Source organism: Melopsittacus undulatus, chromosome Z (genome assembly GCF_012275295.1).
Source record: "Melopsittacus undulatus isolate bMelUnd1 chromosome Z, bMelUnd1.mat.Z, whole genome shotgun sequence".
NCBI classification, from domain to species: Eukaryota; Metazoa; Chordata; class Aves; order Psittaciformes; family Psittaculidae; genus Melopsittacus; species Melopsittacus undulatus.
In genome coordinates this window covers 97482158-97587943 of record NC_047557.1, presented here as the reverse complement: position 1 = coordinate 97587943, position 105786 = coordinate 97482158, and the positions used below count along the sequence as shown (strand labels likewise).

Genomic DNA, 105786 nt, shown 5'->3' with positions numbered 1-105786 from the left:
GCTGTCTACAGTGAAAGGCTGTGAAAACTAGCACAGTATAACAATGCAAGAAGCAAATACTTTGAACTCAGCAGTTAGCAGAGAAAGAATATTTGGAAGAGTATTTACAGTTCATTTAGCCAGTACCTAGACAGCCTCTATTCTACCTCACCATTGCAGGAAGAAAAGCTCATTAAAGAAACTGCTGCATATACACATGGCTAAGAAACTTTTCTCCTAGTCCTTCAGCCCTGAAAAGGACTGAAGGCTGCAGAAGGCTGAGGTTCTCAATTACTTCTTTGCCTCAGTCTTCACTGGCAAATGCTCTGACTGCACCACCCAAGCCTTGGAAGGCGGACACAGGGACTGTGAGAATGAAGACCTTGGGCCCACTGTAGGACAGGATCTGGTTCGAGATCATCTTAAGAACCTGAATGTACACAAGTCCATGGGACCTGATGAAATCCATCTGCGGGTCCTGAAGGAGCTGGCAAATGAAGTTGCAAAGCCATTGGCCATCATATTTGAAAAATCATGGCAGTCAGGTGAAGTTCCCAATGACTGGAAAAAGGGAAATATAACCCCCATTTTCAAGAAAGGGAAAATGGATGACCCGGGGAACTACAGACCAGTCAGTCTCACCTCTGTGCCTGGCAAAATCTGGGAGCAGATTCTCCTGGAAGACATGCTTAAAGCACATGAAAAACAGCAAGGTGCTTGGTGACAGCCAGCATGGCTTTACTAGGGGAAAATCCTGCCTGACCAATTTGGTGGCCTTCTATCATGGGCCTATGGAACTGATGGACAGGGGTGGAGCAGTTGACATCATCTACCTCAACCTGTGCAAAGCATTCGACACTGTCCCACATGACATCTTTGTCTCTAAATTGGAGAGATATCAATTTGATAGGTGGACCGCTCGGTAGATAAAGAACTGGCTGGATGGCTGCACACAAAGAGTTGTGGTCAATGGTTCAATGTCCAGCTGGAGATCAGTAACGAGTGGAATTGATGTTGGGACCGGTCATGTTCAACATCTTTGTCAGTGACATGGACAGTGGGATTGAGTGCATCCTCAGCAAGTTTGCCAATGACACCAAGCTGTGTGGTTCTGTTGATATGCTGGAGGGAAAGAATGCCATCCAGAGGGACCTGGACACATTTGTGAGGTGGCCTGATGCCAACCTCATGAAGTTTAACCATGCCAAGTGCAAGGTCCTACACCTGGGTCGGAGCAATCCCAGGCACAGCTACAGGTTGGGCAGAGAAGAGATTCAGAGCAGCCCAAGGAGAAGGACTTGGGGGTGTTGGTTGATGAGAAAATGAACATGAGCCAGCTTCAGTGTGTGCTCACAGCCCAGAAAGCAACCGTGTCCTGGGCTGCATCAAAAGGAGCATGACCAGCAGGTCCAAGGAGGTGGTCCTGTACCGCTACTCTGCTCTCGTGAGACCTCACTTGGCGTATTGTGTGCAGTTCTGGTGTCCTCAACATAAAAAGGACATGGAGCTGCTGGAACAATCCAGAGGAGGCCATGAGGATGATCAGGGGCTGGAGCATAGAATCATAGAATTATAGAATAGTTAGGATTGGAAAGGACCTCAAGATCATCCAGAACCAACCCCCCTGCCATGGGCAGGGATACCTCACACTAAACCATGGCACCCAAGGCTCTGTCCAGCCTGGCCTTGAACACTGCCAGGGATGGAGCATTCACAACCTCCCTGGGCAACCCATTCCAGTGCCTCACCACCCTCACAGTAAAGAATTTCTTCCTTATATCCAATCTAAACTTCTGCTGTTTAAGTTTTAACCCATCACCCCTTGTCCTGTCACTACAGTCCCTAATGAAGAGTCCGTCTCCAGCATCCCTGTAGGCCCCCTTCAGATACTGGAAGGCTGCTATGAGGTCTCCACGCAGCCTTCTCTTCTCCAGGCTGAACAGCCCCAACTTCTCAGCCTGTCTCCATACAGGAGGTGCTCCAGTCCCCTGATCATCCTCGCGGCCTCCTCTGGATTGTTCCAACAGTTCCATGTCCTTTTTATGTTGAGGACACCAGAACTGCACACAATGCTCCAAGTGAGGTCTCACGAGAGCAGAGTAGAGGGGCAGGATCACCCCCTTGGACCTGCTGGTCACGTTCATTTTGATGCAGCCCAGGACACGGTTGCTTTCTGGGCTGTGAGTGCACACTGCTGGCTCATGTTCATTTTCTCATTGACCAACACCCCCAAGTCCTTTTCTGCAGGACTACCATGAATTTCCTTTTTGCCCAACCTGTAGCTGTGCCTGGGATTGCTCCAACCCAGGGGTAGGACCTTGCACTTGGCATGGTTAAATTTCATGAGGTTGGCATCACCCCACCTCACAAAGGTGTCCAGGTCCCTCTGGATGGCATTCCTTCCCTCCAGCGTATCCACAGTACCACACAGCTTGGTGTCATTGGCAAACTTGCTGAGGATGCACTCAATCCCACTGTCCATGTCACTGACAAAGATGTTGAACAAGACCGGTCCCAACACTGATCCCTGAGGGACAGCACTCATTACTGATCTCCAGCTGGACATTGAACCGTTGACCACAACTCTTTGAGTGCGACCATCCAGCCAGTTCTTTATCCACCGAGTGGTCCACCTATCGAATTGATGTCTCTCCAATTTAGAGACAAAGATGTCATGTGGGACAGTGTTGAACACTCTGCACAAGTCCAGGTAGATGATGTCAACTGCTCCACCCCTGTCCATCAGTTCCATAGGCCCATGATAGAAGGCCACCAAATTGGTCAGGCAGGATTTTCCCCTAGTAAAGCCATGCTGGCTGTCACCAAGCACCTTGTTGTTTTTCATGTACTTTAAGCATGTCTTCCAGGAGAATCTGCTCCCAGATTTTGCCAGGCACAGAGATGAGACTGACTGATCTGTAATTCCCTGGATCATCCATTTTCCCCTTCTTGAAAATGGGGGTTATATTTCCCTTTTTCCAGTCGTCAGGAACTTCACCTGACTGCCATGATTTTTCAAATATGACGGCCAATGGCTTTGCAACTTCATTTGCCAGCTCCTTCAGGACCCGCAGATGGATTTCATCAGGTCCCATGGACTTGTGTACATTCAGGTTCTTAAGATGGTCTCGAACCAGATCCTCGTGTACAGTGGGCCCAAGTTCTAGGTTTTCACAGTCCCTGCGTCCGCCTTCCAAGACTTGGGTGCTGCGGTCAGAGCCTTTGACAGTGAAGGCTGTGGCGAAGAAGCCATTCAGAACCTCAGCCTTCTCCAAGTCCTGTGTAGCCAGTTCTCCTGAAAGCTTCCGGAGGGGGCCTACGTTGTCCCTAGTCTGTTTTTTAGCCGCTACATACCTATAAAATCCATTCCTATTATCTTTAACATCCCTTGCCAAGTTTAGCTCCAATTGGGCCTTAGCTTTCCTAACTTGGTCCCTAACTACCCTGACAACATCCCTGTATTCATCCCAGGCCACCTGTCCTTGCTTCCACCTTTTATAAGCCTCTTTTTTCCTGTGAATTTTTCTCAGCAGCTCCTTATCCATCCAAGGAGGTCTCCTGGCCCTCCTGCTGCACTTCTTTCTAGTTGGCATGCAACACCCCTGAGCTTGTAGCAGGTGATCCTTGAATGTTAACCAAGAGTCTTGGGCCCCCTTGCCCTCTAGGGCTACATCCCATGGAACCTTGCTAAGCAGGTTCCTGAAGAGCCCAAAGTCTGCTGAGCTTACTGCACGCCCTTCTCACTGTCTTGAGGACCTCAAATTCGACCATCTCATGATCACTGCATCCAAGACTTCCCTGGAGAGTCACATTTCCAACAAGCCCTTCCCTGTTGGTGAGCACAAGGTCAAGCAGGGCACCTCTCCTCATTGGCTCCTTTATTGCTTGCAGAAGGAAGTTGTCTTCCACACAATCGAGAAACCTCCTGGATTGCTTGTGCCTGGCCATACCGTTGCCCCAACAAATGTCAGGGTGGTTGAAGTTCCCCATGAGAACAAGGGCCTGTGAGCGCGAGGCTTTTCCTATTTGTCTGTAGAGTTCTTCATCCACAGGTTCCTCTTGATCAGGTGGTCTGTAACATATCCCCACAGTAATGTGTCCCGTCACCGATTTCCCCTTAACCCTGGCCCACAAACTCTCTGTTAACTGATCACCTGTCCCCAGTCAGAGTTCCATACTCTCCAGCCTATCCCTAACATAAAGGGCAACTCCCCCTCCCCTCCTACTGGGCCTGGCTTTTCTAAAAAGCCTATAACCCTCCATTCCAACACTCCAGTCAAAGGACCCATCCCACCATGTTTCGGTGATGCCTATTATATCATAGCCGCGTAGATGTGCCCACATCTCTAATTCCTCTTGTTTATTCCCCAAGCTACGGGCATTTGTATAGAGGCATCTGATCCGAGCTCCAAATGAAGCCGGCTCAGTGGCTGGAGCAGCTAGAATATTACTACATTGCTCAGGGTATTTATTATAGGTGCTGTTAACTGACTGGGTGTGTTGGGATGGAATGATGCTCCCCTCCCCCAACACAACTAGTTTAAAGCATCCTTGACAAGTCTGGCAAGCCTCCCAGCAAAGCCACTCTTCCCTTTCTTTATCCGAGCAGTTCCACCAGCCCCCAGTAGGCCTGGCCTACAAATGTGGGCCCCATGTCCAAGACACCCACACCCTTGACTATGACACCACCCTTTTAACCATTTATCAACCTGTCCAATCCTTCTTGCCTTTGGAAGGTCCTCCTCTGTGTCTTGGAGAATTGTCGAAAAGACTATCTGAGCTCCAGAACACCTGACCACCTCTCCCAGAGCTCTGTAGTCCTTCTTTATACTCTCAGGCCACTACTATCTATATCCTTAGCACCCACATGTATCACTAGAAGCGGGTAATAGTCCGTGGGACTTACTAGAGCAGGCAGCCTCTCCACAACATCCCTGATCCGTGCCCCAGGTAGGCAACACAACTCCCTTGCGACCGGGTCAGTCCAACAGATGAGTGCTTCTGTCCCTTTCAAGGCAGAGTCCCCTTTTACCACAACCCGCCGCTTTTTCCTGGCAGCACCAGTAGAGATCTTCTGTACCAGTGCACCAGCCGACTGTTTCTGATGGAAGTGCATTTCCTCATCAGCCCCCTGCAGGACAGCAAAGCAGTTCTGGGTTGGTACAGCAAATTTAGGAAGAAGCCCCTTGCTTTTAATTGCTCTCTTCCTCCTTTGGTTGTTTTTTTTTTTTTGTTACTAACTCCCAGCTTCCCTGATCAACAGCCTCCTTCTTTCTTCCATGAGTTAGAGGGGAAGCTTGAGGCCCCTGTGCTGTTTGGTCCTGGAGCAAGCAGTCCTGCTTCCTCTCAGCTTCCCTGACATCTTGCAGCTTACTGACAGCATCCCGTAGCTCAGCCACCTGCTGGAGGAGGACCTCCATCAGGGAGCAGCGAGCACAGCCCTGCCCATTCTGCACCTTTCCCTCACCAGACCAGTGCAGACACTCTCTACACTCCAAGCCCTGCACCGCAACCTCCCCACTTACCAGCTCTGTCTGGGTGCCTACACTGGCCACCACCGGGGCGGCCAGGGCAGAGCTCTCAGACCGGACCCTGGTCATACGGCGAGTGCTCACCATCCCGCTCTCCTGCCTGCGCAAACTGCCGCACAAACTGCCTCGACCCGCTCTGTTTGCCGCACTCCTGGTCGCCATGCTCCCTGGGTAGATTTTTAACCACTCACAGTTGGTGCCGCTCCTCCTGTCTCCGCCCCCAGTGAGTCACCTCCTCGCAGTAGCTGAGCTCTTTGCAAGTCCTGTCAAGGACTTGAGGCTCCCTCCTCAGTGGCTCTTGTCGCTCTGTGGTGAGGTTTCTGGACGCTGATCTCCCCAGGCTCTGCTCCTGTGCCACAGGCGTCCTTTCTCAAGCCACCCCCCTGAGCAAGCATCTCCCGTATGAAGACAGGCTGAGAAAGTTGGGGCTGTTCAGCCTGGAGAAGAGAAGGCTGCGTGGAGACCTCATAGCAGCCTTCTAGTATCTGAAGGGGGCATACAGGGATGCTGGTGAGGGACTATTCATTAGGGACTGTAGTGACAGGACAAGGGGTGACTGGTTGAAACTTAAACAGCAGAAGTTTAGATTGGATATAAGGAAGAAATTCTTTACTGTTAGGGTGGTGAGGCACTGGAATGGGTTGCCCAGGGAAGCTGTGAATGCTCCATCCCTGGCAGTGTTCAAGGCCAGGTTGCATGAAGCCTTGAGTGCCATGGTTTAGTGTGAGGTGTCCCTGCCCATGGCAGGGGGGTTGGAACTGGATGATCGTAAGGTCCTTTCCAATACTAACTATTCTATGATTCTATGAAAAACCATTATTTCTTTAAGATATACAAATCACAGTCATTTTCACATATCCCACATCCTCCCTCACACCTATCCCTCCCTCCCCTGATGTTCCTGTACATTCTAGCATCTAGCACAGGCTTTTGGCAGCTAATGTTAAACTGCACTTGAGAATGTTTCAACTGTTACTAGTGACCATCAGGACACAAAGCTGGGAAAGGAGTAAAGCCACAGCCAGCTGAAGTGCAGTCACCCCTTCCTGAACTAGACTGCTAAGCCTAAACCATGCCTGAAAAGGTGTTAAGGATACAGGACTATAAAGACATTTCCATGCATCTACACTCACTGATAATCTCATTCCATCTTCTTGAAAGATGGTTACCATTCAAAGACCAGATTACAACCATAACTCATCACACTGCACCTTCCACAGGGAACACTCTTCAATGGAGACTGCCTGAAATCAGTTGGCTGGAAAATCAGGCCCAAATACTGGATATTTTTCCACAGAAATATGAATACATTACATGTGTTCACACATGCACTCTGGATGAATAGAACACAATTGTCTCAGATCCTTAAAAAAAAAGGTCTTATGGTTTGTTAGTTAAAAAAAAGGTTTATATTCACCACATGCTCACAATTTTTATCATTAATCTTTAATGACAGCTCGAATCTACAGGCTTATAAATATATATTTTCATAATTGTGACAACCAGTAACTAGATGTGAATTTGGTGGAAAATCATCTGAAATACTGTAAGGCTAGGTAAATTACAAGGCATTATTATAAAACACTGATGTTGAATTTTTGGTGATATTACATTACTTTTACAAACATTAGAAACAAACATTACTTGGTGAAATACAAACATTGCAGAAGAAACTACAACCAAAAGTAATTTACCAGTTTAATACACAGTTAGAAACAACTTTCATTTTTAAACAAAGTCAAGGTAAATCAAAGAAACAGTAATAAAAACTGTCTTCAACAGACAGCATCTCCCTTACAGAGATAAATAGTTTGTGTAACACCGTAAGGGAGGAGATGGGTTTCTTTAAAAACTTCAAGAAGAGCAATTTTCTGTCACAGCAGTCATTTTTCCCCGTTACAACATGGATTCATGTCCAGATGTAGGCAGGTTTTGCACCCAGGTACAGATCATTTTATATCAACCTTAAAATGCATGAAGTTCCAATCAGGGTGCACCTCCATGAAGCCAGTTGCAAGATGTACATGTATGTTTGTTATACCAGAGCTTAGAAACTGGACTTGGAGTAACCCCAACTGACTTTAGTTTTAATATTTTTCATCAGCTTTAAAAACAAATCTTAGCTTTTTGAGTTTAGAAGTATAATACAATTTGGCTTATTTTAAAGACACAAATACAAAAAAATTGTAACTCAGAACAGTAACACAACTTTTTGTCCTAAAAGTGATAAACAGTGAAGTATAATGTGTGAGACTTCATTACCCAATTTTATGAAATATTGTCTTACTGTCATTCAAAGGACTATGATTATGATCTAGTGAAGTTAGATTGGACAAGAAAGAGCCTAACAATATAACACTATTTGAGACACACAGTTTCCTTAATGACACTTTAAACAGAATATTTTACAGACAACACACCAATACATCAACTATACCAATCAAGTTAATTTCTAAAAAACCAGGTGCACCATAATATTGCATAGAAAGAAATCCCCGTCATTAATACACTTGCACTGAAGACTAGGAGTTTCTCCCTGCCTTACTAAATCAAAGCACATACATTTTATTAAAGCACATCTCACATTTGCCATTTTTCTTAGCTATAGTCTTTGGAATAGCTAGTGTGTATTAATTCAAGCACATTTTTATTCTGCATGCTGTTGTTTAATATTAAAAAACTAAAATTGAAAGGAAAATGGTCTTCCTGTCTTATCCCCTTAATAATGTAATGTAAAATAATCTTCCTGTGTCACACAAAAATAAAATCAGACCTTTCTCAATAACAGAAAGCTCACACAAAAACCAGGATAGCTGAATGAGGTGGATATCCATACACAACATGTATGAAATCCAGGGTCAAAAAATCCTCTCTGTAGAATAATTTAAAAGATGTATTTATAAATTGGCTAAACCAATAGCCTGTGGTTTTATAGCGCAGTATTCATTTTGATCATGGAAGACATACATTCAAGTCCATACACTGAATTTAGGAAGTACTCTGACCACTTAACTACTTTAGGGCAATTCTCTCATATACGCTGAACCTGAGAAAACCTTCCTATTGACACAGGTATGTTTCCCTGAACATGTTAGATTTTAGATATGTCACCATCTTCCATGTTAGAAAACACGGATCAGTTCTGCATAAGGCTAGGGTTCTGTATTTTACAGCACGAACGTCTATATTTACGCCCTACCTTAAACTACTTGTTTGAAAAACCATAATTTCAGTGCTCAAAAATATTTTCATTTCAGTAAGCAATCCTTTCATGTATTCAGAATAGGTACACGTGAAGTGCATACAGGAAACAGAATTAGTTTATGAAGATTTGCCAAAAAAGCCATGCAGTATAACTGGAAGGTAAAAGCCATTTTCTTCAGATATTCCTTACAGTGAGCACTTTAATCTCATGTTATAAACTGTGCAGACAGATTAAATCCATCCAAAAGTTTTATGGTACGCATTATGCAGCATCAGATAAATAGCAGTAAAAGCTGAACAGTCCATGTCTCCACAAATAGAGTTCATAAAAAACTAGAACTTCTGATTTCAGATAGAATATATATTCATAATATCTGTGTAAGAGGTTAATATATACAATAAATATATTTTGTTATATTAACTATAGTCACAGTTTTGGTTTTTTTTTTACTTAACTAACACAACTGTAGAGGTGTACCAGGAAGACAGATTTCTGACTGTAATTTCTTTCACTGTAAGATAGGAAAATATTAGCAAATCCTTCTGGCTGCTACAGATACAGGATTTCTGGCACAGCTGAAATTGCATCATGAATTGGAATTGATTATTATATTTTTAGTACAAATTTAATTTTAATGACAAAAACATTATTGGACTTTTGGAGAGAGAACTAGGGAACCCATGAGATTTCTTCCTAGGAAATGTTGAAAGGCACGTAAAAATTTAAATATATATTTGATATTATGTTAAAAAGCAGGTTCTAAGTATTTCTGTAGGTTACATTAAAATATAGGATTAGAAGATGTTTGCCTGTTGACGCTATGGAAAAGCATTTCATGTCTCTGTAAAGAGATCATGTGTACGCATGAACAGACATTTGTTCATTCAAGTGATACATTTTCCCTTCACATACGCTGAAACAACAAAAAGTGTGCACTGATTTTCTTGTTTACTGAGGCACACATATCCACATCAAAAAGGTACCTGCTAATGGTAAAATGAGAAAAATGTATTTTACCTGAAAGTATGTGCATTTATTGAAAATGAGTGCAACAGTTTCAGTTACTGATTTTATGCTGATAAATAATAATATGCTTAGCTAGCTGAAATTCCATTTACAGTCACGTAATTGTTCTAATTCCTTTTAGGATTTCTAACAATATAGGTAAAATTCGAAAATACTGCCATGAAAGACATAGAATCCCATGCAAAATATCTGCCATTTTTGATGTGAAGCAGCAAACATCAATGTATATCAGACATACAGTACAATTTGACCCACTGTATAAAGTATCTTTATAATGCACATAAAACACCGTGGCACATCTCATAGAGCTACAACTTTGCACAATTAATGACAGACACATTTTTACATCCACAGAGACATAAGCAATGAATAACGCACTTAAAAGTGAAGTACACGACCTAGGGATTAGTTCCTTGCCTAAATCATTCTAGTATCACTTGGAAATGAAGGTGGCACAGACTCTATTCATGCATATAAAAATACAAAGAGCTGACATATTCTCCAGAAAAAGGTTGGCTTGAAAAATTTCACATATTTTGCTTTGCCTGTGACAGTGCATTCTGCAGAACTATGTTCTTTAGAAATGTGATATTAAAAAGTTGGTTTGCTCCAGCTCCTATCAAAATGATTGTTGTCCCGCCAACTTGAAAACTATCCTCTCCAGGTTTTTCTCCTCAAAGTCATCATTTATGTAAATATTATATAATTATTCTTTTGAATTCTTATTTCATCTCCACTGATCACAATGCTTCTAGCAAGCCATACATAGATAACATCGGGTTGAAGTCTAAAAGACTGGAAACTGTGCATGCATTCCACCAGTGGAAAAAACCAATCATGGTCATTGCAACTGAACACTGAATAAGTGTTTGGAAATCTGAATAAATCTCACATGGAAATAGATAAATATGAAAGAAGTGAAAAATACGGAATCAAAGTAGTGCAGCTTTGACACATACCTGATAAATTTCTATTAAAACACCACAAACTTCTTCTATAGACTTCATCTATAACATTCTCTAGTCAAAACTGACCAGGCACCACCTTACCTTTCCAGACTTTAAAAAGCAGGTGTTTATAAATGTTTCCAGGAGGCCATGTCTTTTACTGGACTTGCACATATTGATAATCTGTGATCATGTTCAAACCCATATCATTACTCACAAAATTTAGTGATGTTACTCTTTTGCAAAACGCTGCTCTGGTACTCTGCATCCTTAAAAAGGTTAATATTCAGACCCATGTATGACAAAGAGGGGAATAAATTCTAGAGCAACAGTCCCTGAACAGAATTACAAAGCCATAGCTCAGCTCTGCCTAGAACATTTCAGCAGAGACCAAGAGTAATTTCACCTAAGCCATGATAAAAAGCAGGGTAACTCAACAACTTGTTAGTGTATTTGATGCATGTACCATCCATGTAGGTACTCCAGATTCAAAGAGTTTAAGCCACAGTTGCTATACAGAGATTTTTAAATGCTTACATACCTGCAGATGCTGCACAAATCAAACTGACAATGACAACTGCCATCCACTGAAAGATAATTTTGAAGTTCTAGAATTAGTTACTGTTAAAAATGGTTTTAGCACCATTTGTATTTCTAAAGCCATTAAAACAGTAGAAAAGACATCTTGTAAAATCTTAAACTAAAATGCGTACAAACTATTTCTGCAAGCGTTTTCATCAATTTGCATAACAGTTGTCGGTTCACTTTTGGGGTAAAAAGGCCAAGCAAGACATGTTTTGGAAAGCTACAACACTAAATAAAAAGATGCTCTGCTCTATTTCCACCAGATTTCAAAGTGCTTTCAAATGGAGAAAAGTCTTTTTCCTTCTCTCCAGTATTAAGGCTCTTGTAAAAAAAATAGGTTTAACTAAAAGACACTTGTATTTCTTCATCAAATACACCACTTAATATGCTTTAATCATGAACATTTTGAAACCCTAGTTTTGCAATTTTAGCTTTATAAACGTGTACTAGCAATATATAGGATTACTTTGAGAGTGGGGCCTTAATATTCTAAACTATTAAATACTCAGTAGATGTTTACTGCACATTTGGTTTGTATTCTCTTTCTATTGAAAAAGCTGGGATTAGAAAACTGACTGGGGATTTAAAACCAAGTTAAGAATACCACAGAAACTAGTTTTGCTATTATTTCTATTAAATCAGAACTTAGAAACATTAAATGGAACACTCTTTTTCCATCAAGTTTCCAGACCTTTTTTCCCCCCAGAATTTATTAGGGTAATTATTCTGACTAAACCAGACCCTCAGGAGACAAAAGTGCTTCTCAATTCCCACTGAAGTCAAAAGGTTCTATGAGAACATGACATTACTCAAGATGTCTGGGACACATAACCCTTTTGCAGAACACAGAAGTGCAGTTAAAAACCACATTTAATTCCTAAACAATCTACAAAAGACCCATGACTTTAAAGGCCTGATTTGGCCGCCCTTCATAATCAGAAGATCACACTGACATTGGTTTTACCACTCTCAGATGCTGTATTTGTAGAGGTCCCTCTCCTGCAAAAGCATGCGCTCAGATTTGGCAGCAGCACAACCTGCGTTCACCTAAACTCCTGAAAAAGCAAGTTTAAAATGGAAAATACTGGTTACTGCTAATGAAATGCTAATTTAAAATATACCTTTGAAGGCAGAAGTCAGCATTCTCTGTAATTTTATTGACATATTTTTTATATGGCAAACTATGGCTTTCCTCCATTTGAATGACTAAATCTAGGCTTACTAAAATTATTGTGAAACAGTCGAAGCATTTGTTTTTCAGAAAGTAGGCTACTACACTGATGCCATGGCACAAGAAATTCAACTAAACTGTTAACAGGAATAGAACGGAAAGTCTTGGGATGTAGACTGGAATTATGACTTCAGCTCTTGCAATCTCTAGCTCCTTTATGCAATTCCACACCCTTCCCACTGACCTGAGCTCAAGCATCTTCATGGAATCGACTTACTGAAACAAACAGATCCTGACAGATCTTTATGGCAACATACCATGTGAATGTTAAAACAGAACACTTGCTTTTTAAAATCCCTCAGTGTGTTGCATTTCAGTTAGTGACGTTATTTTGCTTTTCTAAATAAGTTTAAACGCATGAAACAGGGTTCAAAATAAGAAAAAAAATTAAAAATACAATTAATCCTATCATTCACTTTTACAGCATGATGTAACACAGCGAGACCTGGGGGCATCCGTATTCATGTGTCTTTGGGTTCAAAACTGCAATCTGACGCCTAACCCTGCCCTACCAGGCCCACCCCACACGGGTGGGTGAGGGGGGCTTTGAACACGGATCCAGCCGCTCGCCGGAGCCGGGCTTTGCTTAAGCAGGATTAGGGAAGGAAAGCGGCTGGGCGATGCCCTCCGACACTGCCCTGCGCGTTACACAGCCTGACCCTGCTGAGGGGGCTGCAACCTGCGCCCGCGGATCCTAGCCCTGACCAGGGAATTCTGCCAGTGCCCTGCGGCCCTCCCTGCCCTTCCTCCGCTCTCTGGAGAGAGCCGCAGCGCACCGGGAGACCATGGAGGAAAACGGCTCCCGCCTGGAGCCGCTGCGACAGCCCGGAGGGCATCCCCTCGGGCATTCATCCCCTGCACGTTGCTGGCGGGATAGAGGATATAAAGTATCCGTCTGTAAACAGAATTCAGGAAGGTACCTCCCGGCGAGTTACAGAGAAGTGGCTGGAAGCAGGGCCTGTTCTGGGCCGCGGACCCCGGGAGGGCAGAGGGCCGGCCAGGGAGGAGAGGCGCCGAGCGCTCCCGTGAGCGGAGCCCGCAGTGCCTCAGCCCTCCCCGAGACCGGCCAGCCGACCCCCCGGGGCTGCGCTCTCCCTTCGTGCCTCAGATGAAGTGGATCCAGGCGGAGCTGTCGGGGTCCTGCGGCGGCCCGGTGGCGGGCGGGCCCCGCTGCCGACCCCGCAGCCGGTAGTTCTTGCCCTCGTTGTTGTCCCAGTACTCAGCGCCGGCGACGCGGTAGCGGACGGCGAATTCCAGCACGGCCTCGGCGGCGGCGGCGGCAGCGCCCAGGGGCAGCAGGAAGGTGAAGCGGTCGGTGATGCCGTCCGCCGGGCCGGGTGCCTGGTAGGCGGCGGGCACCTCGGCGCAGCTGGCCCAGCTGTTGAGCGTGTAGCGCACCGTCACGGCCTTCTCATAGGCGAGGTTGAGGACGCGCACGGCGCCGCGCAGCCCCGCCGGCTCGGCCCGCACCCACTCCAACCTCACCTTGTGCTGCCGCACCCGCTCCGTGAAGCCGGGGCTGGAGCCGGGCTGCGGCGGGAAGAGCGGTTCCAGCAGCGGCGGCGGCGGCCCGAACAGCACCGGCTCCAAGTCGCCCAGCGCCGGTGGCTTCCTCGTCTTGAAGAGGTCTGCGGTGCGCGGCGGCGCGGGCAGCGGCACCTGCGGCAGGTCGGCCTCGCAGAAATGGCGCACGGAGGTGAGCTCCAGGCCGAGGGAGTCGGCGAACCGCACCGTCTTGCGGCGGGACGGGCTCTGCTGCAGCGCCGGGCGCAGGCTGCGGTCGCCGGGCGTGGGCAGTGACTTGGCGCGGCGGCGCTGCGTGGGGCTAGGCGGCACGGCTGGAAGCGAGGGCTCCCGGCCGCGGGGCTGTGGCTTCGGCTTCTCGCCCGCCACCTCCCGCACCACGGGAGAGGGCACAGCGTCGCCGTCGGGGCTGCAGCCCGCCCGGCACTGCTCGGCCAGGCTGCCATAGAGGCAGGCGCTGCAGCTGAAGTTACGAGGCAGGTAGAGCCGAGGAGGCGGTGTGGGCACCGAGGTGTGCAGCGAGCCCGCCTTATCCATGGGCGACCCGGTGGGAGCGGTGGCTGTGCCGGCGGCTGGCGCAGGACCCGGGGCCCACCGCCCGGCCGGGGCTCCTCCTCTCGAGCCGCTGCTTGCGGATGGCGAGGCGGTCTAGAGCCCGGCCCTGGGGCTCTGCCTCTCGCCTAGACCCGGTGTCAGTGGGATGACCTCGGCGTTGTCCCCGTCGCTGCCAGCCCCGGGGACTGCCGGCGAGTGCATGTGTCCACTGGAGGCGGCGGGACCACGGCGCTCCGGCGGCTGCCGCTGCTGACGTGCAGGGGTCAGGCAAGCGAAATACGCCCCGAGTCATTCTTCTTCCTCCCCCATCGCGCCGCTCTCCCCAGCCGCCCCTCTGCTCGCCTCGGGATCGTCCTCTCCACCTTCCCTAATTGCACTCCACCAGCGGCAGGCCCCCCTCTCCCGGCGGCTCTCACTGCCCGCTCTCCCCAGTACCGCGGCTACACCGTCCCCCTCCTCCTCCTCCTCCTCGCTGTGTTCTGGGTCTTTCCTCGAGGAACTCATACAGAAAGAGGAGGCGGGAGGGATTCCCCCGTGGAAGCATTAAAATTCATCACGGCGCTGTCGCTCGTCCGGTCCGTTACAGAAATAGCCGCTGAAGGAGGACGCCGAGCTGGGCTCTGGAAGGTTACATGGGCTTGTAAGAAAGAGCTGGCTCGTAAGCTGGACCTCGCAGTGTACATTTAAAGGAAGAAATCCAGCTAATCTGCTGTAATGCGTTTACAGTACATCTGCTGAATAAAATATGCCTGCCGCAGCCCTGCTGTAGATTTACATCTGCAGTCGAAGTGGCTGCAGCCTAAACACGGAGGGTGGTTCTGCACCAGAACCGCCTCTGCTCTTTAGAAAAGAGTATTTGATAGTTGCCAAGCGATATTCAAGTGAATTAAAGCTTAATGAAAAGCAGACTCTGATGCAGCCAGTTCAAGGAGCTAAACACTATTTTAGTAAGCCGCTTCATTCCAGACTTCCCGTAATCTGGTACTCATTTTTAATTAGTAAATTGCATTAAAAACAATGATCCTCCCATCCTGCCAGAGACTGAGTCTGACCTGTGTTGACGTCTGATTCTGATTTAGCTTCTGGGCAGGAGCTTTTACACCTTCATCATTTTATCTGCAGCATTTGGTGTTCCTTTGGAAGTCTAGGCAGAGGAAATGAAGCTGATGAGATTAAGAATGGAACAAGTAAACCCAATAGGTCCTGACAGGAACCAAGAGTTAAAGAAGGAAAGTCACTAGAACACAAGGAAAGTCTACCTACTGGCTCATATTAGAACTATCAGCTTCAACTCCCTTATTAAGAGGTAGAAGATAATTCCTAGGTTATTGCTGCTGGGTTCCAAATTTTTTAATGATAGATGGTTCCTAAGCAGCAAATGAAAAGTGATGCCCTGCAGTGGTAAACTTGACATCATTACACTTCCCAGTGATTTGTTGTGTCATTGTCTCACATTCATGGGATGATCATGGGTTTTGAAAAATCAGGTAGGAATGACATAAAGAATTACATCTGAATTTGTTAGCCCAGGATCTTAAAATTGTCTCACTTGTCTTTTAACGCACACCACAGGAAAGATTCATTAGTCCTCTTTCCTATGCTTCCCTCCCATAAATGAGTATTTCAGGGAAAAAATGATGGTTTTTGTCTACTCATACTGATCTGGGGGAGAAAAAGAACAGTCCCAGAGACTTGTTTGAACAGGCTTTAGTGCTAGGTATTTTGAGCTATTTTTTAGTAATTTCCACCTGTCATAATGAAAATTTTCTAAGGAATTAACACTTGGTTTTGCTGATGCTAATTTACTTTAAAACCAGGAAACGGTAAGAAAATGCAGTCTCTGCATTTTTAAACTTGAGAAACTAACTGAACTAACCAGCTAAATCAGCTTAAACCTGGTTACACATTCAGTCAGTTTTGAATACGTGCACACGAGGAACATGAATTTGGAGTAGTTTAACTTCTGTTACAGTTATACTTTACACAATTGGGGTGCCTTAGCAGAGGTTGACTTCCCTTCTGGTAATTTCAGTTGCCCAACTTCTCCTTATCATAAACTTGTGCAATACTCTTGCTTTTTGCCTTTTCCAGACCTTCTCTTTTCTCCCAAAATCTGGGTAATATTTCATGGAACAAAAACAAAAAAGCAGCTCCTTTCTTCACTAGTGATTGTAGGTGATGTACCTCATAACTGAGTTGAAAATGCAGATTCCCCCAAGTTAGTTATCCAAAAAGTGGAATAAAAAAACAAGAGAAAATCATGTGATAAGTAAAACTAAACAAACCAACACACTTAGCTTTGGACCACCTAGGTCAAGGCAAAATGAGATGCAGATGAACACCCATAGAAACTGATGGACTTGATGAGAAGGCACAAATTTCAATTAAGCTCAGCTCTTGTCATATTCAGGCAAAACCTGATGGTTCTTTGGCTTTGCAAGAGAATGAAAATAATGTATGTGCATGTGGATAGTAGAGAAAAGGATAGACAGAGTCCTGATATAAATGCATGCCATTCCACAGGTGATCCTTGTGGAGTAGACTGGAATAAAGCCACTTACAAGCTTTCAAAAGATCAGAATGAAATGGTACTTAAATCCAAACATCAATTCACCAGCTAATCATGAAGGAGCTCAAAATTTCACCTGCAGTTTCCCCCTGACACCTCAAGTTCTGGCACCCACAGGGGCACCTCAGCCTTGTCTCCACAGAGCACTGTCCCCATTTAAACTCCACCAGAACCCATAGCAAAAGCATTTCTCTCTTTTTTAACTCTTGATCTGAACATTCCCAGCTTGTCTCACTGAATCTACGAATGGGAGGTATGCTGCTGCTTTCTTTTACTCTCTTGCTTACTTGCCAAGGGTAAAGCTGTGGGAACTCTTCCCCACACCTGCCACTAATGAGGATGTCCTTATTACTAGGCTGGTCTTCTGCCTCTGATGAATTAAAGACAGATACAGTAAATGAAAGTTTCTGCATTGAAATTTAACAAGCATACATACAGACATTCTCTCAAAGAGCCTGCAGCCTTGTGCATCCTTCCATGATACAACTGCTACAAGTTCAAAATGGGAAGCATCTGACACCATTTGTAAAAGGAAGTTCTTTTGGTTTTGACTACTGTAAATATTTGTACACAGCAAATGTCTGAACCCTTGGAAGCAAAGAAGGACTACTACACATACAGAAACCACGGCTTAATATATGCAGCAATATGCATCCATCCACAGCCCCCTCTTTCCCCCCAGCTTAATTTAGTTCACAAAATTTGGGACATGTAAGTTTAAAAATTTAATCCATCTGTTCATTTATAGTGCTCTACTAAGGTAATTATCCAAGGTTCTTTTCTAAAGAATACTGCAAATATCCAAGCTGACAAAGAAATTGCTAATACTGACCTAGCTAGCACCTTTAAAGAAATATGTGTCCCTTTTTCACTGGGAAATAACATTTTTATGACAGGATAATTCTGAAGGTTCCAGGAGGAATAGAGCAGTGGCAATGTAAATTCTAGAGCTATACAGTGTTGCTGTGTTACAGGGTAAGAAAAGCAGGAGGTCTTACATCACAATTAGTGTCAACAGACATCAGAACTGGCACTCAGGCATTGTTGTAATTCCTTCACATTCCTCTCCGTTTGCAGATTTAAATAGCACAGTCATAGGATAAAAGTTTGTCGTAATAACATAGTCCTAACAACATTTTGTTGACCTGTCTGGATCTTCCCACTCACATCAAGAATTTTAGAGACAGCCTCTTGTTCTGCTTATGTAGCACTGAATGACCCTGACATTTCTGCTGTGCCAAACTGCATTTGAAGTCCTTCTGATATCTGAGAATTTCCAGCTAGTTGAACAGAGATGTAAGGTTCCCTCTTTTCTTAAGATTTAAAAGATTCACAAAGGCAAAACCAATGCAGGCAATGAACTGGGAGCTTTCTTCTGGGGAATTCATCAATTGTCTTGACTCCAGGTACTCTAGGAGAAAGCAGATGCTAGTGCTGAGGAGCATTAAGCAGAACAACAATGGAACCATTAATAGAGAGGCTTGTCTGAGTGCTGGGGCTTATCCAAAGTGGCCACTGTCACATGTCCACTTTAACTTTCCAGAACAGGTTTATTTTTAGTAATGAGAATTGTAGGAAGATAAAATGGATGTAAAGGCGAAGTGCATTACAATTATGTCAGCTCTCAAGATGCAGTTGTGACTCAGTGCACGAATTGGAAAGGTCAGCTCCTACACTCATTAGTATCTGCACAGCTCTTCCAAAGCTGATGAACTATGTAGGTGTTACACCAGAGTTTCACCCAAGAGTTTAATAAACTTGTATGACTACATGAATCTTGACAATTGTATTTACACTGACAGTTTGTAAGCCTTGCGTTAGACACTCGTTCTGCATGCTTACACTTTAAAATGACTTCCCACACCATTTCACATTAACAATTAACTCAGACTTCATATATTTCCCCAGGAAAATATCTGAGTCACATCTCAGAGAAGTGCCACAATAGAACTAGGTAATATGCCTAATGCATATACAAAAAAAAAATAATGAAGTATTCCTTTAAAGAACGATGGTATTGATCTTCTCTACCAAGTATCATCTTCACCTAACCAGGATGCACAGTCTTTAGCAAGATGAAAGTTGCATGATTCACAGTCTTGTATGAGGGACATCTGATGTTAAAGACGAGTGAATAATTTCCAAAGGGCTGCAAGTTCTGCTGAACAGAGATGTGACATTTGGGAAGGTTGTTTGTGGTTGTGTTTTGGCTTGTGGGTTTTTTGTTTTGTTTTAAATATAGGGATCCAAGTGAAGATGCAATATTAACAAGAAAATAGAACTATAAGAGTTTACCTCAGTTCATGACCTTGTGAATCTGTCTTACTGTATGTGGAAGCTCACACAATTTTATTAGTTAAGCATTAACCATGTCTGTTGATGCTAAGTGATTGGCTTAAGACTTCTGGAGAGACCATAAGCTAAAAAAAGCCCTAATTAAGACTACAGTGGAAAACTAGAAAGAACAACCAAACAGATGTATCTCATTATGTGGAGAAAATGACAAAGAGAATTTAAAGTATTTTTCTCATATAAATAGTTCTGCTGTCTTTAAAAGGAAGGAATGTTTTTAACAAGGATTAAGCAACAGCCAGGAGGATGGGGACTCTTTGAGTCCTAGAACTTTTAACAGATTTTCATGCAAATATTTGAGTAAATGCACTTCAGGATGTCCCCAAATCCCACCTTCTGGTAAGAGCGCTTGTGACTCAGTCTTCACGCCATGTCATAAAATACCCACAGGACTTCCTAGCAACTGCAGATGACCCCAGTAGTGCTAGTTAATGATTCTAGGCACGAAAATATGATCATTGTATGCCTGATTTTAATTTTCGTTTTTTTTTTTTCTTTTTTTTGTATTTAAAGATCTACTGGTCAGGCAGTGATTCATTGGTTATTTAGATTAGGGGCTTGGAAGTACATGATCTTAAGGTCCTTCCAATCTTAACTATTCTGTGACTCTATTATTCCTTCTATTGTAAGATCATTTTGTCTCCTCATATTTTATTTGTTCTTTTCTTCAGCTTCCCCCCAGTTTTTCTTTCCCTTTCCCCCACATTTGGTCATTTCACGTCCATTTTTCTCATATGCATTACTCTATTCCTAGTTACACTTTCAGCCTCTGTACAAGCTCTCTCTTTCCTTCTGTGCTTTCCAGCACTATTCCCATTTTTTCTGCCCAAAGCCTCCCGATTCTGTCATTTCTCCCACTTGCCATTCTCGGGCTGCTGGTTCCCGAACGCCTGTCATTAACCTTCAGAGTCCTTCTCCACTCTCCACCTCAGGACAGCGTCTGGAAACGAAGTTCTGTCACGTCCACGCAAACCACAGGATCCCCAGGATAATGGATGCGAGTTCGGGAGGACGCTGAGGAGCTGCCCCGCTGCGCCCCACTGACCGGGCACATCCACCACACCATGACGGCGCTCCCTGCCACAGGAGGCCTCGGGGCGACCCGCCATTTCCGCACACCCGCCGCGTTGCCAGGGTAACGGCTGGGAGCGGGAGGGCGCCCCCCGCCGCCTCAGGCAGGGAACGGAGCTGCGCCCCCCCGGGCTTTAAATCACTCTTGAGCAGACATTCGGGGGCTTTCTACAGGATAACTTCTACATCCATGGTGAAGGAAAGATGTGAAGACAACCGCCCTCTGAGGTACCGAGGATCGCTCACCCGTCACAAATACCCGCAACAGAGGGTTAATGAACCTGTTCTCTCCCGGGGCAAAACTGAGGGACCATGGAATGCCTCAGTTCCTTCTTTCAGTTCAGGAGACTATGCAAGGTTACCAAATAGGACTGGTGAGGAATTAGTTACTTATTAGTTTTTACTTAGAAGAAAACACAAAGAGCATGAGTGTTCAGATGAACCAGCAAAGGCTATTGCTTCTTACAATGCTTTAGCTTGTCTTAGATTTAACACATTTCCCTACTACCAGGTGCAAGGCTGGGGTAGAACTGACCTGCTTGCCTACTTCCAGCTGCAAGGGCCAGCCAAGAAATGCAAGGCAAATGAACTTCCCACAGCTGCCATTTTAGTTAGACATGTTGCAGTCATGACAAGAAGAAGCTGAAACTACAAGAACTTAACCAAAGCAAGAGAGCCAGTTAAGTGTAGGTGTCACAGCTGATACAGTTTCAGAAGAGATTTTAACCCCTTCTAGTGAGTCTGTTGCCCTACAACATATGGCATTAAAATGGAAACACTTAACAAGTTACACTATTCAAACATTCCAAGGTGAAACGAAGAACCTGCCAATAAAAAGAATCATGGAATAGTTAGGGTTGGAAAGGACGTTAAGATCATCTAGTTCCAACCTCCCTGCCTTGGGCAGGGACACCTCATGATGCGCGCATAGACTCCACAACTCATTAACGTTGTAAAGTAGGTATGCTTTTATTCAGCACTGAGGTGCATGGGGATAGCTCCTCCAAAGTATGCACACCTCAGGGTTGTTTTCCCTTTACATTTATTCTCTTAAGGTATACATATGCATTAGGTTACTCCATACAGCTACACATATTCTTTCCTGTTAGGGTGGTGAGGTACTGAGGGTTGCCCAGGGAGGTTGTGAATGCTCCATCCCTGGCAGTGTTCAAGGTCAGGCTGGATGAAGCTTTGGCTGATATGGTTTAGTGTGAGGTGTCCCTGCCCATGGCAGGGGGTTGGAACTAGATGATCTTAAGGTCCTTTCCAACCCTAACTATTCTATAATTCTATGATTCTATTATCTATCCCCACTTTGTATTATAATTAGCTAGATGGTCCTTTGCACCTGCGCAGTGCCCCTTCTGGTCATGGGCAGGGGTCTCAAGGTGAATGAGTCTTCCTCTTCTTAAACTTTTCACCTTTTAATCTTCACACATGGCGTTAGGGTTTGGTCGGTGCTCAGTCTGCTTCTCCTGCCGCTTATCAGTAGAATCAAACATCTGCTTTTGTCCCTTGTCAATAGAACTAAGCATCTGCTTCTTCCGCTCATCAGTAGTTAATGGCTTGGCTTGTTAGGTATTTACAAGAGACAATACTTTTGTTTTAGCAAAGGAATTCCTTTAACCCCTTGTACATTTTTCTCTGTATTACCTCCCTGTACATTGTTTACCCCTGTATCACTCACACTAAACCAGGTCACTCAAGGCTTCATCCAACCTGGCCTTGAACACTGCCAGGGATGGAGCATTCACAACCTCCCTGGGTGTGAAAAGCATATATATGAAACCTGGAAGATGAGAAAAATCCTGAAGCTGTAAGGCATAAATAGATTAATGTGCTTAGTCCAAACAGCTCTTTGGCTTTAGGTCTTCACAAATACTTCCACCTATGAAAGATGCCACTGCTGGAGAATACTGCAAACCCTTATTGGAAGACTATAAAAGCCATTATCTCTTCGAAGATGCTCACTGGCACTTCAGCTGAGATTACTTTCTGTAATCAGGAGGCCAGAGGACCAAAAATAGGAATCCACGAATCGTCATTTATCTCATGCTATATAAAGGTCTCAGTCCTGAGCAATTACACTGGCACTGCTCTTGCAACAAAGCATTGCAACTGCTTCTAATCCTATCGCTTTTAGAAAGAACAGCTGTCATGCCTGTATGCCCATACCACATAGAAACCAATATATACAAACCAAAATATACAAAACATGATGACATCCAGGGCTCTAACTGGTAACTCCTGGCAGTGTTCAGGGCCAGGTTGGACAGGGCTGTGGGCAACATGGTCTAATTAGAGCATCCCTGCCCATGGCAGCAGGGGTTGGAATTGAATGATCTTAAGGTCCTTTCCAACCCAAACCATTCCATGAATCTGTGATGTCAGGAGCAGGTATGCCGAGGTCAAGGCAGGAAATTAATAAAAAAACCCAGGAGATTCCACTGCTTTCCAGACCACTTTCCTTAACAGTAAGGCATGCTGCGGGAGCTGTGTCTAGACAGACCTAACATTTCTATGTTGTCATTTCATGCTTTTTAAAGAACTTCTTAGACTGTGAGGAAAAAAAATTATTTTTCTTGTGAGCAACATGGATATTTGTAGGCTTTGTAGACACTATTAATAGAATTACAAGCTAATGAATGTTGATTACTTTCATGTAGGTTTAGCTTCTTCCTGATAGATTCATTAGAGCTATAAATAACTTATTCTGGGGATGGAGCACAATCTCTTCATTTAGATTCTCTCTGAATGACTATGGTAGCCTAGCACAATAATTCAGCATTTGATGCTGCTGAGTATTGAATCAATGCCTGACTTTAGCAACATTCTTAAATCCATGCCTACTCTGCAGGGAATTTAATAATATTCTAATTTAAACAGTGCTAAATCCTATTGAGCCTCACAAATATTTGCATACATCCCTTGCTAATTTGGCACCCAAAAGAAATGGAAAACGACCCGGAAAACAGACAGTGGTGGGACTGAGAGTTATCTACTATTACTTTTTTCTTTACTCATTGTAAGTAGACTCATTTTTTAATATTATTAATGTGGTCTTTTCTTGTTTCGTTTAATATGTATTTTGTGCATTCTAATATTCACTTATTCTTCTTTCATCTCATACTAAATGAGGGAATTTCTGGTCAAGTTCTCTTGTGCTTTTGTGTTAAACAAACAAAAAAAAAAAAACAAACCACCAAACAACCCCAAGCAAAATAGCAGCCTTATCAGAGATACATAGGCGACTGCAATTCCATTCAGCATTCAGGACAGAGATTCACTGCAACTTATCCTTCCCCTCTTTGATGCTTTGATAAAAATTTGGAATAGGGAAACGTAATACCAGGGCAAAGCCCCAGTAGCAAATGGTTTCCATTTTTAAGGAGAGGAAGGAATTCAATGTCTTTTTAGATTAAATTTTATTTTTTACTAATAAATATGCATAAACATAGCTTTTAGTTTTCTGGCATCGATTTGCTAATTATGTTAATCTTCAGGTATCTCAACACCAGAGCTAAAGAATTATCACCTTTAGATGCACAATTTCAGTAAAACAGGTGATTTGTATTCTATGTACCTAAAGAATTCTGTGTTTATTCCTTTAAAAAATGGGATGACATGTCTTCATCTCTTCACCCAATACTCACATCACAACTTCTGGAGAACAATGAAGGAACTGAATGCTAGTGTTAAATAATACTCCAAGCAGTCTCCTTTGTCTCCTAATGCAAATTTGCCTAGGAATTGCTTAGGGAAATCTGGAAATCTTGTAGAACACTCATTTGTATAGAAAGTATGTTACAATTCTTTAAGATGGGTACAGTTATGTGAAGTGGCATATCAGCTTGAGGTGCAGACCATGAGAGCTGTGGCACTGGAGGTGGGAACAGGGCCACGGGTTTCCTGGCAGCAAATAGGACTTTCCAAGCGATAATACCTCTGCTCCGGAGGGAGTTGTGCCACCTACTAAGCCGTGAACACACCAGCACCCACATCAGAAGCTGCACAGATCTGTTGAAAAAATAGGTCTATGGTGATCTGTATGCATCCTTTACCTCTTTCAATACCCGGATATCTGAAAACCTCAGCCAATGATTATCTGGAATAAAGCTCTGTCCTGGTTATTAATTTCCAGGAAACACATGGTTTTTGTTGTGGTAACTTGTTCCAGATGACATTCAATTATGGTGCCACGGTTATACAAGTGCAGCATCATTCTCTCAGAACAGACACACCCTCTAACACACACCATTTTTTTCCTCTCTTCCTTCTCTTCCCAATGTATTTTCTAATCCTGTTTAGATATAAAATGCAAGCTCTACAAAAGAAGCATCCTTCACAAACAGCCCCAAGATAAATACATCCATATATACTTGCTTCAGTCCCATTTTTTTGCTAAATAGAAAATTCAAGCATACATGCATATGTGAAGCAAGTTACATTTTCCATAGCCCAGAAGGAAAGAAGATAGTCTCTCCCATTCAGACGACTGAAAATAGTGCTGCTTCGGTGATAAAACTGAACAACTAATGGCATTGCCAATTAACAGTAAAGGCAAACATATTTCTTATAAGTTTCAGCCACTGCAGACAGGTAATAAATTCTTTAGCATTACAGAAATAGAATGTTTAAAGTTGCAGGGAAAGCCATAAACTTTATTTCCATATTTTCCAGTGTTTCACGCCAGATAAGATACTTGCTGAGGTTTCCCACACTGTCAAATCAGTTGGCAGAACCTGATACAAGCTAATATTCTAAGGACCACACTTGCAGATCATTGCTGTAACGCCAGACCACAAAAGCTACTAATTAAAGGCCTAGAACATAAAGAAACAATAACAGAGCACTTAAGCCATCCTCAACTTCATTAAGTTGTGTCCTTAACTACACTGTATTCCTCTAGCACAGGAAACAGCAGCTTCTTGTTTATGTGTGAATTCTCTCAAGAATAAAGCAATTCCTGTTCAAAGAAAGGAAATAAACTTTAGCGCTCAATCAGCTAGAAGTGCTTCCTGTATTCAAGGTGCCAAAACAAAAAAAGCCAAAAGGGAACTGCTGGCAACAATGTAAAAATACAATGACAGAACATCTGAAAGTTAAATCAACATTTTTCCCTTTTGTTTCAGGTCCAAGCTTCAAAAGGGCTGCTTCCAGAGGCCTCCTTGACAAATCCTGAAGCCAGAAAGCAAATAATTTCCAGTTCCATTGTTTTGACAGAAAACAATCAGCTTGTGAGCATGCAATTTCTTGAAGAAAATTCAGGAACTAAACACAAACTGGTCAGTGATGCTTTCACTGCTAGAGGAAGAAATAAATGTTTTCAACAACAGCAAACAAGAAAGTAGTTTGAAACTGCAGAAGGCTTCCCTGCCCTGGTCTCTATGGAGCCATCTCCATCCCAATCTATCTTCAATCAAGAGTTAAAGCTTGTCCTGTCTTTTACACTACCTGCCATTTCTGCAAGTTTCACGAGGACCAGTCTGTCACAGTATCTGAATTTTGCCCTTGAGCCAGATCTGTTCTGTGTAATGAAAAGCCTGAAATAACAGCCTAAACTAAGTGGCATCATCTTTATGACAGCAATAGGGCTGTTATTCCTAAATGGAGAGTCAGCATCTTATATGTTTGACTCACATATTCCAGGGCTTAAGTTTTAATTAAACAGGAATTTGGCTTCTAGACACTTAAGACATACTCCCCTCTGGAAATACCTTTCCTATTTTGCTACCACTAGGGCTGAACGCAGCCTGATGCAAATGCTCACATCAGAGTACACTGAGACTGAAACCTGCAGCCCACTACACATCAGAGAATGCTTCGTTCATGACTGCAGCTGATGTAACGGTACAGATGAAATTTTAGTTCACCTACTCTGAGTTACATTTGTAAGATACACAGGTAACAGTAGAAACCATCATTTAATATCCTCCAATTAACAGAAAATGGTGGGACCACTACTAAAGATGGGAACTGTACAGGAAGGGACAAAGTATGATCCGTAAGCCAAACCAACCTACTCAAGTTTCCTGCTTTTCTAAAATACTTGTAGTAGCCATTATTTTCTCAGTTATATAAAATACATTGCAAAATAATACAAGTTGTTAAAAAGGATTGTAATTTTCTAGTAGCACACTTTGAAAACCACCCATAATACAGCTGAATTTGTACTTGATGCTACTTATAACTACAGGAGGGGTGGATGACAAGGTAGAAGAATGAAAATAATCCTTCTGTCTTGAGATCTGTTGTAGAAGAAACACATTTATCTGTCAGTGAGCTGAGACTGAAAAGGAATTCCACTGTGCATACAAGTTAATTTAAGATTTAATTTTGCACTCACAGCCCAGATGTTTGAGAGGGTGCACTACTGCAGGCAATGTGAATGCTGCTGGCTCTGAAGAATCTAGCCCTGCCTGTATGCATCAGATCCCACACAGAAGTCTATGCCTAGGTTCACCTACAGCAGAGAACCTCTCGAATAATTTATTTCCAGTGTATGAAATGCAGCATCTTGACATTATGATATTTGTGTTGTGAGTTTGAACTTCCTAAGATCCATGGAGGACTACACAGGAAAACTTTTTTCACCTGTGCCGATCAATGACTAACACTATAATTTTTTAATTTAAAAACCATAATGTTTTAATTTACAAAATCTCTACCAATTACAAAGACACTTAGCTTTCAAAAGGCAAGATGTTAAGGAGCCATGGGTGGTACTTACCAACAGGCACTAAATACCTCACCTATCACCTCTGTAGGCAGACTGCAGCCATTAAAACAGAAGCCAAAAAACTGATTTAAATTAACTTTATTCCAAAATATGTATAACTTACAGGACTAAGTGCTTCATTTGTGAACAAAACATTTCAATACTTGTGAATAACTTACTAGTAGCTTTGTGTAACACTTCAGTTTCCAATAGAGGGAAAAATGAAACAGTATTTTGGCACAAGGTTTTCTCTGCATGCATTAATATACTCAACAGTTTCACGATTACTAGGACAACATTCCTTCTTTGGGATTGTCACTTCTAAAATAGGCCTAAGAAATGAAGGTTTGCTTTTTGTTCAGTGGAATTTTTCTGGCTTAAATAAGAAGAACACAGGCATCCTTTGAAAACTAAGTTTGTCCACTGGATCAAAATCTCACTAGTGAAGAGAAACATTTTAAGGATAGTTCTCAGCCTTGTTGAGATTAACTCACACATTCTTTGGGAAAGACTCACCCATGAGATTTACTACTCATCCATTTCAAATAATTATAAGTTAAAATTAGATCATAATCAGGTACTGAATTTTGTAAATGGAAAAAAAAAATACGGCTGTCTTTCATATCTAGCTTTGTCATAGATGCACTTGCAAATATTTGTAGATGTACTGCCAGTCTTGCTCTGCATGCAAGTGCCTGAAGCATGAATGTAATGCATTAGGTGTTGTAAAACGTACAGTTTACATCATCACGAGTCATATGTTATACTCCACTGCTAGTTATGTAGCAGGTGTTGCTGTAAAGCCAGTATATGAAAAATAATCAGAAGCAAAGGACTTGGGTTATTTAACTCAGCAGCTCCTTCAGGAGTTTCTGCGGTTTCAGACTGTCCAGTTCCATTTTTGGTGAAGCAGAAGAGTCACATGCATGAATACAAACATACCCTCAACCTGACTGCAAGACAGAGTTGAACCATGTCGTTCCTTGATTCTGTCAATTGCATAGCAATGGCATTTTAAACAAGAAAATTCAGTCATGTCCTAAGCAGCAAATCCTTCTAGCACACGTTTAGGTTCATATCAACTGTTAGAAACAGCAACAAAAGAAACAGGAGATGCGTGTTCACACCGTGAGCTGAAGCTTGCTTTGATTAAAAACCCTATCCTCAGTGTTCATGTCAAGGGATTAACAGAAGTCTGTTTACAGTAGGCCTGTTCTACCAGGAACACACTCATAACAGCACCTTAAACCAAGTGTGAATGAAAAAGCTTGCAAGGCCCAGAACGTTAACAACATTTTGGTGTGAGTGTATTTGGAACAGTAAACTGTACATTAAGATAATGTATAAAATAACCCCTAACACATCAGAAATATATTAAAGCACAGGAAACCATATACCCTTAATAAAGGCAAGTACATTTGGTTCATCTCTGAGCTGTCATTTCAGCAGCATATTCTTTTCCAAGTTGAGCACCCTATGTTGATTCAGTGTGTGTTAATTCTACTCACCCTGTATTTGAAAGGTTATTAAAAAAACATGCTAATGCATTAAGATCCTATTCCTACCAACACTTACATCTCTACCCAGCCTCCCCAAAAAAATAAAATCAATTCAGATCTGACTAAGCATGTGAGCAGGTATTAGAAGGAGAAAGATTTACAACAGTGGAAGGCAGTCACCCTTCTTTCTTCTGTCGCCTCTTCTGTTGCCTGCACACAATCAAGGTACATATAACTCATCAGAGAAATTCAGCCTTTTGTTTTCAACAGAAAAAATATGACTGTCAGCATGCCCTGGAATAAAAATTTGTGAGGAATGCTAGGTATATACACTGAGTTACAGACATTGAGTTCATAACTGGATGACGTCTCACAAGGCTTGTATTACAGCTGTTTAATTTATAGCTGCAAGTATGCATATAAAGATTTCATATCCTTTGGAAGTTAAAATTTTTTAGACACAAGCAGCTTTGCACAGCTAAGAATACACAGCATTAGCAAACTCTGACTTTACTGATTTCTCTAGGCTGACATGAAGAGTGGGGAAAGGATTCCTTCCTTACTGAAAGCAGAAATAAGTATTTACAAGTGTATTAGAAGAAATAGAGGCAAATAAAGACAAAAGCAGAAGAGACATAGATTTACTGTCTTACAAACCTTTAGCACTGTGACAAATAAACATGGAAGGCAACAAACCAGACCTCTCATTTTTCAGCTGTTTTGTGCTTATGTTCTCATAGAATGCATGTCCCAAATTTGCTGTGTTTCATTTGCTCGATTTTTCCTACATGCTTAAGAAAAGCTCACGTGAAACTACAAAACTACCAATTCAATTTTAGAGTAACATTACATGGGCATCCAGATCAAGATCCAGTAATAACAGCCTAGCAGAATTAAGCAGGGAATCCAAACAGCAGGTGAAAGTAGCATTAGTATCCCTTTCAGACAAAAATTTGTGCTAAGAGGCTATGGAGAATCTGATGCTACTTCCTGCATAGCAGTTCAAATGGCAATAGAGGATACAAAAGAGAATAAGCGAAGTAGTAAGTTACTGCTGACCAATACTTGCAACACAGTGCCTTGAAAAATCAAATCAGAGACAAACTGCAGAAAAAGGGAGACAAGTATCAATTAGGACTACCAAGTAACAGTTTTAACTGAAGTTTACTTTTAAAACAATGGCCAAAATAAGAAATTAGCCGCTTTAAAGAACTTGTTCAAATGTGAAAAATATTCAGTAACAGCATTGCAGATAAGGTTTCATTAGATTCACTGTGGGATTCAGCAAACTGTGAAGTCTGGTTGCAGCCTTCACAAAAATACTTAATAAATACAAACTGAGCAACATACGCCAGTGACACAGGATCTAAACCAGTTTTTGACTTTTATGAATAATTTATGGAGAATTAAATTTGTGAAGAAAGAAGTTAATTTTGGTCAGAATGAGCCACATCCCTTAGACCATACAGACACATGAAATAATTTCTTAATAGTTTTAATAAATAATTTCACATTGTGGTACAGTGTTCACCTAATTAAGTTCAAGCTATTTTAAATCCATAGGATGAGGGAAGGGAATGGTATTTGCATGTTCCAATAAAATACACAAAGCTTATCAACACATTTAATTACAAAGTACAACATATGAGTAATGATTACATTGCAAGACTGCATCCACAGAAACCTTAGTTATTTTTCTGATAGTCACTCCAGTTAAGAGCTTTGGCTTCCACCATAAGAATGTGGCAATTCCTATTCTGATTTGTAAATTAGTTCCAAAGGTCTTTAAATGCTATCTGGTTACTCAGGTGGCTCAGTTCAAAGCCTTTCACAATTCTGTTCCTCATCATGTAAGATTCCCTCTCTCATAGAAAGAAGACTGTCTTCCTAAATTCAGAGGTCATGGGCCTTCTGCCTTTCTACAGCTGTGGAAAATGCTGTTTTCTTCAACCAGATTTACAGTAGCTGCTTCTCTTCCATGTCTCAGTACAACTTGCACATGGGGAACAGAAGCCTATATATGAAGAAACATTCTCTAGTACTCCAGTCAGGGGGAAGAAAGGAGAAGGAAAACCACTTAAAACGTGAAGATGTAACATTACTAGAAAAATACTGCAACAGAATAAACTAACCTAACTTTGTTACCTTATTTCCCCAATTTCAAAGCAGGCAAATAAATATGAATCAGTCATATTTTCAGAAGACAGAGCAACAAGCAATCCCTGCCTGTTTTTAATATATTCCACCTTTAAGATGAGAACTTCAGGCACTGTGAAGCCTGGGAGGGGAGGCTTTCCTCAAAGCGGAATTACCGTACTCCTGGGGGGAATTGCAAGATTCCTTTTTGCAGTTTCTTCAGCCAAAAACTGGAAGACTCTGAAACTGCACCAGAAATGCTGAAAAATTAAAGAAGCAACAAAACTGCATTTTCAGTTTTTCAGGAGGAAAACATGAGCTCCAGGATTAATATAAAGATATTACTTCAAGTAAAAGTATACACTTACCATATTAGTGTAGTGTGAACCATGGCAATTCAAAGGGTGTCAGGAAAAGACAAAAAGAAAGGTATTGCTCATTTCCAACAAAACAAGCTAGCTGCAGTGGATGAGTAACATAACTCCCACACCCCTGAGCTGAGGATAGGAAGCACAAAGCATAGGGAGCCTTCAAAAACTAAGGCTTGGGCATATGTTTACTGGTGGGCTGCCCAGTAAATACATAGCCAATACCGCTCCTCTCACAATGGAGGAGTAAAGTCTGTCAGAGGCCCAGGAACTTGACACAAAGAGGTTTCTCTTTTCACTTAAGGTAACAGAAACTAAAGCTTGTCCAGGACAAAACTAGAGGCCTACATTTCGTAGGTATTACAGTAAGATACAAAAATTAGTTAAGGCTGAATTCCAACATACATTCACAGCTTCATTGTTTTTTTTTTCATGCACATTAAAAGTACGTCAAACAATAAGGGGCAAGATGAACATAAAAAAAAATCCAAAAAGTCCTTTTTCTTCTCTGGCAAAAGAGAAAAAAAAAATCAGTTTGTTTGAATTTGACTATATTCAGAAAAATTCTCTATAAGCTGCAGGAACTGAGGGCTGCAGACAGATGTGTAAAAGCAAGGTACAGCTGTTCTGAAAGGGCTTCTGTGAGGTGATCTCTCAGCTCTGCTGTAAGGATTCCAGGTGGTTTTGGAAGTGGGAAGTCCAAAACCAGGAGTCTAGATAAGTAACAGAGAATTTCCTATTTCCCTTAATTTCCTATTTGTAAAGATTTCTGTTAAGGTAATAGAGGTATAAACCACTGTAACACTTCTCAACTTGTATCTTAATAAAGCTGGAAGAATTTCAACAAAAACAAATTATTCCAGTCTTTGAGGCACACACATTGTAACATCTGCATCTTAGAGACAGAAATAATTTAAGCAAATCCCTCCTGAAGACTCTAGAAATGTTAGTCCCGTTTATTACACTACCTAAAAGGACAACACACTAACTTTTCCTACATTTGTGAATTCAAAGTTCCTTTCCTATACTTCAAAGGACATCTCTGCCATTTAGGGAAAAATATAAAAAAAATTACTGCTTTCTACATGTTTCGTAATAAATATATTCAACAATCCAGGAGTCGCTATGTGTCTAGTGTTTGGAAAATACCAACTTACGCAGAAATACGAGCTGTGAAGGCAAAAAGTAAAAGATGACAATACAGCTTATTAAGTTCATGCCAGATTTAAAATACAAGCTACTAAAAAAAGTAAATAGAAGTAGCTTACACTAATAGAATCCTCCCCCATAAGTTCAGGAAGCATCTGAACTGGACAGCTCAGGGTTTTGGTCCAGCACATTGGAACCTTATATGTAAGCCAGGAGTAAATAGAGATACATAGATATACAGAGCAACTTCAAAAGTTGTTCTGTTTAAATGAAAGCAGTATCACCTCTGTAAAGGACTTTCAGGAAAAAACATAGGCACCATGAATTCTTTTTTAAGGTTCAAATGTACATTAGCATGTTACAGATTCCCCTTTCGCTCCATTCACACACACAGTTTATGTCAAGTTACACATATTTGATAGAGTACCTTCAGCACGAGAAGTCTCTTAGGTCAACTGCTCACAATAACTACATTCAATAATGCAAAGTGGATGACTTGGTCAAGCCACTTCTCCCCAATAACTTAATTTCAAACCACAGGAAATGGTTATATTAAGTAGCACTCAATGGCTGGGCTTGTCAGAGCTCTGAAACAAGGAGCACAGCTCTTCACAGGTCTGTGTTTCTACTGAACTGAACTGAGACTCCATTGTGTTCCAGGCCAAGTCAGCAAGAAGAAAATCATCCATTGCTGTCTGTGTCTCATTACTGGTAAGGAATAAACTCCCTAGATTCTCAAAGCAGCTATCCATAGTCTGTGTTTCAGTGCTACTGAGCTGGACTTTGCTTTCAATATTCTGCGTAGGTGTATTTTTAATAGCCTGGTATACTTCTGTCTGGGTTTCTGTATCAGATGAGTCAGTACTCATGGAGAAACTAGACTGCTTCAGAATACTCCCTAAAGGCAGGTGGGTATTACTGTCCAAGAAGAAATTCAAGTCTGTCTGTGTCTGTGTATCAAACATCTCCAAACCTAAGAAGTTAGAATTTCCTCTGCAGCTATATGACTGAGTTGCACTATCTGAAAATAAAAAATCAGTCTGAGTTTCTATGTCCAGTGACTCCAAAACTGGCTCAGGATTCAGAGTACCAAGATCACTCTCTTCAGTCTGAGTTTGGATATTGGATGCTGAAAAGAATTCTTCAATGTCAAAGTCAATTCCTGTGCTCTGTGATGGACCAGATGGCAGATGTGTATCAGCATTAGAACTCGTCTCAGACAAAAGGCTACGATTATCCAGTGTCTGGCCAGGCATGTTTCCTGAAAAGATATTTTCCAGATCGCTTAGCAAGTCCATTGTCTGGGTTTGATTATCCATTGTATTTTGAGATGGAAGTATATTAGGCTGTGTACTGAAGTTGATAAGGGATTCAGACTTCACAGTATCTTGATTCAGGCTCTTGCAATTACTTCTTTGCAGCAAGGTTTGATCTATATTTGCAGGCATTAAGTTATTTTGTGGAAGTTCAATGTGAGTAGAAACATATGATGAATCAACATTGTCAAAGATGTCACTACACATCACAGCCTGGTCTATCTGTACCCTTCCATCAATAGAGTCCTGTGTCCTACTGGTTTGAGTCTCTCTAGAAATGCCACATGTTGGAAAACAAACCTGACTAAAAGCATCAGTCTGGGCAGCTATGGATGAAGTCAGTTTGGAAGCAGGCAGCAGTGTCTGTGTTTGTACACTGATGGGCAGCGAAACCTGTGAACTGAATGACAGATCTGTCTGAGAGCAAGAGGATACGGAAGAATTGGGAGTCCAGGTTGCAGCTGGTACAAAGTTCTGTGAAATATAAGATAAGTCAGTTTGTATATTAATTGAAGAAATTTTATTCTTGTGACAAACATTCCCCATCTCCTGCCCTGTGTTAGTCAATGTAACCTTATCCAACTCAACTTGTAAACCGGTACTTACGGGTTCACGAGCACCAGAATTTGTCACTTTTGAAACAGGCATACTGTCTTTAAACACAAGTGTTTCTGCCTCCAGTGCAGGAATCAAAATTCCTATTGACTGAGGCAATAAATGAACAGTACTTACAAGTGAACCTTGATTATCAACAGCCACTACAGCAGGTTTGACAGAAGAGTCTGTTGCAGATACATATATAGGCAAGTGAGCAAGCTGCATCACTGGAAGTTTAACCAAAGCCACCTTAGGCTTCGGTAAGAGCATCTTCGGTGTACATTTTGGCTGCATTTGGTTTGTGGGGTTAGAACTGTGGGAGCCTTCAAGAGAGGCTGCTAGTTTCACTTCAGAGGACTCCAATTCCTGAGTGCCAGGATTATTATTGTGTGTGTTGATGAATGCTTCATTTGCTTTCTCTGCCAACTGCTGATTATGTACAGAGGTTTCCATTTTCCTTTTCTTACTAGGAGGATCCCTGTGAACACAAGATCAATAATTTATACTCCTTTCAAGCACAAAACATCTGCTTGCCATTCTTTTGAGTCACTGCATTGAAAATATAGACTGAAGTTGCTGATGTGGTTGAGTACACAGAAAGCATATAACCCTGATTACACATAAAAAGACTCCATGAACTTCAGTTGTGTCAGATTTCATTCCTCACTCTCCCATTTCAAAAAGAAAAAAGGTTACCCCTTCTATGGAGACCTATTTCTAAATAGAAGTGGAAATTTAGATGGTTTCTTCCCCCTTGTACATTAACTACTATAATTAAAACCAAGTTTAATTTCTAACTTTGATGCTAACTCAGACTGAGCATTGAAGGAACAGAGCTTTTAAAATGAGTGTATAGGCAAAGGTCTGTCATGGAAACCAAAGATACAGTTAGCATTCCTTCACATAAAACTTGATTTTGCAGCAGTTACATCTCCAAATCAGTCATGTTAGGCCTCAGGAAACAGACTACCCTTTATAAAACATATGTATATATTAAGACAAATTTAAGTCTACACACACATATACAGCCATTAAAAAGAAAAGAAACCTCTCCCACCAAAACTTGCAAAACCGACCATACTATACGAGAAAAGCTAAACTGCATTCCACAACAGTTACCAGCCATAAACATTTTCATATAATCTCTACTTTTACAGAACTGTAAAAGCAGATAGAACAACTACCAGCACTTACACCATGCAGTGCAGTGTCATCAGTACTTTTTGGACTGTATGTAGGGACACCTCATCTTATTGATTAGACAATCATCCTTGCCTTCAACAAAACAGAGACTACAAAAAGCAACAGAACAAAGAAACTGCAAACTGCTGTACAGCTAAAACAGTGTGAGCTTAGTTACAATTTAAACTACAGAAAGAGATAAAAAGCCAACCAGAGAACTTGGTGATGAACATGAGTATCATTAAGTAACTTCTTCACTTTTACCTGTGTTCTGCAGGAATTTCATGGCCAGTTCTGTAAATATGCGACAGTAATGCTGTTCTGCTGGCATAAGGGCACCCACAAGTACACTGAAAAGTCTTGCCACAGACCTCTATATGTCGTTTCAAATACCACTCTGTACCGTAGGAGTTACTACATTTATCACATTTGTGCTTCTTTTCAGCATGCATTTTCATAAAGTGCTAGAATACACAATGAGAAGCAAACATTAGCTTTCAGCTAACCTAAGAAAAAGGAAAATCACATTTGAAGGAGACGACATTTGCATTTTTTTCAGTTGTTAAGGAGCATCAAATTGTAGAATTAAATTTGTTTTTAAAGGTCTCATTAAGAATAAGTTACAAGCTTTAATAGATCAACAGAAAGAATTTCAAGTGTGCAAGTCTGCTTGTGCTATGTATATCTTAAACCACAGATAAAGGTATATGTGTCCTAATGCTATTGGAGGTTTCCTATGGACATTAACAAGGTTCATCTATACATTTACTAAAGAATGTAGTTAAGTATATGTTGCAACACGTGCACATTCCTGAAGATCTTACAACTGAGCAAATACTCTCAGGTCAAAGAGGTCAACTTTAGAGCAAACACCAGAATTTCTCCTTTTCATTCACAGCACCAAGTGCCAGCCACTCCATCTTCTACAGTCTCCCCAGGTCATCCCAGGTTACCAACAGCAGAAGAGCTTTTTTCACTCATTCATTCAGAAACAAGTCTTACATGTTTTCTGAAGCAGATAACTAGTAAACAGTTGTATTTTGACACTAAAACAGAGAAAAACTCTAATCTATTAACCATTTAAAAAAAGCAGTTTAAACTAACTGCTTAAAATGGTAATTTTAAAGCATTATTGGTTGCTACTGTGATTCTCCCTCTTCCTGCCTTTGATCTTTCTCCGTATTTTCAACTGGCTGAGAGGTACTGTCTTCTAGCTTAGCAGAACATACTGGCATCTGCCTCACCAAAAGGCTCAAGCCTTCTAATATCAACATGCAAACATGCAAATTCCTTAACCATATGCCCACACTGAGTTTCTAAACACAATTCTCCACCTTGAGGATATATGCTCAGAGGCTTTGCTCATATCAGAAGGCACAAGTGTACACTCTATAGGAGACAGAGTCAGGACTAAATCAGTATGAAAATAATAGTTTAGGAAATAGGAATACCTGTTTGACCAGAGAAAATTGGGAAAATGGTCTGTTTGGTCCTCTAGGGCAGCCTTCAATGGGACAGCAGTAGAATTTCTGAGATGTTTTCAAACTCTTCCTTATTGGTGCATTAAGTTTTCCATCCTGAAAAAGACACAGTAGAGAAGTTGTAGATTTTACAGATTTGTGTATGAAAGTCACAACATTCAGACCACACATCAACTTTGACTCACTTACACCCCTCATCAATGAGTTGAATGTACTTTCCTAAGTAATTTGAAAGCTCAAATGGAGTTTTTTCCAAGGTAGATGCTACTTTGCAAATGTACCATCAAATTGTGAAGTGAAATTGAAACTTCTACAGAGTAGTGGCACTGTACTATTTACTTCTACCAAGATACTTGCTGCCCCACCCCACACACCTTTTGTGTTATCTGAGCCAAAAAGCTTTCCCTATGGATATTATACTGCCGATACAATGTGGTTTTAACTTGTTAGTAGCATCGTCTACTTGAAGCTCCATTAAAATTAGTCACAAACAGCATAACCCAACTCTCCCCTGACATCAGAATTCTGTTGGCACTATTTAGAGTTTACTGGTAATAAAATGAAAAATGCCAAGTACACTCTGTCACTTAATTCAGAGCATAAATAAAATTTCACTGAAGTCACTGCTAATCCTCAACCTCCAAATGTTTAGTGGCTGCTATATCCAGGCTTGCTGTGTGATCTGCCTCACTGACCATCACATGTACACTGTAGAAGAAAGCAGCATAACTTACTCAAAGAGGACATCAAAAATGCACACTGAAAATTAGGGAGATTGTCTGGATTGTTCAACCACATAGAACCTGCTACTACTGACACAGTCCCAGAAACCAGAGAAGCCATATCCCTGTAATCATATCCTATCTGAAAGGGTCTCAGTGGAAACATCATGCATTTATGTCTAAGCAAAAAAAAAAAAGTGAACTATTAAAAACTTGATGCTCAGAGTAGCCGTGATTCTCTGCATCCTGGGACAGAGCAGGAGTCCAACCAAACCCCCAGAGCCAGTTACAGTCATCCACAATGGCAGCCCCAAGGTGGTTATTCAGCAAATTTCTGGAGCATGCGTTGTCTCAGCTCTGTTCCCAACCTTCCAGTGAGAGCAGCAGAATGTTGATTTTACACCAGTCACTCCCTAACTATCATCTTCAGGCAGATCTCCAGCTGCTTCTTGTTTCCACAGGTTGGATCAAAGAATCTACCAAGCACAACAGTCATCCCATGTGAAGCAAAGAAAGTATGTGCCACAGCTGCCAGAATACAGAGGATTTCCCTGTTTCACTAGCCGTTGCTAGTCACAACCCAACAGTTCTGTGTGCTGAGCTACTCCTGCCTTGCTTATGAAGTGCTCTCATTTTCACTTCAGGAACACTATGAAGCAGATGAGTGGGACACTTCAATGACTTTGGTTTTCTTCAAATCATCTCTCAACCTAAAATAATCTGTGTAAAAGGTAATCCCTTAAAGCAACATTTTGGTTACATTTCCACAAACTCAACACTGCTACTTGCTTACACTGCAGCAAGCTCATTTTTGTTAATGACATACCACACTCAAAGAAGCAAAGCCTCTCAACCAAAGTGATCTGCTGCCATTTCATCAAGAAAACCTGGAATAAATCTTTCAAAAGGGAGTTTTCATGTAAAGGTTTAACCTTCTAAGCACCTTCATGTACAGCAGTTTTTGCCATGGACAAACCATTCATAAACAGACCTGCTTCATCTCTGCTGAATAACCACTGTGATTGCTTTTGCACTTCCTAGAGCCACTGCCCAAACCAGGCACATGACTCAAAAGAATCTAGTTGTTCCAGCCCCACTACCCCAGTTACACTTTTTAACCCTAAGTTTACCCAGAAACACTGGATGCCAGTCTCAAAGCCTTCAGGAGAAAAGATCTGCTTTCAAGTCAAAACTATGCTTGGTCTCTCACACTGCAGATGGAATAAGTATGTTTAGTAAGTGGCAATTGGAGTTATTCATTCCTAAATAGGAAGTTATTCCAAGTGTGTTATTGTTAATGTCACAACTCAAACGTCATGGCAGTATGTCCAGGCACTTAACAGGTAAACCACAGTCAGGGTATTTAAAACTACTTATGCACTATGGTATAGAATAACACCAAGTGTTTAAAAGAGACATGAGATGAGCAAAAGGTTCTTTCAACAGCTGAACACAGACTTTTGAGGCACAGACCACCATAAATTTGCTGATGCAAGCTGAGAGATACTCTACATGTACGAGTAGCTGTATTCAGACAGTAATCCTGTTTTGACCACCTTCAAAGCCCTCCTGGCTCTAAATGGTTAATCTTACACCTTCTCAAAACCCCATCTGGCTGCTCAGATGTCAGACCTTCTCACAAGTCCTGTCCTTGTGCAGCTGATTTCACTTCCCACGTTTCTACAATATCCACCCACCACTACTATTGGTAGGTATTTGTTCAATAACTTGTCACAATCAGACTGCTGTATTTGTCAGGAATACTGATGTGCAGACAGGGTTTGTGGAAACAACATGGAAAATACAAAGGAGATGATTCTGTGTAGTCCTGCAATAGCAGGGAGGCTGTAGTCAATGCTGAACTGGAAAGGTGAGCTTACCCTTGGCATGGTTTACCCAAATGCAAGTATCACATTACCACAATAGTTTTTATAATAAGAATAAATGCTACTGGTGCTCCTCTTATAACGAAAATTAACCAAGTCAATCTCCCTTCTTTTCAGCACTCCTAAGTTCTCTCCTTCCCCAAAGACATCTTACCATCTCATTTGCAAAGCCGCTTCATCACTAATTCCTCATTTTTTCACTAACAAATGCAATCTACTAAACTCTTTCTCTGGGGAGACAGTTATCTTTTAAAATGAAATACTAAAACATTAGTGCAAGTTCATCTCCTTCAGAAACAGAGTAACACACACCTAGGTTTGCATCTGTTTAACTTCTTATCTTTAGCCTTTCACCCAATGTACATTCTCAACCATGCACAATGCACATTACAGAAAACCTAGCTTCCAATTACAACACCCTTGGAATAACCACGATGTTCCTGAAAACCTGCATCCATCTATGTTTCAGTATTCATCCAGGCTGTCACAAGGCTTGGTAATGAGGTGTACGACATGTTATAGTTCTACAAAGCACTGACAGTTAGTAGCTACGTAGGCGACTGGTGAGCGAGCCGCGCTTCCTCACCCATGAGCTGTAACCCACAGCTCTGCTCGTCGCTGGCTGCTGCATACATTCAGAGCATGATCCAAGATGACTGTCTGCTGAACCTGAATGAGCGTTTTCAACTTCTGTTGTACCTCCACTCCTACACACGTGAGATATAATACAGCACACGCACTAAAGCTGTTAGCGTGTATTAGGAAATGAAATAAAACAGAGACAGGAGATATGAAGTATACTTGAGAGTACTTCCTTGCGCTTGTCACCCATGACCATCTGTAACACAGATCAGATCCTGAAATTAGTCATTTCACAAAACAAGTATCTTTACTGTCTGCCCACTGGGGCTGCATTTTCAGAACGCAACTATGAATGCTGTGCTTCAAGTTTTACAGGAATCGGATTTGCCTTCACACTCGGTGTTATGGTTTTGAGAACGCTACAGGATATGCTTCTGAAAGGCCCACACAGCACTGATATGCTTGCAGAACTGCAGCCCTCCTCCCCCCATAATGTGTGCTGTTTTCTCACGAGTACTATGGCAATGAGAGCTTGTTTCCAAAACGGTATCCAGCTAGCGTTTTTTGGTTTTGGCTCACAGACATTTTAAAACACAAACAACTCCCCCCGCCCCCAGCATAACAGCACTCGGCGTTTGGATGTTGGTGCCTTGCCAACTGACAAGGGTAGGAAAAAGTGTTTGCACAGCACCTCTCAAGTGGGTCTGTAACTTACTGCAGAAAGAGAAGGAACAGGCAAGTTAAATACAAAAAACTGAGCCGCATAGAACTTTTCATTGCCTTCGTTATGTTTGATGACAATACAAAACTGTCTTTTTTTCCCTACAGGTATTCTCACTACGGTGCGTCGGACTGTGCACACACACTCGTGTATCACACACGTACACGCTCATACTCTTCACGTGGAGGGCTCGAAGCAGACGAGCAGTCCCCCATCCACTCTGGCCCACCCCACCTACACCACTACGCTCCTCAAGAACAACCCCACAGAGCCCCCGTACAGACCAGGGAAGAGAATCCCCTCATCCGCGGCACGGCGGTTCCGGAACCCAGCAGGGTCCGCGGCGGTCCCGGGAACACGGCCCAGAGCAAAAGAAGAAGCCGCACCATTAAAGAGCCCCACAGACCGAGACTGAGTGGAGGTGAGACCCCCTCGGGGCTCAGCAGGACGGAAGCGCCTGAAGGGCCCGACTCAGGGAGGTGACGGTACCTGGACCGGGTGGGCCTTGCTGAGGTGCATGTTGAGAGCCGGGCTGTTGGGCAGGACCTTGCCGCAGCCGGGCACGGTGCACAGGATGTTGGTCCTCACTTGGGACAGCTCTGTCACCGACGGCCGCACCAGCTCGCCGGCGGGCGGCAGGTCCCCCACCGCCAAGGACACAGGCGCCGGTGGCCGCCCCAGCGCCCCGCCACGCCGCCCGGCCGCCGCCGCCGCCATTTTGCTGTCAGCTGCTCGCTCCCCGCTTCCGGGCGCAGGCGCCAATGCCCGCCGCGGACAGTGAATATTCATTAGGAGCGTGAGGCGGCCCCGCCCCCCTGCGTCACCCGGGCGCTGAGGGGAGGAGGAGGAGCCATTACTGCGGCGGGGCGCTGAAGGGAGGAGGCGGTAGGGTGGCCGCACGGCGGGCGGTGGGGAGCGTCTGCACAACGGAGGCAAACACAAAGGACAGAATAATGGTGGGGATGTGAGAATACGAGGAGCTGGGGCTTTTTCCACAGGGACAGCGCTTGTGCCAGCCTCAGCCCTGTCACCCTCCCGTCGTGGAGGGGGGGAAGTAGGCCTGTCTCACGTTCGTTTGTGCTGTTCTGTAACCTTCATTACATGAAGAGGTACAAATGTACATCAGAGACACCTACTTTGCAGTTGTTATAGGGGAGATGGAGCCTGCCTTTCCCATAAGCACGAGTCACTGTTCTACAGGGTATTTTGGAACTTTACCTTTGCAGTAGTTGATGCCTGAAGTAAGTAATTTAGGAGAAAGCATTTGGAAGAAGTTGCACAGAGGCAGGTGCATAGGGGAATGTTAAAGGTCTGGGTCCTGGAAGGCTCTCCATGGGTGCAAGTTGGCAAGAAACAACTTTATGTGTCCTGTATGGTCTCTGTGTTAGAAAACCTGGCTTTGTTTCAGCCAGATGGGATGAAGTCTTGGTTGACATGGTCTATTGTGAGCTTTCTCTGCCCATGGCAGGGGGGTTGGAACCATATGATCTTAAGGTCCTTTCCAACCCCAACTACTATATGAGTCTATGATTAATCATACCATTATGTTAAGTGTTTCCACAAACTAACATTTAAATCCAGAGAAGGAAGTCCTAGAAACACAGCATTAGCCCATAGTCCTCAACTAACTTGTTTTTATGGGCAAGATAGACAGAAATGCTGAAAACCAGAACAGACTAAAAATCAGTATTTGTTAAGTCATGTTTCCAAGTCAGGCAAAACAAGCTTCTCTTGAGAATTAATTTACACATTTATTTACAGTTTCAGAAGAAAGACATTTCCATACAGCCTCTGAAAATATTTACACTGTGCTGTGAAGTTATGAAGACTCTCTGCTCGTTGAGGTATCTAAACTGTATCAGGAATTCCCTACACACAAAGTAGATACTTTTAATTCTGGTACCTGCAAACTTCATGTAACACTTATTACAAACCAGCCTCTTCAGATCACATTCATGTCAAATGACAGACGATGCAGTAAATTCCATGGAAATAGCTATCTAATTACTAATTAAAATTTACCAACCCTACAGAATTCCAGTGCAATGCTGCTGTTTGCGGTGATGAACGTTTCCATCTCAAGTTTGCAATCTTCGTGTCTACAAGAACCAGAAACTGGTAATGTGCAAGGATTGCAGAAGGATCAAAACTTAATGGGAATATACTAAACTGTGGAATTCCACAAAAATAAAATTACTGCTTATTTCACTGTATTCCTCTAGGAGGAAATTTGACAAAAAATACCTATTTGTATGTATGTCTTATTTCCAGTATTTTTTACCTTCTGTTGCCCTTGGTGAGCAAAACCTCTGCTTTAACATCAACTCAAGATGGACAGAAACCTCTTACTGCCACCTACATGCCAAGAGCCCACAATGTTTAAATTTCACAGCTATATTTTTTTCCCCTAGTTATTTAAGGAAAGGGCTAACCATTCTGCTGAAAGACAAATGTGAAAAACTGATTCAGAGAAGCAATAGTTTGGAAAAAAATATTAGAAAAATACAAGTTACTTTCAAAAAAACTTTATAAAGTTTACAGTGGTTTAGATTAATACTAGTAATAAATGAATTGCATATTTCTCTCAGAATCAGTCTTAAATTAGAGATTCAGAAATTCTCATGGAATCAGTTTTCTCTGTAATTGTAAAATGATTCCTAGGTCTTTGTACTAGAGCAGTAAGCAGTGGTGAAAGCGGTGCGTCAACCATATCTGGAGAGAAAAGCAGATAATTAGAGCTTAACCCAAAGAATATTTACCTTTCATAACTGTTCTAAAACTAAACCACAGCTTGAATATGTATGTACAAACTAGTAATTCTAAGAACAAACTGGTATGTGTTTAGACAAAAATTTTTAGACTCATAATATTTTTATTCTACTAGATTTCTATGTATTTCTAAACAAACTGCAGAGGTTCTCCCTTATACAATATAGAAACAGAATGTAAGGTGACAAATATTTAACTGTGGATTTTTCCTCCGTTTTATAGAATTAGAACACTTACTTGTTGCTGCCAGGGATTTCACTGACTCTAAGAGATGTGGACTAGAAAACTTCACCAGACATCTGAACGGCTCTTTTTGATACAAAACATCCTGTTTAGGATTACTTTTAAACATCGTCAGAAGCTGTTAAAACAAAATTTAACCATGGAGTATAAGCAAGAAATATTTTACATATTATTACAATAAAATAATAAAAAAAAGCCAAATTTTTGCATTTTTTACCTTATATTGTACATGTTCAAGTTTCGGTAAGGGATAATCACCAAAAATCTGCTGATTCATTCTCTGTGTTTTTTCTCTAGAGCTTCTGTTCTCATCAACTAACCTTAAATCTGCAGGGGAAAAGAGTACGGAAGGGAAAAAACAAAAAGACAAGTTTATCAGCTGATACAATACTGCTTTTCTCACCAGATTAGTGAAAATCTGAAAATAATTTTAACTAGCTTAGCAAAAAAGGACAGTGATGAATTCCATCTCCCTTTATATTTTTGTTCCTTGGCAAAAGAAAAAACCCAAAGTAATGATACTCATTTCATAAGCCAGCAAAAACAGCATTGAAACTGCTGTTTTAGTTAAAATATACATACCACTTTCTGGTTCTACACTGTGGTCCTTTACAGGTTCAGAATGAGAAGTCTGGATGTTCTAAATGGAAAAAAAAAAAAAAGAAAGGTTTAGTTCATTTCCATTTAGAGGCTGTAGCTGAAAAGATTTCCACATTTTGTTTCATTCTGAAAGTGAGTGTCCCTCCAGTTCGAGTTACTACAAGTCAGAAAGCCCAGCTTTAGTCCGAGACAAGAACACCTGTCCTATGGTATTTGTGAACATTTCCCACACCAACCAAGTCTTGCAAGGCGAACACAGGGACTGTGAGAATGAAGGCCTTGGGCCCACTGTAGGAGAGGACCTGGTTCGAGACCATCTTAAGAACTGAACGTGCACAAGCCCATGGGACCTCATGAAATCCATATGCGGGTGCTGAAGGAGCTGGCAAATGAAGTTGCTAAGCCACTGGCCATCATATTTGAAAAATCATGGCAGACAGGTGAAGTTCCCAATGACTGAAAAAAGGGAAATATAACACCCATTTTCAACAAGGGGAAAATGGAAGACTACAAACCAGGGAACTACAGACCAGCCAGTCTCACCTCTGTGCCTGGCAAAATCTTGGAGCAGATTCTCCGGGAAAGCATGCTTAAAGCACATGAAAAACAACAAGGTGGTTGGTGACAGCCAGCATGGCTTCACTAAGGGGAAGTCCTGCCAGAACTATTTGGTGGCCTTCTATGATGGGGCTACGGAACTGATGGGACAGGGGTGGAGCAGCTGACATCATCCACATGGACTTGTGCAAAGCATTGAACACTGTCCCACACGACATCCTTGTCTCTAAATTGGAGAGACATCAGTTTGATAGGTGGAGCACTGGGTGGATAAAAAACTGGCTGGATGGCTGCACGCAAAGAGTTGTGGTCAATGGCTCAATGTCCGGCTGGAGACCAGTAATGAGTTATGTGTCTCAGGGATCGGTGTTGGGACCGGTCTTGTTCAACATCTTTGTCACTGACATGGACAGTGGGATTGAGTGCATCCTCAGCAAGTTTGCCGATGACACCAAGCTGTGTGGTTCTGTTGATACACTGGAGGGAAGGAATGCCATCCAGAGGGACCTGGACACACTTGTGAGGTGGGCTGATGCCAACCTCATGAAATTTAACCATGCCAAGTGCAAGGTCCTACACCTGGGTCGGAGCAATCAGCTACAGGTTGGGCAGAGAAGAGATTCAGAGCAGCCCTGCAAAGAAGGACTTGGGGGTGTTGGTCGATGAGAAAATGAACATGAGCTTGCTTCAGTGTGTGCTCACAGCCCAGAAAGCAACCGTATCCTGGGCTGCATCAAAAGAAGCGTGACCAGCAGGTCAAAGGAGGTGATCCTGCCTCTCTACTCTGCTCTCATGAGACCTCACCTGGAGCATTGTGTGCAGTTCTGGTGTCCTCAACATAAAAAGGACATGGAACTGCTGGAACAAGTCCAGAGGAGGCCACAAGGATGATCAAGGGACTGGAGCACCTCCCATATAAAGACAGGCTGAGAAAGTTGGGGCTGTTCAGCCTGGAGAAGAGAAGGCTGCGTGGAGACCTCATAGCAGCCTTCTAGTATCTGAAGGGCACCTATAGGGTTCCTGGTAATGGACTCTTCATTAGGGACTGTAGCAACAGGACAAGGGGTAATGGGTTCAAGCTTGAACAGGAAAAGTTTAGATTGGATATAAGGCGGAAGTTCTTTACTGTGAGGGTGGTGAGGCACTGGAATGGGTTGCCCAGGGAGGTTGTGAATGCTCCATCCCTGGCAGTGTTCAAGGCCAGGTTGGACAGAGCATTGGGTGTCATGCTTTAGTCAGAGGTGTCCCTGCCTATGGCAGGGGGTTGGAACTAGATGATCTTAAGGTCCTTTCCAACCCAGACTATTCTGTGATTCTGTGTGTAAGTTTTACATGGATGATCAGAGTAAGCACCTACTCCAATAGCCTTCAACTTGTTGCTCTTGGAAGCCTCATTAAATGATTCCAAGAAATCCTTGGACTGGATTGTCATACGAATTTTAGATTGAGTTAAGCATCAGGAATAACAACAATATAGCTTAGGTGGGATGCCAAGTAAATACATCCGTACTGTAATGTTACATTAATAAAAAGAGCTTGTCCACCTCAGTAGTTCAATGTTATCTGAACTTGATGGCATCTTTTAAGAGGTGAATTTTCCCCCTTGCTTGGGGTTGAGAAATAGGCCTGAGACAAAAAGTAAGATTTATCTTAGGATGTATTTGTGAAGTGGCTTACCTGGTCAGAGGTCTTAAACACAATATCTTTAAGGGAGTTTAAACAGTGACCTTGAAGATCCATTGTACAGATGTCATGGGAATCAGTAGCAACAACCAGGGCCTTCAAATAGAAATTTAAATTGTTTTAACATCAGCCATAGTTATCACTGTGTTTATGATACAAAAAAAGCAGTGTTTCTGGACTTGATAGTGGTTTTGTTACAAGGTTAGCAGCTGTGTGCAACTAGCAAAATTCTCATGTCTGAAGTGTTGAACAGACTGTTATTAAGCTTAGGTTAATATTTAAAAGCTTTCACAGGATTAACAAAATAATCCCTAAAGCTTTATCAAGCTGAAAAGCAAAGAGAAATAATTAAATTACTAGCATGGAAGTCTGCTAAACAAGGGAAACCCCCCCCAATAAAAGTCAAAAAAGGAAAGAAAAAAAAAGAAAAAAAAGAAAAAAAAAAGAAAAAAAAAGAAAAGAAAAAAAACCAGAAAAAACCAGAAAAAAACAGAAAAAACCAGAAAAAACCAGAAAAAAACAGAAAAAACCAGAAAAAACCAGAAAAAACCAGAAAAAACCAGAAAAAACCCAGAAAAAACCAGAAAAAACACAGAAAAAAACAGAAAAAAACAGAAAAAAACAGAAAAAAACAGAAAAAAACAGAAAAAAACAGAAAAAAACAGAAAAAACCAGGAAAAACCAGAAAAAAACAAAAAAAACAGAAAAAAAGAAAAAAACAAAAAAAAAAAAAAAAAAAAAAAAGAAAAAAACAGAAAAAAACAGAAAAAAACAGAAAAAAACAGAAAAAAACAGAAAAAAACAGAAAAAAACAGAAAAAATAGAAAAAAAGGGAAACCCAAGGGAAACCCAAGGGAAACCCAAGGGAAACCCAAGGGAAACCCAAGGGAAACCCAAGGGAAACCCAAGGGAAACCCAAGGGAAACCCAAGGGAAACCCAAGGGAAACCCAAGGGAAACCAAATAGTACCAGTGCTGTTCACTATCCATTGACAGAAAATGACTTTTAAAACTACTTAATAGCATTCCCCGATGAGCTCATATATTCAGTTCTTGAAGTAAACTGTTACTGTGATAGTCTTCAACTTCATGAGACTATTTAACTGAATGCTGCCTAACACTCGGTTAAGAAATTATAACAATTCAAGGTCAGCAAAAATCCTATTAAAATGTCTTTATTCATGATGCAGCTTCCACAAGTTGCAAAGATTATTTTTGCCCCATTTTTACCATGAGCTAAGGGAGAAAAAATAAAAACAAAACTATGTAAACATTAAGTGACAAATCTTTGTGCATCCTCTCACAAGCCAACACAGTTACAGCTCTACGTTGACTGTGGTGAAGTCAGGGTCTACACAGTTTTATTTCATACCTGACAGAGCATCGGCAAGTTGCTCGTATATCGTGAGAGAGAAATAAAGACATACGGAGTTTGTGAATGGTACACAACATAGCCGACTCTGTATTGGTTTTGCTCCCCATACGGTGTTCCCCAGACAATCCTAATCCAGATCGCATTATCTTCATGTTCTTTAAAGTTGATGATGACCTAACACAGAAAGAAAAGCTTTGATTTACCAGTACAGTCAGGTGTCTGTAAAGATTTTGTTCTCTCTTAACTCTGTATTCACACAACCCAAACATAATTTAGTACACCACTGCTTGAATAAGAAACAAATCCCACTAGTGTGGTGAGGATTGTACTCAATCAAATTACCAAAGAACAATAACCTCACAAACGGGAGGAAAAAAACAAAAAGAGAACAAAAAAGAGCAATTTCAGACTCTTAATATGACTTTCTGTTGATACACACTTTCTTCTGAAGGGCAAAAATAGAAATAGCTTATTATAAAAACCTTGATTTTTCTAGGGAAAACAACATCACAAGAAAAAGGTGTCTATTTAGATGGAGGGCTAATGGCAGTATTTTCATTATGTCTAATTTTTGAGAAACCAAATTTTTGATCAACTTGTGAATTTTAGACCTGTATGTAATATTTATCACTGCTTAAGAGTACACAATCAGAAATCTGAAGATTCCCTTTCCTGGTTTTGTAGATTCACTCCTTGGTTACTTTTTACCTTGACTCAGTCTCAGTGACTTAAAAGAGTAGGAAAATGTCCTTAAAATGTCCAGTCAACTGACCCTCCCTTTGACCGAGGTACATGTAGCCAAGCTTTTAGTTCAGCTAATTCATAAACTGCTCATATTACTGAACCAACATAACTTCTCAAAGTTTGCATTTTAAAAGTTTAATGTTTAACATAAAATATTGCGAAACTTTATTGTACTAGAGCTATATGAACTGCTGCTTGTATCTGTTAGTCTGAATTGCATTTGTTGCCCTCTACTGGTGACAGTGGGAATCCTTCGTGTGTCAAGCAGTGACACAGCAACTAGCCAGAGGCAATTTGTGTTACCTTACTTAAATGAAGCTGGTGAGCTAAAGCAAGAAAAGGCTTCTGCACATTGCTTAGTAAAAAAGTGAAGTGATAGTACCTGCTTTCGACTAATTTCTGTAGTCTAGAAACTGCTCCTTGTTATTGACAGTGACCTTTTAGCCATTATTATGTAATTAAATATCAGGGCCCAGTTCTCACAGCCATCAAAAATTATTTCAAAATGAGAACTAAAAAGAAACATATAACTGTGCTACAGTTGTTGTTACTAGATAATGGGACAAAGCAATATCAGCTCACCTAGGCAACATGTACACTCAGGGCAAAGATTTGGTGGAAAACATAAATATGACACCTTTCCTGAGGGCAGTCATATTTTAACCCAATTTTACATTTTATTTTACTCCAGCATAACTGTAAAGTTGCAAGAACTTTAGATAAAGATAAGAAACTGCTGTCTATTTCACATGCAGTTCCTACAATTCCTAAATGATTAATTCTTGATGCAGACTAAGAAAAATGCCCCCAAGCCAACCCACAAAATACCTTACTAATGTTATGAAAACAATCTATTGACAATAGAGCTGTGTAACACATTTAGAATGAATTTATTCTTACCTTTCCCACGAGTAAACGAAGTCGTCTTTTAAATTTTTTTTTGAAATCTCTTATGTCAAAAAACACCGTTTCTTTCTCTGCTACACAAGAAAAAGAAGAAACAAGACTTGTGTTTACAAGAGCTAGGTCAGACATGTCTTTAGCTTTCCTGATATAAAGTTAAGCAGAAAAAGCTTAAGTTGCATAGCCTTATACAAAAATCTGTATATTAAATTTGAGCCCCTGTATTGCTCTATAAAGTTTATTATATAATTAGTAGTTCTTAACTTCTAATAATTGCTTGAGAATTTAATATAATATATTTAATATTTTTAGAATACATGTCAATTGAAAAATCCATGCTAGACTATAGTTAAATGTTGAAGATATCTACTGAAAAAACCCAGTGGACTATATTTGGGTTTAAAATGTATGATTCGGAGTAGCACTGCAGTAAGTTGTCAAGAACTGTGAGATTACAGCAAGAAAAGACATTTTACCTGTTGTGAGAAGCTGGTATGCTTTCCATGTTCTCTTATGTGCATAGGCATGGGTGTCTAAGAAAAATGGGAATTGTTCAATAACATAGTTTATTACCAAATGGTAATTAAAGAAACAATAACTTTACAGTATTTATGACCAGGTTATTAAAAAATAGTTCTGATAATGCAATATAATTTATTCAGCATTCTTAAAACTACTACACATAGCAAATATAAATTCAAATATTTTTTTCTTAAACAAGATGGGGAGATCTGTTGTAATTCACTTAAGCTAAAAGGTATCCCTGAAGTTCAAAGTTTAAAGAAAAATCTTACCTGTAACTACCAAAACTTAGTCTAAACTTAAACTAAGAAGTGTAGACTGATATGTGGCTTACCACAGTCTACATCTATTTAGACTTCAGAAGAAGCAAATGTACTTTCGTTGATTTTCAGCTTTAGATCTTATTATTTTTAGAAAAGGTCAGATCCAGTAAGATTAGTCTAAAATGCAATCTGCAGCAAATTAATCTGTACCTCTCCTGGGCAGTTGCTACATAATTAAGGGTGTTATCAACTTATTCAGAAAAAAATACAGAAACTGTATTTTCAATATTTTTTTTTAACTTACAGATTATGTCTAGCACACCTACTTCCTTTATACCTCCAGGTATTCCCTAGAAAGAGGAGTAACAGAGTACAGTTAACTGCAAGTCCAAAACATTCTATCATAATGTTTAGTAACTGAAAATTCTCAGTACTGGAAACTCAAATGACACTGCACTGATGTCCTCAGCATGTACATTCTGCTCAAAGACACCACAACTGCTCCCAATATGAACGCAGCATTCTCGAGAAATCAATAAAGAAAGCTATTTCATCAAGGTTCAAGTGTTCCTCTGCAGAGACAGCAATAATGTTGCCCTTATGCTATAAAGTACAAGCTGTTAGAAACTAAAATGATCAGGTCTTCATGACATGATGCAACACTGATTAGTATTCCACTGTCTGGTGTTCTAACATGATTGGTTTCTCCTTATGTAACCTTTACAGCATGAAAACTTTCTTAAGACACTTTAGGACAGCACTTCTTACAGGTCAGTTTCAGAAACAAATGCCATTTTAAAATATTACATTTGCTATCTTACAAGAGCAACTCAACAAATTCTTGCCTGCTGTTTGAGCTCAACTCCACATGACTAAACTTCGCGTATGAAATTCAGAGCAAATGACACAAAAAGCTACAGAATGTAAGATAACAGTAATAACTCTATCTAGGTTATGATTCTGTATATGAAGACACATACAAAGATTCCTGGTACTCCAAAATCAGAATAGGCCAGTCAGATATAAGGTTTTTTGCTTACAGGGCACAGAACAGACATAACTATGGCCAAGCACATTTCAAAAGTTTCTTTAAAATACATAACCTAGTGTTATCATTACCTACACTAGATTTAAATTAGCTCTGTGTAATGAGTAGATACCAACCAATGCCTTTATATTAGAATTTAGACATGTACTCATTTTTAAAGGCTTACAACACAGAGCTTTTCTCTAGCTGGTGCAACACGGAGCTCCTAACATGTACTTCCCTATGCAGTAAGGTCAATCAGATGAAACTCATAGTATCACCAGCTCAGTTTTACGTTCTTCACACTACAAACTGACATTTGATGCTATGCCATGACCAAACAAAATCAGTTATTCGTAAGAATTTGTTTTTGACAGCGCTTCAATATGTGTCCTGTATGTTACTGAGAAGCAGCTGCCAAAGGACAGGATTACCTCACACAGATGAAAAATATCGCGAATGATCTTCCACTTTATCTGACCGAAGTTTATGGTTTGCAGCTCGTTCTCAGACAGAAGGCCCCATTTCTGTAGCATTGCCTTGATTTCATGTCGTGGGATTTTTTTGAGAGTTGCTTGGATATACTCGGCAACAGCTTTGTCCATAACAAAGCCAGCTGGAAAGCCGAAACGTGGAAGGTGAGAACCAAGGCACAGGCAAGCTCCCGTAGCTAAGGTATACAAAGCTGTACCTAACACGATTAGCAGAACGTGGGCATCAGCCTTAGGCACGGCACTACCAGCTTTTGGCGGGCACCAACAACAGCAAGTTAAACAGCTTCCTGTAGTAACTTTTCCCCTTTACCTCACTGATACCTGGTGTGAGCTTCTGGAGATGGACGGGGCACCGGCACTCACCCGTTACTGCCCGCCCGGAACAGCTCAGGCAAGCCCTCCACGACACAAGGAGACCGGCGGAATCAAAGGAGGCACCACAGCAGAGGCGGCAGCTGCCCTTTAGCAACCAGCCGCCAACTGCTGGGTACCGCCCACTTTTCGAAGCTCCCAATCGGACTGCGCATGGTGACGGAGCGGGCCAATGACAAGGCAGCTCATCTTCCGCCCCGCCCCGCGCAGGCGCTGTGAGGGCTGTTCTCCCGTCTGCCCTGTGTGGTGAGCTGGTTTCCGGTTGGGTCTGTCGGCCTAGCGCTGGGCTGGGGGTGCGTCTTTGGCGGTGCGTGGGTGCGCTCGTCCTCTGAGGACTGGAGTAAGTGCGAGGGTGGCTGAGAGGGAGGCTTTGGCCGGACCCGAGCGGGCACTGTTGTTCCTTTCGAGGCCTAAAGGAGAAGAGGAATATGTGGGGAAGCTCCTTCTCCGCTCACCTTCTTCCCTCCCTTCACGTACCTGGCTGTGGGGAACCGTGACGTGTCCTGCTTCAGCCTGGGGTCGGCTTCCTCCTTCAGGGATCGAGCAGGGCTTGCCAGAGGGCTTTTCTGAGTGGGAACATGAGGCTGTCTTGCAGCTTGCTTTTCCCTCTGTGTGTGCATATCCTATAACCAGTTTGAGGATTTGTGGGAGCAGTGAGAAACTACAGACTGAAGACAGTGAGGACTCTAAAGCGGGCCTCTCCTTCTGCCAAAACTGTTGAGAACAGTGTAGGTGCAGCAGCTCCTCTCACCTGATAGCAGAGCTGTGTTACGCAAGCAGTATACTGACTTCTGCCAAGTGCAGTATGCCTTGCTCCAGGGGCTGCTCAAGGAGGGAGACACTGACTTTTCCAAAGGGAGAACGTGATCCTTTTGGTCCTCTCCACAGATGGTTGTTGTATGAATACAACCTTAAATAGCTGCCAGGAGGCAAAGATGCATTACTGCACTTCCCTTGATCATTTATTTTAGCCAGAAATAGAACTTGCTTGATACTCAATTTGGCCTTCGACTTGCTTTAGTCATTAGGATAACACCACCTTGACTTGCTTTGCAAAGTATAAAATCAGGTATGATGTAGTTTTATGAGTTACAAATAGAAGGTAAGCACTCATTCAGCTCCTGTAAGGGATCTTGAATTGTTGGCAGAAAGTGGTCATGTAAAAAATTAAAATTGTTATGAGTCTTATTAAAGTTGGTTTTTTTAAAATCCTGTAGGTTTAGGGAAAGTAAATGCAATCTACATAATAGAAAACATTTTAAAGTGGGCATAATTTGCCTCATTTTGCATATCCTTACTATTTACAAGTTTTCATAACACACATACATGTATCTAAATTGTTTCCCATTGTCATATGTAATATTGAAAAACTACTGCACAGTTTTGTAGACTGATACTCAAGGGGTTATGACAAATTTTTAAAAGATTTAGCTACACTTGGTTTATTAAGGTGAATTTATAAGTTTCTTGAAAGCAGTGGAAAGTTGAGGGTCTTTCTCGATGTGCCTGATCACAACCTTAAGGACAGCTGCATACATTAATATCCTGGCTGGGGAGACATTATTCATGTTATTGAAAGCTAGAAGCAGAGTCTTTACTTTAGAGTTCCCTAGGTTTTTGAAATGGTGTTCAACAACTGTGACTTCTCATTTCATTGAATTGATCTGAGCATTGTAAGCTGTTACCATCAAGAATGTTTATAAATTGTATATGAAGGATAATTCTGCTGAAGTGATGTGAATTATATCTTTAGGTAACACCAAGCAATTTAGGTGTGGAGCTGAATCCTTTATATGATAAAACTTTGTATAATCGTGCAGAAACCACTAATGATTTGAGTAAACAAAGCTGTTTAGATCAACAGTATTTTTCTCCAAAGCCAAACAGAACAATACTATGTAATTAAGAGCTTAAAACGTCAAATACCTCATGTTAGTCAGGTTGGACAGTGAAATGAAGTGTGAAAGTAAATGTTACGCATTGTTAGTAGGGTGTCTATATAGCAATGTGGAGAGCTGGATGTGGTCTCTGGGTGATGATGCTGCCACCTCGTGCTATTACTTGAGTGGTTGAAGCAAATGTGTTTGTTCTGTAATGCTGTGCAAAGGGAGCTCTGATTTTGGGTGGAAAGCTTCATTACTAACAATAGACATGCTCTGATGCAATTTTTTAATCTTCAGGGTTAGTAAACAAAGACTTTAATTTTGGTTTAAGAAGTCATTTTTTTCTAAGCAATATGTGAATTCATCTGGTGGGTTGTTTTTTTTGTTTTTTTTTTTTTTTTTTACCATCGCCATTCGAAACTTGGGAAAAAAATACCAACAACCCAGAGTTTTATGCGCAGCTTTTAAAATGGGAAAATTAGCAAAACTTTGTTAAAAAATAGTCTCTTTTTCAAAAAAATAGTCTCCTATAATGCCATATGGAAAAAGCATCTTAGGAAAGCAGTTATCTAGATTTAAACCTTTCTTTCATTGTTGCCCCCAGACCTGGAAATACTAAGTGTGAGGTTGATCAGTGAGACTAAAGCAACTTAATGGAGTTCTTTATCCAGAATTTCTGTTAGTAATTTTATCAGAGTAATACATATAGCTTATTCCCAGTGGTTTGTTTGGTTGGTTTGTTTTTGGGATTCACACCTCTTTCACCTCAAGCTTTTTCATGCTTAGGTTCTTTACGAGCTACCAAATTCCATTTATATGGACTTAATTTCTTTTTAATAGTGTTCTAATCTAAGATGAAGACAGCAGTTGCCATCTTACTAGAATTTAAGGAAACGATAGGTTATGCCATCTTTTTTCATATATGTTTTTGTTACTGTTGAAACTCGTTCATCTGTCAGTCAGTCCCCTCCAGCAAAAATATTTTAGCCTTTTCTGATGATTCATTGATCACTGTCTAATATGAAACTCCTAAACATAAATATAATATTGAGCACTGATAACACTGTTCAGTCATGAACTTCAAAGTACTTAAGAGGCTTCAGTTAAACCTTCCATGACCACTGTAGGATCTTTTGTTATTTTACTGCTTTGGTTCCTGTATGAACTGAGTACCATATCTGGTGATTGAAAGAGTTTAATATTGAATGTTATTTGAAACTTAATTTCAGGAGTACTGATCTAAGAACTAGTGTGAGAGCACCTCTGATTTGTAGCATCTATCCTGCAAGATGTGCCAGTGGAAAAACTAATTTGAATTGTTAGAAGGCTCTTAATTGATGAAATGCACTGTCACCTATCTATTTGTAGCATTGATAGCTTTCATCCACTTTATGTGAGAGTAATTCTGTAAATAATGGCAGTGATTAGTGATCTTAGTTTAGAAATAGTAAATCTTTAATTGAAATGCTCCCTCTGACTTTATGGTCTCTGCTGATGTGCATGCTACCTATTTCACTATGGTGCTGGTTTTGCTTTCTTGTTCTGAGATAGCCAGCTCATATGACAGTGTTAAGAAGAGCAGTTAGAGGCTTAATGATGGAGAGATTTAATAATCATCCTGGTTCACACATGTTAAAGTAATGCACAGTCCCTGAGCAGGTCACCCTCAAGGAAATGCTAATGCTGGTGCTATCAGAAAAATCCACTGATAAATTTATTTAATTTATTGACTTCATGTGGCATGCAATCAAAAGCTGGTGGCAACAACACAGTAGGGTTCTTAATCACTTTGCTGTTACTGTTGTGCTCCTGCTGTTATACTTCTAAGAGCTTCATTTGCTAATTTGTTGGACAGAATGCTTAAGCAACTTGTACTGTTTCCAACTTCTTCTGTACTAAGAGTACATGTAGTGTAACATTAGACTCCCAGATAGTAAGGAGGAGGATTGAAAGAATTTACTACATGTTTTTGCAGCACCTTGTGGAATACATTCTCATGGGTGTCAAGAGGCTTTTAAATCTGTTTGGGTTTTTTAAATTTAGTTTGCTTGTGGGAATGTAACTCTTGTTAAGCTGAACACATGATAGGAAACACTGGGTAAATTAGAGAACATACCTCCTCAAGCCAAATAGATTACTTGAATACTCTAGGAATAACAGTGTAGCATAGAGCTGCCAGCACTGCAGCTCAGTATTGGGATTCTGCAACTGGGAAATCTGACACTAGCTACTAGTGTCAATCTGGAATGTTAAACCGGTGGTGGCTGCTTAGTGTAAGTTGTAGTGGTGTTTGCCTGATGCACTGTAGCTAGAAAGGTGATCTCTTGGGGAGGGGGGAGAATGATAGTAAAAAATTGTGAAGTAAACAAAAGTAATCTTTTGAATTCAGTGACAGTATGGATCATACAAGTAGAATTTTGTCAGGATGAGTCCATTTGTTCTGGTATGAACTGGAATTTTCTTCTCTCTCTGGTGATCTTCCACAACAAAAGTGTCATCTTATTTCAGCCGCTGTCATATGATGTTTTCATCAGCTGCTATCATATTATGCTTTCATCTGATTCAACAGAAGATCTTTGAAATTAAAATTACTTGGGATTTTCGTTTTGTTCACGTGGGAGGTAACATAAAAATGTACTTCCAGAATGAAGCCCACAAAACCCTGCAGAAAAAGGACTGCAGAAAAGGGTTGTGGTTGACATGAAGTTAGAACACGGTTTAGCAGTGCACCCTTGTGGCAACAAAGGCTAACGGCACACTGGACTGTGTTAGAAGTGTAGCCGGCAGGAAGTTACTATTATTCCTCTCTCCTTGGTGGTCTTGAAGATACATCTGAAATACTTTGTTCACCTTTGGGTCCCGCAGTCTAAAAAGCGAGTCCAGCAAAGGGGAAACGAAGAGGCTCAGGAGGGTCGAAGAGCTGGCCTATGCAGCAAGGTTAAGGGAGGTAGGTTGCTTTAGTGTTCAAATGAGAAGACTCAAGGGAAACCTAAATGCTGTCTTCCACAGCGTGAAGGTGTAGGGATTTCATGCAGAAAGCAGATCCAGATGCTTTTCAGAGGAACATGGTGAAAGGGCAAGAGGGAACAGTGAAGTTGCAAGAAGGGACATTCCAGCTGGGCATAACTTTAACAACTCAAAAAAGTGCATAGGTAATTAAAAAGGTGCCAGTTCCTAGAGTGCTGCAATGAAATGTCATTGTGCTTCCTGTTCTGATCCATCTTTGCAGAAGGGAGAAAGAAAATTACCTACATTTAGCCTTTTTTTTTTTTTTTTTTTTTTTTAAACTAGAAAGAAGACAACTCAGGAAAGTGAAAAGGAAGTTCAAGAAAGATTAATGATACTAGGCAGTCCCTTAAAATTAAAATCCCAAATGCATGCTTATGTTCATAATCACAAGGAATGTAATCTTTCAGTTAACTGCTAACATTTGGGCTGTGTAGAAGAGCAGGCATGTGCTGGTTTTAATTACACTGTGTAATAGAAATCATACGTATTAAGCTGCATCATGATCTAAAATATATTTTGTTAAAATAGTTGTGTGATAATACCCTAAGTGGTGAACTCAAACTTTCTGGTTATACTTTCATATTTTAATGTTGGCAGGTGGAAGTTTTCCTCAGATTCTTGTCTTTCTGATACTAAAATTATCCCTCACTAAAGATGCATCCAGACCTGTCTCCTCATCTGCACACTGAGGAATGTAACCTAGTTATCAGTCTGCTCAAGAAGTGTCATAAGGAGGTAAGGAGTTTTGAGCAGAGAGAAGAGTGGGTGGGTTGAGGAAATGAGTGTCAGATAAATTAGTGAGAATATTATATGATCATAGAGAAAAAAACCTCCTCTAGGCAGAACAGCCATGAAATATAGCTAGTATGTTTTCACTGACAACTGTGTGTAAAATTTTGGTAGTGATTTCTGTAGGAAATAAAACATGCTTTAAAATTCCCTGTGCTATAGCTTGAAAAGTCTATCTTAAGAAATTAAATTACTTCTGCTCCTTTTAGTTCTCTGTGCCTCTCAAAAAACAATAATACACTGTCATGGGTTCAGCCGTAGCAGTCATTTTTCTCCTTATAGCTGGTGCAGTGCTGTGTTTTGACTTCTGGGCTGGGAACAGTTGCTTGATAGCGAGCATGTTTTGAGGGTGTTTTTGTTCAGGGCCTTTTCTGAGCACATGCTCTGCCAGGGAGGAGGGGAGGCTGGGAGGAAGGAAAGACAGGACACCTGACCCAGGCTAGCCAATGAGGTATTCCATACCATAGCACGTGATGCCCAGGATGCAACTGGGGGAGAGAGCTGGAGGGGTGGAGCTCTGGAGGAAAATGGAGGATGGAGCACGCGGTGCTCGGCCGGGCAGGGTGGAGTGAGTTATGGGTCGGTGGTGATGGGGTGTTGTATTCTTTTCACTTGTTATTGGCTTTATCATTATTATTTGTAGTAGTAATGGCAGTAGTGATTGGTGTTGTGCCTTAGCAATTAAACCGTTCTTATCTCAACCCGTGGGGGCTACATTCTTTGGATTATCCTTCCTAACTCTCCGGGACTTGGGGGAGCAAGGGGGTAGTGAGTGAGAGTACTGTGAGGATTTGGTTTAAACCACGACATACACCAACTTGAAATGCCCTCATTTTGTATGCTCCAATATTTCAGCTGTCCACTGGGCAGATGCTTCAATCTATTTATAAGCAGATACATTAATGGGGATCTGGACATGCAGCAATGCCTTACCTTCAGTGCTTGGAGAGCTAAATGAGAATTACTGTTTGACTTACATCTTCACAAGTAAAATGCCAAATTGTCTTCAGGCTTCTCAAGGCTCCTTTTTGCTTCAAGAATATAAAGATGGAATCTCCATTTCACTCATTTAAGCCTTTTTTCTAATTTGCTCTGTAGTAAAACTCTAGATGTAGCAGAGTCAGCTGTATGAGTTAACTTTTCCTCTGAGTTCTAAAATTTCAATTTGCCTAAAAATTGTTTAGGTAATTTGAGAGACTGCAGAGACTTTCTTTTTTTCTCTTTTTTTTTTTAACTACTCTAGTATTAAAAGGATTGCCAAGTAAAATGACTGTCAGTTATAAGGAAACTAAAACCTCTACAGGCAATATAAAATTAAAATATTGTCATTAATTTTTCATAATTGTGAAACAAACCCAATCAGGAAGGAAAAACACACTCAGATTTGTCTTGCTTTTTGGTACATACATAATTGGCCTTGCTATGTTTTGACTAGAGAATCTGGAAATATTCATATACTGCTTGAAAGTAATGGTTGACTGTTGTTTGTTTCTTAACAAGGAATGCTAATGTGAAAGTATAGGTGTTTTATATAATGTAGCTTATTAGTCTGCCTTGAGTTTGGCAGGGCACTAGAACTAAGTGGTGTATCTGAATGCCTTGGCAGCAAGCGATTCAAAGGCATCTACTGCTGGTTTGACTTCTAAAGTCAAATTGTTGGACTAGGACCAGCAATAACAGAGTCATACACAGGATTGTATTCTTTTACTCTTGTTTGAGGTTAATCTTTACATGAGGAGGAATTACATTTGTCAGTCTTATGCTAAGCTATAAGAGGGTCTTTGTGCTAGCAGTCTCGGAACAGAAAGAGTGAAAATGGCTTCTTTCAGACTCACTGGAAAGGAAGCGATACCTTTTTGTTTAAAATTCAAGGGGAATGTACTGAAATACTCTTAAAATTGAAGTCACTGAAATCTGAAGTCAGTGAATGTAATTAGTTCAGTGACTGCAACCTATTTTGTTATAATGCCAGCATGTCCTAAAAAGCCTCATCTGCAATTTAAATTAATATTCCTGAGAGACGAAAAGCTTTACTTTTTAATTGGGTGTCCTGTGTGTGCATTTTCATAACAGTTAGTTTGATTTATTTCTAATCTAGAACCTGCACATTATATCAAGTCTTGCATCTACTGAGGAGAAGTTGATGGGATTCCTACTTGATGTCATTATTTTGATTTGTTTGTTTGGTTTAATAATTCTCTCTTGTATGAAGTGTGTGCTTTAAAGAGACTTATTTTTATAGATGGCTAGTGAGAGAAATCCTTATGTCTTGCAATCATATCACTGTATTGGCGTAATAATTATTTTTGAGAAGCTTGTTCTTTTTTCCTTGTAATCTCAGCCAAAAAGTTGACAGTTTAGGAAACTGGTTAAATAAGCATAGAATCATAGAATGGTTTGGGTTGGAAGGGACCTTAGGATCATGTAGTTCCACTTGCCCTGCCATAGGCAGGGACACTTCGCACTAGACTAAGTAACTCCAAGCCCCATCCAACCTGGCGTTGAACACTGGCAGGGATGGAGCATTCAAAACTTACATGGGCAACCTGTACCAGCGCCTCACCACTCGCAGTAAAGAACTTCTTTCTTAGAGCTCACCTCAACACTCCTAAGTCCTTCTCCTTGGGCTGCTCTGAATCACTTCTCTGCCCAACCTGTAACTGTGCCTGGGATTGCTCTGACGATGGGGCACGATGATGCACTTGGCTTGGTTGAGCTTCATGAGGTTGGCATCAGCCCACCTCACAAGCGTGTCCAGGTCCCTCTGGATGGCATTCCTTCCCTCCAGCATATCAACAGAACCACACAGCTTGGTATCATCAGCAACCTTGCTGAGGATGCACTCAATCCCACTGTCCATGTCACTGACAAAGACGTTGAACAAGACCAGTCCCAACACCAATCCCTGAGGGACACCACTCATTACTGATCTCCAGCCAGACATTGAACTGTTGACCACAACTCTTTGAGTGCAACCATCCAGCCAGTTCTTTATCCACTGAGTGCTCCACCTATCAAATTGATGTCTCTCCAATTTAGAGACAAGGATGTCATGTGGGACAGTGTCGAACGCTTTGCACAAGTCCAGGGAGATGACGTCAACTGCTCCATCCATGTCCATCAGTTCCGTAGCCGCATCAGAGAAGGCCACCAAATTGGTCAGGCAGGATTTCCCCTCAGTGAAGCCATGCTGGTTGTCACCAAGCACCTTGTTGGTTTTCATGTGCATTAACGTGCTTTTCAGGAGAATTTGCTCCATGATCTTGCCAGGCACAGAGGTGAGACTGACTGGTCTGTAGTTCCCTGGTCTGTAGTCTTCCATTTTCCCTTTTTTGAAAATGGGGGTTGTATTTTCCTTTTTCTAGTCTTCAGGATCTTACTCAGAGCTGACTTCCTATTTATATATCCCATCTGTAGGTATGTCAAGTGGACAGAGCAAACCTTCCCCCAGGGTGGAAAGGCAAGTAATCTGGCAGCTATACTGGAAAGGGCAGTGAAAGTTCTTGATGAACAGAAGCAGTACTACAGAGATCTCTGTTATCATAACCTCTGGCTCAAGTTTGAGTGAAGTTGGTAACTTCACCTGGCTGCCATGATTTTTCACATATGATGGATAGTGGCTTAACAACTTCATTTGCCAGCTCCTTCAGGACCCTTCAGGATGGATTTCATCAGGTCCCATGGACTTGTGCACGTTCAGGTTCCTAAGATGATCTCGAACCTGATCCTCTCCTATAGTGGGCCCAAGGTCTTCATTCTCACAGTTCCTGCATCTGTCTTCCAAGACTTGGGCGGTGTGGTCAGAGCCTTTGCCAGTAAAGACTGAGGCAAAGAAGTCATTGAGAACCTCAGCCTTCTCCAAATCCAGGATAGGCAGTTCTCCCTTTTCCTTGTGGAGAGAGCCCACATTATCCCTAGTCTGTCTTTTGTTTGCTGCATACCTATAGAAGCCTTTCCTATTATCTGTGACATCCCTGGCCAGACTGAATTCTTACTAGGCCTTAGCTTTCCTGACCTGGTCCTAGCTTCCTGGACAATGTCCCTCTATTCTTCCCAGGCTGCCTGTCCTCTCTTCCACCTTCTATAAGCTTTTTTCCTTCTAAGTTTTCTTAGCAGTTCCTTATCTGTCCATGGAGGCCTGCTGGCCCTTCTGCTGCATTTTCTTCTAGTCAGGATGCAACACTCGTGAGCTTGGAGCAGGTGATCCTTGAACATCAACCAACAGTCTTAGGCCCCCTTGCCCTCTAGGGCTTTATCCCATGAAACTTTATTGAGCAGGTTCTCTGCTCTCTTGAAGTCCAGGGCAGTCAATTTGCTGCATGCCCTTCTCTCAGTCCTGAGGATGTCAAACTTCAAAACACAGATTCCAAAACATATATTCTAGAACATATATTCCACTCACTGTATGCACTAATAAGAGTGGAGTTAGTTTGAAATATAAACATTCACCTTGAAATGTAATGTGCAGGATAACACGTTTATCTAATGAACAGAATACAAAATGAAATCTATATTAGGTAAAATGAAAATGCTGTAAAAGCAAGATCAGCTTGCAGTAAAGCTACCATTTATCATGTGCAACTGCTTCAGAGTGTCATCTGATGCCATTTATACAGCAGAGAGGTATAAACAAGCTAATTATAGCACTGCTACAGTTAAGTGTTCGTCATAATCTTCATTAACCAGATCCTACTTTCAATCATGTTCTATTTGATGAAATCTTGTCCACAGTTTGAATTCTTAACAGTGTTCCTGTATTGTTTGTGTAAATCCATCTAGCTGCTCATCAACTAGATGTGCATATGTCTCCCTCCTAAATACCGAAGCAACTTTGTTCTCATCTGTTTTGTTCTTCATGGCCTTTCCTCCCACTTCCCCAGATTCATTAGCTCTTTAAAAGATTGGTTGGTTCCCTATGGATTGTGTAGCTGCAAATACCTACTAAAACCTCCACTTGTTCAGGTCTTCTGAATCGGATGAATGGCTCTGCTACCAGATTCTGCTATGACATACTGTGGCATAGTAGCAAGCATCACTCTGAAAAAATATTCATTTTGGAAGACTGCATTCTGAGGGTGATTTGATGGCTGGTAATAAGAAATTGCTCCAGGAAATCCTGGCAAAGATGACAGATGTTTATGGTGGATATCAAATTAGGGTGGAATGTCTTCATGAGGATATGCCTGCAGTTTTCCAGAAACTAAGTAACACTTGAGTATGTTTAAGGCCTACGGTTGAACTATGGCAGAAAGATTATAAATTCATCTTACTTATTAACCTTAAGATTTGGAGAAATTTAATCCCCATTTTTAATACTAGTTTTAACATTTCAGTCATTTAAGCCTAGTAGCTGCATCTTCTGGACCAACACTACATTCTTGTGTGGTTGGGATGATGGAACATCAAGTCTCTTGCTTCTTTAGGTCATGAAGAAATAATGAAAACTAAAGCACAGAGGACACTGCCTCCAGGATGCCTGTAGATACAGATGTTTCTGTATCACAGACTGGAGTTCAGAAAATTTATTCTTTATATGTTACTCAAGTTAGTGTGAGTGAATGTTCTAAGACTGATTCTTAGATCAGTAAAATATATGTTCAATATTTAGGCTTCCTACCTTCAGCTTAGGTATCCTGTTTTAGTCAGATTGTACAGCATGGTGAGTATCTTCAACTTTCAGCAGTGTGGGGGTGACTCACATGAGTTCAGCTTCTAGTTATTGAAGTTACAAAGCATCACTTTTTACAAAAGGAAAAAATGTGACTTCTAAGGAATTTAGAGCTTCAGAGGAAGAAACCTTTGAATTGTAAATGTTTGTTGTTTTTTATTCTCTTCCTAACTTACCAGCACAACATTTTGAAGTTTTTTGGCCACTGCAATGATATTGACCGTGAGATGCGAAAGTGCTTAAAGAAAGAGGTAAGAAACACATCTACCAGTTAAATGCTTAATAAAAATACAAAGTCCATGGTGTAGAAGTAGAGTTGATTTTTACTAAGTAGTACAATCAATAAATGTAAGTATGTACTGGAGTGGGCATCTGAGACTAAATTTAAACTGTCTCTGATAAATTTGTCAGGTAAAATCTGGCTTTAACAAATGGCATGGTCTGGTTTTGCATATACAAAAATAGGCAAACACACATTTTAACTGGCACTTGACAGGCTGCTTCTGAATTTTATTTTTTTAGTAGCAGTATTTTGCACAGAACAGAATATAAAGCAATAATGGTCCCTTCTGCATAAGTAACACTTGTTACTGAAGTCAGTTATACTGACTGAAACTACCTGATGAGTTGCTGAGTTAGGTTCTAAATGAAAATATTGCTGCTTAGTACCTACTTATTACTGTACTACATCTACAGATACAAAGGAATGGAAAACTTTAGTTTAAGCAGATTTACTGGCTAATGGTCACATTCTCAGAAGAGTATATTTTGTTTTTCGTATTCGTGGCTGTCATGCCTACATGACAAAACACGTAAATTAACTTTTCACACACCTTTTAACTTTAAATTGTACTAACTGATTTTGACATAAATTTCACAATTGTATCTAAAAAGGGAAGCTTCAAGTGCATGATAGCCAGAACAGTTTGGGCCCCTCTGTTCCCACTGTCAGTCTACGGGAATTAATTTCATCTGCTTGTGCCAAATACCTTTTTATTTCCCCTGTAGCACAGATCTGGAAAATAAGTTTCTTCCCATGTAATATTTTTCATTGTTCCACTGAAGCCTTTACATTAAAAGGAGTTCTTGATGTTGCCTATATTTGTCTGTCTTCTTAAAATATAAATTGATTTGCCATTAGTAGGAAGCCCCTGAAAGGCTGTTTATAAATTTAGAATAGGTATAGATGTAGCTTTTAAATATCCATTGTTCTCATTCTATGTAAAAACATGGATGGATTATTAAAAAGTTAAATATTGGCATGGGAAAAAGTTAAGCATTCTTTTAATGTTAAGTAATGTTTCAAGCCATTATTCAGTTATAAAACAATCAGTATAATGGGTGAAAAATTGCAAATCATTTCCAGAGTTAATCTACTTAGTACTTTATTATATTATATAGAGTGTACTGAGTATTTGTGGGTTACTTGGGCTTTATTCTTGATACTAGTTATTAAAAAGTTGAACAAATGCGTACTTTAACTTAAGGCCAAGAATAACTTGCTTCTCATGAAATATATCTATCAGATCATGCATTGATTTTTAATTCTGTATTTCTTTTAGCCATGAAAAAGTTTCCTTTTTGGCTGTAGTGAAAGAAGGTTGGGCTTTCAGTCTTCACGTTTTTGCTAGTGCAGGGGCATACTTGAAAATATGGTTGTCTTAAGTACATACCTAAACTGCGAAGGCTCTGATTCCATTTTACACTGGAGTCCTGTCTCTGTTGTGTTTCTTTTTTAAACCATAAAATGAGCCCCTGAAATGTCTTACCCTCATTCAACCCAAATACGTCTTTCTTCCTTTCATCTTGATATAATACTTTATCTGTGCATATAACTAATGACCAGGATCAAAAATAGACCAAGTCTGTGATGACAGATTGTTTCAGAAGGCAGACTAGCTAGTATCTTGTAAAAGCGAGAGGCTGACCTATGTTCTGGAATAGCAACAATATAACTTTTTTCCTAGTTCATGTGTGAAATGTAGCTGTCATACATAAAATGGCTAAGTTCCTCCATAAGATTAAGTGGATCTTCTTTATTGGAACGTTCTAATACTCTTTAGTTTAATAATCTTAGAGACATGTTTTTTAATCAAATAAATGTTAATTTCAAAATGAAAATGAACCAATATATAGATATTAATAAGAACTGCATTTTTAGTGCATCAGTCAAAGATATTGTTTCTGTTCTTGAGTAATAAACTCTCTATACTTTTAAATTGGACTTGTCTGCTTAATGATAACAGCTGATCTATTAATTTCCTTGTCTGTCTTCCAGTATGAAGAGAACAGGGCCAGGAACCAGGCGAAGCGACGGAGTATAATTAATGCTCGGAAAAACTTGGAGAAGTGAGTGGGTCTGTAGCTGGACAGCTGCACCTCAACGGGGATGCTCAGTTGGAAGTTGACAGAATACTTCCTTCCCATCACCAATGCTCAGCCTGCAGTTTGTGAAAAAATAAGCACACCTGATACGTAGTCATTCCCAGCAAGGCAAACAATGTGGGAAAAAATAAATATAGTAAAAGATCTCTTGCAGCTTAATTTTTGATCTCTAGAGGAAAATGTTGTGGCAAGTCTTTGTTCTGGCATAGTTTTGTTACAGTCGTTAAGTAAGGAGGAATCAGTGTGTGTGGAGTATTTATGTATTATTCAGTGCTGCTATATTCCCTACGTTGTGCTGAGTTGCATTTATTTCTTTGTGTTTAGCAGTTTCTTTTCCATATCTTGTTTTTGGTTTGGTTTTTTTTTTCCCTTGCAAAACACTGAATTACTTTTTTCATCATTCTTTTTGGTGTTGTGATAACACTTCTTAAATGAATTAGTAAAATGACATTTTAAACAGATGTGGCTTGAAATTGCAAATTACCTATCAAGTAATAATTGGAGTTTTAGTATTTTTATTTGAGTTCAAATGATGAAACTACTGTCTTCCACTGAGAAGATTAAAAATCCTTCCTGCCAACCATATGTACATTGTACGCTGTTGTAAGACAATTTGTTCATCATACCCAAAGCAAGCAGCTTTAGAAATTCAGAATGGAACATTTCCAGGGATTTACAAAGCTGTGCCTTGATTTTTTGTTAAGTACAATCAATGCGTGCTGAGTGATTTTTGAAGAGGATTGCTGCCAAAAATATAAGCTGAATAGTTCTTCCACATACTCTGGTACAAAGGTGAATTCCTTTGCCATTGCAGGAAAACTCACACTGAAGTAAAGGGAAGTGTATCTTGCCTTTTAGCTGGGCAAGTCAACAAGAATTGTGTTAACCAAGGTACCTCATTAGCTTACAAGAGCTGTTTATTTCCCATCAAACTACAGAAAGTCCTCAACAAGTCTCTGAATTCTGAAGATTTGGTATTAAAACATACACTGGGTTGTGCAGCAATGGAGCTGCTAATCTAGGTGTCTGCTAGTTTCACCTTATTTTTAAATTACTTTTCTGTTCCACCTAGCAGCAAAAGAATTTTTTTAAAAAACAAACCAAACCCAACAAATTTTATAGAGCCAAATATACCAAGTGTCTTGAAGCCTCTTGGAAAAAAAGGTGCCTATTCTACAATGAATTCTATGGTTTGTTGCAAGAACCATTGTTGACACTGTCTTGAAATTAGTACATGCACCTCTTTTTGGAAGAAAGCTGTATTTTGTGACCTATTTTGAGAGATTAATTAGAATAATTTTACTTATTTTTTCAATACCCAGCTGAAACCAGTTAAATTGGTAAAATTTAACCACAAATATCAGTGAAAGCTCTTTAAGAAAAACTGAAGCAGTTTTTTCTGTGTCTTTTCATGTGCTGCTTTCTTAGAACAAGTAAATAATGCATTATTTGAATTAAATACTTTAGTGGCTGGAAGTGGAGCAGTCTTTGTATTGGTAGTAATCAAAATACTTCTGAAGTGTATTTTATAGTAAAGTTCCCTAGCTGGGAACTCTGCATCCTCGATCTTTCTTCCATTTGGATGACAAAATCTATTTCAGGCAGGCTCTTAAATACAATTTGGTTGTGCTTGTAATCTTTAAGTAAATAAATAAATGGAGAATTGTCCTAGAGGTTGGGTTGAAAAGCTGGTATCTGAGTGCAGAAGCACTGAAGATTTTCTTTCTTTCATCAGCTTCTGTGAGTCCAGGTCTTTCACTCGAATAGCAACAAAATAAGTATTCAAGAGCCACTTAACACAGCTCATTAGTCAGAGTCATGTTTTCAGAGATCAATGCACTTAATGAATGAAAGCCCAAATGGCATGCACAGTTTCTATTGCTACTTTAAACTATGTTTAGCAATAAACCTATTTTACAGATGAACCCTGTTTACCTAGTGAAAGTATTACCATGTTCATCCTCCTGCTTCTTTGCTAATTGCCTACTAGTAGTGTAGTATGAGGTTGCTCATTGATTCCTGGGCTTTTGTTCCTTTTCTTTTTGAGAGGGGGAGTTATGTTGCTAATTTGATCTTGAAGCTGAGACACAGTAGTGTAATAATACTTACAATTTACTTGACAGAGAACGAAGATAAGGGTGAAATGCTAAATGCAGTTTATGTTGTCCTAAAGTAAGCTGAGTGTCGAGTAGGGGATATGTTGGATGAAGTAAACCTTATCTGTAATTACTTCAAAACCACTTTATTGTAATGTCATTTGAGTATAGAACCATTTTACCCATTGTGCCTTCTGAAAGAGCAAGTTTGAGAGAGAAGAAAAAAAAATTCAATGGCATTTTGTGTTGTGTCATGTATGAGGAGCTCCTGGGCACTTCACATGGGAAAGTGGACATGGGGGAGATACAAAGAGAGTGGGCAAATGGCAGCTGTAAAACAGACATGGCCACAGCAGTGAGGTTTTTCCATGTTCAAATGCTGCAAAAGCATAGAATAATACATGGACAAGAGAAATACAGAGCAAGGGAGTGATAACTACCCAGCAAAATCTCTTCAGCTCTACCAGAAACACTTGGTAACACTACTGATGTATATTTTCTCTTGCTAGAAAATGAAATGCTGGTATCTTGTTTTCCTTTTTTTTAGAAGCAGAGATATTCTGCTCAATAACAGCAGTGTAATATAAGTACAGCAGGGCTAGTTCTTGCTCTGGTGTTTAGGTCTGCCTGCAAAGATCACTGTCCTGGTGCTCAATTCTACTAGAAACAGCTTGAAACATTAGTTGTCTGTCAGGGGAAATTAATGTGAGAGATATTTCAGTGAGTGCTTAGTGGCTTGCCATGAATTAACCGAGGACACCCATCACTGGCAGCGAGCGCCCTGGTGCAGCGCAGCTGTACTTCACTAGCACAATAAAGAGCGTAGGCAGCACCTATTGCATGTGTGACATCCCACGCTGACAGGGAGACAAGAGCTCAGCACATTACCATCTTTAAATAATTATCCATCTTTATCCTTCAGCTGTGATTTCTTGACATTAATAAATTGATAAAAAGCTGTGACACTGGCTTTCACGTATTATTTCTTTATACCATTTCACATCTCATGTATGGCTTATATCTCTTTTGCCTTGTTTTTGGGCTTTTTGGTATCAAGTGGCTAAAACATGCCATACTTGCATGGTTCTTTGTAGAGCAGGATTTGAATCCAGTTTGACTCTTAAGCTGCAGCACTGTTAATATATCGTGAATATACTGTTTGTCTTCCCCTGTTTCACTCAAGTTGGTGTGAACCCTCAGGGAATTATGGCAGAGGGAGTTGGGGTAATTGCTCACAAACAGAGGGATGAGCTGATGGTGAATTTCATAGGTGTGTGTAACCTCCTAAGTATCAGGGTGCACTCAGAAACTCCCATAAGAAATGTAGTCTGGGTACACCATAGGAATGATTCATGTGAATAGCTATTACTAAAATAAGCAGCGGGAGAGTTAGTTGTGCCTAATGTAATTGTGAATTATTGTAATGAATATTTCCAAGGCGTTGTTCACTTTGCTAGAGTCTGCATCTCATGAATACAGCATCTTCAACAGTCAGGAATCTCTTGGTGTTTGTTGCATGACATCTAATAGTAAATTTTTGTATAAATGAAAACCCATTTCTGTGGAATACCTAAAATAATATGAACAACAGGAAAACTGTGATATCTAAATCTGACAGCTTAATTAAAAAATAATTATTAACATTTGTGCTTAAGCAAAGGAGAGTCTGTTCCTGGACAACATAATGGATTTTACTAAATCCATTAAAGCCATTTGGGCTTTCATTCATTAATGTACACTAAAATTACTAATTTGATTTTATTAGCATTGACTAAAATAGAGTATCATAGCAAATCTTAGTGGTCCCTTTAGATTCTCTCTCTTTATTTTACAGAGCCTTTCACTTGTAATTTGCTAATTCTCATTCTGCCCAGCATTGCAGGAGAAACCTGATGAAGTTAATAGCCTGTCCTCTTTCTAGGGGTGTTCTCATCACTCAAGGTAAATAGGTGTTGGTGTAACTGAGGACCAGTGGTAGCCGTGCTGCTCATCAACAGAACTGCTTCATGGAAAATGATCTACTAATAAAGTCTTTTGAGTGAATTTACATCAGGCTCCCCAAACCCATTCAAATTGCTGTGTGCCAAAAAATACATCAATGGGAACATATACATTTAGCCTAAAAATGGTTCTCCTGAACTGTCATGCTTTAAAATTATTCTTTTTGGACCATTTGGTGACATTTTAAAGACTGTGAGCTATGAAATGGAGTGATCACTTTAACCACTGAGGTTTTATGTGGACCCCTGGATGAAACAAGCCACATTTCAAAAAGGGGTCTGTGCAGAGAGATCTTTGGGGCATTCACTACCTGGAAAAGGTCTTTCTGATGGCTTGACAAAACTCATCCCTGGCACATTGGCCATCCAGAATCTTTGTGAAACCTGGGACTAAAAACTGTTCCTGACCTTTGCTGCCAGCAACATAGAGCAAGATTGGGAGCAAATACATGACATTTTAAGGTCATTTCTCCTACAGTGTTAGGTTGCAATGGTTGTTCCCCGCACTCAGAACTGTGCTCTGGTTTTATTTTCACAAGGTTTTTTTGAAGTTAGTTATTACCGAGGTGATGTTTTGCCCGGCGAACGCAAGCGATGGCTGCACTTCCATCCAGGTGGCCTCTGGACCCTTCCTTCACAGCCCGCAGGGAAGAGTCGCTGCCTCACGCTACCTATCGATAGACGGCAGCCACAGTGGCAGGACGGCGGCCGGCACCGAGCTCCACAGCCTCAGGCCGAGCCTCCGGTGTTCAGGGTCCAGCCTCACCCCGCCCGCCTCGGCCGGCACCGCCGCAGGGCGGCCTCGGCCGTGCCCAATCCCCGCTCCCCACCTCGGCCTCCTGCGGCCCCGCCGCCCGCTCCCGGCGCCGCGGCACCACCAGCGCCGCCCCGTGGCCGCACGGTCAGGCCGGGAGCCAGCGGCACAGGGAGGGGGGTCGGTGTGGCCGGGCCGCCATCTTGTAGGGGTCGTGGGGGGCGGTACCGGCCGGGTGCCGGGCCGGGCCGGTGGCCGCAGTCTGTGGCGGTGCGCAGGGGAGCGGCTGCCCCTGTCAGCTGCGGTGAGTGCCCGGTGCCGGCGGGGGGGGGGGGGGGGGGGGGGGGTGCTGCCTCCGGGGTGCCTGAGGTAGCGATTCTCACCCGCTGCCTTCAGTGCGTCCTTGAGGCCAGCCTCTTGCACAGACAGCGCCGTGCCCTGAGGGACTCGAGCCATTGATTGCTTGTTGATGCCAAAGTCTCTTTCACAATCCCACGTTGTTTCATGTTTTAATGATGTGCTCACAACAGCACTGTTGAAACCAGCAAACTTGGTTGGACTTTGCTGTGCTGAGTGTGTGTGATCACAAACCATGGCAGGAATGGCACGGATACCATCAGTCATCCTGTGTTTCTGCGTAGAGTTAGAAGGGTACACCTCACTCTTTCCCACCCCATGGGTTATGCCGTAGTTACAGCTACACTTGGTGTTTTACAGACAGCAATGATGATGATCAGGGGACTGGAGCACCTCCCATATGAAGACAGGCTGAGAAAGTTGGGGCTGTTCAGCCTGGAGAAGAGAAGGCTGTGTGGAGACCTCATAGCAGCCTTGCAGTATCTGAAGAGGGCCTACGGGGATGCTGGGGAGGGACTATTCATTAGGGACTGTAGTGATAGGACAAGGGTAACATGTTGAAACTTAAACAGCAGAGGTTTAGATTGGATATAAGGAAGAAATTCTTTACTGTTAGGGTGATGAGGCACTGGAATGGGTTGCGCAAGTATGAATGCTCCATCCCTGTCAGTGTTCAAGGCCAGGTTGGATGAAGCCTTGGGTGATATGGTTTAGTGTGAGGTGTCCCTGCCCATGGCAGGGGGGTTGTAACTGGATGATCTTAAGGTCCTTTCCAACCCGAACTGTTCTATGATTCTATGTGCCCTGATGCAGGCACTCCTGTCCTCTGATACAAGGAGGCACAAAAGCACAAAATGGAATCAGTTCTAAGTAATGATAAGTTTGATGGCTTTGTAATGGAAAATAACCGTGGTGCCTGAAGGTAGTTGGCATAGTTTCATGTTCTCAGAATGTTAGTACAAAAGGTGTGAGAAAAGCGGAATGGAAAAACAGGACCTGAGGATGGGGAGTATCTGTGACTAGCTGATGGCCAGGATGGGAGCATTTAAACTAACTGATAAGTAGAAGGGCAGGATGATTGCTATGTCTGTAATGTTCATTAAGCTGGGAAAAGTCAACGACCCTTAAAGACCACCATCACATTTTTGTATGAATGCGGGAAACTTTCTGGAAATGATGTAATATTCCCAGTGACCGCATAAGGATGGCCTGTAGAGCAACACGGGGACACACGTCAGGAGGAGCTATCCCCTGTGTCTCCCGGCACCGCAATGAAGAATACCTGCTTGTCAGCTTGGAACTCTGTTGGTGAGTTTGCTCCTGGAGTTTTCTCCAAATCACCTCTGAAGTTCAGCAGGATATTTGCGCCTGGCTCTGGAAGCAGCCGGGAGTGTCAGGTCATCCCCAAAGACAGTTGGTGTTGTTGCAGTTTATTTCATTCATGGTTCATTTTGGGTTGCGTGGTGCTTGGTTTGTCACTTGCTTTGTGTGTTCTGTAATATTGCAATGATTTATCCAGGAGCCCCTTAGGCTTTGTGTGTGATCCATGTAACGATCCACCTAAACTGTGAATTCCACCTTGTAATTCCTACACTTTTCCCTAGCTCTCAGAGCTAAATATTTCTCTAGATGATTTTGCTGTATTTTGGTTTTCTTCTAATACTAATGGTAATGAATATAGAGCGTACTTTGTGCATAAATGGTGTTAGTTAGACAGCTGCAGTTACAAGCAGCCCACATAATCTTATTAAATCAGTATTAAATTTGTGCTACTGAATAGTTGTCCTTGGGATGCCGACGATCCCAATTTAATTTAAACTTCATCCCACTAGTGCTTCCAAAAAAACCTCAGAGGAAAACAAATCAGAAATCAAATCCCCAAATGGGTAATTCCAAATGGAGTAGCAGATCCTTCATAATTGGTCTACAGTGGCTTCATTTAGGTGGATATACAAGTATGTGGTATGTGACAGCAAACAGCCCAAAACCTGTTCTCTGTTTGCTGTCATACAGCTAGCAGATGGCAGTTGTGGAGATTGGAGCTTGAGGTACCTTTTGTGATAGGGAAGTTTATTTGACTAGGAAAATCGAAGGGGCTGTTTGGAGCTGGGATATTTGGTGTGAGGAAAAGATTCAAGTACTGTGAGTTTCTTCAGAAAGGCATTTTGCCCTTTGTTTCGTGCAGCTGTGTTGCTCTTGGTTCTGTTTTGCAGGATGGCCAAGAATAGATGTCAGGAAGGCTAAAGAGGGGTAGCAACAAGGAAACATGAGACTTTCCTCTGGGGCTTCATGGTATCTAAGATGGAAACTCTTAAATAATCTTCTAGCTATAATGAGAGCAAGATATTCTCCCTCAGATTTTTCTTTGTGGGGCTTTGTGTTCAAGGGCTCTTTTCTGTGCTTGTGGCTGTGTTCAAGGTGATGGGGAAAATGATGGAGTTGAACTAAATCTCCTAGTTGGAATATTATTTACTGTTGCAGGGAGTGGTGCATCAAGTGGAAACCAGTTCCAGTGTCCAATACTTACTGGAGATGTTGTAATGTTATTTCTTATTTGTTATGTCTTGCCAGGTGTGAGAAGATGCTGCATGTGGAAGTCATACACTAGACATTAGACCAGGGAAGCAGAAAGGCCATACATGCAAGTGAAGTGAGAATTCTCCCTCTGAGCAGAATGGCAGGCAGGGAATCTTGCCCATATGAAAATATCTCTTTTAAATAGGTGGAGTATCTGGGAAGAAATTGGGACATAATTCATAGGGGCTTTCTTTTGTGGCTTGATGGGTTTGCATTGTTTGTGGTTATAGATCAACAGGCCAGTTATAGTGTATTGTGTTGCTGCTAAATTGAAGTTTTCTTATGTCCTTATATGACAATGGTGCTTAAGAGATGTGGGTCATGCTTGGCAAGCGCAAGTGACATGAACCTAGGTCTCTGCTGTGTCCTTTCCTTCGTTATGTTGCCTCCCATTGGCAGGCAAGAGGGTTCCAGAAGGTGCACAGCAATTCTTCTCTGGTTTATTGAGTGAATTAGTAGGAAAGAGGGAAAAGTAAAGGCAGCAATGTAGGTATGTTGAAATTATTAGTAACATCCAAAGCTACATTTGAAATGGTATTGTGTGTGTATGTATATATATTTGTGTATTTATAAAAGTATAAAAATTAGTACAACAGCAGAAAAAGGGAAATACCAAATTTAGCCAAATTTCAAATACAGAAGGTGTAGTGTATGGTTCTTGCTTTTCTCTGAAGCTGCCTGCTGTACTGAAACCTAGCAGTAATACACAGTACAGTCTTAGTGATGGCCCTTACTTTTATTTTGGGGTTTTGATTTAGCATATGGAAAGTGAAAAAATGCTACCTAAAATCAAGAGAGAAAACAAAATACACTAATCTTTCTGTTATCTTTTGAGACGCTATAAAACAAATTTTAATTTGACAGTGTTTTGCTAGGCTTTGGCAGTGAGAGAAGCTGAAATAGCTTAGCAGCAGCAAGGAGTCTGGAATTGTTATCTGTTTCTGTGCTAACTTGTATTCTAGAATTATTTAAGCTAAGTGCAGAATTATGTTCTGAGTCTTGCCATTCCCAAGGAAATAAGATTGATAATCCTAATGAAGGAAGCAGATGGTGTACAAATACAGCAAATAAAGAATTTGCCATTTTTCAGCCCAAGAGAAAGCATGACTGGCTAGTAGATTTACATACAGACTACACAGATAGTTTGTAGTCCCTACATAATGATAATAATATCTTATAATAAATACCTTTATTTCAAATTCACCAGCAATGACAGGTAATCCAAGTTATTTTTGTTGTTGCCATAAACTCTTTTAAATAATCATGGCTTACTCTGTAAAGTTAGATCATCGTATTCTCATCTTCATTTTAGCTTCCTGTGAAAGTGGTGATGACTAAATGCTTTGACATACCACTTGGGGTCTATGGTACATTGCAAAGATCCAGTATTTAGCAGATGTAGCCAAAAATAGATTGGGAAACCTCAAATTTATTGAGACACTCAGATTTCAGCTGGTGATGGTCTCCCCCCAAAAAAAGCCACAGACTTAAACATCTGTGAACTTATGTTCAGATTCAGATCTGTTTTTATTTTATAGCTTCCTCTTGTCTTTGTAAGCAGAACCAAAACCATGGTTTCAAGTCTATTTTGCCCTGACGATTAGATATGTGGCATTGAAACTAAATACAAAGTTGGTGGTTTAGGATTGTGCTTTTTTTTAAATTTATTTTATTTTTTATATGAAACTAAGTATGACCACTACCTTAGCAGCTGGCCATACAAGCTGCCATTTTACCATAGCTAAATTAGGATTCTCAGTTTAAGTGTAAAATTCATCCTCAGGAAAGGGCAGAACACAAGATGCTGCTCTGACACAGTTGGCAGGTGGCAGGTTGACACAGTGTTTTCCTCCAAGCCTATGCCAGCCCCTCAATCTGGACTTGAAACTGAGTTCTGGAATGATAATATTATTACTGTACAGCAGTGACTGCTTACAGCACAGGATAGCAGTTGCATACATGTAAAGTGCATGAAGGAATCATCAGATGCACTAGCTATTTTCCGTTATAAGCAAATATGTAGACAAGGAATTTGTAATTGCAGTTGGTTTCCTGCAGAAATTGTTGTACTCTATTACATTCTTTTCACAGCAACATTAGGGAGTTCTTTCAATTAGATATCTTTTGAAATTGGTTTAAAAAAGTGTATTGTTCTCGGTTTACAAACAGGCAGTGGAGCCAGGCTAGTGGTTTTGCTTTGTATGGTTGTCAGGAATTGTTTCATTCTCCTTTCTGAATCCTCTTTCTCTAGGTCAGCAGCCAGCAGTGAGGAACATTAAGTAAAAATAAAACTCCTATTTTTAGTTCAGCTACATAATGCCCTATTTATAATACTGAAATTTCAGCTACTACCTGGCTGCTTTCAATTCAATGAACCATCTCTCCTCAGTTAGCCCTCAGTGCTCTTTTCACACCTGCCCCATTTGACTCTTTTGCAGTTATTTTCATAGTTTTGGGGATGCTTTTCCAAGAGAACTCTTCATTCTGTACAGTGCTGACAGCTATCAGTTCCAGTAATTTGACTAGAAGTAAGGGCAAGTATCAGCTAGCAGCGGATACTCTAAACTTGGCATAATTCATCCTCAAAATTTTAACACCATGGGGCTTTTGGGGGCAAAAAAACAAAGGAGAGAGAAGCTGCAATCATAATGATGTATCAGTTTCTGCAACGTCCAGATACATGTTTTCTTCTGGTTTCAATCCCTCATGACTACTGAAAATAAGATACTTTAACTTAATTTTTCTCAGGATGATACATGACAGTCATTTTCTGTTTTTCTCCTATTGTACAAATTTTAACACATCTCACCACACTAACAATAGGCTTGTGAGAGAGAGACAAAGAAGAGTATATACAAAAACATATAATGGATAGCCAATAAGCTGCTGACTATTTGGAAGTAAAATTGTTAAAGATGTGTTGAAAGCCTCAGAGTTTAGCAGAAGTCTGGGGGTTGGGGAAGTAAACGATGGTACTTAACACAGAAGCTTAGGAAAAATGCATTTGTGCAAAGGCAGTTTCTACCCTGCCCATGGTCTTGGAGATAAGGCAGTAATTGTAACAACAGGAATAGTTCCACAGTACTTTTGTTAGCTCAGAGAATTAGGAGGAAATGTTGATGTGCTACTGGACATTGTTCTGTAGCCATCACAGAGTGGGCTTCCAACTGGTTTATCTCTCTGGTAAAGCCAAAATGCAGAAAAAGTCCTAGTTAGAAGCAACTTGTGGAACCAGATAGATGCTATTATCTACCAGGGACCAAGTACTGCAAATAACTTCTGTAAAACACTTAAATTTATTTCCTCCATATGATGTATCTCACTTGAAAGAAATGAAATGACTTGTAAACCTGCTGCTTTTCAACTGGGTTGAGTCATGCTGGAGACTGACGAGGAGCTGGATTGGGGGCGGAGGAGGAGGCAGTATAATTCTGGTAATGTGGAGACCCTATCATTCTGTGGCAAAGTTTTGAGTTTTAAGAGCCATGATTATGCTTGATAGAATTTTTTTTGTAGGATATGTGTGATGCGTGATGCCAGATACACTGCGCTGAGCTGGGATGTGCAAGAAACTGGATAACTGGGTTGAGCAGGTAGTTAGCCAGGCATGGTTCCTAGTTATAATGGAGGAAGCAATGTCGGACGTCTGGGAACAGCTGTTCTTTAGGAAGATGAGGAGCTGCTTTAAAGGGGCAAAAATAATGTAAAACCAGAATTTAAGAAAAAAAATGACCTAAGCAACAAACCCTGTGACCCATTCTGCTTCACAACATTCAGTGTCAGCAGTACAGAACACTTTATATGAGTAGATTCCATATACAAATAGATATGTGTCATGAAATTTCAGGTGTCTTCAGAACAACAGCAAAAAAAGCTATTGTTTCTATGTGTCTTATTTAATCTCCATGTTTGAATATGGCTCCAAAGGGAATTTTCTCCTTCTCAGAGGGTTACCCCACTTCTTTAATATGCATTTTAAAATACCAGACTAAATTATAAAAAAGTGAAAAATAAGGAAATGCACAGTCGGCTGGTGCACTGGTACAGAAGATCTCTACTGGTGCAGCCAGGAAAAAGCGGCGGGTTGTAGTAGTAGGGGACTCTGCCTTGAAAGGGACAGAAGTGCTCATCTGTCAGCCTGACCCGGTCGCAAGGGAGGTGTGTTGCCTACCTGGCGCACGGATCAGGGATGTTGTGGAGAGGCTGCCTGCTCTAGTAAGTCCCACAGACTATTACCCACTTCTAGTGATATATGTGGGTGCTAGGGATATAGCCTGAGAGTATAAAGAAGGACTACAGAGCTCTGGGAGAGGTGGTCAGGTGTTCTGGAGCTCAGATAGTCTTTTCAACAATTCTCCAAGACACAGGGGAGGACCTTCTAAAGGCAAGAAGGATTGGACAGGTTGATAAATGGTTAAAAGGGTGGTGTCATAGTCAAGGGTGTGGGTGTCTTGGACATGGGGCCCACATTTGTAGGCCAGGCCTACTGGGGGCTGGTGGAACTGCTCGGATAAAGAAAGGGAAGAGTGGCTTTGCTGGGAGGCTTGCCAGACTTGTCAAGGATGCTTTAAACTAGTTGTGTTGGGAGAGAGGAGCATCATTCCATCCCAACACACCCAGTCAGTTGCCAGCACCTATAATAAATACTCTAAGCAATGTAGTAATATTCTAGCCGCTCCAGCCACTGAGCCGGCTTCATTTGGAGCTTGGATCAGATGCCTCTATACAAATGCCCGTAGCATGGGGAATAAACAAGAGGAATTAGAGATGTGGGCACATCTACGTGGCTATGATATAATAGGCATCACCGAAACATGGTGGGATGGCTCCTTTGACTGGAGTGTTGGAATGGAGGCTTATAGGCTTTTTAGAAAAGACAGGCCCGGTAGGAGGGGAGGGGGAGTTGCCCTTTATGTTAGGGATAGGCTGGAGAGTATGGAACTCTGTCTGGGGACAGGTGATCAGTTAACAGAAAGTTTGTGGGTCAGGGTTAAGGGGAAATCGGTGATGGGACACATTACTGTGGGGATCTGTTACAGACCGCCTGATCAAGAGGAACCTGTGGATGAAGAACTCTACAGACAAATAGGAAAAGCCTCATGCTCACAGGCCCTTTTTCTCATGGGGGACTTCAACCACCCTGACATCTGTTGGGGCAACGGTACGGCCAGGCACAAGCAATCCAGGAGGTTTCTCGATTGTGTGGAAGACAACTTCCTTCTGGAAGCAATAAAGGAGCCGACGAGGAGAGGTGCCCTGCTTGACCTTGTGCTCACCAACAGGGAAGGGCTTGTTGGAAATGTGACTCTCCAGGGAAGTCTTGGATGCAGTGATCATGAGATGGTCGAATTTGAGGTCCTCAAGACAGTGAGAAGGGCGTGCAGTAAGCTCAGCAGACTTTGGGCTCTTCAGGAACCTGCTTAGCAAGGTTCCATGGGACATAGCCCTAGAGGGCAAGGGGGCCCAAGATTCTTGGTTAACATTCAAGGATCACCTGCTACAAGCTCAGGAGTGTTGCATGCCAACTAGAAGGAAGTGCAGCAGGAGGGCCAGGAGACCTCCTTGGATGGATAAGGAGCTGCTGAGAAAAATTCACAGGAAAAAAGAGGCTTATAAAAGGTGGAAGGAAGGACAGGTGGCCTGGGATGAATACAGGGATGTTGTCAGGGTAGTTAGGGACCAAGTTAGGAAAGCTAAGGCCCAATTGGAGCTAAACTTGGCAAGGGATGTTAAAGATAATAGGAAGGGATTTTATAGGTATGTAGCAGCTAAAAAACAGACTAAGGATAATGTAGGCCCCCTCCGGAAGCTTTCGGGAGAACTGGCTACACAGGATTTGGAGAAGGCTGAGGTTCTGAATGGCTTCTTTGCCTCGGTCTTCACTGTCAAAGGCTCTGACCGCAGCACCCAAGTCTTGGAAGGCGGACGCAGGGACTGTGAAAAACTAGAACTTGGGCCCACTGTAGGAGAGGATCTGGTTCGAGACCATCTTAAGAACCTGAATGTACACAAGTCCATGGGACCTGATGAAATTCATCCGTGGGTCCTGAAGGAGCTGGCGAATGAAGTTGCAAAGCCACTGGCCATCATATTTGAAAAATCATGGCAGACAGGTGAAGTTCCTGATGACTGGAAAAAGGGAAATATAACCCCCATTTTCAAGAAGGGGAAAATGGATGACCCGGGGAACTACAGACCAGTCAGTCTCACCTCTATGCCTGGCAAAATCTGGGAGCAGATTCTCCTGGAAGGCATGCTAGGGCACATGAAAAACAGCAAGGTGCTTGGTGACAGCCAGCATGGCTTCACTAAGGGGAAATCCTGCCTGACATATTCGGTGGCCTTGTATGATGGGGCTATGGAACTGATGGACAGGGGTGGAGCAGTTGACATCATCTACCTTGACCTGTGCAAAGCATTTGACACTGTCTCACACGACATCCTTGTCTCTAAATTGGAGTGTCATCAATTTGATAGGTGGACCACTCGGTAGATAAAGAACTGGCTGTATGGCTGCACACAAAGAGTTGTGGTCAATGGTTCAATGTCCAGCTGGAGATGAGTAACAAGTGGTATCCCTCAGGAATCGATGTTGGGACCGGTCTTGTTCAACATCTTTGTCGCTGACATGGACAGTGGGATTGAGTGCATCCTCAGCAAGTTTGCTGATGATATCAAGCTGTGTGGTTCTGTTGATACGCTGGAGGGAAGGAATGCCATCCAGAGGGACCTGGATACGTTTGTGAGGTGGGCTGATGCCAACCTCATGAAGTTTAACCATGCCAAGTGCAAGGTCCTACACCTGGGTCGGAGCAATCTCACGCACAGCTACAGGTTGAGCAAAAAGGAAATTCATGGTAGTCCTGCAGAGAAGGACTTGAGGTGTTGGTCAATGAGAAAATGAACATGAGCCAGCTTCAGTGTGCACTCACAGCCCAAAAAGCAACCGTATCCTGGGCTGCATCAAAAGGAGCGTGACCAGCAGTGCCAAGGAGGTGGTCCTGTCCCTCTACTTTGCTCTTGTGAGACTTCACCTGGAGCATTGTGTGCAGTTCTGGTGTCCTCAACATAAAAAGGACATGGAACTGTTGGAACAAGTGCAGAAGAGGCCACGAGGATGATCAGGGGACTGGAGCACCTCCCGTATGAAGACAGGCTGAGAAAGTTGGGGCTGTTCAGCCTGGAGAAGAGAAGGCTTCATGGAGACCTCATAGCAGCCTTCCAGTGTCTGAAAGGAGCCTATGAGATGCCTGGGAGGGACTCTTCCTTAGGGACTGTAGTGATAGAAGAAGGGGCAACGGGTTCAAACTTAAACAGGGGAAATTCAGATTAGATACAAGGAAGTAGTTCTTTACTGTGAGGGTGGTGAGGCACTGGAATGGGTTGCCCAGGGAGGTTGTAAATTCTCCATCCCTGGCAGTGTTCAAGACCAGGTTGGATGAAGTCTTGGGTGGCATGGTTTAGTGTGAGGGGTCCCTGCCCATGGCAGGAGGGTTGGAACTGGATGATCTTCAGGTCCCTTCCAACCCTGACTATTCTGTGATTCTAACCAGCAGGCTTCTCCCCTGCCTTTCTTCACAGAGCTACATCCAGTAGCCCCCTCTTCCTCCTCCTCCCTCCGTACCCATGGACATTACCAAAGGGCTCTTCTCACCCCACCATTTTTTCACATTTTCTGCTTCTACCCTCTGTTTACCTCATTCACTCATGTGGTGTTTCCCAAGTAGGGAGTGACAATTCCTGGTTTGTGTGTCTCTACCCTGCTACTTTTCTCTCACATATATTGCAATACTAAATATAATAGAATGACACATACATCCCACCTAACCTCATTGCAATCATTGCCTTTCTCTCCAAAAGGAAGCTTTTACCTAACTACAAGTGAAGGTTTTGAGACAGAGCAGCCATAAGATAGGGGTTCCTTTCTTTTATAGAATAATAAAATATTTAGGATTGGAAAGGACCTCAAGATCATATACTTCCAACCCCCCTGCCATGGGCAGGGACCCCTCACACTAAACCATGCCACCCAAGACTTCATCCAACCTGGTGTTGAACACTGCCAGGGATGGAGCATTCACAACCTCCCTGGGCAACCCATTCCAGTGCCTCACCACCCTCACAGTAAAGAACTACTTCCTTGTATCTAATCTGAATTTCCCCTGTTTAAGTTTGAACCCATTGCCCCTTGTTCTGTCACTACAGTCCCTAAGGAAGAGTCCCTCATCAGCATCTCATAGACTCCTTTCAGACACTGGAAGGCTGCTATGAGGCCTCCATGCAGCCTTCTCTTCTCCAGGCTGAACAGCCCCAACTTTCTCAGCCTGTCTTCATATGGGAGGTGCTCCAGTCCCCTGATCATCCTCGTGGCCTCCTCTGGATTGTTCCAACAGTTCTATGTCCTTTTTATGTTGAGGACACCAGAACTGCACACAATACTCCAAGTGAGGTCTCACGAGAGCAGAGTAGAGGGGCAGGATCACCTCCTTGGACCTGCTGGTCACGCTCCTTTTGATGCAGCCCAGGATACGGTTGCTTTTTGGGCTGTGAGTGCACACTGAAGCTGGCTCATGTTCATTTTCTCATCAACCAACACCCCCAAGTCCTTCTCCTTGGGCTGCTCTAAATCTCTTCTCTGCCCAACCTGTAGCTGTGCCTGAGATTGCTCCGACCCAGGTGTAGGACCTTGCACTTGGCATGGTTATACTTCATGAGGTTGGCATCAGCCCACCACATAAGCATGTCCAGGTCCCTCTGGATGGCATTCCTTCCCTCTAGCATATCAACTGAACCACAGAGCTTGGTGTCATTGGCAAACTTGCTGAGGGCACACTCAATCCCACTGTCCATGTCAGTGACAGAGATGTTGAACAAGAACAGTCCCAACACCGATCCCTGAGGGACACCACTCGTTACTGATGTCCAGCCAGACATTGAACTGTTGACCACAACTCTTTGAGTGCGACCATCCAGCCAGTTCTTTATCCACACAGTGGTCCACCTATCAAATTGATGACACTCCAATTTAGAGACAAGGATGTCGTGTGGGACAGTTTTGAATGCTTTGCACAAGTCCAGGTAGATGATGTCAACTGCTCCACCCCTGTCCATCAGTTCCATAGCCCCATCATACAAGGCCACCGAATATGTCAGGCAGGATTTCCCCTTAGTGAAGCCATGCTGGCTGTCACCAAGCACCTTGCTGTTTTTCATGTGCTTTAAGCATGTCTTCCAGGAGAATCTGCTCCCAGATTTTGCCAGGCACAGAGGTGAGACTGACTGGTCTGTAATTGCCCAGATCATCCATTTTCCCCTTCTTGAAAATGGGGGTTATATTTCCCTTTTTCCAGTCGTCAGGAACTTCACCTGTCTGCCATGATTTTTCAAATATGATGGCCAGTGGCTTTGCAACTTCATTCGCCAGCTCCTTCAGGACCCGTGGATGGATTTCATCAGGTCCCATGGACTTGTGCAAGTTACGTGTGTAACTTGTGGTTATATAGCTGTGTCCCAGACTGAAGTTTTAGTGAGATTTGGGTGACTTGTGATTTCAAATACATTGATGGGGGTTTGTTGGAGATGGCAAGGGGAAGGCAATGTGAAGTCTTAAATTAAAAAGGCTCTCAGTGATGCCTTTGACAGTTGTTTTAGCAAGAAATACAAAATGCCTTTCTGTAGACCTGAGGTGGAGACTACTCTGTGCTCACAACTTCCTGAGTGAAGAAACTCCCATTTTTAACCGTCTTTACCTTTAACAAGTTAGGATCGTGTCATATCTTGTTACAGACATCCTCCAGCTATTCATTAAACAACTAATATTCTTGCACTTTATACAGTCATAAATAATGTGTTAGATGTGACCATTCCTGGCAGAACTCCAAATCCTCTTTCTGCAGAGAAGTATTTGTTTGCCTTCTACTTACTAACAATCAATGAATGAAAATGCTGCTGTAGTATTCTTTTAAATATGTGGAGTATTTACTGCAACATAACACATTCACTACTCAATGCATTCTCCCAGATTATTTTTCTTAATGACAAACACCCTCCTTATTCCTGATCTCCCTCCCTCCATTCACTTCTCACTTAGAGCAGAATAATTTCCAAGGCAATCAGCTGGATCTAACCCAAGTATAAATTCACTATGTTATGCATTGTTGTTCTGTTTTTCCTGAATTTCCCTTGTTTAATGCAAACTCATTTGATACCTCTTGCCTTTGTGCTACACAATTCATACATTTAATTTAACCTTTTAATTATTTCTCTGTATTTAATGTCAGTATCTCTTTTTGGCTTTTCATAAGCTTTGTAAAGAGTTCCCAACTGGTGAGATGTTCAAAACTGGTGCTTTACTTGTTTCTAGAGCTTTAGTGCTAACTTTGCATAGCTACACCAGCATTTGCCATTAAATATCTTCACTTAGGGATTGTTTAAGACAGGAGAAAAGTAATACGGAAAATGTGGAATTCAGAGACAGCATGATCATTGCCTTCATTTATGTTAGAGAACAGTTCGTGGAGGCAGTGATAGCTTCGAATAATTTCTGTGAAGAAAAACTACTATTGCTCTAGATCATAAAATGTGACAACAAAATGGGAATACACTGCTTGCTTTTGCACACATGTGTTCTACCTGCTGTGGGTGAAAGGTCATGACTGGTAATGAATAAAGTAGTGAAAATGGTTTGTGTCCCAGTATCATTGATTTGTGAAGGTAGCTATTGCACTGGAAGGGATTAAAAGTACCTGTCCATAAGCAGAGGGAGTATTAATAAACATAGAACATGAATAACTTCTTATGTTGGTATAACTGTTCAAGGTTGTGTGTTTCCTGATAGATTGGTTGTGTTCCCTGTGAAAAGGGGCCACTGCCTAACTGTTGGTTTGTGTTAGCCACCATTTTTAAATTAAACTGGGTGAAATTCCACTAGGAAGGCAACTGATCCACTGTTTCTGGTATATGTGAAGAATACGACTGGAACACTGCTTTGGTGTTTGCTTCAAGTCCTTATATATATATATATTTTTTTTTTAGCTTCAAGAAATTAATAAGATACAGGAGAAATACAAATTCCTTTTGATATTTGAATATGTATGAGAAGGGGAAGACTATCTAGATGGCTGCAAATAAGAGAGAATCTTATTCACAGGAAATTGGGAGCACAGTTCAAAGAATATATTTAAGAAAGTCAGCAGCATTGAAGCAGCTAGAAAGGAATGTGATGAAACAATACTGTGCTAATAATAAATAGAAATACAATACTACTGCAACCAGTGATAACACAGAAAACAGTATGTAACTGTCTTCCACTGAGATGGAGATAATGAAGCAAAGATGAAGCAGAATGCTTGAGATACAAACTGTGGCCTCAGAATCCAGAGGTTGTTCATTAAGTATCTTGGAAACTGAGAGCCTTTGAGACATTGCCTCTTCCTTGAATTGTTTTGTAAAAATTAAAATACCAAATTAAACTGCAGAGAGAAAACTGTTCTTCATATTTTGTCTTAAAATTAGGAATCTCAAAAATTATTTCTCATCCTACCCAGAAAACTTCTAACTTGTATTCAATGAAGCTAACAGGTTAAGAAGCATAAACTTATCTGAAAAGTAGGTAACTTGGCAGTATTATGACAGGTTGCTATCATTCCAATGATTTTGATAGTGTATTACCAAATTGCTTAGTAGCCAACTGCAAGCTGATCCCAGAACACATCAAATTGACAGATTCAGTTGACAGATAGCACAGTCCTAAAATCCTTGCTCTGCTGAAAGACAATGTGGCTGAGTGAATCTACCAGAGAAAGAAAGACTGGCAGTGCTAACAACATAATTGAACTTAATGGGGAATAAATAATTAATACTTTATGATCAAATATAAGATGTTCTTTGTCTTTGCTGTACCCTGAGAATAAATGATGAAAAATATTGCTAGAATTTTATGGTTTGCTACCATCTATGTTTAGAATTTTAGGGACTGCTTTACTGTGTATTCTCCAGGTTTTCAATTCTAAATCTGGTTTTTCTGAATAGACTTGGGTTCTGAAAATCTGAGTGATAGCTATAATTTGCAGGAGCAATTGTGTAATCACATTTTGCAAACTAGGTGGTGAAGAATTCATTTTGTGGAAGACAGAACAAGGTATGAATTTACATTTCAGGAAAAGCTTTTCTTTCTACCACTGAATATCTTGGTATCAATATTAAAATAATAAAACATGAGCAGTACGTGAAGACAGACAAGCATGAAACTCTGAGCACATGTAAAGAACCTGGTTTTCTTCAAAGACTGGGGATCTGTTGTGGTTTAAGCTCTGTCAGCAAGTCAGCCATGCAGTCTGCTCCCCCGTTCCCCACACCTTTCTTCCCCCTGCTCCTGGAGGGTTGGGAAAGAGAATCAGAAGAATGTGAACCTCCCATTGGTTGAGATAAGAACAGTCCAGTAACTAAGGTATAACACAGACCACTGCTGCTACCACCAGTAATAATAAGTGAAATAACAAGGGAAGAGAATACAATACCACCCACCGGCTGATACCTAGCCCGACTGAGCAGTGATCTAGACCTTCCGGGTAACTGACCCACTTCTACATCCTGGGCATGGTGTTCTGTGGTATGGAATGCCTCTTTGGCTAGTTTGGGTTAGGTGTCCTGTCTCTGCTTCCTCCCAGTTTTCCCTCCTCCCTGGCAGAGCATGAGACTCAGAAAGTCCTTGGTCAGACTAAACATTTGAGCAGTAACTAAAAACACTGGTGTTATCAGTGCTGTTCCCAGGCCGAAAGTCAAAACACAGCACTGCACCAGCTACTAAGAAGGAGAAAAAATGACTGCTGCTACTGAACCCAATGTCATTAAAATGCCATGAAAGTTTTGGTTTTGAATACTGATGTGGAACTCCTCCAGAGGCAATGGTAAACAGGCAGAACTTGCAAATGGTAAACCCCCCAAATCTGGGTGTGATGTTCTAAACACCAAGTTCTTTACTGGCACATTCTTGCCTGGGATTCCTGTGTTCTGCTATCGAGGACCATATATCATCTGCATGGCATTCCCTTACTCTTCTCCTTATCTTTATAGCCTTTTGAGGAGGAAAAATATCTAATTCATATAGTGAATTTCTGCTTCTGCCTGCAGATTATGCATTCTTGAGTGCATGGCTCTAAGGGAGTAAGCTTGAAGGAGAAGGCAGCAAAGACTTACAGGTTCCTCCTGTCCCAAAAGCTTAGTCATTAAAATGTACCAGCTTTAGAAAATTTTATGTATGAAAATTTTGTAATGTTGTGAGGCAATAATATTTCTTAAGTGAAGCATGGTGATAAAGATTTTTTTTTTCTGTGCCAGAAAAATTCCAGTTGGTTAAGTAGGATTTTTCCCTCAGTCTGTTTCTGCAGGCCCTTTTTTTTGCCACAGTTTCATGTTTTGCATATGATTAAGTAGGATTTGTCTGTTCTGATGTTGGATGTCCCAGGCTCTGAAGGTTTTCACTTCAGCTGGGTAGAGGAAGTAATAAAATTAGCAGGTGTGTGTCTACTTTAATTCAGCTGTGGAAAAATTCTATTGCTCCATCAACTTGAGTGATGGCTTTAGACAAGAAATTATGTTTATTTTCCTCCCAGTCATCTTCCTCATTGTTAAAGGACAGGCGAGCAGATACTGTTTCTCTGCTGGTAATGTTCACTGCAGCACAGAAAATTAGCTTTAAGTAGGTGTATTTCTGAAATGTATGTTTTTAAGTCCCTGTCAGGGACTGGAATTTATTTGCTGTCATGGTTTTAGTTACTTTAGTTAGTTATTGTAGTTAACATATTTTTGTCTTCATTGTTGGGACCTGTGTCGCAGATACCCATGGTTCATCAAGAGGTGCTCTCAGCATCTTTTGCATGGTAAAATTCATACAAAATTTAGACTTGTACACAAACTCCTATTTGTCAGGCTTTTAAAATTTCAAATAAAAACTGGCCCATGGTTCCAAAAGCTGTTGTCCAGTTTGAAAATGGTTAAACTGAATTGCAGAATTTATTCTACCCAGAAATGAAATTAAACCAGATAAACATCCTCTTCACTTACTGCTCCTGTCAAGTTCTCCATTTATGATAGCACATTAAGAGGAACATGCTATTCACTGTTTCTTTTCTGTTAATGCAAAGCAGTTACTGTTGATTGGAATTTGGAAAATGCAGTGACGTTCCTAGGGAATTATTCCTGACTTGATACATAATGCCCCTGAAACTGTATAATTTCATGCATTGAACTGAATATTATCTTTTTCTAAGCTCTGTTAGTTTTGGGCCTTCCCCCCTTTTCTGTATCTCCATTACTGTGTATAAACGCAAATGAGCACAAATTAAGATATCAAGTAGCTTTTGATGCAAATGGGTGCCATAGGAAACTTCCTCGGTTGCCTGACCCTGTAAGAATTGCATACCATGTCGTGGTGTTGCCACTGCGACTTTCTAGGCTAGTGTGCTTCATATTGTTTCTCAGGCAGTATGCAACATCTCTGTTTCCTCTTGCTGCATTTTCTTCTTGGTATTTTGCTATAATTCTATAAAGAGAGGGATTGGACCCATTTTTGAACAATCATTACAGTTCCCTGTAAAGGTGAGTTTTGTATTCCCCCTCAAATGTGTGCACATATTACAGGCTTATTAACCTTTAAGATAGAACTTCTCTTGTGCAATGATGCGTAAGGTACTTATCGATAGAGGCCAGCCCTTGTAACCTTTCTACTCTTCCTAGGTACACAACGTTAATAAACAAGTGTTAGGTCTTTCACGTCCTGGCTGTTTGTCTTAGTGCTGTTCTCTTTCCCAGTGTATCTGTAATATTGATTATAGCAGCCGTTGAGGCATGTTGAAATGATCAGTGTAAACTACTATCACTGCTGAAGGAAAAATGTCGGTTTCTTCAATGTGTGTGGCTGTGTTTTGCAACAGTCTCTCCCCTGACATAATTGTGGCTTCCAGAGATGGGGGGTACCAGGCCAGGTAGGCTGCTTTCCTTGGGTAGTTATGCATCATGCCTAATTTTTTCCCAGGTTCTCCCTGAGCTGGCAGTGATTCCAGAGGCAACAAAGCAGTTCGTTGACAATCATGCAGGAAAAATGGCTTTGTTTTCTTTATTAAACTGTGAGTTTATAAGACTTGAGACTGGAAGGGGCTTAGTTCTAGTAAGTTAGAACAGCCTAGAGGGTTTTCTGTGCTTTACCAGCAATCTCCTGTGTACGAATGGTAACATCCCTACTGCAGTGTAAATTGCTGGGTAGCTCAGTGTACCTTTTATTTAGCTGAATATAAATAAACAGCAGGATACTTGAAAGAAATAACACTCCAGAGAAAACAAAATCCTAGTGCAATTAGAGCATTTCTATTTAGATAATTGCTCACTGAAATTATAAGCTTGCATCTAATCCTCAAAGGATATAGAAAATTGGCAGTTCCAGAATGATCTGCTGCTTTCACTTTTTTTTCCCCTGCTAATACATAAATATCATTGTTTCACAAACCCTAAATGCTTGTTATTATTATTTTATTTTGGCTTTCTTTCCTGCTATACTGAGGGTGATGCTGAAAATGACAAAATAGCAAACGATGCCCTAGAGATAATCTAATTTTTGAGGGAATCTGTGTAGAGAAGTGATAACAAGCATGGTAATTTACTGCTGCTTGAAACAAAAACATGACCTCATGCAGTTACAGAGGGGCTTGCCCTAATTATGGGTGCAGACAGGGTAGTCACTAGGGTATTGGTGAGACAAGCAGTAATCTTCACAGGCAAGTATTTACCTTAGTGAAACTGTTCTCTCCTACCCTCTCTTTTATAGGACTATGCTTTTTGTGACTTTTTCTTTCCCTGTTTCTAAGAACTGTGGCTTGCTGCTTAGGCTGGGAGGCAGAAATGGGATTCTGTGCCTTGCTGTCCTATTCATATGTGAGTTTAGGCAGGTTAACTCAGTTTCTCTCCATCTTTTCCCATGTCTATATAGTGGGGATTATCAGCCATGGGTAGAGTGCTTTTTGTTACTTCATGTGCGTTAATTTGGTTTCTAGCCTTGCTTCTCTGTTAATGTTATTTTTTTTTTGTTTTTAAATCCTTAAATTTTATGTTAAACTGATACCCTTCAAAGCCAAAATTCTGGAAGTACAAAGAGACTTCCCTGTTGCACAACTCAACAGAGTCCTCTGAAAAAATAGCATTTCAGGCAGAAAGAAACTGTTTGCAAGTACTGATGTATAAAACAAATCTTCCCTGTAATCCATATCACTGCTCTGTGCAGTGGTGTTTTCTTAAATGTCTCCTCAATTCTCTGTGTGCAACACATTTTATGAGACGTACTTGCACTTGCAGTTTATGGAAACACTTACTGCTTTGAACACCTGCCAAAAAGCAGAGTTTTTAAGGATGGAACTAGAATAAAGATCTTAGGGTATGTTGCAGTTCATAAGATTAAAATGAGAAGTTTTTAAAAATAACATTTCAATACATTAATTACTGTAAAATGGTTGAATTCATTGATAAAGCAAAATGTGAAGCTGATAAAGATGTGTACAATGTGCCCTTTTTGGTAATGAAAACTAGCTCTGTATTTACATGAGAAGATTCCAGATCAGAAATATCAAATGCTGCCCTGTGCATGAAATATTTATTGGCTAGAGGAGTAAAATATGCCTTGAAATAACTTGTTCTGTATCCAATTTTTGCTGTGTACTCCACAGCTCTGATTTTTTTCAAATACATGGGAAAAGGGTATGTATCCATATGCAGTTTCTGTGCACTAGGCCTCTTCCCCAGCTCTTTAACATTTCAGGGAAGGGAAAAAGTGGGTGTGAAGTATGGGGGCAGTTTGAGAAGGTGCTCTTTAGATGGTATGGGACTGTGTCATTCTGTCTTATAAATCACATCCTCAGACTGTCATTTACTTCTTAATCCTACCTTTGAATTATGAATATTCATCTAATCTGTTCCTGGTTCCCCATGTGACTCCTGTCACTGAAGAGCATCTCTACACAGCCACTGAAAGGCACTCTGAATTTCAGTCCTCAGGACCACTAAATTCACAGGCTTGTTTTGAACAAGCCCGGAAGGTCTGGATGCAGGAGGAGATGAAACTGCTTATTTTCCTTTCCACCCTAGGGTCTGGTGGCACATATCAGCTCCAGTCCCTAGCATAAACTAAAACTGATACAGACTAAACCTCTGCCACAAAGGACTGGTTTTATTGATTTGGAATTGGTAAAAATAGTGACAGTCTGCTCAGCATCCTCCCCATTCATGGTCTGTTTAACACTCCCAAAATGGGTGCAGAGCAAAAGCCACAACAATTGGGGATTCTTCTGAGCTGAGGAAATGCTTGTTGACAAATTTCCTTGATTTTAATTTTGAATCATGCTGTTAGATCAGGGCACAGCAGACTTAATGGCTGATGAAGTCACCCACATTTTCCTTTGTTACTTGTGGTCTGCTGAATGTTCACTTGTATTACTGCAGGACACGAGTTTATGAAGTTGATGTGTTGTTATCAAAGCCTTTTAGTGTGGCCATAATACACCTCTTTTTTTTTGTCTCCTCTTTAGCAGTCAGCCATCTGCAAGAGCTGTTTATTATATCCAAATGATTGTGATAGCATTTATTTGGGGTATAAACAATAGCAGAGCTGGTTTCTTTAGCAAAGGGTGTGCAGAATCAATGTCTAGGTCTGATTCATTCATTCTTGATCTTTTATCGGTATAATTAATGTTTAAGTTGTTAACTTCTGATTTACATGAGCTCAGGTGAAAACAGATACAGATCCACAGGCTGACACTATTCATGTTGATAGGAAACCTTTTATATTGCTGCCACATTGTTGGGGGTTTTTATTACAGTGGCAGTGAATAAAAGCCAGAGTAAATCATAAATTTCACTACCTATAATACCTGAGAAAATGAGACATCTTACAGTAGCAGCCCTAAAGTAATTCACAACAGTCATTTATCTTCATTGTCTTCTAGTGAGATTGGCTGAACATTTTTAATACACATAGCTTTGTTTGGCACTGATTATAAAATAGTATTACCTTTCTTAGTGTCAAAACACTCTTCACTGATTATATAGTGTTTGTCCCAAAGAGAAAAACAGTAGAAGGGCTCCTGTCGCATATTTTTATTCCTATAGCTTCTCAAAGAATATTAAAAAAAATAAAATAATCTAATAAATCTGAACATGAGCTGCCAGATTTCCACATTTCTGCAGGGAGTACAGCACAGATGAAGCAGGCTTTCTCAGGGGGATTTTACCTCATTACTTGGGAAAGTTAATTGGTAGTGCAAACCCCACAGAAGCATCCACTTCATCTGCAGACACAAGACACCTGAGCTGTCCACAATAACCTCATTTTCTTGTCTTAAAAAGGTAAAAGTATAGGACCTTGTGCACTTAAGTATTATAAATTTAACTAGGGTGAGTCTATAAGCTGCTGAAGCAAATGGTTTGACTTGGTGCATTACTGAATGCTGACATGAGCCACATTCACTGTCTCACCTCATGCTATGCTACCATTCTGCCATACAGCTTTCAGACTGAGTGCTCCTTGTGGGTGAGTCACTGTGCAGTGCTGTATGTGGATGTTCAGGGAAGGAGTTTACCATCACAACCAGTTGCAAACTTCTCTGTGTCATCAGATTCATGTGAATTCACATGACAGGCAGTATGATCAGAAGGGGCTGGCTTGCTCATACAGAATATCCATGAAAGTTGGGAGTGAGAGGAACTTGGACACACCAGCATCTTCTGTCATATACAAAAGGCTGCCTGATACATAGAACAATGTACCTGATTTTCCATTTGCATAGACTTTTCTGAAATAGAACTTACTTTTTCTTTGAATCTCCTTTAATATGTAGACCAGTATTATTACTGTAGCCAGCAGAGACCTTCTGTTGCTGTATGTCTGTGGGGAAGGTCCCCTGCTCTGATCAGCATCCAAGCTGAATGGGTGTTCAAACTGCTGCTGACAATAACATGTCATCATCTGTTCTTCAGAATATGACTTGTGTGCATCATAATGTTGAGTGTTTCTTACAGCAGTGCATTCTAGAAGGCATAAAATCAGAGGTGCAGGAAAGAGGCTGGATTCTGTGTGAAAGTAAAAGCAAGATTGTATGAAAATAAGACAATACTTGAAATGATAGCAGAGGCTTCTCAGAAATCACTGCTGGCTGTTGCTGTTGTTGCCTCTTAGAGACAACTGGATATTACATGCCTGCAAAGTGTGTACCATTCTTCCAAGTTTTTATGATTTTTCTTACTGCCAGTGGTTAGCACATATCCGTACCTAAAATTGTTCTGAAAATACCCTTTCTCATTATAAGTCACACAATCACAAAAGCAGTGGCTGATTCAGGTAATTCAGACAGGTTTTTTGACACAGGGACTGTTTTTGAGGCACTTTCAATGGCACTGAGTCATGGCACCAGCAGCACTTTCCAGGCTGCAGTTAAAGGCCTGTGTTAATTTGCTGGCCAGCAGTGTGTACCTGTGCAAAGTACAGGTGGAAGGTCACTAAATAAAAAGGTGCTGTCACAGGGACACATTTATTGAGATGGGATGAAGGCCAGGAAGTTGTGAATGCTCCATCCCTGGCAGTGTTCAAGACCAGGTTGGACAGAGGCTTGGGTGACATGGTTTAGTGTGAGGTGTCCCTGCCCATGGCAGGGGGGTTGTAACTGGATGATCTTAAGGTCTTTTCCACCCCTAACTATTCTATGACTCTATGATTCTAAGGGCTAAGACAGCTGCTTCTTGCCTATGCCTGTACTTGCATTGCCCATATCCCAGTCACATAGGTAGGATAGCTGTGGAATTCCTCCCTCCACACTACAGTGTTTCTGCTTTTGCATCATTTCACGTACTTCAGAGGTTCTTGGGCCCTAAACTGAAGCTTGTTTTGCTGAGTTAGTGGGAGAGCCTGCTGCCTGCAGAAACTTAGCTCTGCTACAGGTTTCCATACTGCAGCAGAACTGCATGAACACTCCCTGAACCATTCTGCCTAATGGTGTTAATCCACCTTTGCTGGAGGGTATTGACCTGGCAGGTAATGATGGTAAGGTAGAGATGGGTTCACACTTCATCTGTATCTGACACAGATGTCTGTGGTTTCCAGTAGTCTATGGACTAGTGTCCATCTTCCAGCCTGGCCAGTGGACCTGCTCTGCCACCTATTCCTGTGAAATTAGACAACTCTTCTTCAGCTGTTTCTTGTCACCTGTCAGATTTGACCAAAACATTTGGGGCAGTGCTCACACATGGTGGCAACAGCGTCATATTGGAGGATGCAAATTCTTTCTAGGGACATGGGTGTATACAAGGCTTGTGATGCTACGCCTCTGTCAGCAGATGTAGCCTGTATTGATTCACACCAGCAAAAATGTAGTCCATAAACATGGAGGAGCAGGAAAAGAAGGTCAGAATGAGGGCATTTTTTCCACTCCTATCTACCATTTACCTCACTCTTCTCTGCTGTTCTGTACTGTTCTTTGGGACAGTAGCACAGATTTTCAGAGTTTAGTGTTAAAATATAAGGTCAGGACCAGCCAGGATATGAAGAAAGATAATATTGTTGTGTCTCAGAAACAATAAAGGGCCTGGGAGACGTAAAGAAATGAAGAAATGCATTGCCACCTTATCATTTCACATCTTCCTTCCTGTCAGCTTGCTCTGACTCTTGCAGCCATGGTATTAAGGCTCATGTACAGAGTTATCCATTGGTAAAATGTAAGAACCCAGCTGGAGAAGTGAAGAGAAAGGGAATATTGTGCACTGTGGCCTCAGTTATGAGGCTTCAGTGTTTTGTTTGCCCCAGGACCTAAACCAGCTTGTGGTCTGAGAGCGGAGGTTGAGCTGGAGTTCTGTGCTTTGTGGGGGACACAGATCAATACGTGCATGTTGGTAACAAAGGAAGATCTGACCCTTGGCTGTCACTTCCATCTGGCAGCTGGAGGCCAGGGAGGGATTTCTTGCAGAGGGGGAAGGGACCAATTCATTCTGTAGACCTACAGCACAACTCTTGCTGTGGGCAGCAGCCGGTGACTGGGAATGGCTGATGCTGAGTGAACCACTGAACTGATGTGATTTCACAGCCAGTCTGAGTCAGTTCGTCCTTCTTGTTTCCCTTAATTGCATCTGTGTGTTGATCATGAGCACTGTATATAGCATTATTGCTCTGCTATGAACACCAGTGGCTTTGAAGAACTCATGAGAAGAGGAGGAAATGAGCGCATGCACACGTAAGCACACACAGAGAAGGAAATTAGGAGTCAGCAAGGCAAGGAAAAGTCAGCCACATAGGGGTAGAAGTGCAGGAAAGAGTAGCATCTTAAGGAAGTCTTATTAGGGGTCTTCTTTCCATCAGATACATGTTTTAGTGATGAACTCAGTGAAATGTTTAGTAATCTTACAGCAAAGAAGCAGAAAAGGAAGGGGTTCTAGACAGCACTTTTTTCTTGACCAAGCAAGCAATGTTTGGATGAAGTAGACCTTTATTTTTTTGAAAATAAGGTACTGCTTAAAGCTGTATATGGCTTAGTACTTGTTACTGCAGTGTTAAAACCCCCTAGCTTCTGCCCTCGAGAGCTTACAATAAAGTACACAAGGCAGAGGAAAAAGGAATCATGTGAAACAATGACTATTAATTATCCTTTTTTAAACAGATGGAAGGGTCAATAATTTGTAAGACTGTCTACAGTGGGGATTTTGGGGGATAGTGGGTGTTGTTTATAAAGGGGTTACTTCCCTCAAGGACAAAGAGTATGTTGTTCCAGGGCATTGTATTTGTGAAGTGCTTTGGCTGCCAGGGATACATGTTGTATCTCATCTGTGTTGACTGTCAGTTAGCTCAAGCAGGGATCTGTTCTGTTTTTGTCCTCTGGGTGTTATTGATCCTGCTGTACTGCTACTTGTATATGTTCTTTCAAGGTATTGTTGGACCGACTGAATAATGTATTTCTGGCTTAATAGTAATATTTGGCACTTAACGACATCATACTGGCTAGCCAGCTTTCAGAATGGGAATGAAATAATGTTTCTGGAATGGTATACCAGGAGTTAGGACACAGAGTTGAGCAATTCTGGGTCTGCAGTCCTGAAGGGAAAGACTAATGTTCATGCTGGAATGAGAAAAGCTTGGGCTCCAGGTGGAGCGAGGGAAAGGACTGTCTTGCGGTGCTTAGACTACACTCTGTGCCAGACCTCATACAGTGCTTTATTTGCTAGTCTAAATACCACACTATAAAAGGGGCTGAGGAATCACCTGCATGTGCTATCTCACTGTGGAAGTGATCAGCTGTCCCTTGCTGGTTCACATTAATACAGCTTAAGTTACACCTGATGTTTTTGCCATTGTGGACTCTTACAAAGATGATTGCTCAGGCTTTATGTTCTGTAGAAAAAGATAATCTGTGCAGAGAAGTTTTAGTGAATGGGTTATATTTGTCATTCCTGTTAATTACCCAGAGTGCATCAAAACATGTGAGTTCTGTGAAAAAAGACCAATGCCACTTGGTGTGATTGTGATCCACAAAGTGGGCAGGAGGAGATTGAAGAGCTCTGAAAGTCTTGGTCTGAGCTTGTTGCCAATGTGTTAAAGAAATAGAGTTGCCATCACTAAGGTTTAATTAGCTTTTAAGTTTATAATACCATAGTGGTTTTGAATTACCTTCCCTAAAATACACGGCAGTTCTCTTTTTTGTTGTTGTTCTTTTTCCCCACAAAGTAGAAACTACACACTAAAAAGTGCTCTTACATGAACTCTCACACTGTTTTTTCTTTCTTTATTTTAACCAAGCAGACAGTGGAACACAGACATAAAATTAAATGCAGGACAAATGCTGTAGTTATGTGCATATGCAGTAAGTATAATTTTGAATATTGGAGAATTATCTGTTGTACTCCAAAGCAGAGAAACTACATCTTTTCTACACTGACAGAAACAACAGTAAAAGTTAAAACATCATTTCTTGGGTTCTATAAACCAAACTGACTGATGTGCTGTCTGCTGAAATATACATTGCCTCGAAATTGATGCTGTTGTTATTTTTTATATGTCTAAACTTTTAGCAATCTGTCTTCCTCAAAGACAGAAAACAGAGGCAGGGGGAAGAGATTTCCTGCATCTGCCCATAATGAAGGATCCTTTTTATTCTGTATTTCAAATCTTTCATGATCAAACCCATGCCATTCTCTGAACTGCTTCTCCAGAAGGAAAAATGGTTTTTAGCCTTGAAGACAAGAATTAAACAGCTTGCCCTGGAGGGCTCTAAAGCTAATAGTAAGAGGGAACACTGTTGTCATTATTCATTCTGGTGTTTCAGGTTTGGAAGATGTAAGGTAAAACAACCTGAATAGTCTTTCTTAATGGCTGCACAGTAAAAGATTTTCTTGTCTTGAGAAGGGTAGGAGAATCTTGATCTTAAAAGAAAGGAAGAGCTGGGATGGTTTAAAACTGTCTTACAGTATACTTGGTTTACTCTTTTCTGGGCCATTTCTTCTGTATTTTATCTGTTGAAGAGGAAACATAATATTTCTCATCAGGTGAAACACATTAACTTTCCTTCTGTCTCCCATTTATATACTGAAGATAAAGCCGTGGCTTCCCTGTGACTTTAATCCAGGATGCACCAAGACTGAAGAGGGCCTTCCTGCTTTCCTCCTTCCCCCAGCTTTCCCTCCTGTTCAATAACAAATCGTTATTTGTCTATTTAGCATCCTGTGATGCCTAAAGGGGTCAGTTAAGTGCTGTTGCTTGCATGAAGGAGATGGGATGGGGGATGGGCAGGGGATGCATTGCCAGCTTTCATCGGTCTGAGTTTTTCCAACAGTATTGAGGCAGGTCTGTGCTAACCGAGTTTGTTTTGGCTGAAGCAGTTTTGGTGCCAGGTAAAGTGAGCATCTGGGAGCTGCTGTGAAGGAGCAGTAACCTCTGCAGCTGAGCTGATGTTGGACATCTGGGGATAAACCTTTTCCACTAACACAGCTATTTGCCAGCTGGGTATTTACCTACACCCTTAATTTCTTCTCTCTGCAGAGCTGAGCTAAGAATCCAGTAAAATAAATGGCTACCCACAAAACCCTTAGATATCCATTTGTTGCTGAAAGTTCTACATGTTAATTTCTTGCTATCTCTTATTATTTCTTATCCTTTTCTATTTTGCAGGTATAGTATTTTAGTTTATTGGAATACAGAACACAAGGAAGTTTTGCTATGATGTGCCTTAGGAAAATAGACTGGAACACACTGTCACTTAAAAGTTTGGCAGAGATCTTCACAGTTTCAAGAAAATTGTGAGAACATGTTGCACTTTATCTTCTTTTTTGTTTTGTTTTTTTTTTCCCTATTATTTGAATGACTGATTTCTTCAGGAATTAATGTGCCTATCTTCCTTCTTTTTCCATGTCTTGATCAAGGCCACTGAGGAACTGAAACAAGATAAAGCAGAAGTCGCATTTTGTTTGGCAGTCTAGTGTCCTTAATTCTTAATCAGGCATTGATTAAAAGTCCATGGCATTGTTTTAACAGAATGGATGAATTCAAATGCTAAGAAGGCTTTTCTCCAGTCCTGCCACATGAGGTTTTGGAGGACACCTGGGTACGGATGAGTGCTAAATCTCTCCACAGAGCTGAACCATTCAAGCAGAAAGATAAGTGAAGCTGCCGCTTGCCTCTGCTCCCGAGTGGCAGTTGTTGAACAGCTGTCTGAGTACCCCATCAGCCCTGTGACATAGCAATCCTTTCCACTTTTGAAGATTAGGAGTAATGTCCTTAAAGAGTGATAATTGAATAACTGGTATGTGGCTTGGGCTGTGGGTGTATAGCGTATACTCACAGAATCATAGAATGGTTAGGGTTGGAAAGGTCCTTATGATCATCTAATTCCAACCCCTAGCATGGGCAGTACTTCTTAAATTTTGAATTCTTGATTCTGTTAGGAGGCAAAACAGTAGCCAGTCTGTGGTGAAAATTCCTACCTTGAAAACTGTCAGTACAAGTATTCAGTACACACACATAAATCACACTTAAAGCAGATAAAAAATTGACAGAAATATTTTCCTAGGTCTTCATCTTCATCATCCTCTTTGTTGTCATCATTTTGATTTGTTTTCTTTTTCAAAGAATACTGTAAAATGTCAACAACACAAAACTTGGAAATTAAAACTTGAATCAATGAGTATCTAGTACAGCAGAAACTGATGTATTAAAAATTATGAAAGCAAGTATCTTTTGATAAAGCAGAGACTTTTGTTTAGCTCATAGCAGCTGAAGCTTGTTATTTAGCCTTTCAGAGAGCTGGTTTGTATCTTGTGATGAGAGACTAGAATCATTGTTGAGTAGTGATAAAAATCAGCTTAATGTTCTGATACCAGCAATGCCGTTTCATCTGACAACTTCTCTGGTGTAGTGCACACTAGAAGACCTTCAAAATGCAAGTATACTAGAACTGATATTTGTATCATGAACAAAGGAAAATATTTAAATACAAGTATATGATTAGCAAGATTCTCCATGGATGTAAATTATTGCAGGCATATTTATGTTAGTAGGTCATGGTATACAATGTCCAACTTGGGGATCGTGTTCTGGATAATATTCTTTACAATATTTGATGCCACAAATATTTATGTCTTTCTTGCAGCCATGATAAACTCAACAACCTGAAAACATCTACATTTGGAAAAAAAAAATAATCCAACCAGAAGAATTTTATTAGAGCAGTTTGACAGAGAAGAAATAACCAATACAAGTACTGCATTGGAGCTTATTATAGAATCATAGAATCACAGAATAGTTAGGATTGGAAAGGACCTTAACACCATCCAGTTCCAACCCCCCTGCTGTGGGCAGGGACACCTCACACTAAACCATGTCACCCAAGGCTTCATCCAACCTGGTCTTGAACACTGCCAGCAATGGAGCGTTCACTACCTCCCTGGGCAACCCATTCCAGTACCTCACCACCCTCACAGTAAAGAATTTCTTCCTTATATCCAGTCTAAACCTCTGCTATTTAAGTTTCAACCTGTTACCCATTGTCCTATCACTACAGTCCCTAATGAAGAGTCCCTCACCAGCACCCCTGTAGGACCCCTTCGGATACTGGAAGGCTGCTATGAGGTCTCCACGCAGCCTTCTCTTCTCCAGGCTGAGCAGCCCCAACTTTCTCAGCCTGTCTTCATATGGGAGGTGCTCCAGTCCCTGATCATTCCCATGGGACTCCCCTGGACCTGTTCCAACAGTTCAATGTCCTTTTTATGTTGAGGACACCAGAACTGCACACAATGCTCCAAGTGAGGTCTCACGAGAGCAGAGTAGAGGGGCAGGATCACTTCCTTCGACCTGCTGGTCACGGTCCTTTTGATGCAGCCCAGGATACGGTTGCTTTCTGTGCTGTGAGTGCACACTGAAGCTGGCTCATGTTCATTTTCTCATCAACCAACACCCCCAAGTCCTTCTCCACAGGGCTGCTCTGAATCTCTTCCCTGCCCAACCTGTAGCTGTGCCTGGGATTGCTCCGACCCAGGTGTAGGACCTTGCACTTGGCATGGTTAAACTTCATGAGGTTGGCATCAGCCCACCACATAAGCATGTCCAGGTCCTTCTGGATGGCATTTGTTCCCTCCAGCGTATCAACAGAACCACACAGCTTGGTGTCATCTGCAAACTTGCTGAGAGCGCACTCAATTCCATTGTCCATGTCACCGACAGAGATGTTGAACAAGACCGGTCCCAACACCGATCCCTGAGGGACACCACTCATTACTGGTCTCCAGCCAGACATTGAACTGTTGACCACAACTCTTTGAGTGCGACCATCCAGCCAGTTCTTTACCCACACAGTGGTCCACCTATCAAATTGATGACACTCCAATTTAGAGACAAGGATGTCGTGTGGGACAGTGTTGAACGCTCTGCACAAGTCCAGGGAGATGACTTCAACTGCTCCACCCCTGTCCATCATCAGTTCCATAGCCTCATCATAGAAGGCCACCAAACTGGTCAGGCAGGATTTCCCCCTAGTGAAGCCATGATGGCTGTCACCAAGCACCTTGTTGTTTTTCATGTGCCCTAGCATGCCTTCCAAGAGAATCTGCTCCCAGATTTTGCCAGGCACAGAGGTGAGACTGACTGGTCTGTAATTGCCCGGATCATCCATTTTCCCCTTCTTGAAAATGGGGGTTATATTTCCCTTTTTCCGGTCATTGGGAGCTTCACCTGTCTGCCATGATTTTTCAAATATGATGGCCAGTGGGTTTGCAACTTCATTTGCCAGCTCCTTCAGGACCCATGGATGGATTTCATCAGGTCCCATGGACTTGTGTACATTCAGGTTTTTAAGATGATCTCGAACCAGATCCTCTCCTGCAGTGGGCCAAAGGTCGTCATGCTCTGTGTTGTGAAAATGCCAGAAGTCTTAGCTGGTATCATGTATTGATTTTAAAATGGAGAAACCTACTTTGAGAAATTGATGTGATCTCAGCTTCCTGCTGTGTTCACTCACACTTGTTAGAGGATATTGAGTGTTGGTGTGCTTGGACAGATTAGTGCTGGTTTTGGCAGATAATACAGACTGGTAAAACTGTAGTATTATTTCTTACAGATCAGTAAGAAACAGGAAATTGGTTTAACATATGTTTTTTAACATGATGTGCTTTGCATTATGTTGCATAAAAATGTTATGATAAAGTACTGAAGTTACCGTCAAATCAACAGTCATCGCTCATCTACTCCACGTCTTGAAGTCCAAACTAAAAAGTAAAGAATGAAATAAGTGAAATGTGTAAACTGAGCTGCATTTCTCATCTTGTGAATGCTAAAAACAATTCAAGATTCTTCTCAGTATATCTGTTTGAACGTTGGTGCCTCCTACTAGATCTGATAGTGCAACTGACCGTAACAAGAGGCTTTGGGTTCATTCTAAGTACTGCCAAAAGTCCATGAGATCAGAATACAGGAAGCTTTAGGGCATGTCAGAAAGTAAAAATCTTTCATTACATGAGGACTACAGAGGCTAAAAAAAAATCAGTTTAATTTTATCTGTGGTTATGGGCTTTGCTACAATAATCCTTTCACATGAATGCATGCATTCACAGCTGTTTTTTAATGTGAGAAGCAGTGCACATACTTTTTCTGTTCTACATTGTCCTTCCTCCTCCTCCTTTCAGCAGTAGTGAAAATTGGTCTTGCAGATGCTGGTAATACCCATGTACAAAGACTGTAGTAAGGAAGCTTTCAGTAATAAATACATGCTTACCTGTTAGTGTGTGTGTTTTCTAAAGTATTTTTAGACAGAGTTCAAAAGAGCAAGTTATAGTTGGAGTTTTTAGTGTTACTTTATGGTTGAATTCTTCTCTGTAACAGCAAGAATTCAGCTGTAGTTCTTACTGCTGTGTAGAGGAGTAAGAGGAATAGTGAAATCAGTTCTGTTAAGAAAAGTGGTGTCATTGAGGAGCATTTAGTATGTAAAATATGCTATGTAAAATGCAGCCCATTTTTGCTGTGCTCAGAAGGTATCAGTATATGTGCACACCTTCATCCAAAATCTGAAACTTTGATTGCTGGTTTCCAGTTCATTGTAGGTTTATATGTCGGTTGATTCTAACATTGAGCGTGGTATCCCTTCTGGAAATGCTTTATGCAAATTGCTGAAAGCACATTGTGAGATTTGCTAGAAAGGTAATAATTTCAGTACTGAAATGTATGAATGAACTTCCTGTCCATTAAAATGGCCAGCGACTTGGTGTTTTGCTCTTTTCTGATTTTTCAGGTGACTTACGCACAACATTCACATTCAACCATGTAGACAAGATTAATTCCTTCAGAGGCTCTCATATATATTGTGTTTGCTCTGTAATCATCAGATTTTTTCAAAACAGTCTGAAATGTAAGGACTATCCCCATTTTACGGGTGATAAACTGTAGCAAAGGAAAATAAATGGCAGTTTATACTAATGCTGATTGCCTAAATTGAGACACCTAGGACATGAGTTACCCTTTCCCAGCCACCATATAGTAAAAATAAGCCCAGCATGTACCCATCCTGAGCAATAGGGAGTGTGGAAAAGAATTATATGGAAACACATAATCCAGGGCCATGTGATCCTACATAATGCATGGGACGTTTCTCCACATGCTAGTTCTGCTGGCACCTTGCATAGCAGTTCCCGAGTTCTTTCCCTTCCCCCTGCAAAGTCATATCCTGTCAAGTGTGTTTTAGTTCTCTTCCCTGTTTATCCACTGTTCTTCTCCATCTGGACAGACTACAGGCATGAAACTTTCAAGTCTGGCAGACATTATCACAAAAAGCAATGTTGCTGTGCTAGACTTTGCCTCACTGGGGTTGCAGGGCCAGGAGTATTTCTGTAGCGCAGCTGTAGGTGAGCTGACACCACACCATACCCAGGCATGTTTTGTGAGAGAGGCTTTGATAGGCTTCATGTGTAAGGATAAAGCAAATAATCAGGCTAAATACTATTCCTAAATGAAATCAGAGTAACTCTGTGTATCCTCTTACCATTTTTTGTGATAAAAGCTGTAATCGACAGGCTTGCTGTGTCAGTTAAGATCATAAGGTTCCATGGGATATAGCCCTAGAGGGCAAGCGGGCCCAAGACTATTGGTTAATATTCAAGGATCACCTGCTACAAGCTCAGCAGTGTTGCATGCCAACTAGAAGGAAGTGCAGCAGGAGGGCCAGGAGACCTCCTTGGATGGATAAGGAGCTGCTGAGAAAAATTCACAGGAAAAAAGAGGCTTATAAAAGGTGGAAGGAAGGACAGGTGGCCTGGGGTGAATACAGGGATGTTGTCAGGGTAGTTAGGGACCAAGTTAGGAAAGCTAAGGCCCAATTGGAGCTAAACTTGGCAAGGGATGTTAAAGATAATAGGAAGGGATTTTATAGGTATGTAGCAGCTAAAAAACAGACTAAGGATAATGTAGGCCCCCTCCGGAAGCTTTCGGGAGAACTGGCTACACAGGATTTGGAGAAGGCTGAGGTTCTGAATGGCTTCTTTGCCTCGGTCTTCACGGTCAAAGGCTCTGACCGCAGCACCCAAGTCTTGGAAGGCGGACGCAGGGACTGTGAAAACCTAGACCTTGGGCCCACTGTAGGACAGGATCTAGTTCAAGACCATCTTAAGAACCTGAATGTACACAAGTCCATGTGACCTGATGAAATCCATCCATGGGTCCTGAAGGAGCTGGCAAATGAAGTTGCAAACCCACTGGCCATCATATTTGAAAAATCATGGCAGACAGGTGAAGCTCCCGACGACCGGAAAAAGGGAAATATAACCCCCATTTTCAAGAAGGGGAAAATGGATGATCCGGGCAATTACAGACCAGTCAGTCTCACCTCTGTGCCTGGCAAAATCTGGGAGCAGATTCTCCTGGAAGGCATGCTAGGGCACATGAAAAACAACAAGGTGCTTGGTGACAGCCAGCATGGCTTCACTAGGGGGAAATCCTGCCTGACCAGTTTGGTGGCCTTCTATGATGAGGCTATGGAACTGATGATGGACAGGGGTGGAGCAGTTGAAGTCATCTCCCTGGACTTGTGCAGAGCGTTCAACACTGTCCCACACGACATCCTTGTCTCTAAATTGGAGTGTCATCAATTTGATAGGTGGACCACTGTGTGGGTAAAGAACTGGCTGGATGGTCGCACTCAAAGAGTTGTGGTCAACAGTTCAATGTCTGGCTGGAGACCAGTAATGAGTGGTGTCCCTCAGGGATCGGTGTTGGGACCGGTCTTGTTCAACATCTCTGTCGGTGACATGGACAATGGAATTGAGTGCGCTCTCAGCAAGTTTGCAGATGACACCAAGCTGTGTGGTTCTGTTGATACGCTGGAGGGAACGAATGCCATCCAGAAGGACCTGGACATGCTTATGTGGTGGGCTGATGCCAACCTCATGAAGTTTAACCATGCCAAGTGCAAGGTCCTACACCTGGGTCGGAGCAATCCCAGGCACAGCTACAGGTTGGGCAGGGAAGAGATTCAGAGCAGCCCTGTGGAGAAGGACTTGGGGGTGTTGGTTGATGAGAAAATGAACATGAGCCAGCTTCAGTGTGCACTCACAGCCCAGAAAGCAACCGTATCCTGGGCTGCATCAAAAGGAGCATGACCAGCAGGTCAAAGGAGGTGATCCTGCCCCTCTATTCTGCTCTCGTGAGACCTCACTTGGAGTATTGTGTGCAGTTCTGGTGTCCTCAACATAAAAAGGACATTGAACTGTTGGAACAGGTCCAGGGGAGTCCCATGGGAATGATCAGGGACTGGAGCACCTCCCATATGAAGACAGGCTGAGAAAGTTGGGGCTGCTCAGCCTGGAGAAGAGAAGGCTGCGTGGAGACCTCATAGCAGCCTTCCAGTATCCGAAGGGGGCCTACAGGGGTGCTGGTGAGGGACTCTTCATTAGGGACTGTAGTGATAGGACAATGGGTAACGGGTTGAAACTTAAATAGCAGAGGTTTAGACTATCCAGGAAGAAATTCTTTACTGTGAGGGTGGTGAGGTACTGGAATGGGTTGCCCAGGGAGGTAGTGAACGCTCCATTGCTGGCAGTGTTCAAGACCAGGTTGGATGAAGCCTTGGGTGGCATGGTTTAGTGTGAGGTGTCCCTGCCCACAGCAGGGGGGTTGGAACTAGATGATCTTGAGGTCCTTTCCAATCCTAAGTATTCTATGATTCTATGATTCTATACCTTGTTCTAGTGGCTGGGCCTGCAACAAGGACAATTAAGTGGTAAATAAGTGTGCT

At 41.5% G+C, this 105786-nt stretch overlaps 4 protein-coding genes, 1 long non-coding RNA gene and 1 pseudogene across 9 annotated transcripts; 3 read left to right on the top strand and 3 right to left on the bottom strand.

Moving 5' to 3' along the window:
- Positions 1-13608: 13608 nt before the first annotated feature.
- Positions 13609-14565, bottom strand: LOC115946988 (protein phosphatase 1 regulatory subunit 3E-like). Its single transcript, XM_034073224.1, has one exon. It carries the CDS (start codon positions 14563-14565, stop codon positions 13609-13611), a length of 957 nt encoding a protein of 318 aa, XP_033929115.1.
- Positions 14566-20568: 6003 nt separating this feature from the next.
- On the top strand, positions 20569-23088 carry LOC106023534 (uncharacterized; annotated as a pseudogene).
- A 4286-nt stretch (positions 23089-27374) lies between these two features.
- ATMIN (ATM interactor) lies at positions 27375-41665 on the bottom strand. 2 transcript variants are annotated; one of them, XM_034072634.1, is made up of 5 exons: positions 41422-41665; positions 36992-37117; positions 35805-36004; positions 34494-34836; positions 27375-34235 (listed from the first exon to the last, which is right to left on the bottom strand). In XM_034072634.1, exons 1-5 carry the CDS (start codon positions 41647-41649, stop codon positions 33009-33011), a joined length of 2124 nt encoding a protein of 707 aa, XP_033928525.1. In that variant the 5' UTR covers positions 41650-41665; the 3' UTR covers positions 27375-33008. The 2 variants fall into 2 exon arrangements, with proteins under 2 accessions (XP_033928525.1, XP_033928524.1); XM_034072633.1 differs by having other exon boundaries at positions 27375-34836.
- A 177-nt stretch (positions 41666-41842) lies between these two features.
- On the top strand, positions 41843-44093 carry LOC115947029 (uncharacterized). The gene is made up of 4 exons (XR_004081015.1): positions 41843-41888; positions 42694-42776; positions 42966-43050; positions 43924-44093. It is a non-coding gene; the product is annotated as an uncharacterized lncRNA (long non-coding RNA).
- Positions 42662-52592, bottom strand: CENPN (centromere protein N). 3 transcript variants are annotated; one of them, XM_031052019.2, is made up of 11 exons: positions 52434-52592; positions 52053-52234; positions 50896-50941; positions 50283-50339; positions 49804-49883; positions 48157-48333; positions 46780-46881; positions 44527-44584; positions 44162-44271; positions 43939-44062; positions 42662-43644 (listed from the first exon to the last, which is right to left on the bottom strand). In XM_031052019.2, exons 2-11 carry the CDS (start codon positions 52221-52223, stop codon positions 43529-43531), a joined length of 1041 nt encoding a protein of 346 aa, XP_030907879.2. In that variant the 5' UTR covers positions 52224-52234; positions 52434-52592; the 3' UTR covers positions 42662-43528. The 3 variants fall into 3 exon arrangements, with proteins under 3 accessions (XP_030907879.2, XP_030907878.2, XP_030907880.2); XM_031052018.2 differs by having other exon boundaries at positions 52476-52592; XM_031052020.2 differs by having other exon boundaries at positions 52423-52477.
- A 113-nt stretch (positions 52593-52705) lies between these two features.
- On the top strand, positions 52706-69274 carry CMC2 (C-X9-C motif containing 2). Of its 2 annotated transcripts, none has more exons than XM_031052001.2 (4): positions 52706-52730; positions 57974-58111; positions 64013-64084; positions 66112-69274. In XM_031052001.2, the coding sequence occupies exons 2-4, from the start codon at positions 58031-58033 to the stop codon at positions 66184-66186; spliced, it is 228 nt and encodes a 75-aa protein (XP_030907861.1). In that variant the 5' UTR covers positions 52706-52730; positions 57974-58030; the 3' UTR covers positions 66187-69274. The 2 variants fall into 2 exon arrangements, with proteins under 2 accessions (XP_030907861.1, XP_005152214.1); XM_005152157.3 differs by having other exon boundaries at positions 52730-52824.
- The last annotated feature ends 36512 nt before the right edge of the window (positions 69275-105786 follow it).

Bases quoted from the DNA above. Each gene is read 5' to 3' on its own strand.
- LOC115946988 (XM_034073224.1), bottom strand. From the start codon at position 14,565: ATGGATAAGGCGGGCTCGCTGCACACCTCGGTGCCCACACCGCCTCCT.
- ATMIN (XM_034072633.1), bottom strand. From the start codon at position 41,649: ATGGCGGCGGCGGCGGCCGGGCGGCGTGGCGGGGCGCTGGGGCGGCCA. The intron at 36,005-36,991 runs GTATTCCTATTT...TGTGTATTCTAG, and splicing joins AATTTTCTCTGGTCAAACAG to CACTTTATGAAAATGCATGC. The intron at 34,837-35,804 runs GTAAAAGTGAAG...TTGTGTTCACAG, and splicing joins GAAATTCCTGCAGAACACAG to GGATCCTCCTAGTAAGAAAA.
- CENPN (XM_031052019.2), bottom strand. From the start codon at position 52,223: ATGGACAAAGCTGTTGCCGAGTATATCCAAGCAACTCTCAAAAAAATC. The intron at 48,334-49,803 runs GTAAGAATAAAT...TTTCTGTGTTAG, and splicing joins TTCGTTTACTCGTGGGAAAG to GTCATCATCAACTTTAAAGA. The intron at 43,645-43,938 runs GTAAGTGTTCTA...TTTTCTCTCCAG, and splicing joins GAAATCCCTGGCAGCAACAA to ATATGGTTGACGCACCGCTT.
- CMC2 (XM_031052001.2), top strand. From the start codon at position 58,031: ATGCATCCAGACCTGTCTCCTCATCTGCACACTGAGGAATGTAACCTA. The intron at 58,112-64,012 runs GTAAGGAGTTTT...CTAACTTACCAG, and splicing joins TCAAGAAGTGTCATAAGGAG to CACAACATTTTGAAGTTTTT. The intron at 64,085-66,111 runs GTAAGAAACACA...TCTGTCTTCCAG, and splicing joins GAAAGTGCTTAAAGAAAGAG to TATGAAGAGAACAGGGCCAG.